At 34.2% G+C, this 144,179-nt stretch overlaps 5 protein-coding genes and 1 pseudogene across 7 annotated transcripts in view; all 6 read left to right on the top strand.

The window, feature by feature from the left end:
- The first annotated feature begins 2,543 nt into the window (after window positions 1-2,543).
- On the top strand, window positions 2,544-18,823 carry LOC128173461 (myomesin-3-like; annotated as a pseudogene).
- A 26,944-nt stretch (window positions 18,824-45,767) lies between these two features.
- Window positions 45,768-48,438, top strand: LOC128173460 (myomesin-1-like). The gene is given in 5 exon segments (XM_052839151.1): window positions 45,768-47,056; window positions 47,186-47,367; window positions 47,370-47,481; window positions 47,567-47,869; window positions 48,150-48,438. Coding segments are annotated over 5 exon segments (837 nt in total). The 5' UTR covers window positions 45,768-47,037; the 3' UTR covers window positions 48,371-48,438.
- Window positions 48,439-64,537: 16,099 nt separating this feature from the next.
- LOC128173463 (N-lysine methyltransferase KMT5A-like) lies at window positions 64,538-79,395 on the top strand. The gene is made up of 4 exons (XM_052839152.1): window positions 64,538-65,567; window positions 74,712-74,847; window positions 76,274-76,469; window positions 79,178-79,395. The coding sequence occupies exons 1-4, from the start codon at window positions 65,399-65,401 to the stop codon at window positions 79,244-79,246; spliced, it is 570 nt and encodes a 189-aa protein (XP_052695112.1). The 5' UTR covers window positions 64,538-65,398; the 3' UTR covers window positions 79,247-79,395.
- A 517-nt stretch (window positions 79,396-79,912) lies between these two features.
- LOC128173458 (uncharacterized) lies at window positions 79,913-86,919 on the top strand. Its single transcript, XM_052839148.1, has 5 exons — window positions 79,913-80,072; window positions 80,393-80,533; window positions 81,300-83,116; window positions 83,774-83,872; window positions 85,835-86,919. The coding sequence occupies exons 3-5, from the start codon at window positions 81,550-81,552 to the stop codon at window positions 86,095-86,097; spliced, it is 1,929 nt and encodes a 642-aa protein (XP_052695108.1). The 5' UTR covers window positions 79,913-80,072; window positions 80,393-80,533; window positions 81,300-81,549; the 3' UTR covers window positions 86,098-86,919.
- A 4,865-nt stretch (window positions 86,920-91,784) lies between these two features.
- Window positions 91,785-104,272, top strand: LOC128173464 (twitchin-like). The gene is made up of 9 exons (XM_052839153.1): window positions 91,785-91,902; window positions 93,384-93,549; window positions 94,199-94,341; window positions 96,894-97,014; window positions 98,292-98,362; window positions 101,904-102,199; window positions 102,285-102,587; window positions 102,868-103,152; window positions 103,340-104,272. Exons 6-8 carry the CDS (start codon window positions 102,067-102,069, stop codon window positions 102,954-102,956), a joined length of 525 nt encoding a protein of 174 aa, XP_052695113.1. The 5' UTR covers window positions 91,785-91,902; window positions 93,384-93,549; window positions 94,199-94,341; window positions 96,894-97,014; window positions 98,292-98,362; window positions 101,904-102,066; the 3' UTR covers window positions 102,957-103,152; window positions 103,340-104,272.
- A 24,855-nt stretch (window positions 104,273-129,127) lies between these two features.
- Window positions 129,128-144,179, top strand: part of LOC128170774 (uncharacterized) — a 16,659-nt gene continuing 1,607 nt past the window's right edge. The window contains exons 1-9 of one of the 3 annotated variants that reach the window (XM_052836543.1): window positions 129,128-129,414; window positions 135,130-135,296; window positions 137,481-137,547; window positions 138,789-139,872; window positions 140,176-140,256; window positions 142,563-142,643; window positions 143,107-143,187; window positions 143,659-143,739; window positions 144,033-144,113. In XM_052836543.1, coding sequence (XP_052692503.1) covers window positions 139,710-139,872; window positions 140,176-140,256; window positions 142,563-142,643; window positions 143,107-143,187; window positions 143,659-143,739; window positions 144,033-144,113 — 568 coding nt within the window. In that variant the 5' untranslated portion in view covers window positions 129,128-129,414; window positions 135,130-135,296; window positions 137,481-137,547; window positions 138,789-139,709. Of the gene's footprint in view, window positions 129,415-135,129; window positions 135,297-137,480; window positions 137,548-137,994; window positions 139,873-140,175; window positions 140,257-142,562; window positions 142,644-143,106; window positions 143,188-143,658; window positions 143,740-144,032; window positions 144,114-144,179 lie in introns of those variants that run through there. The other 2 variants (XM_052836545.1, XM_052836546.1) reach the window with 2 other exon arrangements.

Consider the following 144,179-nt stretch of genomic DNA (forward strand, 5'->3'; position numbering starts at 1 on the left):
ATTATGCTGACATGCAAGAAAATTGCAATCAAATAAGAATTAAACAAAATCTCAAAAATTCTCAAATATCGCCCACTTGTGACATCCAAGATGCTAGATGTTACCTTTTTTGTCGACATGCAACTTATTTATGTTAACATGCAAGATAAATATGCTGACATGCAACTTATTCATGTCAACATGCAATTTATTTATTTCGACATGCAACTTATTTATGTCAACATGTAACTTACTAATGTTGACATGCGAGATGAATATGTTGACATGCAACTTAGTTATGTTTACATGCGAGATAAATATGTTGACATGCAACTTATAAGTTGTATGTCAACATAACTAAGTTGTATGTCGACATAAATATGTTGCATGTCCACATATTTATCTTGCATGTTAACATAACTAAGTTGCATGTCGACATAAATAAGTTGCATGTCGACATAAATAAGTTGCATGTTAACATAAATAAGTTGCATGTTGACATTAATAGGTAGCGTATCTAGCATCTTGAATGTCACATGTTGGCGATATTATTTGATTGCAGTTTTCTTGCATGTCAGCATAGTTATCTTGCATGTTGACATAACTATCTTGCATGTCAACATTTTATCTTGCATGTCCACATAATTAATCGAAAAATAACTTGCACACAAGGGGCAGAGATATGCCACCATATTTGAGAACTACAAGTGCAACAGCAATCTTGTATAAGTCATTAAATTTGAACCTGATAGTGAACATGAACATGAACCTGTAAATATTTTAAGCATGTTTTATTTATGAAATATTTACAAAAACTCTTTATTTAGTTTTTAAATTACTTTTTTAAAACTTATTGACTTTTCACAAAGTAATGGTAATGCATAACTTTACTCATGTAATGATAATGTAATGCATTACTTCAAGAAAATTAAGTAATGGTAATAGTAATTTTATGCCCTAATTCATGAAGTAATGGTAATGTAATGCAATTTTTTACAATGTAATTCACCCCAAGCCTGATTCCAACTAAGCCGGAAAACATGAACATTAACATTTAACTTGGTTCTTACCCGGTATATCATATGATGTATAAGTCTTCTAAAATGTATAATCTATTATACATTTTGCTTACAATGCATTGTTTAAAATTCAAATTCAGTTTAATCAACTAAAGAGCCAACGAACGAGAAGGCAAATTCAGACTTGTTTTTATTTTCTTTGTACAAAATTCCTTTAGAGACGAACAGCAGTCATACCGCAGGTAGACTGGAAGCCAATGAAACACCTATTTAATTTGTAAAACATCTGTTTATAACCCGTCCCGATTTTAACTTCGGCTTGCGCATGAAGTTTGGTAGTATTAAGGTGAAAAATCGTCAAAATAAAATTCACAACTTTTCAAAAATGGCACATTGCGTTTGGGAACTTTAATTTCGATTCCACCATCAACCTCTTCTATTGATTAATGAGCTCGTACACCAACTGAATCGTCAATGGCGCTGTGCATTCAGTTATGCAACTCATTTCACATTTGAACCCGAGCAAGAATATTTTGATCAATAAAACAATTTGTTTATTTTCTAAATAGAATTTTGTTTATACACAGAAGACTTAAAAAGATTTAATGCGTGTTTTTATGATACATATTGACTGAAATGCATGAAATCTTTCTGCACTATTTTCTTACGCGTAGACTCAATTCATGTGTTCTACGCATGCCTTCCGCTTTGAGACTTCGGCTGAGAGTAAACCAATAGGCGGGGTCACGTGACCCCGTCTTAAAATTAAATTAGCATATATACTACTGGCTCTTAAAAGTACTGAAAGTGTCATTTTTACTGATAATTTGTGATATTTACTGATGCTGTACTGTTATTACTGAAAATTGCTGACATTTACTGTTCATTACTGTTATTGTCCTGGGTTTACTCTGGGTTTACTAGAGTGGACCAAGAGTAAACCCAGAGTAAACCCCAAGTAAACGCAGAGTGGACACAAAGTAAACCCCGATCAGAAGTATACCCTAAAAGCAGACGCTACATGTGTATTCGGAATATACCAGGGGCAGGAACTACAGGCAGTAGGATGATAAGATAAAATACAGGTCTCCTTCACACTTCAGTGCGTATGGTTGACTCCAAATCAATTCTCGAGTAAACCCAAAGTAAACCTCGAGTAAACCCAAAGTAAACCCCGAGTGGACCCAAATCTTCAAAAGTGTTAGGTTAGGTCTGATCGGTACTGTATATATATATATGTGTGTGTGTGTGTGTGTGTGTGTGTGTGTGTGTGTGTGTGTGTGTGTGTGTGTGTGTGTGTGTGTGTGTGTGTGTGTGTGCGTTCGTAAACACTGGCAACTGAGAGCCGGCGTCAAGTTACACAGCAACAACTGAGAACACAAAATTCAAGTGAGGACTAAAATCTGGTCCTCAGTTGAATTTCACCTTAGAAATGCTTAAAATCATGCCATAAACCATATATGTGAAAATTGGTGCATGGACCAGTTGGAAGTATTTTTCCGTTTTGTGTATGCTGTGTGTGTATAATTATCAGCCCGTCAGCATGGCGGTATACACACCACGAAGGGTAACACGCATGCGCGGGTTAAAACGGAAGTTTACATTCTATCTGGATCATATAAGCGCTTGAAAACATACAGATATCAAGGACGATCAATGTCGCGTAAAAAGATAAAGGTAAGTACTAATTGTTTTGGTTTTTAAAAAATATTTTATCGCATTGTGTGTGTTATAAATATGTTAAGGAATTTATTCAACAAACGGAAATTTACATCCATACTTGTTTTTCGATTAAATTGAATCATACCTTCAGTTACAAATACAGTGCAAGAAGCCGTGTATGATCGATACAAACTGGTATAATGGTAAATTATTTCCAACAGTATAAGTCAGTATTTACTTAAAATCGTTAATATTATACATGTACATAAACCATCACATACAATTTCATACAACTAACTAAAGACGTCACAACAAAAATTGCTCATTATCCTCTATAGGCATCCATATTAACAGCCATTGTCTTTGCAGGATGATCATTGTATTCATTTATTACATACAGACGATGTGCAATTTTCAGAGCAATATTAATTAATGTGTTATCAAACGAAAAGCTAGATATGCACAATAAATGTGCCATACAAATATTCATTGCATGGCGTTAAAGAAAATATCCAATGGCATGTAAACATGAAATCAGCAAGTACTGGGAAAGTGTAGAGGAAAATAAAAGCAATAATTTCATTTTAATTAAGAAGTTGCTAACCTAGCTATTATGACATGAAAACGTGTTATAACCATTATAGTTTGTACATTGTTGATTTTGAAGTAGTTTGTACTATGTAAACACAATATATCAACATCATTTTCCCCCAACACCCCTCCCTTAAGTAAATTTTAGATCCACGCCTGTTTGCATATCATTACATCATACAACTTATATATGAATTAATATGATATCCCAGAAATTTGTCCTTTTTTAAATGAAAATATATCAACAAATCAATTTAAGCTATAAATGCACAATCAATATAACATACCAATTGCAAGGCGTAAAAGATTATTAAATGAAAAGATACCAACGAATTTAATACACACATATAAATATAAAGACTCAACAAAAAAACACACATTGTAACCGCTGGCAATTGGAAAAAAATGAAGGCATTACAATTAGCGTCAATTATCAAAATTTAAATATGTAATGACTATAAGTATCCATCATTATATTTTTTGTGAAATATATCGTTGTGTATGATTTTAATTTTTGTGATTGATTATTTGTGGTGTATCTTCTCGTCTGAGGCTTTAACTAGGGTTTTAATGCGTAGTTTTTTAAAACACAATTTAAATAAATCATGACTTACCTTTAATGTTACAGTTTAATTTATATAATATTATAATAATAATTACGTTTAATAATATTGCTGTTTTCATTTTTATCTGTCTAAACATTTGCATAAATATAATAACATGTGCTTTAATAAATTATATTATGCCAGGCGCGGATTCCACTAAAAAAAATAAGGCCGTGAAGGATCGTAGCGGCTACGTGGGGCTACGTACATGTACATGTAGCAGCTACGCTGTTGAACAGAAATCTAGACAAGCCGCTACGTGGATATACCTAGCTTACATTTTTAATGCTAAACATCAAACTCGAAATTGCTACCTCAGTTACCACTTTGTACCAAACTTGATATTTATCCTATTTAGTTATATTTAGTTCATATGATAAGTTATTATGAATTTTAACTTGTACTGTACGTTATATTTCCGCTTGAAATTAACAAAATATGTCGGTTTAATAAGTGGTTGGCTGAATTTAAAGACCTAGCGGCTAGGCTGGTAGCTTATAGTAATGTTCAATATACCTAGATATCCATATATATCCATATGTTCATTCGCCCTAAAACGCGTTCGCCCTTTGACGCCGTTCGCTCTAATTTCCGTTCGCCCTGAAATGTGTTCGCTCAAGGCCCGTTTGCAATATTAAAATATAATTTTAAAGCGATTTTTTGTAAATAAAGTTTCAAATTATATAAGATAAAAAACCGCATTCAGTGGATTCAACACATATTATAGTGTCCAGATTAACCTACGTGTAGCTGCATGGCCAACTTAGAAGATTAACTATTAATTATAAATAAGATTCTTTTGATAAGATTAGGGCTATAAAAACTTTTATTCTGAATCAAAGAAGCCGCTGCTCGTATCCTCATTGGATTAAATTGTTTTCAAAACAAAGCGAACATATAGAAAAAAGCTTTCCATAATTTTCAGTTTAAATTATTAACCATTAATTAACATTATCCACTGTTAAAAGAATTACGTCTTAAACATTTAAAAAAAGAATACTTTGATTTCAGTTAAAGTCAGTTATTTAAAGAAAATTTAGTTTTATTGAACAATTGTAAACATTGTTAACGGAATTAAAAACATAACATCGATGATAAATGTTGGATGAAAAGGATAGAAAAATGAAAACTTCTTTATTTTCTTTAACTGACTTTAATTGAAATCACAGTATTCTTTTTTTTTTTTTTTAATGTTTAAGACGTAATTATTTCAACATTGACAGGCAAAAAAAAAAAACGTAATTCACTAATCGTTATAATGCCTATTTTGTTGATTTGCACCCCCCCCCCCCCGATGCTACGTTCCTTTATGGCGAACGGACTTGGGCGAACAGGTAGATGGGGCGAACGAACCCGATACCTTTTTGCGCATGCGTTAAGGATCATCAAAATGGCGAAAGTTGACTGCATGTCATCTTTCCAACTAGTAAACACTAGTTACGAAACACCTTACGATACCTTTTGCAGTTAGAGCCGTTGGAAGGTATTTATCCTTATGTTTGCCTGTGTGAAGGGAGGTTTAATCTATTTTTGCCTAAACGATCAGGGACGTATATACGTCCCTGAAACGATCGATTCCGTAGGGGTACCATCCTGTCATGGGTCCTGCATGAAGTCCACTCGTTGACGTTGAGAGGATGTACCCAATCCTTCGTCGTTTTTAAACCCTCTCTCTCTCTCTCTCTCTCTCTCTCTCTCTCTCTTTTCTGCTTTTGACGAAGCTCCCACTGGACACATTGAAACATTGAATGTTGTGATGCTCTAATCGTCAGGATTTGTTATACACAATTTTGGTGTAAATTAAAAAATAATGTTTGAAAAAACTTAATTTTTAGCTAAAGAAAAAACCCATTTTCACAATAATGAGGCTTATTGTTATTTCTTGCATAAACCCTTGACAAAAGTTGAGCTCATGAGACACATTACACCATCATTAAAAATAAAACACCCAATGAAATCGCAGCGTGTATTTGTTCTTTACATTGTTAAAGTTTAAAGGCCGAATATTTTACAAACGCCCCCTTTTTTACCTGTACAAACTTCAAAATGATGCCGCTTGTCAATCAAGTTTGAACAATAGCACCCATTTCGATGGACGTGATCGTCCGAGCGTGATCTGGCCAGGTCCGCTGATTTCTGTTTGCTAGCAATTAACAACGTTATCTTTGATATCTTCCGTCATGTATAAAAAAGGGGAATTAAAATTGAACTTTTAACATTACCGGTATTAACATTGTTTTATAGAAAATAAAAGTCAGTAATTGAAAAATATGCAATTTATATTTGTATGTGACCTACTAAATTCCACGACGATGCATAAGCAGTTCCAAAACATGTAAAAAAAAAAAAAAAAAAAAGATTAAAAAATTTAAACAATCTTATGAGCTTCTAAAGCTGTATTTACTGGAAATACACTCAACTAGAACTTTTTGCAGGAAAACGTCACTAAATGGAAAACAAACTCCAATAATACTGTCATCATAAAAAGGCTGGATGTAGTGGTTTGAATTCTTATACAATTATATTTATTAAAATTGACTTCCTAAAAATGTCAAGTGCTAAACACAATGTACTGAGTTACATTTTTAGAGCAGAATTAATTTAATGATTTTTTTATATTGTACTTTACACACGTGTAATTCGGACAATGCGTAACATTTCCATGAAAAATTGCTTCATATCATTAGAACAACAACATATTCAAACTAAGACCAATTCTGACTGATTAATTATTAATATTTATTAGTCCCCTACAGGTTTTCACCGGAGGGGACCATAGCTTTCCTCTGCGTCTGACAGTCCGTCCGTCTGTCTGTCTGTCCCACTTCAGTTTTCCATACTTTTTTTCTTTATGTACTTGAGGAATAATATGAAATTTGCTGAACAGCTTCAAAATGTCAAACTACAGATCAAGATTACACTTTTGTAGCGTCTGGTTGACATATTTTCGAGAATTTTTTAATGTTCGGGTTCGATATTCTGCATAACAGTGCATTGTTTTTACAATTTCCACAAACCGGTAGGGGACGTGTATTTCTTATGCAATACTCTCAGAATGCTTGTTTCCTGTGTATTAATTCGCTTCTTGTGTTTAATGATTAGCAGCGTTCACGACCGCTGGTAGACTGCAAGCCCAGAGGCTTCTACACCTCTAGAAATTAATTAAGCCCCGCCCTCACCTGAGATTTACCATCCGGTAAAAATGTGTGGCCTTTAAGGACAGTCAAATGGTATAAACATTAGTATGTTCCCCCACCCATAACTACTATTTAGACTCATCTATAAAAGTTATCTAACAGTTTCTTGTTATTCGACAGAATGATAAGGGTTTTTTTCTGTTTACTTTTTTGATCATCAGTTTAAAATTTGTGATTATACACAGAGAAAACTGTTTTATAAACTACCGGGATTTACTATAATCTCTCAATCTTTGCAGTGTGGAAAACAGTAAACAAACAAAAAAATGGATGTACGTGCTTTAGCATATTGAAAACCATGTCAAGAAAAGATCGAAAAAGAGTTAATCCCATTGAAGAGTCAAGGAAATGGAGTGAAAAGAATATTGATCCACCAGGATTTAATAGAAGTTTATTTGAGAACAAAGGTAAGGAAAAATTTTTGAATTGCCCTAAATTAAACTTCTGAATTTTGTTTGGAGACTAATCTAGTTGGTATTATTCCTCTATTGTGAGTTAAATATTTCATGAATCCTATTACTTTTGCGTGCTTCATGGTTATCAACAGGTATTACTCCATATTATCAATAAATTCTGCTATATGGCCCGCTGATAGCTGCACAAATATATATACATTAAATTTAAAACCAAGGAACTTCATTTTCCAAGGAAGTACATGTAATATTGAATAAAAAATTCAGTTGACTAGTGACTGCTGTGGATTCATCATTGTTGAAGAACATTTTCGGTATTAAAAATTTTCACAGAAGATGTTCCTAAATTAGTTTAAATAGTCCAAAACCATGTGGAACTTTTTGTGTGCAATAAATATACAATTTTTGCATGGGTGGAACTGTAGCTCTACGGTCTGTCAACCTGAATTTCACGTGGAGCTATACTGTTCTGCAAAAATACAAAAATTTTCTTTTGTACAAATTCTTTGACATGATATCAGTGCAATTCATCTAATAGTATATACATGTACATATGACAATAACATATAAATTGAAATCAACAATTTCTTTATAATTTCCATGTAGCTTCCTGAACGCTTATATTATGTATTATAGGCAGAGGAGTCAGAACAACTGGCCGCAGAAATGCAGGCGACTTTTTGTTAGTGTATACAGGAAAGGTTATAACAACGAAGGAAGGTGAGAACTTGGAAGAAGGGTTCTCATCTGGCTACAGATTTTGTTTACAGAGATTTGTGGTAAGTGTCTAGATTCTCATGAAATACTTTTTTGTTTTCTTACGTACCTAAATATATGGATATTGGTTTAATGCCAGGCCATGGCTTAATCAAGTATAGCTAAACATATTTGGCTGGTTTTATGGTGGTAGTCAAGGGTTCCAGCAGTTGGAAAATTCAACATTCAAAGATTTTAGAAAAGTGAACACCTTTATTTGTATGGACTAAATAATGTTGTCACAGAGATAGCTGTCATTCCTCTTATGGTAATTAATTTAAAACATATTTTTCCATCACTGAATCTCGCAAAGACAAATGAATCTATTTACAACTTTTTTTTACATCATCCCAGAGGGAAGTCAAATTACATACTTTATTCCTGTGCACTGTTTGAATCCTAAATAAAAATCCCCTATCTGTTATACTACTCTGGCTCCAATTGATGACTATCTCAGATCATTAGCTTCAGTTAATCTATATATTGATAAACTAGTTCAATTTCTACATCACTCTAACTCTATAAAAATCTTAAAGGGCCTAAAGAAAAAATAGGTTTGTTTCCGCTTTCCCAACCGACCCTGAAAAATACTGCTATCTCAAAACTTTTTTTTTGCCATTTTTAGTGAGGGTGTTAAATTTTCGTTTTTTTTTCAGATCATCAATTTTTTAAAAATTTAGTCAGAGAAACGTTTGGACAAGTCTGTTTATTACATCAACGTTGAAAAAACGCTTGAAATTAAAAATGGCAGGACATTCTGCAAAATATAGCACCCATGCAAGGCTGCAATTATCAAAAGCTAACTCATAAAACTTGACCACTCTAGACGTTAATTTGCTTCATTCTTAATTACCCTAACACGTACAGCTTGAATTGTCTGAATAAGGCATTCTAAAATCACTATAATAATTACAACTAATACACTAAAATTTACTCCTCATCACATACATGAAGAAACATCACAACTACTAGTATACAACAGTCTGCATAATATTATAATAATGAGAGTGTTGTGTTGTGCAGTACTATGCTTATATATAATAACCAGGAATTATTTGCATGCACTTGCTTCTTGTTTGTGTGACAGAGAAAGAAAAAATATAAAAACATTGTCATCTATCTGAAATGATACTTAAGTACTGTAAGGCCTAACATGCATTTCTGATAGATGTATATATTTTTAAATTTTTAACATGTCTTAAAAAAATTAATTTATAATAGTTTACACAAGCCTATATTATTTTTATTTCTTTGATTTAAACAAAGGCTCTATCCAACTTTTTACTAAAGAAAATGAGTTCTTGTAGTATTATAAACATATATTTTGGTATGAATCTTTTATTAATGGAAGCAATTAATTTAACTCGATCATTTATAGTGTTGATGCATCAGAAGAAGATGGTAGATTGGGAAGGCTTGTGAACCATGGGAGCAAGAAAGAGATCAACTGCAAAATGAAATTAATAGGGGAAGTGCTATGTCTTTTTGGAACCAGGTATTTACAAAATAATTTTGCCTGTTTACCGTGTACTATAGGCTTACTGGTACTGATTTAATTATCATGATTAGGCCAACATTTTTTTTTTTTTAAGTTTATGAACCCAACAGTTTTAAGTCCCATAGGAGGAGAAAATGAAAACAAAAAAATATTTTTTCAATACATTATCAACATTATTTTTTCATGTACATTATATAAGTTTCACTGCAAAGATTTCTTATAACTGTGGTATTTCTCAACTTGGTAAACATATTGAGTAAACATATATGGAAACAGGCTCTGTATATTGTTGAAGCACAAATTTTTGTGGGGTTTAAATTTCGTTGTTTTATAGCAAAATAATGTTTTATTAAGATTTAATTTCATCATTTTAAGAATATCTTAAATGTTAACTATCTGGTTTAAAATTCTCATCTCCCCCTTGGCAGATTTAGTGTAATTCATATAATGCCATATAGCGGTTCTTCTGAGTTATTTATTGTTCTTGAAAAAACACAGTTGTGTTTATAATGGCAACAGCAATACAGCATCACTTTAAAGTATGTCACAACAAATACCGAAAATAAATTTCTCTTCAGCTCATCCTGTAGGTGCAGGAAGTAATAGATAACTTCCCTTACCAAAGTAAAATTATTGCTGCAACAATGCCGCAATATTGCGGCTATATTGCAGCAACACATTTTTGTTACCAGAAACCAGATTTTGAGACTAGTGAAATGTTGCCGCTAGCTGCAACAACTTCTTGTAACATTTTGGCAATACTGCCGCTAGCGGCAATGACTTCTGGCAACATTCTGGCAATACTATTAGAGTTATTTCTGTAAAAAATTATATTAACATGCACCTAGAATATTGCCACTAGCTGCAACGACTTCTGGTAATATTCTGGCTACACTCAGTATCATACTGCCAGAAATAATTTTCTGGTAACATCTACATGACATTGTATTTGATCATTTAAATCATGAACTAATTTATACATAATATATATGATTCCATCTGGCAATACTGCTAGGCATCATATTTGATTTCTGCTTTAATTATAATTTAAGGATCGAGAAGCCGAGCAGTGGAGGGGGGTTAAAAAATTGTCAATTATTTAGATATGATTTCAGTTATAACACCTCAAAATTTGCCAGAAGTTTACCACAAACTTTTCTTTTTCCTCTGATTTATTATGCTTACCGAGCTTGCAAAAGCTTTAGCAGAATTTAGACTTATAAAATTTTACACATTCAGCACAAGTCTTAAACTGTCAATTATAATTGCATGAATTGCTTTTGTATACATATTTTTCCCCCAAAAAAATAATAAGTCGAAAAAATTAAATCTAATAAATATTTTATGATTAAAGTCTTTTTCTAAGAAAGTCTCAATTAAAAAAAATCCAGTGATATTCCCTTCAATCGCATATAACTGTTATGCATGGGTACGATGACTGTTTGAATCCCCCCCCCCCCAAAAAAAAAAAAAAAAAAAAAAAAAAACTCATGTTTTACGTGAATACCGACCTGTCTGTTCTTTTGTAACGGTATATTCTTTTTTATTAAGTTAAAATATCAGTCTACTTAGATTTGAGTATCCAAACTGCTCGATGCATGTTGAATATTAAGAATTTTCGTATGCTGTTTGTTTCCACTTTTACTTTCGTTTCAATGGTAAGTTACGCGCGCGCGCTGATTGGTCGATCAAATCGCTAGCCGCCAATTTTCACATTCGAAGCTGCCATGTTGTCTACCATCGAGCCTCCTGCCGGCTGCCATCACTGGAGATAGTGAAATGAATGAAATACGGGAATTATCTGTAAACAAGGTTAAAAAATACACTGTCAATGGAGTGTTTATCTGTAAAAAAAAAAAATGAACGGCTGAACTGAGGACGAATCTGAGTGAACGAATCGAATGTTGACATCCACTGCACCAGATCAGAGCACGTTTTTGAAAAAGTAAGTTTAGCAATAAAAATATATTCATTGAATGGCAGTTTAAACATGTTTGTTATAAGAATATAAACCGAAAGACTGCGATCTATCATTATATCGATGGGTTTAACACTGTTTAAGAACAATGCACGGATCTAGAATTTTATTGTGGGGGGGGGGGGGTTCGACGGTTATTTGAGTTTGCCAGGGGAAAGGGGTCCAAGGCATATTTTTGGTAATTTTATAATGTAATTTAAAAAAATTTGAAGGGGGAGGGGGTCTGGACCCCCCTTGAAACTGCTTAAAATCTGAAAACAATTTCCAATGTGCTTATATGAAATCCATTTATCTTCCCAGTAGGTCTGCCCTGGGTTACACAGACCTGAAGAAAACGATGAAAAAAGCTGTCACCTTACTGATTAAAAGAATGGTGGAACTGGCAACCAAAAAAGAATGATGACGTAATTTGTCTAAGATAATGGAGAGGAACATATACACAACAGTGCTGAATTCCAATGTGGATATTGTTGTGATATTCTGATAGCTGTTTTTGTGATTGTTTATGTGTGAAATCAGAATGCCCACGATGCTGTCAAAAAAAAGACAGTTGGATTGCCTAGGGCGAATGCCTTGATCAGTCGTAATACAGCAAGTGGTTGTGCAGGACTTGTGAACTATATGGTTTGAGCTTTGCTTACGGTCCATATCCGTCTGTGCGCGTTGTGTCAATCCGTCTGTGCGCGTTGTGTCAATCAAACTACAATACATGTTATTCTGCAGCAATAAATTGGCACTGATTGGCTGAGTACTTTTAGTCAAGTTTCATCAGGATTTGTTCATCATATTTGTGTTTATTGTATTTATGTGTTAAATTTAAAGATTATTAATTTTAACTGGTGTCCTTTATAAGCATGTTGAAATTCCAGTTTCAGGTCTCTAATATTATACATTATATTTTTAATTCAATACTTATTTTGTGCATGTTACATTGAATAATATATAATTTTTTTACTTCTGTAATATTGTGTAATCACAAACTGGTTTTTATTTTTTATTTTTGAAAGTCCAAATTTAATGTAATGCGAAATGTTAGTCTTGTTGTAACCTTTTTGCATCTTTAAAAAAATAAAACTGTAATGGCAATTAAAGATTTTTTTTTCATTTTGGTTGTAGATTAATATAATATACATGACTGCTTTACTGTATACATTTATTATTCATAAATATTGCATATATTGTACCATTGATGCCAGAGCACAGAAAATGCATTGAACCAATATTTCTGCAATGTCATTTTTCTTATGCAAATGTATTGCCAGAAATTTTTGCTGTAACACTTTTCTGGCAATATTGCTGCAATCTCAAGTATTGCCAGAAAGGTGTTGTCGCAACAATATGTTGCAGCAAAACTTTTGCGGCAACATCTTTCTGGCAATATTGCCGCAATCTCATTTGCATACGAAAAACGCTACTGCAGCAACATTGCCGCAATGTATTGCCAGAATGTTGCTGCAGTATTGCTGCAATAATGCCAGAATGTGTTGCCAGAAGGTCCATATTTTGGTAAGGAATTGAGATACATGGTAAAAACTGCCAAATGTATATATCTTCCTCAAACTAATTTTTCTGGATTCGTGCAATAAAAGTAAGTATCACTTTGCGCCGCCGTTACTGTGAATAAGCTGAATAAAATGAACAATTTGATTGGATGCCCTGAAAAGTCATTATTAATAAGCAAGTTATGTTGAAGTTGGCTAAATCTGCCCAGGGGGAGATGAGAATAATGAATCCGACATTTGGCTAGCGAAGATGCTATGTCTTCCATGTTATGGTATTTTGATATCATTTCAAACTGGTCTAAAGTGGTAACAATTAAAATGTTAACAATATATCAACTCAATTTTTTTATCGGTAAATTATAGTACGTGTAGTAACATTGATGTCCATTCTAAAGGGGCATTATGTTGCATGAAATTTGATTGTATTATTTGACAAACAGTAACCAATCATAATGAATGTCTTATACAGAAATATGTTCACTAATTTTGAATTGAATTAAATCGAAATTGATCTAGAATGATTCGAATATCAAAATTAATTTTGTCGTGAATTGTAATGCATTTGTATCATGATATTTCACCCCTATTGTCCTTATACATGTTATACCCTGTCAACAAGTGTATAATGAAATGTACTTGTTTAAATAAATTAAAGTACCGTAATTGGTTACATAACTTTAGTTGACTATCAAATTTTACTATTATTCACAACAGAGATATACATGAGGGAGAAGAGCTATTATATGACTATGGACTCAAGTCTTATCCATGGAATTCTAAGGTACAGTGAAAATTTGCTTTTAAAAGTTGGATTTTGATAACTTATAGGTAAATCCTCCATCACAAGGAAGCTGGTGGCCGGCATATGCTTTAAAAATAAATAGTCAGATTTTGTATTATTCATTGAATGCAAATCAATTTATTTAGGAGAAAACAAAACCTAGTAAGTCTAGCTTAAATTGTAATATTACAGTGGTCTTTATTACTGACAACATTCCTTTTTAGCTCACCGAGACGAAGTCAAGGGGAGCTTATGCTATACCCCCGGCGTCGGCGTCCGGACCTGGTTAACGTTTTTGTTGCAGGTCCTGTATCTAAGCTATTACTTGTCCTATCTTCACCAAACTTGCATGGATGATGCATCTGGACCTACTTATGGACCTGAAAGACTCGGATGCTGAATCTGGGTCCTAAATTACAGATGCTGAAGGAGGTTAAGGTTGTTGGACCAGGTTAAAGTTTTTGTTGCAGGTGCCCTTTGATAGCAATATATAAGTTACTCCTGGTCCTAACTTCACCAAACTTGCATGGATGGTGTGTCTTATAATACTGATGCACCAGACAGGCTTGAGTGCTGAATCTGAGCTATAGGTTTCGGATGCTGGAGAAGTTAAGGTTTTAAGAGCTGGTTAAAGTTTTTGTTGCAGGTGCCCTCTGAAGATAATTTCTTAGTTACTACTGGTCCTTACTTCACCAAACTTGCATGGATGGTGCGTCTTATGATACTGATGCACCTGACAGGCTTGAAAGCTGAATCTGAGCCATAGGTTTCGGATGCTTGAGGAGGTTAGAGTTTTTGCAGCTGGTTAAAGTTTTTTGAGCAGGTGCCCTCTAATGTTATGTCTTAGCTACGCCTAGTCATAACTTCATCAAACTAGTGTGAATGGTGCGTCTTATTATACTGATGCACCTGAATGGCTTGAATGCTGAATCTTAGCCATAGGTTTCGGATGCTGGAGGAGGGTATGTTTTAAAAGCTGGTTAAAGTTCTTGAAACAGGTGCCCTCTTATGATGATATCTTAGTTATTACTTGTCCTAACTTCACCAGACTTCCATGGATGGTGCGTTTTATGATACTGATGCACCTGACAGGCTTGAATGCCGAGTCTGAGCCATAGTTTCAGATGCTGGATAATGTTAAGTTTTTTTTAACAGGTCACATGTTACATAGATAATAGTACTATTTCAAACTTATATAGTTGTTTAAACTGTATTATGAAAGAATCGCAGAGGAAGCTTCAGATGCAGAGCTTGATCTCCATTATCAAGGATGCTAAAAAATATATCTTAGTTATTACAGGTCCTAACTTCACCAAACTTGAATGAATGGCGTCTTATAATACAGATGCACATGATAGGCATAAATGCTGAATCTGAGCCTTAGGTTGCGGATGCTGGAGGAGGTTAAGGTTTTAATTGCTGGTGCCCTCTGATGATGATATCTTAGTTATTACTGGTCCTAACTTCACCAAACTTGCATGGGTGATGCGTCTTATGATACTGATGCACCTGACAGGCTTGAATGCTGAATCTGAGCCATAGGTTTCGGATGCTGGATGAGGTGTAGTTTTTTGGAACAGGTCACATGTGTAATAGATGATAGCTTGCATAGTTGATTTTACTATATTATAAATGAAACGCAGAGGTTGCTTCAGATGCAGAGCCTGATCTCCATTATCAACGATGTTAAAGAAATCTCCTACCTCAATTAAACCTGCTTGATAGAAAGATGAGGTTGTTATTAAATGATATAACATGATTCCTATGATTAAGTATTGTATGATATGAAACACTATTGTTTAATATGATACAAAATATTATATGTTATATTGTAAAAAGTTATATGATACAATATAATATTGTATCAATTTTTTTGATATTTTATGATATGATATTGTATCATGATATTGTTCTGTATAGTATTGTATATTATGATACATTCTACTACAGTTATTGCCGAGATCAAAGAGATGCCGCGGACATTATTCTTCAATATACCACGAACGTCATCAGTAAATTATCAGATCAGAAATACCTATTTGTCTCGCACTGATCATGGAAGTACAACTTCAAACCGTAAAAGTTTTAAAACCATGTCAATTTCACGTGTTAGTTCCAGTCAAAACAATGTGTATTGCCTCAAATCTTTATTTTTAAGAGATCAATGCGGCTGTTCCTAGGACCTCCCTGGCACATTTTCACTGCGTGTTTTTACATAAAATATATAACGTGTAGTAGTAATAATCGTATTAAATTGCCCTTAAAATATTAGGAATGTGAATCAAAGATTTTTATTAATAAGTGAAGAGTATTAAAATCCTAAGAAAAAAGTCTGTCGTCTGCATGTGATTCCTTTGATCGATACACATGTAAACAATACTAACAAAACCGTTGGGGTTACACAGAACAGCCGTCAAAATGACCTAGATCATCTCTCTATAGGAGAAACGATCTGTAGAAATACTGGGCTGTTAGTAGAATAGAAATAAAGTTCTTGTTTTCGTGAATGTTGCAGGATAACCTCCTCGGCTTTAATATTTCAAAACAACATTTCTCGACCTCGGAGATTATTCTGCAACATTCACGAAAACTCGTACTTTATTTCTTAATCCATGAATATCCAAGATCATAAAGTATGATTTTCATATAATATGATAAAGGTGGTCTCATAAAGGTGATGTCTCATAAGGGTGATGGCTCGTCTCGGTGAGCTTTGTAATCTGTGATTACCTATGTTTTTATATTCTAGGAACATCTGCATTTTTTGCAGAATTATTGGTTTTTTCGTATTGTTTTACTTTTAAATTTATTTACTAACCAGTGAGATGCCCCTAATTCAAACGAGAGGGGGATATACTGTTTTATCCATCTGTGTCTGTTTGTTCATCTGTCTGTATGTTGGTAACAAATTTCTGTCACATTCTTCTTAAATTGGCAACTATTATTTATACAGTTGCTTGAGATTTTAACACACTCATTGTATAGGCATATGACATATGGTGGGAGTCGTTTTTGTACAAATTAGATGTCACTTGCCTATGAAATGACAAATGTATTCTTAGACTTGAATTTAAAATAAATTTTCATTACAGTTTTCTCAGAAATTGCTCATCGCAGATGCAAGAGATTTTAACACATGTACTCTTTGTTTAGTGGTAGGCATTCCATTTAATGGGATTCATTTTTGAGCACATCTAATGTCCACTTTCTGTTACATTATGACTGTGTTTATTTTGTATATTCACATCAGGGTGGGGTATAACTAGTGAGTATTGACTCACAGATTTCTTGTTGTTTTAGACAAACCATCTGCCCCTAAGGGACCATTCAGTGTGTCCAATCTCACTGCTTCATCTGCTGACTTGAATGGAAGCCAACAACAAAAGATAATGGTTCTCCAGTCACAGGCTATGTTATTGAGTCCAGACCTAGCACCAGAGCAAGATGGAGCAAAGTGGCCAAGATGGATGACAACACCACCAAATACTCTCCCAAAGACCTCATTGACTATCTGTTCAGGGTGTCTGCTGTTAATGAGGAGGGACAAGTCTCACCACTAGAGACCAACGAACCTGTGAGACTTAAGAGGAAGATATGTAAGAGCCTACATATGTTGAAATGTATGCTTAAGTGTGTAAGATAATGTATGATTACTGGTTAAATATCTTTGTTTCTCTTTAGATGTTCTATCTTCAAGTCAAAGTCAAAGTGTCTAAACTTGGTCCCAATTTTGTGACACTGGATTGGAAATCACTGTCTTCAGATGGAGGCTCCAAGGTGACAGGGTATGTGGTGAAGCAGAAGAGAGGCTCTGATGGTGACTGGGAGGAGGTGGCCACTCTAAAGGCCATTGAGACGTCTTACAAGGTCCCCAAACTTGATGAAGACCAAGAGTATTTCTTTTCTATAACTGCCCTGAACCAGAACGGACAAGGAGAAACCTGTGAACTGGACACGTCTGTTGTTCCAAAGAGACCTCCAGGTAAACTTGAGCTAAAACTCATTGTTTAAGCACTTCATACACTGTATTTACAAAGCTTGGTGTATGAATAAGGCTAACCAAATGTTTGTATTTACATGATCTTTGATTAGGTCTGCCATCAAAAGCACTGGGTTTATTTTGTCTGTAACAATGCCATTTCATGAAAACGTTTTCAATACACATCATGTATTTTGAGTATTTTGATTTTTTTCTGTTGTTGAGATTTCTTTTCAAATGCATATAAAAAGTGTATTTTATGTGCATTTTCAGAAAAACCATCGCCACCAGTTGGTCCAGTCATACTCTCAGGCATTCAGAAAACCTCTTTGGTGTTAGCCTGGAAACCCAGCAAGAATGATGGCAGATCTCCTCTAACAGCTTACTATATTGAAATGAGGGACCCTAATAATGGATCCTGGTCTGCAGTCACCAAAGTGACCCCAGACATCACCAGCTACTGTTTCTTATGATTTTGTTTTAAGATTGTCTAGAAATGGTGTTTGGAACTGGAGATAAAGAAAATCCCCCAAGCAAAGAACTTAAAAAGCAAAGAGGTATTTGTCTGAATTAAAACTGAAAGTAAACAAAAAACTAAAGTATAAGCTTCTGCCATACAAAATAGCAATGCAGAGAGTAATGTATGTTTATGTATTTTTGAAGCTGGATTTTATGTCAATATGTTATTTGATTAAGGCAGTTGAACTTGTTGTGTTACTTTCAGGTTTTAAAAGAATAAGTGGAGAAAGAAAACCTAATGGACAGCAGCTGAGAAAGCAGCAGTTAAGAGGCAAATGGGCCAGTTTTTAAATCTAAGGACCCTGCCAAAAAAACATGACTGTGACCTGGCTCTTCAAAAAGAAGAGAGTTTGAAAAATGGAACCTGGAAACAAGTCAAAGACTTTGTTAGAAATACAAACCTAAAGCTACATAAACAGTAGGATTCAAAAATGAAATGTATGAAGTGTTTAGTGTAAACTGACTTGTTTCTATAATGAAAAGAAATTTTATAATATTCAGAACTAGAGACAGATCAGAAATGTAGCATATGTGCATTGATTTACTTGTTAGTTTTCTAGAGAGAGAGACAGAGGAGCTTTTGCTTTTGCTTTAAAAGTAATTTTTAGTATCTTTATAATGATTTTGAATATTCATTGTAATAGTGGTTGTCTTATGAAGAAATTTTTATGACAAGTAAAATAAAGCTGTAAGCTCCTGTTAGCCTTCATGATACACATAAACCTGATAAAAGCCTTTTTATAGTGACAGACTTGGTGTCTCATGTATATCATGTTGGACTGCCTAGTGACATGAATGCTAAAAAATTGATGAAAATAATGCCAGATCTTAGCTGTTATATACATGTATTTAATGATCTTTCCATATGAAATATTTACTACATATATGTACAATATCCTTAAGGATTTAACCATTGCATGCTCTGTTTTGCATGTACATAAAGTTAAAATGAAGGTGAATTTGGAATGATAAAGATCTACAGCAAGAGCATAGTTGGCTAAGCTATTGTTAATTACGGTAAATGAATTCAGTCAATGTTATCTATTTTATATTAAGAATGAATTTGCTATGCTTAGTGTTCAATTAGCTCTTGTTGATAAAAGAAATGTAATTAAAGATGTATTTTGCCATTTAGTGTGATTTTCGTTTTGATTTCTTTTTAGGTCATTCTTTTTAAAACTAGTAAAGAAATGCATTTATTTATAATAATTTTTAGGTATAATAAAGTTTTGGGGATATAGGAATCACCTTGTCTGTCCGTCTGTCTGTGCAATCATTTAGGTCCATATCTTTCTAATGGAGAAACATTACAATTCCCCACTTCACACAAAGGTTGCTTACAACCTGAGGGTGTGTTGTGATCTTGACCAAAGGTCATTTGTGCAAGTACAAGATCACTGGAAAGAAAATTGTATAATTTGTGTCTGGTCTTTATCTTTCTTATGGAAAAACAAGGGAAGTCCCTACTCCATAAAAAGATTGCATATGACCTGAGGGTGTGTCATGATCTTGACCCAAGGTCGTTTGTGCAAGTTGAAGGTCACTTCAAAAAATTGCATAATTCATGTCTAGGCCATATATTTTGTAATGGATAATGATTAGAAGCTGAAACTTGACACATGGATTGTCTGTGACCTGAAAATATCTCATGACCTTGAGCTTTTGTCATTTGTGGTTTAAGGTTACTGGAAGGAAAATGGTGTATCCATTAATTAAAACTTTTTGATCAAGACGAGTAAATTCATCATTAATACATTAGGCTTTTAATACCCCGCAACTTTGGTAAATCATATTTACCGAGTTCCTTCCCATATTGAAACTGCCGTTACTATTCCATAACATTATATGATTGCCTAAAATGTCCTGCTTTTGTTACTATACCTCAGGGGTGCGTTTTACTACAGAACTAGCGACTAAGTCGTAAATCTGTTAAGTCTCACAAAATGAATCTCAACAAATGGAATTGTTACGTTAACACTCCTGTCAAACAGTTTCAATATTTTAGGTACAGTGTATTTTTTTCTGGCATTAACTTAAAAGTCTAAATAAATTTTGCAGTATGTGCATTTTTAATTTTGGTCATATTTTTTAAGTTCTTTTGTTAAGCGCGGCCTTTTATATTTCTATGTAAAACAGCACAAAAAAGAATTCCTAGCGGTGGTTATCATTTGTGAGCTTGCTCAAAGTATCGCTAATTTAACATGAAACTGTCATGCGATCAACTATATATCAATGCGTAAATTGCAAGAAATTTAGAGATTACGTAATATAATTTGTATTGTTTATAGGCAGATGACGACCTATTACAGACTCTAGTCTCGTAAGTTTTGCCCCACGTTTTAATCTAAGTTAAAGGAAATCTTTTATGAAAATATATATATTTACATACATGTACATGTATTATGAAAAAAGTACTTGGGTCTACAAGATAGTGCAGATGCCCATTGGTTTAATCACAAAATGCAATTTTTAAATTTCTATTTAGATTTACTTCTATAAATTCAATTGCAAACCTCTAGGCTCTTCAGTGGATTAAAAATTGTAACAGTATTAAATATAATAACCACATTTTAATGTGCATGGTCACAGCTCGGCTGGGTAAAGAACAAATAACAATTTTTTAGGCAAAATTCTTTTTGCCTGTGTGTGTATGTGCAATGAAGTCCTCATTTGTCCGCGTGTGTATCAAATTGGCCTTATTTGACTGTGAGTATATTAAAGTCCCCATTTGACAATTTGTGTATCGATTTGAGTTCCACCCATGACTCCATGAGTGATCATAAAGTTACGCATGTTTATGTCAAACGAATTAAATCGACGCTGTCGATCAAACCGGTACTTAAAATGCATGTACGTGTTGTACATGTACTTTTCCAGCACACAATAGAAAAACTATTCCGGAAAAATAAGTAAACTATAGGACCAAAAGATAAGCCATGGTTTGATTCAGCTTTGCGTAATGAAATTACATTTACAATAAGAAAAATCTTCTAAACGTCAACAACAACCCCCCCCCCGTAATTTGCAAAAGAAATTAAAGATTTTCTACACATTGGGGTTTTTAAATTCTTACTTCCATGCAGTGTAATAACGTGTTTAATGTTTAATGTTTCAAGTTTTCGTAAATATGGTTAATGAAAACAGTTACATTAATTATTCACATCCATGGAATAAATTGAAACAGCCGTGCGTTCATTTGTTTTTTTATTTAAAAAGTGCAAAATCTTGTGTGCGTGTCTCTATTAGGTGCCTTGTTTACGAATTTCAACCCGTTTTGCCCTCATGAATAACATTCACGTGCACGTGATTCAACTCTATTCACATTCACGCTTTTAGCATACCTATTCCACATCGTGATTGAAAATCAAATCACGTCATGTCTCGTCAAAATCCTTTTTGTGGGTGCAGTTTGATGCATTGGACAAGGAGGACCCTATCAAATATTGGTACTGCCAGTTCAAGTCTGGAGCACGCTTAGTGAGCAGCTGTGCGCATGTTGCATAAGTACGCATGCTGCATCAGTACTGTGGTACACAGAAATTCAGAGACATGCAATGTACTTCAGAGTCAAATTATGCCCGTTAGTTTTCTGGACTGTACCTACACTGATTTTTTTAGAAGTGATAATACTGATATTCAATTACAATTTTTTAAAACGATTTATTCCCTATACAAAGAGCGTAGTTCAATTTAGCCGCATATTTGTCGGAACACTCAGATTTTTCAAAATTATATGCTTAATAAAATAAATTCTAGAAATTCACGGAAATATAATAAGATCTAATTATCTCTTAAGAAAAAAGGGTTCTGTAAATTATGGAAAATATTGTATCCATTGTCAGGCGTTCTGTTTACATATTCGATTTGCATTTTAAGCGTACTTTTTAATCCAACGAATTATTTGCCGTTAAATAATTTCAAAGACATCTCGTAAGTCAAGCAGTAAAAACAAAATCTAAATTTCTATTATACTCTGTCGGTCTCAAGCTTAAAAAAGGTGAGGTGGGTTTCAGATTGCTTTCTTTGGTATCACTTAAACACCCCTGCGAATGTTATTGTCATTCAAATTTTATACCACGTGGTTTAATTTGACCCTTTCAGTTTCGGAGTAAAAATCGTACCTCGTGTATAAAGTCTATTTCACAGTATCTAGGTTCTAGTAGTCAAATCTAAAATCTAGAGGTTTATTGATTTTAAACTTTATCTTCATTGATTGGTGAATAAAATGTGTTTTAAAAATAAATGTGACTATACAAAAATTAGTTTTTGTCTGCTGTTGCAACAACTAACATGCTTAAAAAAGATCCCTCCTGAGGATTAATTTTCGATCCGCGCCTGACCTAGTAATAACATCAATAGTGAAACAGACTATACCATTTTATGCAGAATGTTCCTTGAAAATGGCTTGATATACTAAGTTTTAATGCAAAATAGACACCCATTATTTTTTTTTAAACATGGTATTGCACACCACAAGCATCAAACATGGCTATGATTTTATTAAGCAACCCAATGTTTATATTTTCAACCACTCTACACGTGTTTGAACACGAACGATAACTCTGTTCTGAATATTATCGTTTAATATAAATAACTGCTAGATGGTAAAATAAGACATACATCTTGAAAGCTTTTCCCGTTTTACCATAAATCAAAGTAGGATATGATATGAAAAACGACCAGTACTTACGTATTTTGAGAATATTATCCGAACACTTATACTTCCGCTCGAAATTTCACAGGAACTGAACAAATATCGGTGAAGTCTCGTGAACTTTAATTCGAGCACCTCTGGATTTATTACTTCCTTAGCAACGATAAAGAAAACATTCCGAACACATTCGCAGGGGCATCCGGCAAACTATCTGCGCATACATAACGTCTCGCGCTACTTTATTAACTATGCTATGTCAGCATCGTATTAATCCTTATTCGATACTTTTATAACTAAGGAACATTATTTTGATGCATTTATCTTGACATTTAAACATTTATCAATTTACACAAAACATTTATCAAGTTATACACAATGATTCAGAATTTCACTAAATGTTTATATTTCTTTCCATGCGTAAGCCAAAGCACGACCTTGCTATTTCGGACCCCCCCCCCCAAAAAAAAAAAAAAAAAAAACATAAAAAATATTGGCGTTTAAAAAAGGGAAAAGATCGCAGTGTTTAGAGGATTCATTCTTTGCAAAGAAATTCGTGTATGAAAAAACATTGTAAGAAAACTATGAGTTTTGTTATGTTATTATACAGCATAACATTTAAGCCGCATTTTGTTCTTTAATAATTCTTTTATAAGACACTAAGTTCAAAATAAGAATAAGATTTAAAAAAAAAACATGAATCCAAAGGAAGGAGGATCGCTCTTCTGCCTTCGACTTTCACTCTTTCTTGTATACTCGAGCTTTGCGGTCGCATCTTTGCAATATCGCAAACTCATACCCGCATGAATCACCAAAGTAAGCATTTTATTGTTTAAGTTAAGGTGGTATGGGGCACCTGGCGATATTAATGTGAATAAAAGTACATTATAATCAAAATGCTTTCATCGGTTTAGAATTTTTAAATTGTACAATATTTGCCAATACGTTTATTTTTTTGGAAAGGTAAAAATTGTAAAAGCCTCGAAGGATACGAACTCATGACGTACAGATTCGCAACCGACGCTTTAATTGATTGCGCTAAGCTGTTAGGTACATACTTGTGAAAGAAAAATTATATAGAATTAAATTGAATTTTTTGTTTATTTCGATAGGAAGCACGTCGCAATATGGAGGTGTTCCATACCACCTTAAAAGAAAGATGTAAATATAACCACGCGGGTTATGTATTTTTTCTCCAATGTCGCTTCCTTCATTCCCGCGTAAATCATCAAAGACAGCATTATATTGTTTAAGTGAAAATAATAAATAAATGTTTTCACTATTAATGCACAGCGACACAATCTATTTTGACAGCTGCGACGATTATAATAGCCGCCCCATGACAATAAACTTAATCACTGGTGAAATCCGTGCATCATTCACTGATTGGTTGCAGTTATCAAAGTTGTGCGAAAAGTACCGATGATATTGAAGTGATAATAATCAGCTGCAGGCATATAGCGGGGGGGGGGGGGGGGGAGGGGGGGGGGCAGGGGCAACAGAGATTTTTTAAGAAATATATAAATTTGAATTTGGAGGCATCGCCCCCCCCCCCCCCAAACACACATATACTTTGTACAAAATGGTATGCATTTGGAAATGAACAAAATAAGCACTATAATGCAAGTTTGAGTAACTTTCAGACCCGATTGGCGAATTAGCTTTTTTTTGCTTGTGAATTGTGAAGTCTGCTTCCCCCCCCCCCCCCCACCCTCCACACAATTTAAAAAAAAACGTTCTACGTGCCTGAGCTGTGTGTATATTTTTTACCGTAATTTAATGTGTTTTTCAGTTATGTACTCACGAAGCGATTGGTAGTGGACTTTGGTTACTAAATTTGAGACAAACTGATTCTCAGTTGGCAGTGTGTGTACGTATATTATAGTCCTCATTTGACGGTATATGTATCAATTTGACCTCATTTGAGAGTGCATATGTATATAAGAGTTTTCATTTTGACGATGCATTCTCTAAAAAAATTACGTTCGATCTCCGTGCGTTCAGTCGAGCGTCGCTAACCGTGCGCTCTCCGTTCACAAAGCGCTCGCGCTTACCGTTCATAAGGCGTTCACCATTCGCTCACCGTGCGTTCAACTTGTGTTCTCAAATCGTTCACTCAAAGTTCCTTAGTCATTGTCATTCGGAACTCCAAAGTGAAAAGATCGTTCTCAGAAAAAAAAAAGAAGATATGAAAACAGTTGTATGCACGCGATGAAATCAAATTGAATTAATTCAGCGAGATCATCAGAAGCTGGAGTAACTATTGTAAAAACTAAAAACTTAAACCTACTACGAATTGTGCCGATGTCATATATAACATCAAAGCCTGCCTTCAAAATACGCTAAATGCACATGTATCCGGGAATTCGTTACACGATTGACGAGGTACATTGTTTTGTTTTTATCTTCATAATGCTTTATTTACATTATCATCTGCAATACAAATGAATGTAAAATGAATCAAGTTTTCCAGTATGTCCAAGATCCCAGCGTGTTGTTAATTTTTTAATAAATATGACGCAATAAAGAACACGTAAAGTAAAAAGCCTTGAAAAAGATACAATATTTTTATAATTTATATTAAAGAATGATATATGTTTAAGTATATTTTCATATACAATAATATGCAATGCAGTTTTAAGATATTTTTAATAGCTCGCAAACATATATATCGGTAAATAAAATGGGTTTTTTTTCCGTGATCTTGTCTGTATTTACTTCTTTGATATAATTTAAGGCCCGATTTAAAAAATAATTCTCATAAAGAATTTAAAGTACAATACATGTATTAAATTTATATTTTCTAATATTTAATGTATAGTCTAAAAATGTGCTTCTTTTTAAAAATTGTTCCCTCCCACGACAGGAGAGAGATAAAGAAAGAGAGAAAGGTGTACATGGAATTTAACATAAACGAACATGTATATCAATTACACTACAGTGTATCTCATCACAATTCATAAAATTTCAGTTTACATAAAATTAATCGTTTAATGATAATGCTTAAATTCAATCAATTAGTTACAGGCGAGTCCACGTACTCCAGTCAATCAAAATCAGTTGTTCATTCCACAACAAATTACCACTTGCTGTTTGAAGTATGAGAGACACTAAAAAAATACGTAGAAAATGTCGCTGTCTGCAATTTATCCACCAACATACATATATAATCAGAAGTCGATTCTCTCATGTATGTTACTTTGGTATTATCTACTGTGCATATTTCTAAATTTTTCAAAATTTGTACATGTATTTTGAACGTAAACTTCCATATAAGCAATGTTTAAATTAACCTTCAAAGGTTTTAGCATGAAAAATGGCCTTAAAAACGCAGTTTGAAAACAAAGTGCGTTGATTTCGTCCCAAATATAACGCACTTTGAAAAAAAATTTCATTGTGCTTCATTTTTTTAAAGTGCGTTGCCACAAACCAACGAACCGGAAGGAGGGGGTACACTAAGTTACATCTAAAGATGTTACTAATGCAACAACTCGTGTCGAGCAAAACTGTTGAATTTGTCTTTAAAGAATATTACTTGGAAATAATACTTGAGGAAGATGCTGCATAGAAGATGCAGCTATTTCTTTATAAGACAATACCATATACCCTGATCAGGGTTTTCAGCTGTGGGGCTACATTTCAGTAACGACACTTTATTTCTTAAATTTCATTTCATAATATGTATAATTTACTCCAATGGCTCTTATTATCCAAAGAAATGAGTTGTAAGTAAACGCATTTGAAGTAATTGCATTGTTAAAAGTGAACTGAGAAATACAAGATGATTTTTTTAATGATAGGAACTAACATTGCGTCCACATATCATGTTGCTCAAACAACGACTGTGAAATAGTTTATTCTATCTTTACACGTTACGTGTATTGACTACAGAACCAAAGCGATGCATGAGAAACAAATAACAAGTGGCTTGAAGTCATTGACCGGAACGGAAACTGACATGCTTTTTGTAAAGACTGAGACCAATGCCAGTCCTATATTTCAACGATATATTTACATAGAAGTGTTCTTGTACGTCTTATCAAGGAGGCTGTGTGGTCAGATCTTCCTTTAGTTTTTAGATATGATTTGTTCTGTTGTAAACTATCATTTAGTAAAAAAAAATCCATATATTTTAATATTTTTCTATATCTTTATACATAGCTCTTCTCCCTAGGAAATTAATAAAGTCTAAAAATGGCCACTACCATCCAGCCCTTTTAAATGCGATTTATCTATCTTTTCATAATTATAACATATGTACAATCAATTAAAACGCCCGATGTATTCCAAATCAGTCGTTCATCTAGCGTTTATTGTACGGTCACCGTCCCTAGCGCTAGAGTCTCCTTCGTTCGCGCGCTCCGTATAATCATTGTTCACTAAGCGCTGACCAAATTCCGTTTAGCGTTCAGATACCGTTCACAGTCTGTTCGTTCTCCGTTCGTTAAGCATTTGTTAATTTTAGTCCCCATTCGACGGTGTGTGTATCAATTTGACCTCTGTTGACAGTGTGTATATCAAAGTCCCCATTTGACGGTGTGTGTATCAATATGATCTCGGTTGACAGTGTGTATATCAAAGTCCTCATTTGACGGTGTGTATATCAAAGTCCCCATTTGACGGTGTGTGTATCAATATGACCTCGGTTGACAGTGTGTATATTAAAGTCCCCATTTGACGGTATGTATATCAATTTGACCTCTGTTGACAGTGTGTATCAAAGTCCTCATTTGATGTGTATTAGTTTGACTATGTAATTACAGTACTCGTTAGTAGATGATTTACGGCGTATTTGTTACTTTTCTTGCACTGTATTAATCAACTGTCTATATATTATTTTGTTTTTATTACAATGACTGATGAAAGTATTTCTGAGATTTGTTCGAGTTGCTGACGTTGTCAGCGGACGACTTGTGATACAGGGATCGATAGTAGAGCGAGGCACAATCTAGCACTAGATGATCATTAAGTTTTTGGAAATTTTCATCTAAATGCGCACACGTTTTGCGACCGAGGAGTATCAAAATCAAAGTACTGAAAAGCGCTAACCTAGCTTAGTTCTAAGAAAATTTATTGTGTGCAAGCGTAGACGGAAATGAGCCTTATTGAAATTTTGGTTTATGTTTAATGAATATCAATTTAAAGTATCGAAGGCCAGATTTCTTTAAATATATGTTACTTTCTTAAGATGATGTGAATTAAAGCTGAACACGACTTGTATATAGATACTTGCCTGAAAAAAAAGATATGTTAAAATCACGAATTATACCTTTTGAACAGTAATTTATCACAGTTTTTGACATTTTCTTGCAAAGAATCGATTTTATTTTTCTATATTTTAGTTTCTGAATACGCACTATATTTTTTCATCACTGCGTAGCATCCCGTGCTGATGTACGTAAGCCCCGCAAACCAATCGTATCTACTCGGCCATTTCCGTCACCCAGATAACTGGTTCCCTATACCTCTTACCAGTTTAAATGATGTATATTTCTGCTCATAGAGGGCAGTTATTTCTTGCACCGGAAATAGAAGTCTAACGACAATAAAGCGCTGAGCTATGCTTAGCGCTTTAAAAAGGTCATCGTATGAGAGAGCACAGAGTTCGCTGCAGAGATAGACACTAAATAAGTTCGAGATCTCTGACCACCAAGCATTACGGATTGCGTAGGTTACAGAACAGGAACATGTTACATGAGTGAAGAAATCATAAAGTATGGCGCCACATAATTGACATGTATCTAGGTTTTTGTAAGGTTGATCCGAAATTAATTTGCAGATAAATTTACACTGAGAGATTTCGTAGCAATTTGTAGGAAAACGCCAATTTGAAAACTTAGCTGGATCCTTGTCTTGGAATATAGCTAAAAATCGTGAGAATCCGGGATCAGCGGAAATGCGGGATTGTCGGAGAGTTCTGTGACGTTGATTAAATGCTTGATTCACGATTATTTTCCAGGTTTCCTTATTGGGAAATGTTCCAGTTTCCAACCACTGTTGTAAAAATTCTAGGAGGTTATATTCTGTCAGCAAAATCAGAATGTCGGTATAAATCCAAGTTGATATTTAGATAGGTTTTCTAGGAAGGAGAAAAGGCGGGTTAAGAAAATCCTGTTTACTAGAATCTCGTAGTTTAGAAGACAAAGTCATCCCAAGAAGATGAGCTTTCTTTTGTCAATTTCAGAACTGATGGGGTACACACCAAAGAGGCTTTCGCAAATATCGGACCTTGTTTGCGCCGTTTTACACACCGAGTGTTGGAATACGTGTAACTGCTGAGTATCTTTCGCTGACAAGTTGTTCCAAAGCTCGCATCCGTAAAGCATAGAGGGTCTTTCTACGTCAAGTCGTTAATGTATACTAGATAGAAAAAGGTCGTCAAAACACCCCCTTATCTAACACCTTGTTGCACTGGAAACCATATAGACTGTGTTTGATTTACAAGTGTCCATATTACAGTCATGTAGAATAGACCACAATTGTCCCTTTATACCCATGTTAAAGAGCTCAACTAGGAGCCCATGCCTCCACACAGTATCGAAAGCTTTGGTACTGTCCAGAAAGATGACATACACACGATTTCCTTGTTCCAGGTTATGATAAATAGTTTCATGTAAATTAAAGGAGGCTGTTAACCAGCCGAGTTTTCCCTGGAATCCCTGTTGTTGCGTACAAGGAAACAGACTGGAGTCAATAATATGTTGTTTTATACTGTTGTTGAGAACACTTTCGAATAATTTGAGGAAACACGATAATAAAGCGACCAGTCTGTAACTACTACATGAAGTTTTTGGTTTGTCTGCTCCTTTGAATAAGGGGACTATAAAGCACTTCTTCCAAGAAAAAGGGATTCTACTATCACCGTGTGAAATGTTCCCGTTGGACATGACACCTTTTCCCCTGTCACTGGCGTTGAGTGACTTTGATCCGGACACCCTTAATTGACTCACAGTTTATCTTAGTAATCCGTTTATTGAAGTAACATTCTATATTTACTTTTCTATTATTATCTTTTGTTAAAAATGTTTTGTTATCTATATGTAATTGGTTGCCATTTTCAATTATTCGGCAGTTGGAGAGCGACGGTCAAGGCGCTCGTACCACCGACTCCCGACCTCGCGGAATAGTGTAATAAGTTTGCGGAGTTTTAATAAATCTTGTAAAACGAATACCGATCGACTAATACTTTTTCCCTGGGTCACACTACCTTGGATGACGATTTTGTTAAATAGTTTGGCAACGACCTGGGTTGGTAATTCTCCACCGAAGATGATATGTTCGTACGTGATCTTGTTTAGGCCAGGTGCTTTCATTCGTTTGAGGTTCCGGATGATTGGTAGCAGTTCGTCGGTTGTTAATGGTCCGCCTGGAAGTTCTCCTTTCAGCTCAGAGCAGTCTTTTTCGATTTACAAGAATTTAGTTTCAACGCGACACCGAAATGCGTCATCAAACGAATCGTGGTCCGAAAGAGAATATATATTTTCGTAGTATAAAGCTAATGCTTCTGCAACTCCCGAAGGGTCGTTGTAGATATTTCCATTGTCGTCGCGAATTTCCGGATAGGTGCGAGAAGTTCTATTCTTCTGTCGTTTTACTAACTTCCAGAAAAGCCTAATATCACATTCGGCTGCGTGTGTCAAGGTCATGGTAAACGGATTTCATATAGTTGTTAAATTCGTTGTCTAGCGCAACTCTAAAGTGTCTCTTTGCGCGCTTGTAGTTCCGGTAGAATTCGAATATCATGCCCCTTGGTCTACCTTCCGCCAGCCAAATCCGGCGCATTTCTCGCTCTTTAGTGTGGAGATGCTTTACATCTTTTGTCCAACCAGGACGGGTATGGGGATTGTAGCCAGAATGCGGAATGTTGAGACGAGATCGTCTACAAAGTGTTCATGTCGGCCAGTGTGTGTACTTGACAGGACAGTAATTTCTCTAACACGTGGCGCATACTTGTCATGTAGGCTACAATAGCGTCTGCAGAAGCTTTGTGCCAAGCTGGGAATTTTGCGTTCGAGCGGTTCAAAAACTGATGTGTACATGAGAATCTAAATTCAGCAAGCACTGGCAAGTGATCTGATGTAATTGGTATCAGACCCTCTTCGAAAATTCTGTACCTAATAAGATTACTTACAAAAATTTTGCTAAACAAGATATAATCTAGCATTGTATTTTGGGAATAAAAGTATGTTTTTCACCTTGGATGTTAAAATCTACACTAGGCATACAAATACAACATCTTGTGATAAAGGCCGTCAAGGCCTGTGCTTTCATAGTGTTTGTATGGTTTCTGCTAATACAACTACTATTTAATTCACCAGCTATTAGTACATCACCATATGTACTATAGTAATTATACAATGATTCTACAGTATTCAGCTTATACATATATTAAGCATCAATATTGTTGTCAGCAGGCATATATACACCAAAAATATACAAATTACCACCTGAGATTTTAACCTCGACACCAATGACACGATTTGATTCATGACAAGGTGTTTCTTTGACTGAATACATGAGATGGGTTTTTTTAAAATAAAAAATGCAACACCTTCCTTACCAATGAAACAAACGTTGTTAGCAGTGCTATCAGTATCACTGGCGTCGGAAGCAAATTGAAAGTGGGGGGGGGGGGGGGGGCTAGACTAATCCTCAGAAATATTGAGGAAAAAAACCAATTCCCAAAATCATGGAAATCCTAATCCGTGGGGGGGGGGGGGGGGGGGGGGGAGTACATACTCTTCCGAAAAAAATAATTTACCTACCGAAATTTTATTTCCATAATCATTAATTTCCTAATCCGTGAATCCGTGGGGGGGGGGGGGGGGGGTTCCGACGCCTATGAGTATTGTTATCCACTTTTACAATACTAAAATAGTTTTTGTGTATTGAATCAAAATACATTTTGACATTTTGAATGTCTTTCAACTTGTGTTCTGTTACAATAGCAACATCGCATTGTGTGTCATCTAAGAGATTTGACAGACATATTGTAGACGACATAGCGCCCCTTACATTCCAAGACAAAATGCGCATAGTATGAGAGGATACAATATACAGGCAAAGAAGTAATGCAGGAAACACAAGTGTTACTAAATATCTACCCATAGTTGTAATATAACAAATGTCTAAGGAGATTGTTTTCTAGCAGTTAGTCTCGATAATCGTTTTTTCCGTAACGACTGGCGGACCAATCACGGTCGCGCATTTCACGTCGGTTTTCAATCCGGGAGTTTGACTCGTCATCATCACAATCGCGCGCGTTCCAACGGGCTTCCCAGTCTCGGTTACTGAGCAACTTGCGACACCTTACCCCCGAAGGCCAAAAGTCTCTATTCTGTCTGCCGGGCCAAGTAGAACGTTGATCTTAGCGGTCAGCTGTGATCGGGTAGATCGGGGTTTGAATAGAATCATGTGCGTAACTTTGACACATTTGCTTTCAATGTAGTTAAATATTCCATCCTTTGTTGATTCACTATTAATAACGGAGAGGAAATACCTCGCATTTCGTTTGTAGTTGACCCCTTTAAATACGTCGTTTTTATTGCTAGATTGAACACTATCATTAAGATGAACGGAATGCAGGTTAACATCAGCTGACAGAGCACTGCGAACTTGATGTTGCTGTGGCTGTGTTTGTGTTTTTCGGGTACCGTGTTTTTCAGTCTTGGGTGGATGCTTTAACTGATTTCCGTGATCAGTGCATGGTTTACTTTTACTCGTGGGGATTTAGGGATTTTGCGCATTTCGGCAGTTTTAATACGATTTAATTTATCGTCACCAATGGGCAAATGTGGAGGGTACTCGGTAGATTGCTTTGGTTAAACGAGGTTGGACTTGATGTAGTCCGAGGTGCACTATTTGTGTCTACTCTGAATGGTGAGGATGGAGCGAGGGTTTCCGTTTGTTGACTGGCTAATACGCTTGCATATGATTTCAGTAGAGGCTGGGTGGTCAGATCTTCCTTTAGTTTTTAGATATGATTTGTACTTTTATCATTTAGTAAAAAAAAATCCATATATTTTAGCTTTAAAATTTTAATATTTTTCTATATCTTTATAAATAGCTCTTCTTCCTAGAAGATTAATAAGGACTAAAAATGGCCACTACCATCCATACCTGTTAAATAGGATTTATCTATCTTTTCATTATTATAACATATGTACAATCAATTAAAACGCCCGATGTATTCCAAATCAATCGTTCATCTAGCGTTTATCGTACGTTCACCGTCCCAAGCGCTAGAGTCTGTCCTTCGTTCGCACGCTCCGTATAATCATTGTTCACTAAGCGCTCACCAAATTCCGTTTAGCATTCATATACCGTTCACAGTCTGTTCGTTCTTCATTCGTTCAGCATTCGTTTGTTTTAGTCCCCATTTGACGGTGTGTGTATCAATTTGACCTCTGTTGACAGTGTGTATATCAAAGTCCCCATTTGACGGTGTGTGTATCAATATGATCTCGGTTGAGAGTGTGTATATCAAAGTCCTCATTTGACGGTGTGTATATCAAGGTCCCCATTTGAAGGTATGTGTATCAATTTGACCTCTGTTGACGGTGTGTATATCAAAGTCCCCATTTGACGGTATGTGTATCAATATGACCTCTGTTGACGGTGTGTATGTCAAAGTCCCCATTTGACGGTATGTGTATCAATATGACCTCGGTTGACAGTGTGTATCAAAGTCCTCATTTGATGTGTATTAGTTTGACTATGTAATTACAGTACTCATTAGTAGATGATTTACGGCGTATTTGTTACTTTTCTTGCACTGTATTAATCAACTGTCTATATATTATTTTGTTTTTATTATAATGACTGATGAAAGTATTATTTGATATTATTGTAAAACAACGTTGATAGATTGCAGTTTGTGCGTACGAATAAAGTCATATTTATACGACAAACATGATCCAATGCAATCTTAGTAAATGACATAGGTGTTTACATATCATTATTTAGAAAGAAATGATTTTATCAAGAATAGGTATTCACAAGTATTTAATAATAAGACAAAACATGCGTCATTAGTAAAAAGATTAGAAGGCCAGTAACATTCTATTGTTTTTACTTTTATTTATCATAGAATATTTAAAACGCAGATATCATGACAGATCAAAATTTTGCATTTTGACTATGATTACCTTTGCGAAAATAGAGGTCAAACCGAGGAAACTTAAGTCATTTCATTGACATACACTAGCTGTATACAAAACCATTGGTTTTATTTAAAAGTGTTAGTATTTCACGGAAAGCAACGCATTTAATTTGTTTTTTTTTATATTGCTCAAAGACAGATACGTTGCTCGCACTTTGTCTCATTTATAAGACATGGCCATTATTAAAAGTACAACTAATAAAAGGCCAAATAACTCCACAGAAAGTCTCGTTCCTGTAATGTTCTCAGTTACCACTGTGTATAAGGTGTCCTCAATTGATCTTGTGTATCTTGTGGTCTTTAGTAGGCAGGATGTATCTGAACCGGAAATCCTCACTTGCAGGTGTTTTGTCTTATTATTAAATACTTGTGAAATCAAAATTTCAAATAGCACATGTCAATAGTAATAGTAAAATAAATACGTAGCAGAAAAACCATTGCAAAATACCAGCTAGAAAAGGGGGTTCCCATTCGCCTGTGTTACGTTAGAGGACCCAACTTGAAGGTTCTTACGCGTATGTGTGTGTGTGTGTGTGTGTGTGTGTGTGTGTGTGTGTGTGTGTGTGTGTGTGTGTGTGTGTGTGTGTGTGTGTGTGCGTTCGTAAACACTGGCAACTGAGAGCCGACGTCAAGTTACACAGCAACAACTGAGAACACAAAATTCAAGTGAGGACTAAAATCTGGTCCTCAGTTGAATTTCACCTTAGAAATGCTTAAAATCATGCCATAAACCATATATGTGAAAATTGGTGCATGGACCAGTTGGAAGTATTTTTCCGTTTTGTGTATGTTGTGTGTGTATAATTATCAGCCCGTCAGCATGGCGGTATACACACCACGAAGGGTAACACGCATGCGCGGGTTAAAACGGAAGTTTACATTCTATCTGGATCATATAAGCGCTTGAAAACATACAGATATCAAGGACAATCAATGTCGCGTAAAAAGATAAAGGTAAGTATTATTTGTTTTGGTTTTTAAAAATATTTTATCGCATAGTGTGTGTTATAAATATGTTAAGGAATTTATTCAACAAACGGAAATTTACATCCATACTTGTTTTTTCGATTAAATTGAATCATACCTTCAGTTACAAATACAGTGCAAGAAGCTGTGTATGATCGATACAAACTGGTATAATGGTAAATTATTTCCAACAGTATTTACTTAAAATCGTTAATATTATACATGTACATAAACCATCACATACAATTTCATACAACTAACTAAAGACGTCACAACAAAAATTGCTCATTATCCTCTATAGGCATCCATATTAACAGCCATTGTCTTTGCAGGATGATCATTGTATTCATTTATTACATACAGACGATGTGCAATTTTCAGAGCAATATTAATCAATGTGTTATCAAACGAAAAGCTAGGTATGCACAATAAATGTGCCATACAAATATTAATTGCATGGCGTTAAAGAAAATATCCAATGGCATGTAAACATGAAATCAGAAAGTACTGGGGACGTGTAGAGGAAAATAAAAGCAATAATTTCATTTTAATTAAGAAGTTGCTAACCTAGCTATTATGACATGAAAACGTGTTATAACCATTATAGTTTGTACATTGTTGATTTCGAAGTAGTTTGTACTATGTAAACACAATATATCAACATCATTTTCCCCAACACCCCTCCCTTAAGTAAATTTTAGATCCGCGCCTGTTTGCATATCATTACATCATACAACTTATATATGAATTAATATGATATCCCAGAAATTTGTCCTTTTTTAAATGAAAATATATCAACGAATCAATTTAAGCTATAAATGCACAATCAATATAACATACAAATTGCAAGGCGTAAAAGATTATTAAATGAAAAGATACCAACGAATTTAATCCACACATATAAATATAAAGACTCAACAAAAAAACCACACATTGTAACCGCTGGCAATTGGAAAAAAATGAAGGCATTACAATTAGCGCCAATTATCAAAATTTAATTATGTAATGACTATAAGTATCCATCATTATATTTTTTGTGAAATATATCGTTGTGTATGATTTTAATTTTTGTGATTGATTATTTGTGGTGTATCTTCTCGTCTGAGGCTTTAACTAGGGTTTTAATGCGTACAGTTTTTTTTAAACACAATTTAAATAAATCATGACTTGCCTTTAATGTTACAGTTTAATTTATATTACGTTTAATAATATTGCTGTTTTCATTTTTATCTGTCTAAACATTTGCATAAATATAATAACATGTGCTTTAATAAATTATATTATGCCAGGCGCGGATTCCACTAAAAAAAATAAGGCCGTGAAGGATCGTAGCCGCTACGTGGATATACCTAGCTTACATTTTTAATGCTAAGCATCAAACTCGAAATTGCTACCTCAGTTACCACTTTGTACCAAACTTGATATTTATCCTATTTAGTTATATTTAGTTCATATGATAAGTTATTATGAATTTTAACTTGTACTGTACGTTATATTTCCGCTTGAAATTAACAAAATATGTCGGTTTAATAAGTGGTTGGCTGAATTTAAAGACCTAGCGGCTAGGCTGGTAGCTTATAGTAATGTTCAATATACCTAGATATCCATATATATCCATATCCATATGTTCATTCGCCCTAAAACGCGTTCGCCCTTTGACGCCGTTCGCTCTAATTTCCGTTCGCCCTGAAATGTGTTCGCTCAAGGCCCGTTTGCAATATCAAAATATAATTTTAAAGCGATTTTTTGTAAATAAAGTTTCAAATTATATAAGATAAAAAACCGCATTCAGTGGATTCAACACATATTATAGTGTCCAGATTAACCTCCGTGTGGCTGCATGGCCAACTTAGAATATTAATTATTAATAATGAATAAGATTCTTTTGATAAGATTAGGGCTATAAAAACTTTTATTCTAAATCAAAAAAGCCGCTGCTCGTATCCTCATCGGATTAAATTGTTTTAAAAACAAAGCGAACATATAGAAAAAAGCTTTCCATAATTTTCAGTTTAAATTATTAACCATTAATTAACATTTTCCACTGTTAAAATAATTATGTCTTAAACATTTAAAAAAAGAATACTTTGATTTCAGTTAAAGTCAGTTATTTAAAGAAAATGTAGTTTTATTGAACAATTGTAAACATTGTTAACGGAATTAAAAACATAACATCGATGATAAATGTTGGATGAAAAAGATAGAAAAATGAAAACTTCTTTATTTTCGTTAACTGGCTTTAATTGAAATCACAGTATTCTTTTTTTTTTAAATGTTTAAGACGTAATTATTTCAACATTGACAAGCAAAAAAAAAAGAAGACGTAATTCACTAATGGTTATAATGCCTATTTTGTTGATTTGCACCCCCCCCCCCCCGATGCTACGTTCCTTTATGGCGAATGGACTTGGGCGAACAGGTAGGTGGGGCGAACGAACCCGGTACCTTTTTGCGCATGCGTTAAGGATCATCAAAATGGCGAAAGTTGACTGCATGTCATCTTTCCAACTACCGTAGTAAACACTAGGTACGAAACACCTTACAATACCTTTTGCAGCTAGAGCCGTTGGAAGGTATTTATCCTTATGTTTGCCTGTGTGAAGGGAGGTTTAATCTATTTTTGCCGAAACGATCGATTCGGTAGGGGTACCTGTCATGGGTCCTGCATGAAGTCCACTCGTTGACGTTGAGAGGATGTACCCAATCCTTCGTCGTTTTTAAACTCTCTCTCTCTCTCTCTCTCTCTCTCTCTCTCTCTCTCTCTCTCTCTCTCTCTCTCTCTCTCTCTCTCTCTCTCTCTCTCTCTCTCTTCTGCTTTTGACGAAGCTCCCACTGGACACATTGAAACATTGAATGTTGTGATGCTCTAACTGTCAGGATTTGTTATACACAATTTTGGTGTAAATTAAAAAATAATGTTTGAAAAAAATTAATTTTTAGCTAAAGAAGAAACCCATTTTCACAATAATGAGGCTTATTGTTATTTCTTGCATAAACCCTTGACAAAAGTTGAGCTCATGAGACACATTACACCATCAATAAAAATAAAACACCCAATGAAATCGCAGCGTCTATTTGTTCTTTACATTGTTAAAGTTTAAAGGCCGAACATTTTACAAACGCCCCCTTTTTTACCTGTACAAACTTCAAAATGATGCCGCTTGTCAATCAAGTTTGAACTATAGCACCCATTTCGATGGACGTGATCGTCCGAGCTTGATCTGGCCAGGTCCGCTGATTTCTGTTTGCTAGCAATTAACAACGTTATCTTTGATATCTTCCGTCACGTATAAAAAAGGGGAATTAATTTGAAATTTTAACATTTCCAATATTAACATTGTTTTATAGAAAATAAAAGTCAGTAATTAAAAATATGCAATTTATATTTGTATGTGACCTACTAAATTCCACGAAGATGCATAAGCAGTTCCAAAACATGTAAAAAAAAAAAAAAAAAAAAAAATATTTAAACAATCTTATGAGCTACTAAAGCTGTATTTACTGGAAATACACTCAACTAGAACTTTTTGCACGAAAACGTCACTAAATGGAAAACGAACTCCAATAATACTGTCATCATAAAAAGGCTGAATTTACATTCCACATTCCTAATATATAGTGGTTTGAATTCTTATACAATTATATTTATTAAAATTGACTTCCTAAACATGAATGTCAAGTGCTAAACACAATGTACTGAGTTACATTTTTAGAGCAGAAGTAATTTAATGATTTTTTTAAATTGTACTTTACACACGTGTAATTCGGACAATGCGTAACATTTCCATAACAAATTGCTTCATATCATTAGAACAACAACATATTCAAACTAAGACCAATTCTGACTGATTAATTATTAATATTTATTATAGTCCCCTACAGGTTTTCACCGCAGGGGACTATAGCTTTCCTCTGCGTCCGACAGTCCGTCCGTCTGTCTGTCTGTCCCACTACAGTTTTCCATACTTTTTTTCTTTATGTGTTTGAGGAATAATATGAAATTTGCTGAACAGCTTCAAAATGTCAAACTAATACAGATCAAGATTACACTTTTGTAGCGTCTGGTTGACATATTTTCGAGAATTTTTTGATGTTCGGGTTCGATATTCTGCATAACAGTGCATTGTTTTCACAATTTCCACAAACCGGTAGGGGACGTGTATTGCTTATGCAATACTCTCAGAATGCTTGTTTCCTGTGTATTAATTCGCTTCTTGTGTTTAATGATTAGCAGCGTTCACGACCGCTGGTAGACTGCAAGCCCCGGAGGCTTCTACACCTCTAGAAATTAAGCCCCACCCTCACCTGAGATTTACCACCCGGTAAAAATGTGCGCGGCCTTTAAGGACAGTCAAATGGTATAAACATTATTATGTTCCCCCACCCATAACTACTATTTAGACTCATCTATAAAAGTTATCTAACAGTTTCTTGTTATTCGACAGAATGATAAGGGTTTTTTTCTGTTTACTTTTATGATCATCAGTTTAAAATTTGTGATTATACACAGAGAAAACTGTTTTATAAACTACCGGGATTTACTATAATCTCTCAATCTTTGCAGTGTGGAAAACAGTAAACAAACAAAAAAATGGATGTACGTGCTTTAATTAGCATATTGAAAACCATGTCAAGAAAAGATCGAAAAAGAGTTAATCCCATTGAAGAGTCAAGGAAATGGAGTGAAAAGAATATTGATCCACCAGGATTTAATATAAGTTTATTTGAGAACAAAGGTAAGGAAAAATTTTTGAATTGCCCTAAATTAAACTTCTGAATTTTGTTTGGAGACCAATCTAGTTGGTATTATTCCTCTATTGTGAGTTAAATATTTCATGAATCCTATTACTTTTGCGTGCTTCATGGTTATCATCAGGTATTACTCCATATTATCAATAAATTTTGCTATATGGCCCGCTGATAGCTGCACAAATATATATACATTAAATTTAAAACCAAGGAACTTCATTTTCCAAGGAAGTACATGTAATATTGAATAAAAAATTCAGTTGACTAGTGACTACTGTGGATTCATCATTGTGGGTTTTCGGTTTTAAAATTTTCACAGAAGATGTTCCTAAATTAGTTTAAATAGTCCAAAACCATGTGGAACTTTTTGTGTGCAATAAATATACAATTTTTGCATGGGTGGAACTGTAGCTCTACGGTCTGTCAACCTGAATTTCACGTGGAGCTACTGTTCTGCAAAAATACAAAAATTTTCTTTTGTACAAATTCTTTGACATGATATCAGTGCAATTAATTCATCTAATAGTATGTACATGTACATATGACAATAACATGTAAATTGAAATCAACAATTATTTCTTTATAATTTCCATGTAGCTTCCTGTATGCTTATATTATGTATTATAGGCAAAGGAGTCAGAACAACTGTCCGCAGAAATGCAGGCGACTTTTTGTTAGTGTATACAGGAAAGGTTATAACAAAGAAGGAAGGTGAGAACTTGGAAGAAGGGTTCTCATCTGGCTACAGATTTTGTTTACAGAGATTTGTGGTAAGTGTCTAGATTCTCATGAAATACTTTTTTGTTTTCTTACGTACCTAAATATATGGATATTGGTTTAATGCCAGGCCATGGCTTAATCAAGTATAGCTAAACATATTTGGCTGGTTTTATGGTGGCCGCCTAGTCAAGGGTTCCAGCAGTTGGAAAATTCAACATTCAAAGATTTTAGAAAAGTGAACACCTAGCTTGTACTAATTATTTGTATGGACTAAATAATGTTGTAACAGAGATAGCTGTCATTTCTCTTATGGTAATTAATTTAAAACATATTTTTCCATCACTGAATCTCGCAAAGACAAATGAATCTATTTACAACTTTTTTTACATCATCCCAGAGGGAAGTCAAATTATACATACTTTATTCCTGTGCACTGTTTGAATCCTAAATAAAAATCCCCTCTCTGTTATACTACTCTGGCTCCAATTGATGACTATCTCAGATCATTAGCTTCAATTAATCTATATATTGATAAACTAATTCCATTTCTACATCACTCTAACTCTATAAAAATCTTAAAGGGCCTAAAGAAAAAGTAGGTTTGTTTCCGCTTTCCCAACCAACCCTGAAAAATACTGCCATCTCAAAACTTTTTTTTTGCCATTTTTCAGTGAGGGTGTTAAATTTTTTTTTTTTTTTCAGATCATCTATTTTTTAAAAATTTAGTCAGAGAAACGTTTGGACAAGTCTGTTTATTACATCAACGTTGAAAAAACGTTGAAAAAACGCTTGAAATTAAAAATGGCAGGACAAAATAGCACCCATGCAAGGCTCCGATTATCAAAAGCTAACTCATAAAACTTGACCACTCTAGACGTTAATTTGCTTCACAACGCATTCTAAAATCACTATAATAATTACAACTAATACACTAAAATTTACTCCTCATCATACATGAAGAAACATCACAACTACTAGTATACAACAGTCTGCATAATATTATAATAATGAGAGTGTTGTGTTGTGCAGTACTATGTTTATATATAATACAATAACCAGGAATTATTTGCATGCACTTGCTTCTTGTTTGTGTGACAGAGAAAGAAAAAATACAAAAACATTGTCATCTATCTGAAATGCATGTTAGGCCTTACAGTACTTAAGTACTTAAGTACTGTAAGGCCTAACATGCATTTCTGACAGATGTATATATTTTTAAATTTTTAACATGTCTTAAAAAAATTAATCTATACTGTGGAATCACTAGATTTCGTGGTGGCTCAATTTTCGTGGATTTCGTGGGTACCTCTTATCTACGAAATAACATCCTCCACAAATTGATAAATTAGGGTAATAAAGTCATATTTCCTGTTGAAGATACTAGTATATAAGAATACATGACATTATGTCCCCATGAACCTGTCAAATTTAAGCCTCCCACGAAAATTGGCTGCCACGAAATTTAATGATTCCACAGTAATAGTTTACACAAGCCTATATTATTTTTATTTCTTTGATTTAAACAAAGGCGCTATCCAATTTTTTACTAAAGAAAATGAGTTATTGTAGTATATTATAAACCTATATTTTGGTATGAATCTTTTATTAATGGAAGCAATTAATTTAACTCGATCATTTATAGTGTTGATGCATCAGAAGAAGATGGTAGATTGGGAAGGCGTGTGAACCATGGGAGCAAGAAAGAGATCAACTGCAAAATGAAATTAATAGGGGAAGTGCTATGTCTTTTTGGAACCAGGTATTTACAAAATAATTTTGCCTGTTTACCATGTACTAGGCTTACTGGTACTGAATTAATTATCATGATTAGGCCAACATTTTTTTTATTTTTAAGTTTATGAACCCAAAAGTTTTAAGTCCCATAGGAGGAGAAAATGAAAACAAAAAAATATTTTTTCAATACATTATCAACATTATTCTGTCATGTACATTATATAAGTTTCACCGAAAAGATTTCTTATAACTGTGGTATTTCTCAACTTGGTAAACATATTGAGTAAACATATATGGAAACAGGCTCTGTATATTGTTGAAGCACAAATTTTTGTGGGGTTGAAATTTCATTGTTTTATAGCAAAATAATGTTTTATTGAGATTTAATTTCTTCATCTTAAGAATATCTTAAATGTTAACTATCTGGTTTAAAATTCTCATCTCCCCCTTGGCAGATTTAGTGTAATTCATATAATGCCATATAGCGGTTCTTCTGAGTTATTTATTGTTCTTGAAAAAACACAGTTGTGTTTATAATGGCAACAGCAATACAGCATCACTTTAAAGTATGTCACAACAAATACCGAAAATAAATTTCTCTTCAGCTCATCCTGTAGGTGCAGGAAGTAATAGATAACTTGAGATACATGCATGGTAAAAACTGCCAAATGTATATATCTTCCTCAAACTAATTTTTCTGGATTCGTGCAATAAAAGCAAGTATCACTTTGCGCCGTCGTTACTGTGAATAAGCTGAATAAAATGAACAATTTGATTGGATGCCCTGAAAAGTCATTATTAATAAGCAAGTTATGTTGACGTTGGCTAAATCTGCCCAGGGGGAGATGAGAATAATGAATCCGACATTTGGCTAGCGAAGATGCTATATGTCTTCCATGTTATGGTATTTTGATATCATTTCAAACTGGTCCAATGTGGTAACAATTAAAATGTTAACAATATATCAACTCAATTTTTTTATCGGTAAATTATAGTATGTGTAGTAACATTGATGTCCATTCTAAAGGGGCATTATGTTGCATGAAATTTGATTGTATTAATTATTTGACAAACAGTAACCAATCATAATGAATGTCTTATACAGAAATATGTTCACTAATTTTGAATTGAATTAAATCGAAATTGATCTAGAATGAACCGAATATCAAAATTAATTTTGTCGTGAATTGTAATGCATTTGTATCATGATATTTCACCCCTATTGTCCTTATACATGTTATACCCTGTCAACAAGTGTATAATGAAATGTACTTGTTTAAATAAATTAAAGTAATTGGTTACAAAACTTTAGTTGACTATCAAATTTTACTATTATTCACAACAGAGATATACATGAGGGAGAAGAGCTATTATATGACTATGGACTCAAGTCTTATCCATGGAATTCTAAGGTACAGTGAAAATTTGCTTTTAAAAGTTGGATTTTGATAACTTATAGGTAAATCCTCCATCACAAGGAAGCTGGTGGCCGGCATATTCTTTAAAAATAAATAGTCAGATTTTGTATTATTCATTGAATGCAAATAAATTTATTTAGGAGAAAACAAAACTTAGTAAGTCTAGCTTAAATTGTAATATTACAGTGGTCTTTATTACTGACAACATTCCTTTTTATTAGCTTACCGAGACGAGGTCAAGGGGAGCTTATGCTATACCCCCGGCGTCAGCGTCCGGACCTGGTTAAAGTTTTTGTTGCAGGTCCTGTATCTAAGCTATTACTTGTCCTATCTTCACTAAACTTGCATAGAGGATGCATATTGACCTACTTATGGACCTGAAAGACTCGGATGCTGAATCTGGGTCCTAAATTACAGATACTGAAGGAGGATAAGGTTTTTGGAGCAGGTTAAAGTTTTTGTTGCAGGTGCCCTTTGATAGCAATATCTAAGTTACTGCTGGTCAGTACTTCACCAAACTTGCATGGATGGTGTGTCTTATGATACTGATGCACCAGACAGGCTTGAATGCTGAATCTGAGCTATAGGTTTCGGATGCTGGAAGTGGTTAAGGTTTTAAGAGCTGGTTAAAGTTTTTGTTGCAGGGGCCCTCTGAAGATAATTTCTTAGTTACTACTGGTCCTTACTTCACCAAACTTGTATGGTTGGTGCGTCTTATGATACTGATGCACCTGACAGGCTTGAATGCTGAATCTGAGCCATAGGTTTCGGATGCTTGAGGAGGTTAAGGTTTTTGGAGCTGGTTAAAGTTTTTTGAGCAGGTGCCCTCTAATGTTATGTCTTAGCTACGCCTAGTCATAACTTCATCAAACTTGTGTGGATGGTGCGTCTTATTATACTGATGCACCTGAATGGCTTGAATGCTGAATCTGAGCCATAAGTTTCGGATGCTGGAGGAGGTTAAGGTTTTAAAAGCTGGTTAAAGTTCTTGAAACAGGTGCCCTCTGATGATGACATCTTAGTTATTACTTGTCCTAACTTCACCAGACTTCCATGGATGGTGCGTTTTATGATGCTGATGCACCTGACAGGCTTGATCAATGCTGAGTCTGAGCCATAGGTTTCGGATGCTGGATAAGGTTAAGTTTTTTTTTAACAGGTCACATGTTACATAGATAATAGTACTATTTCAAACTTATATAGTTGATTAAACTGTAATATGAAAGAATCGCAGAGGAAGCTTCAGATGCCGAGCTTGATCTCCATTATCAAGGATGCTAAAAAATATATCTTAGTTATTACAGGTCCTAACTTCACCAAACTTGAATGAATGGCGTCTTATAATACAGATGCACATGATAGGCTTGAGTGCTGAATCTGAGCCTTAGGTTGCGGATGCTGGAGGAGGTTAAAGTTTTAATTGCTGGTGCCCTCTGATGATGATATCTTGGTTATTACTGGTCCTAACTTCACCAAACTTGCATGGGTGATGCGTCTTATGATACTGATGCACCTGACAGGCTTGAATGCTGAATCTGAGCCATAGGTTACGGATGCTGGATGAGGTGTAGTTTTTTGGAACAGGTCACATGTGTAATAGATGATAGCTTGCATAGTTGATTTAACTATATTATAAATGAAACGCAGAGGTTGCTTCAGATGCAGAGCCTGATCTCCATTATCAACGATGTTAAAGAAATCTCCTACCTCAATTAAACCTGCTTGATAGAAAGATGAGGTTGTTGTTAAATGATATAACATGATTCCTATGATTAAGTATTGTTTGATATGAAACACTATTGTTTAATATGATACAATATAATATCATATGTTATATTGTAAGAAGTTATATGATGCAATATAATATTGTATCAATTTTTTTGATATTTTATGATATGATATTGTATCATGATATTGTTCTCTATAGTATTGTATTTTATGATACATTCTACTACAGTTATTGCCGAGATCAAAGAGATGCCGCGGACATTATTCTTCAATATACCACGAACGACATTAGTAAATTATCAGATCAGAAATACCTATTTGTCTCGCACTGATCATGGAAGTACAACTTCAAACCGTAAAAAGTTTTAAAACCATGTCAATTTCACGTGTTAGTTCCAGTCAAAACAATGTGTATTGCCTCAAATCTTTATTTTTAATGCGGCTGTTCCTAGGACCTCCCTGGCACATTTTCACTGCGTGTTTTTACATAAAATATATAACGTGTAGTAGTAATAATCGTATTAAATTGCCCTTAAAATGTTAGGAATGTGATTCAAAGATATTTAATAAATAAGTGAACTTCAAGAGTATTAAAATCCTAAGAAAAAGTCTGTCGTCTGCATGTGATTCCTTTGATCGATACACATGTAAACATTACTAACAAAACTGTTGGGGTTACACGGAACAGCCGTCAAAATGACCTAGATCATCTCTCTATAGGAGAAACGATCTGTAGAAATACTGGGCTGTTAGTAGAATAGAAATAAAGTTCTTGTTTTCGTGAATGTTGTTTGAAATATAAAAGCCTCGGCTAGCGCCTCGGTTTTTATATTTCAAAACAACATTTCTCGACCTCGGAGGTTATTCTGCAACATTCACGAAAACTCGTACTTTATTTCTTAATCCATGAATATCCAAGATCATAAAGTATGATTTTCATATAATATGATAAAGGTGGTCTCATAAAGGTGATGTCTCATAAGGGTGCATGATCCCTCGTCTCGGTGAGCTTTGTAATCTGTGATTACCTATGTTTTTATATTCTAGGAACATCTGCATTTTTTGCAGAATTATTGGTTTTTTCGTATTGTTTTACTTTTAAATTTATTTACTAACCAGTGAGATGCCCCTAATTCAAACGAGGGGGGGATATACTGTTTTATCCATCTGGGTCTGTTTGTTCATCTGTATGTTGGTAACAAATTTCTGTCACATTCTTCTTAAATTGGCAACTATTATTTATACAGTTGCTTGAGATTTTAACACACTCATTGTATAGGCTTATGACATATGGTGGGAGTCGGTTTTTGTACAAATTAGATGTCACTTTCCTATGAAATGACAAATGTATTCTTAGACTTGAATTTAAAATAAATTTTCATTACAGTTTTCTCAGAAATTGCTCATCGCAGATGCGAGAGATTTTAACACATGTACTCTTTGTTTAGTGGTAGGCATTCCATTTAATGGGATTCATTTTTGAGCACTTTCTGTTACATTATGTGTTTATTATTCACATCAGGGTGGGGTATAACTAGTGAGTACAGTGTATTGACTCACAGATTTCTTGTTGTTTTAGACAAACCATCTGCCCCTAAGGGACCATTCAGTGTGTCCAATCTCACTGCTTCATCTGCTGACTTGAATGGAAGCCAACAACAAAAGATAACGGTTCTCCAGTCACAGGCTATGTTATTGAGTCCAGACCTAGCACCAGAGCAAGATGGAGCAAAGTGGCCGAGATGGATGACAACACCACCAAATACTCTCCCAAAGACCTCGTTGACACTCTGTTCAGGGTGTCTGCTGTTAATGAGGAGGGACAAGTCTCACCACTAGAGACCAAAGAACCTGTGAGACTTAAGAGGAAGATAGGTAAGAGCTTACATATGTTGAAATGTATGCTTAAATGTGTAAGATAATGTATGATTACTGGTTAAATATCTTTGTTTCTCTTTAGATGTTCTATCTTCACCAAGACAAGTCAAAGTGTCTAAACTTGGTCCCGATTTTGTGACACTGGATTGGAAATCACTGTCTTCAGATGGAGGCTTCAAGGTGACAGGGTATGTGGTGAAGCAGAAGAGAGGCTCTGATGGTGACTGGGAGGAGGTGGCCACTCTAAAGGCTATTGAGACGTCTTACAAGGTCCCCAAACTTAATGAAGACCAAGAGTATTTCTTTTCTATAACTGCCCTGAACCAGAACGGACAAGGAGAAACCTGTGAACTGGACACGTCTGTTGTTCCAAAGAGACCTCCAGGTAAACTTGAGCTAAAACTCATTGTTTAAGCACTTCAAACACTGTATTTACAAAGCTTGGTGTATGAATAAGGCTAACCAAATTTTTGTATTTACATGATCTTTGATTAGGTCTGCCTGACTCTGCCATCAAAAGCACTGGGTTTATTTAGTCTGTAACAATGCCATTTCATGAAAACGTTTTCAATACACATCATGTATTTTGAGTACTTTGATTTTTTTCTGTTGTTGAGATTTCTTTTCAAATGCATATAAAAAGTGTATTTTATGTGCATTTTCAGAAAAACCGTCGCCACCAGTTGGTCCAGTCATACTCTCAGACATTCAGAAAACCTCTTTGGTGTTAGCCTGGAAACCCAGCAAGAATGATGGCAGATCTCCTCTAACAGCTTACTATATTGAAATGAGGGACCTTAATAATGGATCCTGGTCTGCAGTCACCAAAGTGACCCCAGACATCACCAGCTACTGTTTCTTATGGTTTTGTTTTAAGATTGTCTAGAAATGGTGTTTGGAACTGGAGATAAAGAAGATCCCCCAAGCAAAGAACTTAAAAAGCAAAGAGGTATTTGTCTGAATTAAAACAGAAAGTAAACAAAAAAACTAAAGTATAAGCTTCTGCCATACAAAATAGCCATGCAGAGAGTAATGCATGTTTATGTATTTTTGAAGCTGGGTTTTATGTCAATATGTTATTTGATTAAGGCAGTTGAACTTGTAAGTTGTAATTTGTTGTGTTACTTCCAGGTTTTAAAAGAATAAGTGGAAAAAGAAAACCTAATGAACAGCAGCTGAGAAAGCAGCAGTTAGGAGGCAAATGGGCCAGTTTTTAAATCTAAGGACCCTGCCAAAAAAACATGACTGTGACCCGGCTCTTCAAAAAGAAGAGAGTTTGAAAAATTGAACCTGGAAACAAGTCAAAGACTTTGTTAGAAATACAAACTTGAAGCTACTTAAACAGTAGGATTCAAGTGTAAATTGACTTGTTTCTATAATGAAAAGAAATTTTATAATATTCAGAACTAGAGACAGATCAGAAATGTAGTATATGTGCATTGATTTACTTGTTAGTTTTCTAGAGAGAGAGACAGAGGAGCTTTTGCTTTTGCTTTAAAAGTAATTTTTAGTATCTTTATAATGATTTTGAATATTCATTGTAATAGTGGTTGTCTTATGAAGAAATTTTTATGACAAGTAAAATAAAGCTGTAAGCTCAGCTGTTAGCCTTCATGATACACATAAACCTGATAAAAGCCTTTTTATAGTGACAGACTTGGTGTCTCATGAATATCATGTTGGACTGCCTAGTGACATGAATGCTAAAAAATTGATGAAAATAATGCCAGATCTTAGCTGTTATATACATGTATTTAATGATCTTTCCATATGAAATATTTACTACATATATGTACAATATCCTTAAGGATTTAACCATTTCATACTCTGTTTTGCATGTACATGAAGTTAAAATGAAGGTGAATTTGGAATGATAAAGATCTACAGCAAGAGCGTAGTTGGCTAAGCTATTGTTAATTACGGTAAATGAATTCAGTCAATGTTATCTATTTTATATTAAGAATGAATTTGCTATGCTTAGTGTTCAATTAGCTCTTGTTGATAAAAGAAATGTTATTAAAGTTGTATTTTGCCATTTAGTGTGATTTTCGTTTTGATTTCTTTTTAGGTCATTCTTTTTAAAACTAGTAAAGAAATGCATTTATTTATAATAATTTTTAGGTATAATAAAGTTTTGGGGATATAGGAATCACCTTGTCTGTCCGTCTGTCTGTGCAATCATTTAGGACCTTACTTTCTAATGGAGGAACATTACAATTCCCCACTTCACACAAAGGTTGCTTACAACCTGAGGGTGTGTTGTGATCTTGACCCAAGGTCATTTGTGCAAGTACAAGATCACTGGAAAGAAAATTGTATAATTTGTGTCTTTATCTTTCTTATGGAAAAACGAGGGAAGTCCTACTCCATAAAAAGATTGCATATGACCTGAGGGTGTGTCATGATCTTGACCCAAGGTCGTTTGTGCAAGTTGAAGGTCACTCCAAAAAATTGCATAATTCATGTCTAGGCCATATATTTTGTAATGGATAATGATTAGAAGCTGAAACTTGACACATGGATTGCCTGTGACCTGAAAATATCTCATGACCTTGAGCTTTTGTCATTTGTGGTTCAAGGTTACTGGAAGGAAAATGGTGTATCCATTAATTAAAACTTTTTGATCAAGACGAGTAAATTCTTCATTAATACATTAGGCTTTTAATACCCCGCAACTTTGGTAAATCATATTTACCGAGTTCCTACCCATATTGAACTATAACATTATATGATTGCCTAAAATGTCCTGCTTTTGTTACTATACCCAAGGGGTGCGTTTTACTACAGAACTAGCGACTAAGTCGTAAATCTGTTAAGTCTCACAAAATGAATCTCAACAAATGGAATTGTAACGTTAACACTCCTGTCAAATAGTTTCAATATTTTAGGAACAGTGTATTTTTTTCTGGCATTAACTTAAAATTCTAAATAAATTTTGCATTATGTGCATTTTTAATTTTGGTCATATTTTTTAAGTTCTTTTGTTAAGCGCGGCCTTTTATATTTTTGTGTAGAACAGCAAAAAAAAAAAATCATAGCGGGGGTTATCATTTGTGAGCTTGCTCAAAGTATCGCTAATTTAACATGAAACTGTCATGCGATCAACTATATATCAATGCGTTAATTACAAGAAATTTAGAGATTACGTAATAAAATTTGTATTGTTTATAGGCAGATGAGGACCTATTACAGACTCTAGTCTCGTAAGTTTTGCCCCACGTTTTAATCTAAGTTAAAGGAAATCTTTTATGAAAATATATATATTTACATACATGTACATGTATTATGAAAAAAAGTACTTGGGCTTACAAGATAGTGCAGATGCCAATTGGTTTAATCACAAAATGCAATTTTTAAATTTCAATTTAGATTTACTTCTATAAATTCAATTGCAAACCTCTAGGCTCTTCTGTGGATTAAAAACTGTAACAGTATTAATAATAATAACCACATTTTAATGTGCATGGTACAGCTCGGCTGGGTAAAGAACAAATAATCATTTTTTAGGCAAAATTCTTTTTGCCTGTGTGTGTATGTGCAATGAAGTCCTCATTTGTCTGCGGGTGTATCAAATTGGCCTTATTTGACTGTGAGTATATTAAAGTCCCCATTTGACGATTTGTGTATCAATTTGAGCTCCACCCATGACTCCATGAGTGATCATAAAGTTACGCATGTTTATGTCAAACGAATTAAATCGATGCTGTCGATCAAACCGGTACTTAAAATGCATGTACATGTTGTACATGTACTTTTCCAGCACACAATAGAAAAAATATTCCGGAAAAATAAGTTAACTATAGGACCAAAAGATAAGCCATGGTTTGATTCAGCTTTGCGTAATGAAATTACACGTATAATAAGAAAAATCTTCTAAACGTCAACAACACCCCCCCCCCCGTAATTTGCAAAAGAAATTAAAGATTTTCTACACATTGAGGTTTTTAAATTCTTACTTCCATGCAGTGTAATAACACATTGCCTTGATTAATATAGCAGGGGTATGTTGTTTACATCGATTTCTCATTGCTCATTTTGAGAGCCTGTTTTCTACATGTATATGAGCGCATTTATTTTAATGTTTCAAGTTTTCGTAAATATGGTTAATGAAAACAGTTACATTAATCATTCACATCAATGGGATAAATTGAAACAGCCGTGCGTTCATTTGTTTTTTATTTAAAAAGTGCAAAATCTTGTGTGCGTGTCTCTATTATGTGCCTTGTTTACGAATTTCAACCCGTCTTGCCCTCATGAATAACAATCACGTGCACGTGATTCAACTCTATTCACATTCACGCTTTTAGCATACCTATTCCACATCGTGATCGAAATCAAATCACGTCATGTCTCGTCAAAATCCTTTTTGTGGGTGCAGTTTGATGCATTGGACAAGGAGGACCCTATCAAATATTGGTACTGCCAGTTCAAGTCTGGAGCACGCTTAGTGAGCAGCTGTGCGCATGTTGCATAAGTACGCATGCTGCATCAGTACTGTGGTACACAGAAAATCAGAGACATGCAATGTACTTCAGAGTCAAATTATGCCCGTTAGTTTTTTTTGGACTGTACCTACACTGATTTTTTTAGAAGTGATAATACTGATATTCAATTACAATTTTTTAAAACGATTTATTCCCTATACAAAGAGCGTAGTTCAATTTAGCCGCATATTTGTCGGAACACTCAGATTTTTCAAAATTATATGCTTAATGAAATAAATTCTAGAAATTCACGGAAATATAATAAGATCTAATTATCTCTTAAGAAAAAAGGGTTCTGTAAATTATGGAAAATATTGTATCCATTGTCAGGCGTTCTGTTTACATATTCGATTTGCATTTTAAGCGTACATTTTAATCCAACGAATTATTTGCCGTTAAATAATTTCAAAGACATCTCGTAAGTCAAGCAGTAAAAACAAAATCTAAATTTCTATTATACTCTGTCGGTCTCAAGCTTAAAAAAGGTGAGGTGGGTTTTAGATTGCTTTCTTTGGTATCACTTAAAGAAATGATACATGTATACACCTCGAACACACGCTAATATACTCATGCATACTATTCGCACGCTTGAATGACGCCCCGCCTTTTTATTCAAATAATACAATGACCTACATAGCCGTAACGGCTAAGTTTGCACTGAAGTATACAATTTTTGTGATCGGCTTCGGTCGATCACAGTGCATCCGGCAAACTTAACTATCTGCGCATACATAACGTCTCGCGCTACTTTATTAACTATGCTATGTCAGCTTCGTATTAATCCTTATTCGATACTTTTATAACTAAGGAACATTATTTTGATGCATTTATCTTGACATTTAAACATTTATCAATTTACACAAAACATTTATCAAGTTATACACAATGATTCAGAATTTCACTAAATGTTTATATTTCTTTCCATGCGTTAGCCGAAGCACGACCTTGCTATTTCGGACCCCCCCCCCCCCCCCCCCAAAAAAAAAAAAAATATAAAAAAATATTGGCGTTTAAAAAAGGGAAAAGATCGCAGTGTTTAGAGGATTCATTCTTTGCAAAGAAATTCGTGTATGAAAAAATATTGTAAGAGAACTATGATTTTTGTTATGTTATTATACGGCATAACATTTAAGCCGCATTATGTTCTTTAATAATTCTTTTATAAGACACTAAGTTCAAAATAAGAATAAGATTTAAAAAAAAACATGAATCCAAAGGAAGGAGGATCGCTTTTCTGCCTTCGATCGAGCTTTGCGGTCGCATCTTTGCAATATCGCAAATTCATACCCGCATGAATCACCGAAGTAAGCATTTTATTGTTTAAGTTAAGGTGGTATGGGGCACCTGGCGATATTAATGTGAATAAAAGTACATTATAATCAAAATGCTTTCATCGGTTTATAATTTTTAAATTGTACAATATTTGCCAATACGTTAATTAATTTTTTTTGGAAAGGTAAAAATTGTAAAAGCCTCAAAGGATACGAACTCATGACGTACAGATTCGCAACCGACGCTTTAATTGATTGCGCTAAGCTGTTAGGTACATACTTGTGAAAGAAAAATTATATAGAATTAAATTGAATGTTTTGTTTATTTTGATAGGAAGCACGTCGCAATATGGAGGTGTTCCATACCACCTTAAAAGAAAGATGTAAATATAACCACGCGGGTTATGTATTTTTTCTCCAATGTCGCTTCCTTCATTCCCGCGTAAATCATCAAAGACAGCATTATATTGTTTAAGTGAAAATAATAAATAAATGTTTTCACTATTAATGCACAGCGACACAATCTATTTTGACAGCTGCGACGATTATAATAGCCGCCCCATGACCATAAACTTAATCACTGGTGAAATCCGTGCATCATTCACTGATTGGTTGCAGTTATCAAAGTTGTGCGAAAAGTAGCCATGAAATTGAAGTGATAATAATCAGCTGCAGGCATATATAGCGGGGGGGGGGGGGGGGGGGGGGGGGCAGGGGCAACAGAGATTTTTAAAGAAATATATCAATTTGAATTTGGAGGCATCTGCCCCCCCCCCCCCCCCCACACACACACACACACACTTTGTAAAAGGTGGTATGCATTTGGAAATGAACAAAATAAGTATTATAATGCAAGTTTGAGTAACTTTCAGACCCGATTGGCGAATTAGTTTTTTTTTGCTTGTGAATTGTGAAGTCTGCTCCCCCCCCCCCCTCCACACAATTTCAAAAAAAAAACGATGCTACGTGCCTGAGCTGTGTGTATATTTTTTTACCGTAATTTAATGTGTTTTTCAGTTATGTACTCACGAAGCGATTGTAGGGGACTTTGGTTACTAAATTTGATACATACTGATTCTCAGTTGGCAGTGTGTGTACGTATATTAAAGTCCTCATTTGACGGTATATGTATCAATTTGACCTCATTTGAGAGTGCATATATATATATAAGAGTTTTCATTTTGACGGTACATTCTCTACAAAATTTACGTTCGATCTCCGTGCGTTCAGTCGAGCGTCGCTAACCGTGCGCTCTCCGTTCACAAAGCGCTCGCGCTTACCGTTCATAAGGCGTTCACCATTCGCTCATCGTGCGTTCAACTTGTGTTCTCAAATCGTTCACTCAAAGTTCATTAGTCATTGTCATTCGGAACTCCAAAGTGAAAAGATCGTTCTCAGAAAAAAAGAAGATATGAAAACACTTGTATGCACGCGATGAAATCAAATTGAATTAATTCAGCGAGATCACAGAAGCTGGAGAAACTATTGTAAAAACTAAAAACTTAAACCTATACGAATTGTGCCGATGTCATATAACATCAAAGCCTGCCTTCCAAATACGCTAAATGCACATGTATCCGGGAATTCGTTACACGATTGACGAGGTACATTGTTTTGATATAATGCTTTATTTACATAATGCTTTATTTACATTATCATCTGCAATACAAATGAACGTAAAATGAATCAAGTTTTCCAGTATGTCCAAGATCCCAGCGTGTTGTTAATTTTTAATAAATATGACGTAATAAAGAACACGTAAAATAAAAAGCCTTGAAAAAGATACAATATTTTTATAATTTATATTAAAGAATGATATATGTTTAAGTATATTTTCATATACAATAATATGCAATGCAGTTTTAAGATATTTTTAATAGCTCGCAAACATATATCGGTAAATAAAATGGGTTTTTTTCCGCGATCTTGTCTTTATTTACTTCTTTGATATAATTCAAGGCCCGATTTAGAAAATAACTCTCATAAAGAATTTAAAGTACAATACATGTATTAAATTTATATTTTCTAATATTTCATGTATAGTCTAAAAATGTGCTTCTTTTTAAAAATTGTTCCCTCCCACGACAGGAGAGAGATAAAGAAAGAGAGAAAGGTGTACATGGAATTTAACATAAACGAACATGTATATCAATTACACTATCTCATCACAATTCATAAAATTTCAGTTTACATAAAATTAATCGTTTAATGATAATGCTTAAATTCAATCAATTAGTAACAGGCGAGTCCACGTACTCCAGTCAATCAAAATCAGTTGTTCATTCCACCACAAATTACCACGTGCTGTTTGAAGTACGAGAGACACTAAAGAAATACGTAGAAAATGTCGCTGTCTGCAATTTATCCACCAACATACACATATGATCAGAAGTCGATTCTCTCATGTATGTTACTTTGGTATTATCTACTGTGCATATTTCTAAATTTTTCAAAATTTGTATGTTGAACGTAAACTTCCATATAAGCAATGTTTAAATTGACCTTCAAAGGTTTTTGCATGAGAAATGGCCTTAAAAACGCAGTTTGAAAATAAAGTGCGTTGATTTCGTCCCAAATATAACGCACTTTGAAAAAAAATTTCATTGTGCTTAATTTTTTCAAAGTGCGTTGCCACAAACCAACGAACCGGAAGGAGGGGGTACACTAAGTTACATCTAAAGATGTTACTAATGCAACAACTCGTGCCGAGCAAAACTGTTGAATTTGTCTTTAAAGAACATTACTTGGAAATAATACTTGAGGAAGATGCTGCATAGAAGATGCAGCTATTTCTTTATAAGACAATACCATATAGCTTTCAGCTGTGGGGCTACATTTCAGTAACGACACTTAATTTCTTAAATTTCATTTCATAATATGTATAATTTACTCCAATGGCTCTTATTATCCAAAGAAATGAGTTGTAAGTAAACGCATTTGAAGTAATTGCATTGTTAAAAGTGAACTGAGAAATACAAGATGATTTTTTAATGATAGGAACTAACATTGCGTCCACATATCATGTTGCTCAAACAACGACTATGACATAGTTTATTCTATCTTTACACGTTACGTGTATTGACTACAGAACCAAAGCGATGCATGAGAAACAAATAACAAGTGGCTTGAAGTCATTGACCGGAACGGAAACTGACATGCTTTTTGTAAAGACTGAGACCAATGCCAGTCCTATATTTCAACGATATATTTACATAGAAGTGTTCTTGTACGTCTTATCAAGGAGGCTGGGTGGTCAGATCTTCCCTTAGTTTTTAGATATGATTTGTTCTGTTGTAAACTATCATTTAGTAAAAAAATCCATATATTTTAGCTTTAAAATTTTAATATTTTTCTATATCTTTAAACATAGCTCTTCTTCCTAGGAGATTAATAAAGTCTAAAAATGGCCACTACCATCCAGCCCTCTTAAACACGATTTATCTATCTTTTCATAATTATAACATATGTACAATCAATTAAAACGCCCGATGTATTCCAAATCAATCGTTCATCTAGCGTTTATCGTACGGTCACCGTCCCTAGCGCTAGAGTCTGTCCTTCGTTCGCGCACTCCGTATAATCATTGTTCACTAAGCGCTCACCAAATTCCGTTTAGCGTTCAGATACCGTTCACAGTCTGTTCGTTCTCCGTTCGTTCAGCATTCGTTTGTTTTAGTCCCCATTCGACGGTGTGTGTATCAATTTGACCTCTGTTGACAGTGTGTATATCAAAGTCCCCATTTGACGGTGTGTGTATCAATATGATCTCGGTTGACAGTGTGTATATCAAAGTCCTCATTTGACGGTGTGTATATCAAAGTCCCCATTTGACGGTATGTATATCAATTTGACCTCTGTTGACAGTGTGTATCAAAGTCCTCATTTGATGTGTATTAGTTTGACTGTGTAATTACAGTACTCGTTAGTAGATGATTTACGGCGTATTTGTTACTTTTCTTGCACTGTATTAATCAACTGTCTATATGTCACGGTGTGAAATTCAATCGTTCGGACTATATTTAATTATTGTGTAAATTAACTTTTTCGGACTTCGTGTTAATTGCTACAAAAACTTTTTATCTATTTCGACAACTGTTTTATAAACGTTATAAATTCCGCACAGCATTAATCCCACCTGAGGCACAATCAGTAATGGACAGCTAATCTTTTAATTGACTTCTGTTTATGTTTATTGACACTTAAGCTTCTTTCATCTTATTAATCCTTTTATGTACATGCTGCTAAAATGTCCCGAGTTACTCAATAGCTGTTTGATAATTGATTTACTTACATCTGTACTTATTATGTTAATCCTTCATTGTGTTGTTCCATTGTTCATCATATATTATTCTGAATTGTAAAATATGGTCAGTTGGAATCAGACCTTCGGTGCTGATGCATACCAAACTCATGTAAAAGTATATTTCATGTAAAATCTATATTAAAGTCTGAAAACTAAAACGCGTGTTGGCTTGTTGGAGGTTTTATGAGACTGGGTCCAACAACAAGAGAAAAAGCTCACGGTTGGCCCAGTATTATTACTGTACGGGTGAGCGCCCCGTAATATATATATTATTTTGTTTTTATTACAATGACTGATGAAAGTATTATTTTACATTATTGTAAAACAACGTTGATAGATTGCAGTTTGTGCGTACGAATAAAGTCCTATTTATACGACAAACATGATCCAATGCAATCTTAGTAAATTCATTCATTCTTTATTTCCTCTTTCCAGAGATTGTAAACACATGCATATCAAAAATATATTAGTAATATAACATCATACAATATATTAGGTTAATCTATATACAACTATTATATATTTCTGAGATTTGTTCGAGTAGCTGACGTTGTCAGCGGACGACTCGTTATACAGGGTTCGATAGTAGAGCGAGGCACAATCTAGCACTTGATGATAATTGAGTTTTTGGAAATTGCTTGTGTTATTTTCATCTAAATGCGCACACGTTTTGCGACCGAGGAGTATCAAAATCAAAGTACTGAAAGTACTGAAAAGCGCTAACCTAGCTTAGTTCTAAGAAAATTTACTGTGTGCAAGCGTAGACGGAAATGAGCCTTATTGAAATTTTGGTTTATGTTTAATGAATATCAATTTAAAGTATCGAAGGCCAGATTTCTTTAAATATATGTTACTTTCTTAAGATGATGTGAATTAAAGCTGAACACGATTTGTATATGGATACTTGCCTGAAAAAAGATATGTTAAAATCACGAATTATACCTTTTGAACAGTGATTTATCACAGTTTTTGATATTTTCTTGCAAAGAATCGATTTTATTTTTCTATATTTTAGCTTCTGAATACGCACTATATTTTTTCATCACTGCGTAGCATCCCGTGCTGATGTACGTAAGCCCCGCAAACCAATCGTATCTACTCGGCCATTTCCGTCACCCAGATAACTGGTTCCCTATACCTCTTACCAGTTTAAATGATGTATATTTCTGCTCATAGAGGGCAGTTATTCCTTGCACCGGGAATAGAAGTCTAACGACAATAAAGCGCTGAGCTATGCTTAGCGCTTTAAAAAGGTCATCGTATGAGAGAGCACAGAGTTCGCTGCAGAGATAGACACTAAATAAGTTCGAGATCTCTGACCACCAGGCATTACGGATTGCGTAGGTTACAGAACAGGAACATGTTACATGAGTGAAGAAATCATAAAGTATGGTGCCACATAATTGACATGTATCTAGGTTTTTGTAAGGTCGATCCGAAATTAATTTGCAAATAAATTTACACTGAGAGATTTCTTAGCAATTTGTAGGAAAACGCCAATTTGAAAACTTAGCTGGATCCTTGTCTTGGAATATAGCTAAAAGTCTTGAGAATCCGGGATCAGCGGAAATGCGGGATTGTCGGAGAGTTCTGTGACGTTGATTAAATGCTTGATTCACGATTATTTTCCAGGTTTGCTTATTGGGAAATGTTCCAGTATCCAACCACTGTTGTAAAAATTCTTGGAGGTTATATTCTGTCAGCAAAATCAGAATGTCGGTATAAATCCAAGTATTTAGATAGGTTTTCTAGGAAGGAGAAATGGCGGGTTAAGAAAATCCTGTTTGCTAGAATCTCGTAGTTTAGAAGACAAAGTCATCCCAAGAAGATGAGCTTTCTTTTGTCAATTTCAGAACTGATGGGGTACACACCAAGGAGGCTTTCGCAAATATCGGACCTTGTTTGCGCCGTTTTACACACCGAGTGTTGGAATACGTGTAACCGCTGAGTATTTTTCGCTGACAAGTTGTTCCAAAGCTCGCATTCGTAAAGCATAGAGGGTATTACTACAGTTTTGTATATATGTGCTATTGTCAGTGGATTAAGGTAGGGAGAACCGATATCTGAAAGTGCGTAAAAGGTATTATTACCCTTGCGGCAAGCAGAATTGATGCGGTCAGAGAAGTTACACTTGTTGTTCACTAGAATACCTAAATTGTTGTATGTGTCTTGGGGAAATCGTGTCATTGACTAAATACCACAAATGATCCAAATTTGGTTTCCGTTAGTTGGGGTGAAATTCGAGGACGCACGATGTTGACGCGTTAAAGTTAAACCGCCACTTTGTAGTGTATTCATAAGCGATGTTAAGCATGTTCTGTAGTGATCGTGGCGTTAAACCAATGCACGAGATGTCATCAGCCAATTAAGGACAGTTACTTGTAATATTAAGTATCCCTGTGTTCTAAGATGACTGCTCAAGAGCTAAAATCAAGTCGTTAATGTATACTAGATAGAAAAAGGTCGACAAAACACCCCCTTATCTAACACCTTGTTGCACTGGAAACCATCTAGACTGTGTTTGATTTACAAGTGTCCGTATTACAGTCATGTAGAATAGACCACAATTGTCCCTTTATACCCATGTTAAAGAGCTTAACTAGGAGCCCATGTCTCCACACAGTATCGAAAGCTTTGGTACTGTCCAGAAAGATGACATACACACGATTTCCTTGTTCCAGGTTATGATAAATAGTTTCCTGTAAATTAAAGGAGGCTGTTAAGCAGCCGAGTTTTCCCTGGAATCCCTGTTGTTGCGTACAAGGAAACAGACTGGAGTCAATAATATGTTGCTTTATACTGTTGTTGAGAACACTTTCGAATATTTTGAGGAAACACGATAATAAAGCGACCGGTCTGTATAACTATTACATGAAGTTTTTGGTTCGTCTGCTCCTTTGAATAAGGGGACTATAAAGCCCTTCTTCCAAGAAAAAGGGATTCTACTATCACCGTGTAAAATGATCCCGTTGGACATGACACCTTTTCCCCTGTCACTGGCGTTGAGTGACTTTGATCCGGACACCCTTAATTGACTCACAGTTTATCTTAGTAATCCGTTAATTTGAAGTAACGCTCTATATTTACTTTTCTATTATTGTCTTTTGTTAAAAATGTTTTGTTATCTATATGTAATTGGTTGCCATTTTCAATTATTCGGCAGTTGGAGAGCGATGGTCAAGGCGCTCGTACCACCGACTCCCGACCTCGCGGAATAGTGTAATAAGTTTGCGGAGTTTTAATAAATCTTGTAAAACGAATACCGATCGACTTATACTTTTTCCCTGGGTCACACTACCTTGGATAACGATTTCGTTAAATAGTTTGACAACGACCTGGGTTGCTAATTCTCCACCGAAGATGATATGTTCGTACGTGATCTTGTTTAGGCCAGGTGCTTTCATTTGTTTGAGGTTCCGGATGATTGGTAGCATTTCGTCGGTTGTTAATGGTCCGCCTGGAAGTTCTCCTTTCAGCTCAGAGCAGTCTTTTTCCATTTACGAGAATTTAGTTTCAACGCGACACCGAAATGCGTCATCAAACGAATCGTGGTCCGAAAGAGAATATATATTTTCGTATTATAAAGCTAATGCTTCTGCAACTCCCGAAGGGTCGTTGTAGATATTTCCATTGTCGTCGCGAATTTCCGGATAGGTGCGAGAGGTTCTATTCTTCTGTCGTTTTACTAACTTCCAGAAAAGCCTAATATCACATTCGGCTGCGTGTGTCAAGGTCATGGTATACGGATTTCATATACATGTAGTTGTTAAATTCGTTGTCTAGCGCAACTCTAAAGTGTCTCTTTGCGCGCTTGTAGTTCCGGTAGAATTCGAATATCATGCCCCTTGGTCTACCTTCCGCCAGCCAAATCCGGCGCATTTCTCGCTCTTTAGTGTGAAGATGCTTTACATCTTTTGTCCAACCAGGACGGGTATGGGGATTGTAGCCAGAATGCGGAATGTTATGTGTGGCTGACATTGTAAGTGTTGAGACGAGATCGTCTACAAAGTGTTCACGTCGGCCAGTGTGTGTACTTGACGGGACAGTAATTTCTCTAACACGTGGCACATACTTGTCATGTAGGCTACAATAGCGTCTGCAGAAGCTTTGTGTCAAGCTGGGAATTTTGCGTTCGAGCGGTTCAAAAAACTGATGTGTACATGAGCAAGCACTGGCAAGTGATCTGATGTAATTGGTATCAGACCCTCTTCGAAAATTCTGTACCTAATAAGATTACTTACAAACATTTGCTAAACAAGATATAATCTAGCATTGTACATTTGGGAATAAAAGTATGTTTTTCACCTTGGATGTTAAAATCTACACTAGGCATACAAATACAACATCTTGTGATAAAGGCCGTCAAGGCCTGTGCTTTCATAGTGTTTGTATGGTTTCTGCTAATACAACTACTATTTAAGTCACCAGCTATTAGTACATCACTATATGTACTATAGTAATTATACAATGATTCTTCAGTATTCAGCTTATACATATATTAAGCATCAATATTGTTGTCAGCAGGCATATATACACCAAAAATATACAAATTACCACCTGAGATTTTAACCTCGACACCAAAGACACGATTTGATTCATGACAAGGTGTTTCTTTGACTGATTACATGAGATGGGGTTTTTTTAAAATCAAAAATGCAACACCTTCCTTACCAATGAAACAAACGTTGTTAGCAGTGCTATCAGTATTGTTATCCACTTTTACAATACTAAAATAGTTTTTGTGTATTGAATCAAAATGCATTTTGACATTTTGAATGTCTTTCAACTTGTGTTCTGTTACAATAGCAACATCGCATTGTGTGTCATCTAAGAGATTTGACAGACATATTGTAGACGACATAGCGCCCCTTACATTCCAAGACACAATGCGCATAGTATGAGAGGATACAATATACAGGCAAAGAAGTAATGCAGGAAACACAAGTGTTACTAAATATCTACCCGTAGTTGTAATATAACAATGTCTAGTAAGGAGATTGTTTTATAACAGTTAGTCTCGATAATCGTTTTTTCCGTAACGACTGGCGGACCAATCACGGTCGCGCATTTCACGTCGGTTTTCACTCCGGGAGTTTGACTCGTCATCATCACAATCGCGCGCGTTCCAACGGGCTTCCCAGTCTCGGTTACTGAGCCACTTGCGACACCTTACCCCCGAAGGCCAAAAGTCTCTATTCTGTCTGCCGGGCCAAGTAGAACGTTGATCTTAGCGGTCAGCTGTGATCGGGTAGATCGGGGTTTGAATAGAATCATGTGCGTAACTTTGACACATTTGCTTTTAATGTAGTTAAATATTCCATCCTTTGTTGATTCACTATTAATAACGGACAGGAAATACCTCGCATTTCGTTTGTAGTTGACCCCTTTAAATACGTCGTTTTTATTGCTAGATTGAACACTATCATTAAGATGAACGGAATGCAGGTTAACATCAGCTGACAGAGCACTGCGAACTTGATGTTGCTGTGGCTGTGTTTGTGTTTTTCGGGTACCGTGTTTTTCAGTCTTGGGTGGATGCTTTAACTGATTTCCGTAATCAGTGCATGGTTTACTTTTACTCGTGGGGATTTTGGGATTTTGCGCATTTCGGCAGTTTTAATACGATTTAATTTATCGTCACCAATGGGCAAATGTGGGGGGTACTCGGTAGATTGCTTTGGTTAAACGAGGTTGGACTTGATGTAGTCCGAGGTGCATTATCTGTCTACTCTGAATGATGAGGATGGAGCGAGGGTTTGCGTTTGTTGACTGGCTAATACGCTTGCATATGATTTCAGTAGAGGCTGGGTGGTCAGATCTTCCTTTAGTTTTTAGATATGATTTGTACTTTTGTAAACTATCATTTAGTAAAAAAAAAATCCATATATTTTAGCTTTAAAATTTTAATATTTTTCTATATCTTTATACAAAGCTCTTCTTCCTAGAAGATTAATAAGGTCTAAAAATGGCCACTACCATCCAGCCCTCTTAAATGCGATTTATCTATCTTTTCATAATTATAACATATGTACAATCAATTAAAACGCCCGATGTATTCCAAATCAATCGTTCATCTAGCGTTTATCGTACGTTCACCGTCCCAAGCGCTAGAGTCTGTCCTTCGTTCACGCGCTCCATATAATCATTGTTCACTAAGTGCTCACCAAATTCCGTTGAGCATTCAGATACCGTTCACAGTCTGTTCGTTCTTCATTCGCTCAGCATTCGTTTGTTTTAGTCCCCATTTGACGGTGTGTGTATCAATTTGACCTCTGTTGACAGTGTGTATATCAAAGTCCCCATTTGACGGTGTGTGTATCAATATGATCTCGGTTGACAGTGTGTATATCAAAGTCCTCATTTGACGGTGTGTATATCAAGGTCCCCATTTGAAGGTATGTGTATCAAATTGACCTCTGTTGACGGTGTGTATATCAAAGTCCCCATTTGACGGTATGTGTATCAATATGACCTCGGTTGACAGTGTGTATATTAAAGTCCCCATTTGACGGTATGTATATCAATATGACCTCTGTTGACAGTGTGTATCAAAGTCCTCATTTGATGTATATTAGTTTGACTATGTAATTACAGTACTCATTAGTAGATGATTTACGGCGTATTTGTTACTTTTCTTGCACTATATTAATCAACTGTCTATATGTTATTTTGTTTTTATTAAAATGACTGATGAATGTATTATTTGATATTATTGTAAAACAACGTTGATAGATTGCAGTTTGTGCGTACGAATAAAGTCCTATTTATACGACAAACATGATCCAATGCAATCTTAGTAAATGACATAGGTGTTTATATATCATTTTTTTTTTTAAAAGAAATGATTTAATCAAGAATAGGTATCAATAGTTCTGTCAAAATATACAGATATATAATGTTTTTAAAATTTGCGTTGATAAGTAAAAAGATTGGAAGGCCAGTAAAATTCTATTGTTTTTATTTTTAATTTTCATAGAATATTTAAAACTCGGATATCATGACAGATCAAAATTTTGCATTTTGACTATGATTACTTTTGCGAAAATAGAGGTCAAACCGAGAAAACTTAAGTCATTTCATTGACATACACTAGCTGTATATAAAACCATTGGTTTTATTTAAAAGTGTTAGTATTTCACGGAAAGCAACGCATTTAATTTTTATTTGTTTGTTTATTTTGCTCAAAGACAGATACGTTGCTCGCACTTTGTCTCATTTATAAGACATGGCCAATATTAAAAGTACAACTAATAAAAGGCCAAATAACTCCACAGAAAGTCTCGTTCCTGTAATGTTCTCAGTTACCACTGTGTATAAGGTGTCCTCAATTGATCTTGTGTATCTTGTGGTCTTTAGTAGGCAGGATGTATCTGAACCGGAAATCCTCACTTGCAGGTGTTTTGTCTTATTATTAAATACTTGTGAAATCAAAATTTCAAATAGCACATGTCAATAGTAATAGTAAAATAAATACGTAGCAGAAAAACCATTGCAAAATACCAGCTAGAAAAGGGGGTTCCCATTCGCCTGTGTTACGTTAGAGGACCCAACTTGAAGGTTCTTACGCGTATGTGTGTGTGTGTGTGTGTGTGTGTGTGTGTGTGTGTGTGGTTCTGCCAAACTGGGGGCCTGCCTCAGATACGCAAGTCGTAAAATGGGGACCTCAAATAGTCTGGGGACTTGATTTAAGTCCCCATATTTTTTTATTGCTTAAATCAAAAAAATAGAATGTTCTAAACCTAAAAAATATCGAAAAGTATCTAGTCCCATTTTCGGGTTTTCATCAGACATGTGATTACACAGATACCGTGCGGATTGTAGTTGCCATCTTCACTTACGCACCTCTGACGATACACATGTTCGAAATGCGCATGCGCGTGTGTATAGAAAACGGAAATGCCATTTTGTTGAAGCGGGGGAAAAGTATGTCGAGAAGAAGTCGAAGGGAACGGGGAAGGCCAGGTCAACATGGTCAAAGAATCATTGACCGGGATGCCTTTTATATTAAAGAAACTCCGAATAAAGGTATGTTGATTACATGTTTCGATGACATTTGTGATGTAAACTTGAAATACGATGTGGTGTGGAAGGGGGGGGGGGTACTCGCACTCGGTGATTTTCTTCCATGATAACAATTTGCATAACATTAGAAATGAAAATCTTATTAAGACGGGTTGTATAGTGAACTTTCCGAGAAATGCACAATGTATACTCTTTAAAATCCCCTTGCAAATCATGAAAGAAATATCTTTGTGCATAACGCTCAAGTGCGATCCAGGATTTTTTCTCAGTTGTATGCTAGCGGTCCTACTAAACAGAGAACTCTAAAGAACTCTAGAGAACCCTAGAGAACTCTGGGATTTTTTCATTTAGAAGGGCTAATAAATGCTTTATTATGCACGTATCTGTTCAGTAACATGTTATTCTACATACATTATCTCATTAAAGTTGATTTTAAACTAATTAAAGACAAATTCCTGAAGGAAATCTATTCGGCGTGATCGTCAAACTCCGATCCCGATCTAATGTCATTTAGACATTGTTTCTATATACAGGTTACCTCAAGCCATTGGCATAATAATGCACGCAAAAACACAACTTAATATATATTAAGCTATCACATTTCAATGATCATATTCTGTTGTTATAAATATAACAACTTACGTACGTTATTATCATTGTAAAGAAAAAATGTATCTTTCTTTTTACTGTTAACGAATGACTCTTAAATTTCATTTGATCATAAAAAATGTATTCCTAAAGCATATTGTAAATAATTAAAACAGAAATATAGAATTTGACCACAATCGTGAACATGCCCCTTTAATTTCTTCTGTAAGGAAAAGGCAATCTATGCACTATTTTTAAAGCCTTTATATCACTTAATTAATATTTACAATTTCTAGTGTCATAGTGGATCTCGGATATTCTTTCGATTGTCCATTTATAAATGCATATTCATGGAGAAGAGTTGTGTTATTACACTCGGCCGTAAAAGTATCAAGATTTGAAGTTGACGACAAGCAAAAAGTCAGTATCTTAATTAAAATCATAACAAATCACAAACGGAGAATAAAGACACTAACGCTACAAATTATAAAATATAATTAACCTTAAATAAAATCCATAATAAGAATTATATTAAATGTTGAAAGAATTTTAAAAAGAGTAATTTTAATGGACTGTAAACTGCTCGGGATCGAGTTCCTTTGAATAATTTAGTCTCCCCCAACTTGATGTTTTGTGTGAAATAATTAATATTTACTTAAATCCAAATATTTTTAATATATATTTCGACTAAAATACAACTTTTTTATCATATAAAATGCAAAAATAGGTTCTACATACTTTAAATATGAAAAAAATCCCCAGAGTTCTCTAGAGTTTTTTAAAGTTCTCTAGAGTTCTCTGTTTAGTAGTACCCGTATGCTAGGCCTAGTTTTCCCTGGGGTTAGGGCAGAGGGTTCCAAGGCATACATTTGGTCATCTTACTGTGTAAATTTAAGAAATTTTAATTTTCCAGGGGGGAATAGGCCTTAGAAATTTATTTAAAACGTTTAAAAATTGTGAACATACCACATCTATCTATAGTTTGTCCAAATATATTTATGCAGTACATTTGGACAGTTTTTAATAGAAATACACATACCTGTGATAAAGGTGCAATTAAAATAGATGAAAGGGAAAATAGTCAAGATAATTTAATTGAAACAATATCATTTGTCACTCAGAAAAATTCACAGGAACAAAACTTATTTCTTATGGCTTATACAGCTCCAACACAATCTCCTGATTTAGCTATACTGGCGTGCGAACAGTTGTCGCTGAGTACTTTTTCTCGCAAGTACATTGTGAAGTCATTTTATCAAAACTAAAAATAATACCGGTATATGAAAAATGATGTCGCAATGTACTGGCGAGAAATGGTACTTGGCGAGAATTGGTCGCACGCCAGTATAGCTTCTAAAAACTTATGTAGATAATAAAGCTATTCAGAATAGCTTGGTTTAGTTATTTTGACATATAATTTTCATATATGTGTATTTTTTTCAGCATGTAAACAAAATCGCTATTTAGAGCAGTGATAGTTTTCAACTTTGAACTGTGTCTGTAAACAATGCAATGTAAAGATTACGGGTACTCATCAATTTGTGTCTCTTTCATAGACTTTGCATTCAAACTTCTAAAAGTTTTGGGGCAATTGTATAATGGCCTCCCAGTTACTTCTTGCATGAAATATAAAGAAGGTCAGTTATGGTAAACAAGATAATTATAGGGCCAAATGGGGAATGTTGACATCCATTCGGAAGTCACTTTAAATACCTCACAGAATTTTCAACATTATCATGCGGGTCACTTTGCAGTACAAAATCCCCACAGACATCATATTTTTTAGCTGTGTGTTGAAACCTGATAAGCTAGTGGGGGTGTTTCAAAGGAGAAAACTTGGAAATTTTTCATACTGTTGAATGAATGTCATTAGTTTTGAACCCATAGGTTTTAACAGATATCAAGTAAATGAGCAAAATGTGAATCAAGGATATCTTTAGACAGAGATAACAAATCTGGAGATCGGGCTCGGTGTTCAATAAAAAAAGGTGGGAAAAATTTTTGAGCCCAAACACCGACTGAAAATTAGGCAAACAGATTGTAAAAAATATACATAGTGCAGTAAGTGTATAACCATGATCGACATTGGACTTTGGAGGCTCCAGATAGGCCTTTTTCTGTGTCGAAGTACGCGAATAAGTGTCAAAACCTGTAAGTCAACTGTGAAGAAATCTCCGTCCGCCATTTTGAAAAATGCTCTGAGAAAGACTCGCTGTGTATTGGTGATCGCCATAATCGTGTCCATAATCGCGTCCAGAGCCTTACAACAGTGTGGTGATGTCGAATTAAACCCAGGACCCTTGAACGAGGATGACAGTCGTCAACTCACAAGACAAACACAGAGAAAGCTGACGTTTGAAAACCGAGGAGATTCGGACGTTCTGAGAGCCATCGGAGAATTAGGTAAAGATTTAAGAGAAGACATTCGCTCTATTAACGATAAACTAGCGGCACTTGAGAAAAAGATAGACAATTATGAAACAACGGTAGAAAATTTGAAACAGCATAATAAAGCTTTAGAAGATAGAGTGCTACAGCTCGAAAACAAAATTAAAACAAGCCAAGATCAGAAAAGGCAGTATAACGTCATATTGCATGGAAAAGAGGATGGGGACACCAAACCACAAGAGACGTACCAGAGAGCCTACTCACTTATGGAAGAGCTCCAGTTACCCAATATCAATATCGACCAGGCATACAGACTCGGAAAACCAGGACAGAAGACGCAGAACCCACGCCCAATAATGATCAAGCTAACAAGTGTGATGGACAAGGAAATGGTTATTCATAAATCCAGAGAAATTCCGTACAAGAATCGTCCAAGGCTAACTGAGGATTTCCCTCCCGAACTAAGAGACACAAGAAAAAAACTAATACCATTCCTAATAAAAGCAAAGAATAACGGGAAAAAGGCCTCGCTTACTAGAGATAAGCTCCGAATCGAAAGCAAAATGTACTCTTTAGAAGATCTGGAAAACGATGCTCATAAATAGGAACTCGGCCGCCCACTGTTTACTGTAAATAAGGACATTGTAAATAATGACATTACAAATGATTATTCTATTGTTATTGAAAATGTACAACCAGTGATGAACATTAGTGTTGTATCATGGAATATAGAAAGTTTAGCAAGTAAATTACGCTCCAATAAAAGTGAAGTGTATTCCCTGATACAGCATTATGATATTGTTGGTTTTATAGAATCATTTCAGACAAGAGACAATGAATTTGACCATGAATTTGAAAGTAATGAATGGGTAATTTTTTCAGCCATGCGTACAGTTTGTAATAAGCCAGCAGGTGGTGTAACTGTTTTAGTTAAGAGGTCTTTGGTGTTACAGTACAGTGTAACAAAAATATTAAGTGTTGATGATAGATTGTATTTGCATATTAAGGATATATTTAGTGATCAAGAGTGCCCAAATTTAATTTTGGGTTTTATTTATCTACCCCCACAGGGGTCTATATACTACAATTCTAGAGACACTGAATGTGGAATAGACCTTCTAGCAGAAGATGTATATGAAATAAAAAATGACCCAAGATACAATAACTGTAGATTACTACTGGCTGGTGACTTTAATGCAAGAACAGGTGCTAGTGTAGATTATATGCTTGATGATTCAATTAAGTATATCCCAGTGTTAGAAGACTGTGAGGACGAACTGTATATGTCGGATAAATTCTGTAAAAAGCGAAAAAACCAGGACAAAGAGACAAATCATTTTGGTAAACAATTACTAGATCTGTGTGCTGTGGAGGGAATTCATCTTGTGAATGGTAGAACCAACAGTGACTTGTTAGGAAACTTTACATTTATTTCTAACAGAGGGTGTAGTACAATTGATTACTGCATAGCTGATTCAGCAATGTTTAAGTACATTAGTGATTTTAAAGTATTAGATGTAGATATTTCCCTCCATCTTCCCATACTTTGTACTTTAAATATTGTTAATAATAGTATTGAAGTCATGGAGGTTGATGTACAACTTGAACATTTACCAAAATTCAAGTGGGATATGAGTAAATCTGTTGAATTTTCACATAATATGCATAATCCTCATGTGTTATCAGAAATTAAATGTATTACTGAGTCATGTAACTTAAGTACGCAGGAAACTGTCTGTAAATTGAGGGGTGTCTTGGAGAGGTGTGGTGAGCACATGGAAGTAAAAGGTGAAAAAACAACTAAGGCAAATACAGAAAGAATCAATCAAAAATGGTTCGACAAAGAGTGTGAACAACTCAAGAAAACAAAGTGCCAACTTCTTAACAAGTACAGAGTAACGCACACAGCAGAACAGCTAGATGAATACCTTGAATGTAAGAAAAGATACAAGGACCTATGTATAAGTAAAGAAAGAGACTATAGAGAATTTATGAAAAATAAATTGTGTGAAGCGACCAAAGACTCTACCGAGTTCTGGAGAACTATAAAGTTGCTGAAGTCAAGCCAATCAACAGTGAAGAAAAAACCTGTTATTTCAGCCAGAAAATGGGCCAATTACTTCTGCAACTTATTTAACCAGGAAGAGACCATAACAAATGACTTTACTGAACATGTAAATATTATGCTAGAACAACACAAGGAAGGCTGTGATTTGTGCTCGTACAATTCTGATGAGATTCTCGACAATGAAATCACAGAAGAAGAAATTCAGGAAGTTATCAAAGGTCTAAAAAACAATAAAAGTCCTGGACAAGATGGAATCCCAAACGAATTCTACAAGTATTCCAACAAAGAAGTAGGAAACCTACTAAGGAAACTTTTTAACCAAATATTTAATTCAGGACAATTTCCAGAGTCTTGGTTCAAAAGTGTGATTATTCCCCTCTTTAAAAAAGGAGACAGAGAAGACCCTAATAACTATAGGGGAATCTCACTACTTGATTCCTGTAGCAAAATATTCACAACAGTTCTAAATAAGAGACTCAATTTATGGTCTGAGACCATGGGTTGTATTCCCGAGGAACAAGCAGGATTTCGTCATGGATATTCCACAATTGACAATATTTTTGTTCTACAATCTGTAGTGCAGAAATACATTACAAAAAAACGAGGGAAGATCTATTGTGTCTTTATAGACTTCTCCAAAGCATTTGACTCTATCGATCGTAAAAAACTATTTTATTGTCTTATCAACAAAGGTATACATGGTAAGATGATCACAATATTACAGTCTATTTATCACCGTGTGCTAAGTTGTGTTAAAATTGGAAACAAAATTACTGAATATTTTACATGTAATGTCGGTGTCCGTCAAGGATGTATTCTAAGCCCATGGCTTTTCTCTATGTACATAAATGAATTTATTGAGATGCTACGCAACTCTCAGTGTGAAGGAATCCATATTACAGAACAAATATCGGATATAACAGCCCTCCTGTTTGCTGACGATCTTCTTATGATATCAGACACTGTAAATGGACTTCAAAAGAAACTAAATGTACTACAAAAGTACTGTCTGAAGTGGAACCTATCAGTAAATATGGACAAATCAAAAGTAGTGGTTTTCAAGAGAGGTGGAGCAATTGCAGGGACAGAAAAATGGATGTTCAACGGGAAACCTATGGATGTTGAGTCTTACTACAAGTACCTTGGTACCACATTTTCCTGTCGACTGAAATGGACCCAATGCTGCAAGTTACTGGCACTACAGGCACGAAAAGCATTAAATATGTTAAAACATTCTTTGAAAATCCTGAATAACCGTGATCCCAAGGTGTGTTTTAAACTTTTTGACAGCATTATCGTTCCTATTCTAACATATGGAGCAGAAGTCTGGGGAACTGATATCAACGAAGAGATTGAAGCTGTACAGAATGACTTTTGCAAATGGATATTGGGAATAAGCAAAAAAGCTACCAATATAATGGCTAGAGGAGAATGTGGAAGACTACCCCTTTATGTTATATATATGATAAAACCAGTGAAATACTGGCTAAAAATACAAAATATGGAAACTACAAGATATCCAAGACAGTGTTTCGAGATGCTTTATAATTTGGATTTGTGCAGCAATCGTTCAACTCCAAACTGGGTATCTAAATTGAAATCAGTCTTAAATCACTACGGCTTTGGGGACGTTTGGTTAAGTGGTGGACCCGGAGATCCAAAGGTCTTTATGTCAGAATTGAACCAAAGGGTGAGAGACTGTGCCCTACAGGATTGGAACTCAAAGTTAGACAATTCACCAAAGTGTGCTTTCTATGTGATGTTCAAAAAACAACTTACATGTGAGAGTTACCTCACCTTTCTAAGCTACCCCTTAAAACAGGCATTAGCCTCTTTCAGGTGTTCCTTACATAAATTACGTATTGAAGAAGGTAGATTTGAGGGAATTGATAGTGCGGATAGATTTTGCCAACTTTGTAATTTAAGACAAATTGAAAATGAAGTACATTTTCTATTTCACTGTCCAATGTTAGCGGACTTAAGAAGAAATTTTTTATTTCACTGTCCATCAGAAAGAAAAAAGGTTCCAATTTGTATTGACCAGCTTTTTAACAGCAATGACCAAAATGTCATCAAATGTACAGCAATTTTTATCAAAAAAGGTCTGTCAATAAGACAAGAAATGTTAACTCTATGACAATCTATGTCAAAACAATACAGTATTGTTACAAATTTTGTATGTATATGCATTATGTATATAACATGTTTATGTTGCATATTAATATGATGCCTAGATGTACAGTGGGCAATGGCCTTTAAGTACCAAATAAAACATCTTATCTTATCATCTTATCTTATCTAGATAACAAATCTAATGTTAAAAGCATGCAATGATCACCTTTGACCTTCAATTGTATTTAAAAATCTCATTGTTAACAATATTTTTGAGTTCCTATTGAGATAAATAAAATAATTATATATTTAGTGAAATAAAAACCGTTGCAAACTACATTTTTGAACTAGTTTTTTTTTAATCTCAAAAGATATGTAACACTTTCATTGATAACAATACAGCATACATCCTATTTATTAGCTTTTATTTAGTGCTTCATTTAAATGAATTGAACACAATCTGTTATGGATTCAATTATTTGCCGATCATCAGTTTGTAAGAGACAACCGATTGACCGATTAATCAATTATCATTTCCGACCAATTTGACAACACTAGAAGTGATGGATCATGACCAATCCCGCTGGTTTGAATCAAATTGCACGAATAAATATATATTTTTTATGGTTCTCAACTCTCAGAAAATAATGACGAGACTATAAATTCTGCGGAGGGGGCTTCTGGCGATTTTACGCGGATATTAATTCCTCCATTTAATTAGTAATCTATGGTATTTGGGCAAGGGAAAGAAAGCTTGCCGAGCGTTCTTCATGTTTTTGGACCGAGCCCAAATATCGCCCATATTTTAAGACGTTATCATGTATTTTGTTTATCCTGTAACATAATATCACATTTTGCATCTCAAATAAGCTTAATTCGTCAGATTTTGCTGCCTATCTGAAACCATGACAACATGGCGTAAACCAAGCAAGAAAAATGATGTCATAGTGTATTTGAACGTTAGTTAAATGCATGAGGCTATATTGGGGCATTGACCGAATATAGCTTTGGTTTATTGGGTTACCTTTATTTGGTCAATGCAAGAAGTAGTTGCAGGATAAAATATTTTAATTCAATTTGATGGTTTACATATTGATAGGTCCCATGTTGATCTCAAGGGTCTAGAAACCCTAAAAATGTTTAGAAAAAAGTCAGGAAACAATGAAATTATCTTGGGAACTTTGTAAAAATATATAGGCCCTAATGATTAAGTACAACAAAAATATTCTGCAAAATAATTTAAATTTAAGGAAAAAATGTTTTCCACACATTAGACCAATCCTATAAATTGTTTATATCATTAACAATTAGATACAATAAAGTGATTTTGAACTAAGTTGCATTGGAATAAAATCTTTTTTTTTGTATAATTTGAGGAACCCATTCTTGTATATAATTTTAAAATTGATCATTTTACTACATAAAGTAATAAAATGTTTGTCAGATGCCTAAGGGGCTGTTAAAATGCAGTGTTTGTCAGATGCCTAAGGGGCTGTGAAAAATGCAGTGATATCATGATTCTGTTAATTTGTGAAGGTATAAATAATTTCTTAACCTAACAATTTGTACATGGAAACAGTCTGTCAATATTCCAACATTTGAATTCTATTTAGTATTTCTGAGTATAGTTTGAACTTGTTTGTAATTGTGAAATTCAATGATTTTAGGGTTTGTATTGAGACTTTGTTTTAGGATAAAGATAGAAGAGAACAACTGATTGTGTTTAAAAGGGTAAATTCTGGGATAATTCAAAACACCCTAACTAATGTTTCTACATCTACAGTTTCTTGAGTGTAAGCTTCTGAATTAAAATCTGAATGGATAATCATAAACCTCAAAATCCGAAAAAGCTAGACCATTATTTTGTAACTCGCAAAAGTTGGCAACCAGTACATGTCTCTTTTAGCGCACAATTTCATTTTTTAATTTGCATACAGCAAGTATATCTTGTAAATTTCAACCCCTAATGGAAGTTCTTTATTTATTTTCAGGAAGAGGTGTATTTACAAAGAAAGAATTTGGACAAAATGAATTCCTATTACCGTATGAAGGAGAGTTATTAGAGAAAGAACCAGATGTAGATGACACATATATTTTTGAATTTACATTCAAAGGAAAGCCTTTTTGGTAAGAAATTTTTGCTGCTTAATTTGTACATCATGTTCACCATGTTTAATTGTTTATGTTAAGAATACAAGGGCTTGGTTGTTGGAGAATGAGTTTCTAGATATTTGTTGAAGGAAAAATTGATTAAAATTGGTAATCTAAGGTGTGTGTATTGCAATAGATAAATTCACTGAAAACCCCAGTCTCAATCATGTTAAAAAGTATATTCAATGTAAATTAGAAAAGTAAAAGGACGACACCCGCCGTCTTGGATTTATAGGAGGTCCTCACTTCAAGCTAGTGATAGGAATCGGTGAGATTTTCATAATCAATAATCGACTCTCTGCAACTAACTTATTATCGATAATAATCAAAATTTGTCATATTTCTTAGTTAAGTGTTAAAAAAATGTAAAGAAACAAGATACATGTACAATTAACTGACTTGTTAATAGGCCTTTGATATTTCAATTTATTTAATATTTCTTGCCATAAAAATGCTGTATTCAAAAGATGGTCTTTAGTAGCTAGACGGTTCAACACTCAATTTCTTGAAACAAAAAAATGTCCAAACAAGAGATTGTGCTTTATTTCACGGGTAGGGATAGCGCACGTCTGACATATCAGCCATTTTTAAACCGCAGCTCCTTTTTGGTGTATTGATAGTTCAGGTCTCAAATATTCTGCTATATGATATGCGCTTGTTGAGAGGGAAATAAAAACCCAACCAATTAATTGTAATGAAACTTTTTATAATCAAGCACTTAGAATGCGGTAATAATCTACTAATTTTAGATGATAATCAATGATTAGAACATCACTACTTAAACATATGTTTTTAAACAAGTTCTATATTAATATCTCCAACGATTTCTGATGAGATCTAGGTGAGAAAATGATCAAATGAATTATCCCTATCGTCTATCTACATCTGTCTGTCGCATAATAAACACATCGTTCCAAAATGTACTAGATACTTGCCAAACTTATCGAAAGCAATAGGAAGGTTACTTTTGAGTGACGTAAATTCTCCATATAATCACTGAGATGTTCTGAAAACGTATGATAAATCCAGAGAGAGCAAAAATCTGTGGGCTGTGTGAGAAACCTCTTGGTTTATTGTATTTTTTTGGATCTCCTCAGTGATTACATGGATAGTTTGCATCAACCTCCGTTGCTTTCAATAAGTCTAGCGAGTATCGTAATGTATCAGAAAATCTTTACCAATACACAGCCCTAGTGAACTGTGATTATCTAGCTCTAAAAATGTTTCAGTATACCCCTTTACGTATATAAAGCCTTGTTTTTATATTTTATTACATACACATATATATGTAGAACTTAAGAAGTGATTTGCAATTTTAGATATTTTGTCTTCATATCTTTCACTGTGACAATACCAGTTATGCAAGGTTCAAATTTATGTTGCTTATTTTATTTTCATCAAGGGTTGATGCTTCAAAAGAAGATGGATCATTTGGACGTCTGTTAAATGATGATCATATCCATCCAAATTGTAGACCAAAAGTGATGGAGATTGATGAAAAGCCAGCCATTTGTTTTTTCTCTCTAAGGCCATTATCCTCTAATACAGAACTGGTATATGACTATGGCCCAGGCAACATCTATCCTTGGAGAGGAAAGGTAATTACTCCATTGCATATGTTGATTGTGGAAGTTTTTGTGATTTAATAGTCGATGAAAGATTTTCACATGTCGATGTTTAAATTTGTATGTATTTTACACTTTAAGTAATCATAATTATACCCACACTTTGTAAAGAATGTTCAGGGTTATTGTTGTTACCCCTGTTAGTCTGTCTGTCAATCTTTTTTTTGAAAATCTTGATATTGCTTGCTCTTACTGTCTGCACTGTTTCTGAGAAGGCAACTTTTAAACCTTTGATATGCCTGACGTCATAAAGTCAGGCAAAAACTACCAGATATAGCATGTGGCCTTCTTTTTTTGCTGTCCAATGACAACATATATTTTTTTTCTGTAGATGTCCAAAAGAGGTGCATGTAATACACATCCTTAAAACGTTTACATTTTTTGTGCATTATATTCTGTTATTTGTTTTGTTACAGGTTGTAACTCGTTATCATTAGACTACTGTGGTATTATTTGAATTTGTGAGGGCCAATTTTCATGAACTATTGGTTATTGCTCATTTGTGGGGGTGAAATTTCATAGATGCATCGGTTTTCAGTTTTAGTATGATGACTTACCCAGGTACTCTTTCAAAATGTGTTTTCGTCAAGAGTGTAAATTTGTGGGGGAGTGCTACACACAAATACTACAAATATTTAGCCACCACAAATTCTAATGATTCCACAGTACTTGTCCTTTGGAGTAAAGTCAATCTATATACAATCTAGACTGTCTTATGTGACAATCCAACATTAATCATTATTAACTTAGTACATTGTTTCAAATAGATAAAATATTATGTACGGTATCTTTTATCTTAAAACTAGGATTTAATTATTAGCTGTATTTTAAAATTCATGGCCATTAGGCCACATAAAATTACTTTTTAGATTCTCACCCCCACCCACCTCTCTGAAAATGACCCGCTCCAGTGTATTTCAGGGAAAAAATATCAAGCTCGGTACATTACAAACATTGCAATGGCTGCTTAACATGGATAAACGTTCGATTCCAGTCATGTTTTTATAATAAGGATACAAATGTCTTTCTGCATGTGCAGTTAAGTTGAAATTAAAAGATTACAAATGGCTTTGTATACTCATATTAGCAATAACAATTTAAATATTTCAGGAATAGAGCAGTTGTAATTTCTAGGACATGAATGGTGAAAATAATAGTTTTTAAAAGATAATATAAAATAAATCCACCCACCCGCCCCATTATTTAATCCAAATCAGGATGAGAATCTAGATACCGAGGGTTCCACTTAATCTGATAGTCAATTTGCCCGAGAAAAATTATCAGATTAACCATGCAATTATAAGATTAGCCAGTTTAGCATTTTTGTTGTCTTTGATATTGGTATAGAATAAGATATAACTTGTTTCAAGACATAATTTATCAATGAAAAATATGTTATGTGGGTCTTGATATGGTCGCATAAGACAGAGAGTTGCTATGGCAGTCTAGACTGTATATGACAATTTGAAAGCTATATATGCAGTAGCAGTCTAAATCCTGCTGAATTTAAAGTTTTTAAGCATTGTGAAGAGTTTTTTTTTTCTTTTGATTATATTTGCATGAGTTTATTTATTTTATCTGATTAACCAATTGCTCAATTTTGAATTGTTTCCATCATGTTGAGTAACATTACAACTTTGAGGACTTGCACAATGAATATAGAATACACTAAACTGAGGACTTAATACACACGGTAAAACTTGAGGATTGGCACATAAATATAGTATACACTAAACTGAGGACCTAATACACATGGTACAACTTTGGGGACTTACACATAAATATAGTATACACTAAACTGAGGACCTAATACACACGGTACAACTTTGGGACTTACACATAAATATGATATACACTTAACTGAGGACCTAATACACACGGTACAACTTTGGGGACTTACACATAAATATAGTAAACACTAAACTGAGGACCTAATACACACGGTACAACTTTGGGACTTACACATAAATATCATATACACTTAACTGAGGACCTGATACACACGGTACAGCTATGGGGACTTGCACTTGAATAATCTGTGTTATGTACCAGGTAATTAACTAGTTACCAATTATCACCCTTGATATAAATCCCTCCAGTCCATTTTAAGTTTTGTCAGTTTAATCAGTTACCATTTAGACATGTAAAAAAGATTCAGTTGTCCACTTTGTTGTATTGCAAGCATACAGCTGCTATTAGAAGTCATACATACATGTCCATTTACAATAAATTGAATAACATTGAAAAAAATAGAAGTAATAAAGAATAAAGACTTCAGGGATTTACCGGTATATTCACAACTATTCGATTGCTTGGGGCACGTAAAATCTTATTAGAACAAGTGAAACTAGGAACTTCATTGACCAATTGGTTAAGTGAAAATTTAAATAGAAATATTAATAAAATATATTTTGTCAGCTTCAAAATAAACTTTCACTATACAACTTTGCAATCGGATACTCAAAAAGACCCCTGTCGATTTTAGATAAGTCCTCTTTATTAATTTACATAATTAGCTATTAAATTTGATTTTTTCTTACCATGCCAGTTAAATAAATAAAGCCCTCATCTTATAATTATGTTGCATTCTTTTTTATAAAACTGTTTATCGTGATTGGTTAGACAACCTTAATTAATTTTATTTTTGTCCAAAAGTGACATACATATATTCTTTTTTTTAGTTCGGAATGCTACGGAATCACCAGAAAAACTTAACAGCACTGTACCCTGGAATGCCACAGATTCTCTAGAAAAACCTGACAGCTGTGTACCTGGGAGTGCTACAGATTCTTCAGAGAAGCCTGACAGCAGTGTACCCGGGAATGCCACATATTCTCCAGAGAAACTTGACAGCAGTGTACCTGAGAATGCCACATATTCTCCAGAGAAACTTGACAGCAGTGTACCTGAGAATGCCACATATTCTCCAGAGAAACCTGACAGCAGTGTTCCTGGGATTGCCAAAGATTCTCCAGAAAAAGTTGACAGCAGTGTACCTGAGAATGCCACATATTCTCCAGAGAAACTTGACAGCAGTGTACCTGAGAATGACACTGATACTCCAGAGAAACTTGACAGCAGTGTACCTGGGAATGCCAAAGATTCTCCAGAAAAAGTTGACAGCAGTGTACCTGGGAGTACTAGGGATTCTTCAGAGAAACCTGACAGCAGTGTACCCGGGAATGCCACATATTCTCCAGAGAAACTTAACAGCAATGTACCTGTGAATGCCACAGATTCTCCAGAGAAACTTGACAGCTGTGTACCTGGGAATGCAAAGGATTTTCCAGAGAAACCTGACAGCAGTGTACCTTGGAATGCCACGGATTCTCCAGAGAAACCTGACAGCTGTGTACCTGGGAATGCCAAGGATTCTTCAGAGAAACTTGACAGCCGTGTACCTGGGAATGCCACTGATCCTCCAGAGGAACTTGACAGCCGTGTACCTGGGAATGCCACAGATTTTCCAGAGAAACTTGACAGCTTTATACACCATGATTTTGTTGGTGATGATGATGAGTTTTCTTTTTCGGATTCCAATGATTCTGATTATTTACCTTCAGAAGATACTGATCAGTAAGTAGACACTTCAAAAAATGGAATTTTGCAGATTCTTTTTTTTCTACCTGATCATTATTTACAAGAATAGGTTCTGTAAAGTCTATAAAGGATTGCATAAAAATAAGAGTCTAATTAATGATTTGAATTTTATACAGAATTGGGTTCATCAGTCTTAATTTGTTGTTTAGTAATCACTATAAAAATTAACATACCTATAGCAAATTCAATATTATTTATATTTATAAATTTATTGGTTAAAGTACACCAGTACTTAACTTTTTAGAAACAGAGTTTTGCTATTTGTCAGATGGAATTAATGCAATTCCTTTTTATAGGGGTTCTAGTGATACAGATGACAATGCAGTTTGTTCCTTGCTACATTTAAAAGATTCATCCAATCCTTCCGATTATGTCAGTGACAGTAATGATTCTGAGAAAAGTATTGATGTTCCAATATCTATCCCTTTTGAAACTAGGTATGTACAAAAACAAGAATATACTGTAGATTCCTTATTTTCAGCTAATACCCTGATCATCCGTCACTTCTGGTCTGCTAAAATGGCATTTTTGGAAAACTGTTTTAAAAAAATTTCAAATTAAAAATTTGGATTTTTTTTCTTCATCAAAAAATGTTTTAAACTTACCAAATTTGATTATGGGCAGGTTGTCCGTCACTTCTGAATGTCACTGGAAGTGATTCCAACACATTGCAGAGATATTGCCTCTTAAAAATGACCTTTTTTGGAAATCTTAATTCTGCAGTTTTGGAAATCTTAATTCTGCAGTGTTGGGCCAAAAATTAGTCTGAGAAAATTAATATAGTAACTCGTACCAAATCTGATTCAGAAGAATTGTTAATTTGTACCTAGTAAAATGATTTGTTTTATATTAAGCCTTTTAATTTCCAGTTTTTGTTAAGTAATGCATAAAATCATTCGGGCTTTTAGTTAAGCCCTTCTTAAGATTTTTGGATTTTAATAAAATTATTGTATTTGTTATGATTTTGCCCAATTAAGGTGGATTTATTAAATTTTAGAAATGAAATAATGTCAACATATTAGTTGAACCCTGTCATTAATTCATAATCAAACAGAAAACCTATTTGTTGCTCGCAATGAGATCATGTCTAGTATTTCTTATATTTTTATGAATTTGCTAAATTTAAGTACATCAGTAATGAACTTTATAGAAACATGAGTTTTGCTATTTGTCAGATTGAATTAATACAATTCCTTTTGATAGGGGTTCTAGTGATACAGATGACAATGCAGTTCATTCCTTGCTACATTTGAAAGATTCATCCAATCCTCCCGATTATGTCAGTGACAGTAATGATTCTGAGAGAAGTATTGTTGTGCCAATATCTATCCCTTTGGAAACTATCACTGTACAGAAAACCAACACAGAGAAAGGAAAGCAGAAATGGGACAAAAAACATGCATGCAAATTTTGTGGAAAATTGTACCCAAAACTGGCTAGACACTTGGAAACAATGCACAAAAATGAAGTTATTGTAGCTAAGGCTCTTTCCTTACCCAAAAACAGTGCCGAAAGAAAAGAAATTTGGAAAACAATAAGAAATGAAGGAGACTGGGATCACAACTTCAACGTTCTGAAAAATGGAACTGGAACATTAATACCGAAGTATAGAGAGCAGAAGACAAGAGCACATAGTGAATTTATACCATGTAGTGGTTGCAAGGGTTTGTACTCCAAAACTTCATTGAGTGATCATTTTAAGACATGTGTTAGTAAGCAGACTGATAAAAAAAATCAAGGAGTGAAAGAAGGTCGTTTTTTACTACCTATTCCAGAACATATTAATGGAGGATTTTACAAAGATGTTTTATTATCCATGTCTCAAGATGACATTTATATGTATATATATCGCGATCCACTCATACTGAAATTTGGAAAGCGCCTGTATGAAAATAAGGACATCCAGGAACATACATCTAACCACATCAGCTGCAGAATGAGAGAACTAGGCAGACTAATTGGAGAAGCCAAAAAGACACCTGAATGGGGTATCCAGAAGATTGAGGATTGTTTTAGTCCTGAGAAATTTAACAATGTTGTGTCATGTGTGAAGTCCCTTGCTGGATTTAGTGAAGATACACATATGTATGCAACTCCTTCACTGGCACTGAAAATAGGGTATAGTCTTCAACGATGTGCAAGGATTTATAGATCAGATGGAATTATTGAGTCAGATATAACAAAACAAGAGAATGGTTCAGCTTTCATTCAGTTGTATGAGTCTGATTGGAACGATCTCATCTCTTCCCGTGCACGACAAACTTTGAGTGAGAAAAAGTATAATGCGCCAAAAATGTTACCTCTATGCGAGGATGTGTACAAGCTTAATTCCTACCTAAAAGAAAAAATCAAAGAACTTTTGATGAAATTGTCGAATGATTCAGCTTTCTACATTGAGCTGGCAAAGATGACACTATGTCACATAACTCTCTTTAACAGGAAGCGTGGAGGCGATGTGCAGCGTATTACTGTAGACAATTACAAGCAAGCTATTGAAGCACAAAACAGTGTTCCCTATGATGACGAACTTAAATCAAGTTTGTCAGACGTGGAAATTGAGCTTTGTCGTTCTTTGACTCGAATTGAACTCAAAGGCAAACAGGAAAGAAAAGTTGCAATATTACTTACTCCAGAGATGATTAAATGCATTGATCTCTTAATGCAGAAAAGAAGTGATGCAAATGTATGTGGAAAATATTTATTTGCTAGACCATCACCCTCCACACGAACACTAAGGGCAAGTGACGTATTGAATGAAATATGTGGGAAAATAGAATTGCGCTATGGAAACATTATAACCTATACAAACCTCAGAAAACACATTGCCACAATGGCACAAATCCATGAGCTTAGTGAAAACGGTCAGGATCAGTTAGCCAAATTCCTTGGCCATGACATAAGAGTCCACAGAGAAATTTATCGGCAACCATTGGATATCATTCAAAAAACAAAGATCTCCAAGATGTTGATGCTCATTAACGAGGGGAAAAATGTCACAGAGATGCTCTTTAATAATCAGGGTGAGTTGTTTTCTTTAAATGATGATAGGCATATAGACAGGGAAGGATTCAGTGTTGTGAATAGATTATTAAAATGAACTCATTTGTTATATTTCAATGGTGATTATTTATTCCTCCTGTGCATGTTTGATCTATAGACTTTTGATAACGTTTGATTTTAGATTTGGTTTAGTATAGTATGTTTATTGTGGACTGTTGTACTGTAAAATTGTGAAATTCACTGGGAGTGGGGCAGGGGTTGGGGCTTTTTCGTGGGGGGGGGGGGGGGATAAATTTGGCCGTAGAGTGAATGACTTTTTTTTAGGTCAATTAATTCACATGGGTACATGTAACATATTGCTGCCATAATTTAGGAATTACCTGCACGTGTGCATTATTAGCAAAACTGAATGTTATAAAAGTTTACCGTTAAAGTCTGCAAGTTTCTTTTAACCAAAATTAAAATTTGGATTAGGGTTTAGACTCCATAATGAAGCTTAAAATGCAAAAATGAGACCCTCAGCCAGGTTAATCTAAATGATATGGTACTCAGGTGACTGTCAAGGCCTGTAGGCCTCCTATTAGTTAATGAAGGTAAGAATTCTAAATTCTTGTATATATGATATAAGAATTAATGTTCATAACTTACTCTTATCGTTTTTTGATTATTTTTTCTAGAGGAGGTAAAGGAAATTGACGGGTCCTGTGCTGATGAGAGTGATGGAGAAATGGATTACCAGACTGATAAAGACAGTCTTCATAATAAAAGCGCTCAAGGTCTGTACCCTTATTTCAGTACACATTTATTTTTGGTATATTCTCCTTTTCTGGTATATTATAATTCTACTTTAAACTAGATGCATGAAAAAAAAAGCAGTTCTCAAGATTAAATGTTGGGTACATTAACAGTCAAGCTTCAGTCCACACAGGGTCATAGTTTTAAACTAAATGTTTCCTGAACAATATGCATCTTTGAACAACTTATTACATCTCTCCCATCCATAACAAAACAGTTCCCAACAGATGTATTTTAATTATCATACTGACATTTTTCCCAAGAATATATTTGTTAGAAAATATGTTTCTAATTGAGTGGAAAGATTTCAAATTCTGATTTACAAAAAAAAAACAATTTTCTTAGTTAATTTGTTTTCTTAAAACAAGACAAAAACAAAGCTTAAATACGACTCATGAATATAGTTGATAAACTTCATCACTGGCATTACCATATTTTCTGTCTGCTCATAATGTGAAGAATTTTCAGTCAAAAATCAAGTACATGTCAAGACCATGTAATTTATACAGAAAGTTTTTATATACTTAGTATCTTTCATATTACATATACATGTATGATAGATGCAGATGACAAATTCCTTTTTACTTCTCTAAAAATATTTAGCCAGAATGAGATATGAAATTATGGTACCTGCAAAGTTATTTTTTTTACAATCCTTTATCAATGTATGAATACTATTGTATCGCGCGTGTAAACTGTTCTATCGTGCATTAGTCCTATCCTAACGTACAGTAATCTTATCAGGTTTATCGTTATATTTTATCAGTTTCTCCATTTATCCTATCGTGTTAGCTGTATCCTGCCTTTTCGTAAGCAAGCTATTTTATTTTAAAGTTATAAGTCGTTCATCGCTCCGTTAACAATAATATTGGAACAAATAATGCAAATCTTTATCAAACATTCCATCAAATTAACAATATTAGGCTATATGTATTGAAGTTCTTAAGTCGAAAGATATTTTTAAAAAGAAGACATAAGTAACATTTGGAGATGATAGGGTAATGTGTACAATCGAAAATTCTTTGGAACAAGATAACATATGTAACTGTATGTCTGACATATTAAATCGTACGCAGAGAGTGTTTTGAATTACTGTGTAAACATTAACTTGCATGTCATCTAATTTGTTTATTTAATTCAATAAAAAAAAATGATAATATTTAGATAGATTATATAAGGAATAAGGAATCATTCTTTGAGTATTATGAGGTGATAATTTTGGTCGGGGCGTGATCAAATCCAATAAAGCCCGAAGGGCTTTATGATAGATTTGATCACGCTACGACCGAAATTATCACCTCATAATATTCAAAGAATGATTCCTTATTACTTATATTTATATAATTTTAAGCCATCGTCCGATTAAATATTTAAATATAGATAAACAAACCCCGCTGGTGCCTCAATTTGGCGTCATTTGTATTATGAGTTATATAGTACAAAATCGATACGTAGTGTTATCACAGGCAAAGACACTGGAAAATGTAAATATATATTATTAAAGAACACGCATTGTATTTTGATTATTGATAAAGATAATTCCTACATCATTTTAGTTTATTTTCCCAATGAATTTATTCTAACGACGCAGCTCGTAATAATTTGACTTTTTTAATAAAATGAAATTCTGCTTAATTTTTCTTATTTCCTACATTTTCTTTATCAAATTATGCCATTTTCGGGTAAATCGTGAAGATCATATATCGTGATTATTCGTTAATTATGAACATGCATAGTATATCCTTTCCTATGGTGTATAAATCCTATTGTATCATGCATGTATCCTGTTCTATCATGCATTAAGCCTGTCCTATCGTGCGTAAATTCTATCATTTATCTTGTGAAAAAAATGTTGCGGTACTGTATGTCTTCTTAGTTATTTGCATTTTTCACATTCCAACCATATCATCAACCAATTTATATTCTAAAACTCGTAATTTTAGGGAAAAGGAAAGCACCCTCTGATGGCAGATCTACTGATGAAAATTCTGCAGGCAAACGTCACAAAACACAGAAAAAACCATGGAATCCATCTGAAATGAATTCAGTCAACAAGCATTTTTCCCATTTTATTGCAATGTCCAAAGTTCCTGGCAAGAACGATATCGAGAATGTTTTAAAAAAGGATAAAATCCTTTCCAAAAGAACTTGGAGAAATGTGAAAGATCAAGTGTACAACCTTATAAAAAAACAAAGAAAATGCTGATTTTTTGTCTTTATTTACCTTGATAATAAAGTAATTACAAGTTCATTATAGCTTGTGGACATCAATTTTCATATATTGTATAAAGCCCAGAAGTGTGAGGATTAGCAAATTTGTAGAAAATACTCCATGTATAGCTTTACCAATACATACTGTTGTCATGTTTGTTGCTGTGATGAGCATTCACCTTTGTAAAATAACTAAGGAATAAGGGCCATGATAACTTTAGCTGGAATTGATTAATACAACTGTAAAACTAATATGGTTTTGTGTTTTTAGTTGACATTAACTTGAAATGACAAAATTTTTTTTTTCAGATATTTTGGGTATAGACCTTGATTAATTTTAGCATTGTCATTGAAATACAGAGGGATTGGAATAAATATTACAGTGACTGGACATGTAGTATTAATGAGCAAATTGTGTACCGGTATATCTACCTTCATTGTTGGTTGTATGAATGACTATGGTTACAGTTAGTATTTGTATGAATTATACAATAATTGGTAATTGATTTGATTTGATGTTTGGAAATAGATTTTGACAAATATATAATGTACTAGAAATTAAGAAAATATTTAGTAACTTTGCATACTGCAAATTATATTAATGAGCTAGATTTGCTATATAAAAATTAATTGTACTGTTGATGTGCATTGATGATAGTTGTGTGAACAACAGAATGTGTACTGCATTCACAAGAATTGTAGATTTGTTGAAATGTTTTAATGATAGATATAAGAATTGGTTATTTTAATCAAAATGAAGAGAATATGTTGTATGTACATGTATATATATATATATATATATATATATATATATATATATATATATATATATATATATATATATATATATATATATATAGTGTTTTACAATTTCGGTTTGGAGCATTTTGGAGCACTGACAGCATTAGTAAACTCTGAATAATTTGAATTTGTAAATTCACAAATTGCACTGATGAAATGTTGGAGAAGTAGATATTGACATATTTCATACTGTTGAAATGAATTACTTCATTGTGGATGTTGAGAGTTGACAATGATATGAATGATGCATCGTTTACAGCTAGTATGCACATGCACTATACATACGAGGTATTTGATTGTTTGGGATGATTTGGAGATAATGAAAATATTTGCCAATAAATTTTGATTACTTATATAAGTGTTAATTTGTTGTAGAGCAGTAAGAAATTTATTCATTACATCAAAAATGTAAATATGTTAATACGAGGCTCACATGAGCTGTAATGTTCAGAAATTTATTGTGCTGCCAAAACGTTGTATTGTGATCATTCTGCGTACAATTAAAATTTTGATTTGAATGACATTAAAATACTTATTTTTGTTATAATAAATACGGAAGAAGAATAATGCAACTTTCAGCTAATACCTTGAATAGCCTTTAGCACATACTCTGAACAAAAGTTTATAAATTATAATTTTTATTGCCATTTAAGTTTCGCGCAATACTGTAGTTTCTTATCAGGCAGATTTGTAAGCATAATGAATAAGTGGGGATGTTGACAATCCGTGGATCCAAGTGGAAAAGAAATTACAATTGTACATGTATGATTTTTTTAAATTCAGTATTAGGACCAGAATTAGATATCTCGGAAGGTTTTACAGCATAATTTGTCATGTTAATGTTCTCTAAATGCACACTGCTTCTAGTGGTGAATGTAGGATCGGCGAAAAAAAGGTGCAAAATTGCCCTGGAAACGTTTGAAAGTTCAGTAAATTGTGACTTTAATCGTCTATATTTCATAATTTCAATATAAAGCTTAATATTTGTTAAAGTCTGCAATGTTTAATTTGTGTATTCTATATTCATGTGTAAGTCCCCAAACGTGTACCGTGTGTATTGGGTCCTCAGTTTAGTGTTTACTTTATTCATGTGCAAGTCCCCAAAGTTGTACCGTGTGTATTGGGTCCTCAATTTAGTGTATACTATGTTCATGTGTAAGTCCCCAAAGTTGTACCGTGTGTATTAGGTCCTCAGTCTAGTGTGTATACTTTATTCATGCGTAAGTCCCCAAAGTTGTACCGTGTGTATTAGGTCCTCAGTCTAGTGTGTATACTTTATTCATGTGTAAGTCCCCAGAGTTGTACCGTGTGTATTAGGTCCTCAGTTTAGTGTATACTTTATTCATGTGTAAGTCCCCAAAGTTGTACCGTGTGTATTAGGTCCTCAGTTTAGTGTATACTTTGTTCATGTGTAAGTCCCCAAAGTTGTACCGTGTGTATTAGGTCCTCAGTGTAGTGTATACTGTGTGTGTTTTGTCCTCAGTTTAATTTAAATTGGATTCATATGTCAATATCAAAAGGTGTACTGTGTGTGTTATTGGCCCTCAGTTAAATATATTTAAAAAATAAATAAATAAATTTATCATGCCTAAGTTCCCAAACTATACACGTAGTTATGTGAGGATTAGGATTTCAGGTTTTTATGTTATCGGTACAAGTATTCCTCGCGATTTAAGATTTTAATCACATAACATTTTTCAAACGTTTTAAATCTCATTTGTTGAATGTTGAAATGATCAATTATCAATTAATCATATATCATTGTATGAATCCTCAAAAAATGGGGATCCATGTGGGATATTAAGATGGCACCATTGCAGAAAAGATACATAAAACGCTAACGTTGGTAGTGTAAGTTTTTTCTGCAATGAACGTTTCCATTATTTTTTTTAAGAATTTAGTCTAATCTAGATAAGGTCCTCAGTTTTGTTTGATTATAAGGAGCAGGGTCCCCATACTTTACACTCAAGTCCTCAGATTGGCACTTCCGGGTCCCCGTTTTCAAAATCCATTGATATTTCGTTTAAACACAACGATTCACTTTATCTACTCAAATCAGGATACAAACAGAATAAAATGAGTTGAACAATGTCAACTATGATGTGAAATCTCTTGGTCCCCAATTTGAGATATTTTGACAAGGTCCCCAAAAAGGGGTTGATACATGTGTGTGTGTGTGTGTGTGTGTGTGTGTGTGTGTGTGTGTGTGTGTGTGTGTGTGTGTGTGTGCGTTCGTAAACACTGGCAACTGAGAGCCGACGTCAAGTTACACAGCAACAACTGAGAACACAAAATTCAAGTGAGGACAAAAATCTGGTCCTCACTTGAATTTCACCTTAGAAATGCTTAAAATCATGCCATAAACCATATATGTGAAAATTGGTGCATGGACCAGTTGGAAGTATTTTTCCGTTTTGTGTATGTTGTGTGTATATAATTATCAGCCCGTCAGCATGGCGGTATACACACCACGAAGGGTTACACGCATGCGCGGGTTAAAACGGAAGTTTACATTCTATCTGGATCATATAAGCGCTTGAAAACATACAGATATCAAGGACGATCAATGTCGCGTAAAAAGATAAAGGTAAGTATTATTTGTTTTGGTTTTTAAAAAATATTTTATCGCATAGTGTGTGTTATAAATATGTTAAGGAATTTAATCAACAAACGGAAATTTACATCCATACTTGTTTTATCGATTAAATTGAATCATACCTTCAGTTACAAATACAGTGCAAGAAGCCGTGTATGATCGATATAAACTGGTATAATGGTAAATTATTTCCAACAGTATAAGTCAGTATTTACTTAAAATCGTTAATAGTATACATGTACATAAACCATCACATACAATTTCATACAACTAACTAAAGACGTCACAACAAAAATTGCTCATTATCCTCTATAGGCATCCATATTAACAGCCATTGTCTTTGCAGGATGATCATTGTATTCATTTATTACATACAGACGATGTGCAATTTTCAGAGCAATATTAATTAATGTGTTATCAAACGAAAAGCTAGATATGCACAATAAATATGCCATACAAATATTAATTCCATGGCGTTAAAGAAAATATCCAATGGCATGTAAACATGTAATCAGCAAGTACTGGGGACATGTAGAGGAAAATAAAAGCAATAATTTCATTTTGAGAAGTTGCTAACCTAGCTATCATGACATGAAAACGTGTTATAACCATTATAGTTTGTACATTGTTGATTTTGAAGTAGTTTGTACTATGTAAACACAATATACATGTATCAATATCATCCGCGCCTGTTTGCATATCATTACATCATACAACTTATATATGAATTAATATGATATCCCAGAAATTTGTCCTTTTTTAAATGAAAATATATCAACGAATCAATTTAAGCTATAAATGCACAATCAATATATAACATACCAATTGCAAGGCGTAAAAGATTATTAAATGAAAAGATACCAACGAATTTAATACACACATATAAATATAAAGACTCAACAAAAAAAGAAAACACATTGTAACCGCTGGCAATTGGAAAAAAATGAAGGCATTACAATTAGCGTCAATTATCAAAATTTAATTATGTAATGACTATAAGTATCCATCATTTTATTTTTTGTGAAATATATCGTTGTGTATGATTTTAATTTTTGTGATTGATTATTTGAGGTGTATCTTCTCGTCTGAGGCTGTAACTAGGGTTTTAATGCGTACATTTTTTTTAAACACAATTTAAATAAATCATGACTTACCTTTAATGTTACAGTTTAATTTATATTACGTTTAATAATATTGCTGTTTTCATTTTATCTGTCTAAACATTTGCATAAATAAAATAACATGTGCTTTAATAAAGTATAAAATTATATAAAAGAGGAAAAAACATAGCAGGGCTGCGTTCAGGATCGTAGCGGCTACGTGGGGCTACGTACATGTACATGTAACAGCTACGCTGTTGAACAGAAAGCTAGCCAAGCCGCTACGTGGATATACCTAGCATCAAACTCGAAATTGCTACCTCAGTTACCACTTTGTACCAAACTTGATATTTATCCTATTTAGTTATATTTAGTTCATAGGATAAGTTATTATGAATTTTAACTTGTACTGTACGTTATATTTCCGCTTGAAATTAACCAAATATGTCGGTTTAATAAGTGGTTGGCTGAATTTAAAGACCTAGCGGCTAGGCTGGTAGCTTATAGTACTGTTCAATATACCTAGATATCCATATATATCCATATATATCCATATGTTCCTTCGCCCTAAAACGCGTTCGCCCTTTGACGCCGTTCGCTCTAATTTCCGTTCGCCCTGAAATGTGTTCGCTCAAGGTCCGTTTGCAATATTAAAACATAATTTTAAAGCGATTTTTTGTAAATAAAGTTTCAAATTATATAAGATAAAAAACCGCATTCAGTGGATTCAACACATATATTATAGTGTTCAGATTGCCAACATGTAGCTGCATGGCCAACTTAGAAGATTAATTATTAATTATAAATAAGATTCTTTTGATAAAATTAGGGCTATAAAAACGTTTATTCAGAATCAAAAAAAGCCGCTGCTCGTATCCTCATTGGATTAAATTGTTTTCAAAACAAAGCGAACATATAGAAAAAAGCTTTCCGTAATTTTCAGTTTAAATTATTAACCATTAATTAACATTATCCACTCAAAGGTTTCAACCTTATCATTTATGAATATTACATTATAAAATTAAATGGTTTACTATAGTTATAAATACCAGATATTTCCTTTTTATTTTTTATAAATTCCATATTTTATCTTTTTGGCAAATAACTTGACATCTAAATGCATTTATAAAGTTTCTGTTTGCCCCATTATAGTTTTCTATGTAAAACTACGAATACGACATATTCTGAAACAGTCTATTTGTGACCTTGACTGGAACTCTTCAGCATTGGAGATGTGAATGAGTGTGGAAATGAATTGAAAAATAAACAAGTTCATATTTTGTGGGATATAAATCTTTTAACGGTAGGAACGTAACATTTTATGTTGATAGGGAGTTAAAGGGATGTTCAAAGTAAAAAGCTGAAGCGAGCAGATGATTTAATTCAGCGTATTTCTAACATAACAACCGGCCGAAGTTGGGGCAAATTTTCCCGAATCACTTTGAGTGGCACTGGTCTGAGATTCGGAAGAGACGTCCGTCAACAATTTTTCAGTCTCGACGAATCTCGCTGAGATTAGAAGTCCACTCGTTGACGTTGAGACGATGTACCCAATCCTTCGTCGTTTTTAAACCCCTCTCTCTCCCTCTCTCTCTCTCTCTCTCTCTCTCTCTCTCTCTCTCTCTCTCTCTTCTCTCTCTCTCTCTCTCTCTCTCTCTCTCTCTCTCTCTCTCTCTCCTGCTTTTGACGAAGCTCCCACTGGACACATTGAACTGTTGAAACATTGAATGTTGTGATGCTCTAACTGTCAGGATTTGTTATACACAATTTTTGGTGTAAATTAAAAAATAATGTTTGAAAAAACTTAATTTTTAGCTAAAGAAGAAACCCATTTTCACAATAATGAGGCTTATTGTTATTTCTTGCACAAACCCTATTTATGAAAATTGACTTCCTAAACAATGTCAAGTGCTAAACACGATGTACTTAGTTACATTTTTAGAGCAGAAATAATTTAATGATTTTTCAAATTGTACATTACACACATGTAATTCGGACAATGCGTAACATTTCCATAAAAAATTGCTTTGTATCATTAGAACAACAACATATTCAAACTAAGACCAATTCTGACTGATTATTTATTAGTCCCCTACTGGTTTTCACTGGAGGGGACTATAGCTTTCCTCTGTGTTCGTCCGTCTGTCTGTCCCACTTCAGTTTTCCATAATTTTTTGCTTTATGTGTTTGAGAAATAATATGAAATTTGCTGAACAGCTTCAAAATGTCAAACTACAGATCAAGTTTACACTTTTTTAGCGTCTGGTTGACATATTTTCGAGAAAATTAATTTTTTATATTCCAATTTTTTAATGTTTGGGTTCGATATTCTGCATAACAGTGCATTGTTTTCACAATTTCCACAAACCGGTAGGGGACATGTATTGCTTATGCAATACTCTCAGAATGCTTGTTTCCTGTGTATTAATTCGCTTCTTGTGTTTAATGATTAGCAGCGTTCACGACCGCTGGTAGACTGCAAGCCCCGGAGGCTTCTACACCTCTAGAAATTAAGCCCCGCCCTCACCTGATATTTACCACCCAGTAAAAATGTTCGGCCTTTAAGGACAGTCAAATGGTATAAACATTATTATGTTCCCCCACCCATAACTAATATTTAGACTCACCTATAAAAGTTATCTAACAGTTTCTTGTTATTCGACAGAATGATAAGGGTTTTTTTCTGTTTACTTTTATGATCATCAGTTTAAAATTTGTGATTATACACAGAGAAAACTGTTTTATAAACTACCGGGATTTACTATAATCTCTCAATCTTTGCAGTGTGGAAAACAGTAAACAAACAAAATAATGGATGTGCTTTAGCATATTGAAAACCATGTCAAGAAAAGATCGAAAAAGAGTTATAATCCCATTGAAGAGTCAAGGAAATGGAGTGAAAAGAATATTGATCCACCAGGATTTAATATAAGTTTATTTGAGAACAAAGGTAAGGAAAAATTTTTGAATTGCCCTAAATTAAACTTCTGAATTTTGTTTGGAGACCAATCTAGTTGGTATTATTCCTCTGTTGTGAGTTAAATATTTCATGAATCCTATTTCTTTTGCGTGCTTCATGGTTATCAACAGGTATTACTCCATATTATAAATAAATTCTGCTATATGGCCCGCTGATAGCTGCACAAATATATATACATTAAATTTAAAACCAAGGAACTTCATTTTCCAAGGAAGTACATGTAATATTGAATAAAAAATTCAGTTGACTAGTGACTACTGTGGATTCATCATTGTGGAAGAACATTTTCGGTATTAAAATTTTCACAGAAGATGTTCCTAAATTAGTTTAAATAGTCCAAAACCATGTGGAACTTTTTGTGTGCAATAAATATACAATTTTTGCATGGGTGGAACTGTAGCTCTACGGTCTGTCAACCTGAATTTCACGTGGAGCTATATACTGTTCTGCAAAAATACAAAAATTTTCATTTGTACAAATTCTTTGACATGATATCAGTGCAATTCATCTAATACATGTAGTATATACATGTACATATGACAATAACATGTAAATTGAAATCAACAATTTCTTTATAATTTCCATGTAGCTTCCTGTACGCTTATATTATGTATTATAGGCAGAGGAGTCAGAACAACTGTCCGCAGAAATGCAGGCGACTTTTTGTTAGTGTATACAGGAAAGGTTATAACAAAGAAGGAAGGTGAGAACTTGGAAGAAGGGTTCTTATCTGGCTACAGATTTCGTTTACAGAGATTTGTGGTAAGTGTCTAGATTCTCATGAAATACTTTTTTGTTTTCTTACGTACCTAAATATATGGATATTGGTTTAATGCCTGCAGGCCATGGCTTAATCAAGTTTAGCTAAACATATTTGGCTGGTTTTATGGTGGTAGTCAAGGGTTCCAGCAGTTGAAAAATTCAACATTCAAAGATTTTAGAAAAGTGAACACCTAGCTTGTACTAATTATTTGTATGGACTAAATAATGTTGTCACAGAGATAGCTGTCATTTCTCTTATGGTAATTAATTTAAAACATATTTTTCCATCACTGAATCTCGCAAAGACAAATGAATCTATTTACAACTTTTTTTACATCATCCCAGAGGGAAGTCAAATTACATACTTTATTCCTGTGCACTGTTTGAATCTTAAATAAAAATCCCCTCTCTGTTATACTACTCTGGCTCCAATTGATGACTATCTCAGATCATTAGCTTCAATTAATCTATATATTGATAAACTAGTTCCATTTCTACATCACTCTAACTCTATAAAAATCTTAAAATGCCTAAAGAAAAAATAGGTTTGTTTCCGCTTTCCCAACCAACCCTGAAAAATACTGCCATCTCAAAACTTTTTTTTTTGCCATTTTTCAGTGAGGGTGTTAAATTTTCGTTTTTTTTTCAGATCATCTATTTTTTAAAAATTTAGTCAGAGAAACGTTTGGACAAGTCTGTTTATTACATCAACGTTGAAAAAACGCTTGAAATTAAAAATGGCAGGACATTCTGCAAACAATAGCACCCATGCAAGGCTCCGATTATCAAAAGCTAACTCATAAAACTTGACCACTCTAGACGTTAATTTGCTTCATTCTTAATTACCCTAACACGTACAGCTTGAATTGTCTGAATAACGCATTCTAAAATCACTATAATAATTACAACTAATACACTAAAATTTACTCCTCATCACATACATGAAGAAACATCACAACTACTAGTATACAACAGTCTGTATAATATTATAATAATTAATGAGAGTGTGTTGTGCAGTACTATGTTTATATATAATACAATAACCAGGAATTATTTGCATGCACTTGCTACTTGTTTGTGTGACAGAGAAAGAAAAAATATAAAAACATTGTCATCTATCTGAAATGCATGTTAGGCCTTACAGTACTTAAGTACTGTAAGGCCTAACATGCATGTCTGATAGATGTATATATTTTTAAATTTTTAACATGTCTTAAAAAAATTAATGTATAATAGTTTACACAAGCCTATATTATTTTTATTTCTTTGATTTAAACAAAGGCTCTATCCAACTTTTTACTAAAGAAAATGAGTTATTGTAGTATTATAAACATATATTTAGGTACAGTGCTGCTATCCTGAAAGTTGACAAGGATAGGATAGGATAGGATGCAGGATGCACGATACAGGATAGAAATATAAAAATTAAGTTCTATCCTATCCTATCCTATCCTATCCTGCATCCTGTAGCCAATCAGATTCGAGTATAAATTTCAGAGTTATTTTGCGAAACGAAAATTGGCTAAACAATGTATTTTCAACGTCAATTTAAAACGTTTAACAAGTTAAACCATTTAAGAATAATTATTATATCAAGAACGTGGTGCATAACATAAATGCGCGCTAAAATGTCGGCGCTACATCTTTGTCAATGCGTACGCAAGTACGGAGTTACTGCGAAAATTCGTTGCAACATTTGACAACGTCAGAAATATATTTCTGTATTTACTTCATTTAAAGTTTGCAAATTAATAAAAGCTTGAATTTATAAATGACTAATTTGGCATTTTAAAAGATAAACATGTAATATTACAAGAATCAGACATTGATGCACGTTTAATATAATTTCTTCGAAGCCAAGTAACAGGGACGCATATTTTTGTCCGATATTAACCTGAACATATCGAATTAATAAATGTTAGCTAGCTATAAATGCTTAAGAATTTATACTTTAAAAATACCTCCGAGTGGTTTAAACTATAAACGATATAAACTTCCTAAAGGAATTACTTATTTTCAGATCGTGTTTACATTTATCGCCGAACAAATCGCTCGAATAATGAGAATGACGCTCAGTTGTATGTGATAAGAAAATAATTTGAAAAAAAATATGTGACTAAACAGTTCCTCAATCAGTGCATCGAAGTTATTTATCTGTTTTTTATGCATAAATATAATTAAATCAAAAATCTAATCGCTTACCTGTTTGTTTACGTTATTGTGTCCATCCCGCGTACGATTTAATTTTACCGTAGCACAGGTAAGTAAGTTATCCCGCTCGATGAATATTCGGTTTTAAGATTTAATTATTCATTTTGAGTACTACATTAATTAATAAAATCATTTTATCTTTAAATTTCGTTTCATTTAACTTGCATTCCTATATTTTGAAAGTATGGGATAGGATAGGATAGGATAGAGCTTATTTGCAGGATAGGATGCAGGATACAGGATATAGGATAGGATAGGATAGTTTTGTCAACTTTCACGATAGCAGCACTGTATGAATCTTTTATTAATGGAAGCAATTAATTTAACTCGATCATTTATAGTGTTGATGCATCAGAAGAAGATGGTAGATTGGGAAGGCTTGTGAACCATGGGAGCAAGAAAGAGATCAACTGCAAAATGAAATTAATAGGGGAATTAAGTGCTATGTCTTTTTGGAACCAGGTATTTACAAAATAATTTTGCCTGTTTACCGTGTACTAGGCTTACTGGTACTGAATTAATTATCATGATTAGGCCAACATTTTTTTTATTTTTAAGTTTATGAACCCAAAAGTTTTAAGTCCCAAAGGAGGAGAAAATGAAAACAAAAAAATATTTTTTCAATACATTATCAACATTATTCTGTCATGTACATTATATAAGTTTCACTGAAAAGATTTATTATAACTGTGGTTTTTCTCAACTTGGTAAACATATTGAGTAAACATATATGGAAACAGGCTCTGTATATTGTTGAAGCACAAATTTTTGTGGGGTTGAAATTTCGTTGTTTTATAGCAAAATAATGTTTTATTGAGATTTAATTTCTTCATTTTAAGAATATCTTAAATGTTAACTCTCTGGTTTGAAATTCTCATCTCCCCCTTGGCAGATTTAGTGTAATTCATATAATGCCATATAGCGGTTCTTCTGACTTATTTATTGTTCGTACAGCATCACTTTAAAGTATGTCACAACAAATACCGAAAATAAATTTCTCTTCAGCTCATCCTGTAGGTGCAGGAAGTACTAGATAACTTGAGATACATGGTAAAAACTGCCAAATGTATATATCTTCCTCAAACTAATTTTTCTGGATTCGTGCAATAAAAGCAAGTATCACTTTGCGCCGCCGTTACTGTGAATAAGCTGAATAAAATGAACAATTTGATTGGATGCCCTGAAAAGTCATTATTAATAAGCAAGTTATGTTGAAGTTGGCTAAATCTGCCCAGGGGGAGATGAGAATAATGAATCCGACATTTGGCTAGCGAAGATGCTATGTCTTCCATGTTATGGTATTTTGATATCATTTCAAACTGGTCCAATGTGGTAACAATTAAAATGTTAACAATATATCAACTCAATTTTTTTATCGGTAAATTATAGTATGTGTAGTAACATTGATGTCCATTCTAAAGGGGCATTATGTTGCATGAAATTTGATTGTATTAATTATTTGACAAACAGTAACCAATCATAATGAATGTCTTATACAGAAATATGTTCACTAATTTTGAATTGAATTAAATCGAAATTGATCTAGAATGAACCGAATATCAAAATTAATTTTGTCGTGAATTGTAATGCATTTGTATCATGATATTTCACCCCTATTGTCCTTATACATGTTATACCCTGTCAACAAGTGTAAAATGAAATGTACTTATTTAAATAAATTAAAGTAATTGGTTACAAAACTTTAGTTGACTATCAAATTTTACTATTATTCACAACAGAGATATACATGAGGGAGAAGAGCTAGCTATTATATGACTATGGACTCAAGTCTTATCCATGGAATTCTAAGGTACAGTGAAAATTTGCTTTTAAAAGTTGGATTTTGATAACTTATAGGTAAATCCTCCATCACAAGGAAGCTGGTGTCCGGCATATTCTTTAAAAATAAATAGTCAGATTTTGTATTATTCATTGAATGCAAATCAATTTATTTAGGAGAAAACAAAACCTAGTAAGTCTAGCTTAAATTGTAATATTACAGTGGTCTTTATTACTGACAACATTCCTTTTTAGCTCACTGAGATGAAGTCAAGGGGAGCTTATGCTATACCCCCGGCGTCATCGTCCGGACCTGGTTAAAGTTTTTGTTGCAGGTCCTGTATCTAAGCTATTACTTGTCCTATCTTCACTAAACTTGCATGGATGATGCATATTGACCTACTTATGGACCTGAAAGACTCGGATGCTGAATCTGGGTCCTAAATTACAGATGCTGAAGGAGGTTAAGGTTTTTGGAGCAGGTTAAAGTTTTTGTTGCAGGTGCCCTTTGATAGCAATATATAAGTTACTCCTGGTCCTAACTTCACCAAACTTGCATGGATGGTGTGTCTTATGATACTGATGCACCAGACAGGCTTGAGTGCTGAAACTGAGCTATAGGTTTCGGATGCTGGAGAAGTTAAGGTTTTTGGAGCAGGTTAAAGTTTTTGTTGCAGGTGCCCTTTGATAGCAATATCTAAGTTACTGCTGGTCAGTACTTCACCAAACTTGCATGGATGGTGTGTCTTATGATACTGATGCACCAGACAGGCTTGAATGCTGAATCTGAGCTATAGGTATCGGATGCTGGAAGTGGTTAAGGTTTTAAGAGCTGGTTAAATGTTTTTGTTGCAGGTGCCCTCTGAAGATAATTTCTTATTACTGCTGGTCCTTACTTCACCAAACTTGTATGGTTGGTGCGTCTTATGATACTGATGCACCTGACAGGCTTGAATGCTGAATCTGAGCCATAGGTTTTGGATGCTGGAGGTGGTTAAGGTTTTTGGAGCTGGTTAAAGTTTTTTGAGCAGGTGCCCTCTAATGTTATGTCTTAGCTACGCCTATAGTCATAACTTCATCAAACTTGTGTGGATGGTGTGTCTTATTATACTGATGCACCTGAATGGCTTGAATGCTGAATCTGAGCCATAGGTTTCGGATGCTGGAGGAGGTTAAGGTTTTAAAAGCTGGTTAAAGTTCTTGAAACAGGTGCCCTCTGATGATGATATCTTAGTTATTACTTGTCCTAACTTCACCAGACTTCCATGGATGGTGCGTTTTATGATACTGATGCACTGGACAGGCTTGATCAATGCTGAGTCTGTCTAGCCAAAGGTTTCGGATGCTGGATAAGGTTAAGTTTTTTTTTAACAGGTCACATGTTACATAGATAATAGTACTATTTCAAACTTATATAGTTGATTAAACTGTAATATGAAAGAATCGCAGAGGAAGCTTCAGATGCAGAGCTTGATCTCCATTATCAAGGATGCTAAAAAATATATCTTAGTTATTACAGGTCCTAACTTCACCAAACTTGAATGAATGGCGTCTTATAATACAGATGCACATGATAGGCATGAATGCTGAATCTGAGCCTGAGGTTGCGGATGCTGGAGGAGGTTAAGGTTTTAATTGCTGGTGCCCTCTGATGATGATATCTTAGTTATTACTGGTCCTAACTTCACCAAACTTGCGTGGGTGATGCGTCTTATGATACTGATGCACCTGACAGGCTTGGATGCTGAATCTGAGCCATAGGTTTCGGATGCTGGATAAGGTTAAGTTTTTTTTAACAGGTCACATGTGTAATAGATGATAGCTTGCATAGTTGATTTAACTATATTATAAATGAAACGCAGAGGTTGCTTCAGATGCAGAGCCTGATCTCCATTATCAACGATGTTAAAGAAATCTCCTACCTCAATTAAACCTGCTTGATAGAAAGATGAGGTTGTTGTTAAATGATATAACATGATTCCTATGATTAAGTATTGTATGATATAAAACACTATTGTTTAATATGATACAATATATCATATGTTATATTGTAAAAAGTTATATGATACAATATAATATTGTATCAATTTTTTTGATATTTTATGATATGATATTGTATCATGATATTGTTCTGTATAGTATTGTATTTTATGATACATTCTACTACAGTTATTGCCGAGATCAAAGAGATGCCGCGGACATTATTCTTCAATATACCACGAACGTCATCAGTAAATTATTAGATCAGAAATACCTATTTGTCTCGCACTGATCATGGAAGTACAACTTCAAACCGTAAAAAGTTTTAAAACCATGTCAATTTCACGTGTTAGTTCCAGTCAAAACAATGTGTATTGCCTCAAATGTTTATTTTTAAGAGATCAATGCGGTTGTTCCTAGGACCTCCCTGGCACATTTTCACTGCGTGTTTTTACATAAAATATATAACGTGTAGTAGTAATAATCGTATTAAATTGCCCTTAAAATATTAGGAATGTGATTCAAAGATATTCAATAGATAAGTGAACTTCAAGAGTATTAAAATCCTAAGAAAAAGTCTGTCGTCTGCATGTGATTCCTTTGATCGATACACATGTAAACATTACTAACAAAACCGTTGGGGTTACACGGAACAGCCGTCAAAATGACCTAGATCATCTCTCTATAGGAGAAACGATCTGTAGAAATACTGGCTGTTAGTAGTATAGAAATAAAGTTCTTGTTTTCGTGAATGTTGCAGGATAACCTCCTCGGTCTCGAAATGTTGTTTGAAATATAAAAGCCTCGGCTTTTATATTTCAAAACAACATTTCTCGACCTCGGAGGTTATTCTGCAACATTCACGAAAACTCGTACTTTATTTCTTAATCCATGAATATCCAAGATCATAAAGTATGATTTTCATATAATATGATAAAGGTGGTCTCATAAAGGTGATGTCTCATAAGGGTGCATGATGCCTCGTCTCGATGAGCTTTGTAATCTGTGATTACCTATGTTTTTATATTCTAGGAACATCTGCATTTTTTGCAGAATTATTGGTTTTTTCATATTGTTTTACTTTTAAATTTATTTACTAACCAGTGAGATGCCCCTAATTCAAACGAGAGGGGGATATACTGTTTTATCCATCTGGGTCTGTTTGTTCATCTGTATGTTGGTAACAAATTTCGGTCACATTCTTCTTAAATTGGCAACTATTATTTATACAGTTGCTTGAGATTTTAACACACTCATTGTATAGGCATATGACATACATGTATGGTGGGAGTGGTTTTTGTACAAATGAGATGTCATTTTCCTATGAAATGACAAATGTATTCTTAGACTTGAATTTAAAATAAATTTTCATTACAGTTTTCTCAGAAATTGCTCATCGCAGATGCGAGTGATTTTAACACATGTACTCTTTGTTAAGTGGTAGGCATTCCATTTAATGGGATTCATTTTTGAGCACATCTAATGTCCACTTTCTGTTACATTATGACTGTGTTTATTTTGTATATTCACATCAGGGTGGGGTATAACTAGTGAGTACAGTGTATTGACTCACAGATTTCTTGTTGTTTTAGACAAACCATCTGCCCCTAAGGGACCATTCAGTGTGTCCAATCTCACTGCTTCATCTGCTGACTTGAATGGAAGCCAACAACAAAAGATAACGGTTCTCCAGTCACAGGCTATGTTATTGAGTCCAGACCTAGCACCAGAGCAAGATGGAGCAAAGTGGCCAAGATGGATGACAACACCACCAAATACTCTCCCAAAGACCTCATTGACTATCTGTTCAGGGTGTCTGCTGTTAATGAGGAGGGACAAGTCTCACCACTAGAGACCAAAGAACCTGTGAGACTTAAGAGGAAGATAGGTAAGAGCTTACATATGTTGAAATGTATGCTTAAGTGTGTAAGATAATGTATGATTACTGATTAAATATCTTTGTTTCTCTTTAGATGTTTTATCTTCACCAAGACAAGTCAAAGTGTCTAAACTTGGTCCCGATTTTGTGACACTGGATTGGAAATCACTGTCTTCAGATGGAGGCTCCAAGGTGACAGGGTATGTGGTGAAGCAGAAGAGAGGCTCTGATGGTGACTGGGAGGAGGTGGCCACTCTAAAGGCCATTGAGACGTCTTACAAGGTCCCCAAACTTGATGAAGTCCAAGAGTATTTCTTTTCTATAACTGCCCTGAACCAGAACGGACAAGGAGAAACCTGTGAACTGGACACGTCTGTTGTTCCAAAGAGACCTCCAGGTAAACTTGAGCTAAAACTCATTGTTTAAGCACTTCATACACTGTATTTACAAAGCTTGGTGTATGAATAAGGCTAACCAAATTTTTGTATTTACATGATCTTTGATTAGGTCTGCCTGACTCTGCCATCAAAAGCACTGAGTTTATTTAGTCTGTAACAATGCCATTTCATGAAAACGTTTTCAATACACATCATGTATTTTGAGTACTTTGATTTTTTTCTGTTGTTGAGATTTCTTTTCAAATGCATATAAAAAGTGTATTTTATGTGCATTTTCAGAAAAAACCGTCGCCACCAGTTGGTCCAGTCATACTCTCAGACATTCAGAAAACCTCTTTGGTGTTAGCCTGGAAACCCAGCAAGAGTGATGGCAGATCTCCTCTAACAGCTTACTATATTGAAATGAGGGACCCTAATAATGGATCCTGGTCTGCAGTCACCAAAGTGACCCCAGACATCACCAGCTACTGTTTCTTATGATTTTGTTTTAAGATTGTCTAGAAATGGTGTTTGGAACTGGAGATAAAGAAGATCCCCCAAGCAAAGAACTTAAAAAGCAAAGAGGTATTTGTCTGAATTAAAACAGAAAGTAAACAAAAAACTAAAGTACATGTATAAGCTTCTGCCATACAAAATAGCCACGCAGAGAGTAATGCATGTTTATGTATTTTTGAAGCTGGGTTTTATGTCAATATGTTATTTGATTAAGGCAGTTGAACTTGTAAGTTTTAATTTGTTGTGTTACTTCCAGGTTTTAAAAGAATAAGTGGAAAAAGAAAACCTAATGAACAGCAGCTGAGAAAGCAGCAGTTAAGAGGCAAATGGGCCAGTTTTTAAATCTAAGGACCCTGCCAAAAAACATGACTGTGACCTGGCTCTTCAAAAAGAAGAGAGTTTGAAAAATTGAACCTGGAAACAAGTCAAAGACTTTGTTAGAAATACAAACTTGAAGCTACTTAAACAGTAGGATTCAAAAATGAAATGTATGAAGTTTTTAGTGTAAATTGACTTGTTTCTATAATGAAAAGAAATTTTATAATATTCAGAACTAGAGACAGATCAGAAATGTAGTATATGTGCATTGATTTACTTGTTAGTTTTCTAGAGAGAGAGACAGAGGAGCTTTTGCTTTTGCTTTAAAAGTAATTTTTAGTATCTTTATAATGATTTTGAATATTCATTGTAATAGTGGTTGTCTTATGAAGAAATTTTTATGACAAGTAAAATAAAGCTGTAAGCTCAGCTGTTAGCCTTCATGATACACATAAACCTGATAAAAGCCTTTTTATAGTGACAGACTTGGTGTCTCGTGTATATCATGTTGGACTGCCTAGTGACATGAATGCTAAAAAATTGATGAAAATAATGCCAGATCTTAGCTGTTATATACATGTATTTAATGATCTTTCCATATGAAATATTTACTAGTACATATATGTACAATATCCTTAAGGATTTAACCATTTCATGCTCTGTTTTGCATGTACATGAAGTTAAAATGAAGGTGAATTTGGAATGATAAAGATCTACAGCAAGAGCGTAGTTGGCTAAGCTATTGTTAATTACGGTAAATGAATTCAGTCAATGTTATCTATTTTATATTAAGAATGAATTTGCTATGCTTAGTGTTCAATTAGCTCTTGTTGATAAAAGAAATGTTATTAAAGTTGTATTTTGCCATTTAGTGTGATTTTCGTTTTGATTTTTTTTTAGGTCATTCTTTTTAAAACTAGTAAAGAAATGCATTTATTTATAATAATTTTTGGGTATAATAAAGTTTTGGGGATATAGGAATCACCTTGTCTGTCCGTCTGTCTGTGCAATCATTTAGGTCCATATCTTTCTAATGTAGGAACATTACGATTCCCCACTTCACACAAAGGTGCTTACAACCTGAGGGTGTGTTGTGATCTTGACCCAAGGTCATTTGTGCAAGTACAAGATCACTGGAAAGAAAATTGTATAATTTGTGTCTGGTCTTTATCTTTCTTATGGAAAAACAAGGGAAGTCCCTACTCCATAAAAAGATTGCATATGACCTGAGGGTGTGTCATGATCTTGACCCAAGGTCGTTTGTGCAAGTTGAAGGTCACTCCAAAAAATTGCATAATTCATGTCTAGGCCATATATTTTGTAATGGATAATGATTAGAAGCTGAAACTTGACACATGGATTGCCTGTGACCTGAAAATATCTCATGACCTTGAGCTTTTGTCATTTGTGGTTCAAGGTTACTGGAAGGAAAATGGTGTATCCATTAATTAAAACTTTTTGATCAAGACGAGTAAATTCTTCATTAATACATTAGGCTTTTAATACCCCGCAACTTTGGTAAATCATATTTACCGAATTCCTTCTCATATTGAAACTGCCGTTACTATTCCATAACATTAGATGATTGCCTAAAATGTCCTGCTTTTGTTACTATACCCCAGGGGTGCGTTTTACTACAGAACTAGCGACTAAGTCGTAAATCTGTTAAGTCTCACAAAATGAATCTCAACAAATGGAATTGTTACGTTAACACTCCTGTCAAACAGTTTCAATATTTTAGGTACAGTGTATTTTTTTCTGGCATTAACTTAAAATTCTAAATAAATTTTGCATTATGTGCATTTTTAATTTTGGTCATATTTTTTAAGTTCTTTTGTTAAGCGCGGCCTTTTATATTTTTGTGTAGAACAGCAAAAAAAAAAAATTCATAGCGGGGGTTATCATTTAATTGTGAGCTTGCTCAAAGTATCGCTAATTTAACATGAAACTGTCATGCGATCAACTATATATCAATGCGTAAATTACAAGAAATTTAGAGATTACGTAATAAAATTTGTATTGTTTATAGGCAGATGACGACCTATTACAGACTCTAGTCTCGTAAGTTTTGCCCCACGTTTTAATCTAAGTTAAAGGAAATCTTTTATGAAAATATATATATTTACAAACATGTACATGTATTATGAAAAAAAGTACTTGGGCTTACAAGATAGTGCAGATGCCCATTGGTTTAATCACAAAATGCAATTTTTAAATTTCTTTTTAGATTTACTTTTATAAATTCAATTGCAAACCTCTAGGCTCTTCTGTGGATTAAAAACTGTAACAGTATTAATAATAATAACCACATTTTAATGTGCATGGTCACAGCTCGGCTGGGTAAAGAACAAATAACCATTTTTTAGGCAAAATTCTTTTTGCCTGTGTGTGTATGTGCAATGAAGTCCTCATTTGTCCGCGTGTGTATCAAATTGGCCTTATTTGACTGTGAGTATATTAAAGTCCCCATTTGACAGTTTGTGTATCAATTTGAGCTCCACCCATGACTCCATGAGTGATCATAAAGTTACGCATGATTATGTCAAACGAATTAAATCGACGCTGTCGATCAAACCGGTACTTAAAATGCATGTACATGTTGTACATGTACTTTTCCAGCACACTATAGAAAAACTATTCCGGAAAAATAAGTTAACTATAGGACCAAAAGATAAGCCATGGTTTGATTCAGCTTTGCGTAATGAAATTACATGTATAATAAGAAAAATCTTCTAAACGTCAACAACACCCCCCCCCCCCCCCCCGTAATTTGCAAAAGAAATTAAAGATTTTCTACACATTGAGGTTTTTCAATTCTTACTTCCATGCAGTGTAATAACACATTGCCTTGATAAATATAGCAGGGGTATGTTGTTTACATAGATTTCTCATTGCTCATTTTGAGAGCCTGTTTTTTACATGTATATGAGCGCATTTATTTTAATGTTTCAAGTTTTTGTAAATATGGTTAATGAAAACAGATACATTAATCATTCACATCCATGGAATAAATTGAAACAGCCGTGCGTTCATTTGTTTTTTATTTAAAAAGTGCAAAATCTTGTGTGCGTGTCTCTATTAGGTGCCTTGTTTACGAATTTCAACCCGTCTTGCCCTCATGAATAACAATCACGTGCACGTGATTCAACTCTATTCACATTCACGCTTTTAGCATACCTATTCCACATCGTGATCGAAAATCAAATCACGTCATGTCTCGTCAAAATCCTTTTTGTGGGTGCAGTTTGATGCATTGGACAAGGAGGACCCTATCAAATATTGGTACAGTTCAAGTCTGGAGCACGCTTAGTGAGCAGCTGTGCGCATGTTGCATAAGTACGCATGCTGCATCAGTACTGTGGTACACAGAAATTCAGAGACTTGCAATGTACTTCAGAGTCAAATTATTCCCGTTAGTTTTCTGGACTGTACCTACATTGATTTTTTTAGAAGTGATAATACTGATATTCAATTACAATTTTTTAAAACGATTTATTCCCTATACAAAGAGCGTAGTTCAATTTAGCCGCATATTTGTCGGAACACTCAGATTTTTCAAAATTATATGCTTAATAAAATAAATTCTAGAAATTCACGGAAATATAATAAGATCTAATTATCTCTTAAGAAAAAAGGGTTCTGTAAATTATGGAAAATATTGTATCCATTGTCAGGCGTTCTATTTACATCTTCGATTTGCATTTTAAGCGTACATTTTAATCCAACGAATTATTTGCCGTTAAATAATTTCAAAGACATCTCGTAAGGAAAATCTAAATTTCTATTATACTTTGTCGGTCTCAAGCTTAAAAAAGGTGAGGTGGGTTTTAGATTGCTTTCTTTGGTATCACTTAAAGAAATGATATATGTATACACCTCGAACACACGCTAATATACTCATGCATACTATTCGCACGCTTGAATGACGCCCCGCCTTTTTATTCAAATAATACAATGACCTACATAGCCGTAACGGCTAAGTTTGCACTGAAGTATACAATTTTTGTGATCGGCTTCGGTCGATCACAGTGCATCAGGCAAACTTAACTATCTGCGCATACATAACGTCTCGCGCTACTTTATTAACTATGCTATGTCAGCTTATTCGATACTTTTATAACTAAGGAACATTATTTTGATGCATTTATCTTGACATTTAAACATTTATCAATTTACACAAAACATTTATCAAGTTATACACAATGATTCAGAATTTCACTAAATGTTTATATTTCTTTCCATGCGTAAGCCGAAGCACGACCTTGCTATTTCGGACCCCCCCCCCTCCCAAAAAAAAATAAATAAAAAATATTGGCGTTTAAAAAAGGGAAAAGATCGCAGTGTTTAGAGGATTCATTCTTTGCAAAGAAATTCGTGTATGAAAAAACATTGTAAGAAAACTATGATTTTTGTTATGTTATTATACAGCATAACATTTAAGCCGCATTATGTTCTTTAATAATTCTTTTATAAGACACTAAGTTCAAAATAAGAATAAGATTAAAAAAAAACCAACATGAATCCAAAGGAAGGAGGATCGCTCTTCTGCCTTCGACTTTCACTCTTTCTTGTATACTCGAGCTTTGCGGTCGCATCTTTAAATTTGCAATATCGCAAATTCATACCCGCATGAATCACCAAAGTAAGCATTTTATTGTTTAAGTTAAGGTGGTATGGGGCACCTGGCGATATTAATGTGAATAAAAGTACATTATAATCAAAATGCTTTCATCGGTTTAGAATTTTTAAATTGTACAATATTTGCCAATACGTTAATTAAATTTTTTTGGAAAGGTAAAAATTGTAAAAGCCTCGAAGGATACGAACTCATGACGTACAGATTCGCAACCGACGCTTTAATTGATTGCGCTAAGCTGATAGGTACATACTTGTGAAAGAAAAATTATATAGAATTAAATTGAATTTTTTGTTTATTTCGATAGGAAGCACGTCGCAATATGGAGGTGTTCCATACCACCTTAAAAGAAAGATGTAAATATAACCACGCGGGTTATGTATTTTTTCTCCAATGTCGCTTCCTTCATTCCCGCGTAAATCATCAAAGACAGCATTATATTGTTTAAGTGAAAATAATTAATAAATGTTTTCACTATTAATGCACAGCGACACAATCTATTTTGACAGCTGCGACGATTATGATAGCCGCCCCATGACCATAAACTTAATCACTGGTGAAATCCGTGCATCATTCACTGATTGGTTGCAGTTATCAAATTTGTGCGAAAAGTACCGATGAAATTGAAGTGATAATAATCAGCTGCAGGCATATAGCGGGGGGGGGGGGGCAGGGGCAACAGAGATTTTTTAAAGAAATATATAAATTTGAATTTGGAGGCATCTGCCCCCCCCCCCCCCCCCCCCCACACACACACACATACTTTGTAAAAAAAAAAATGGTATGCATTTGGAAATGAACAAAATAAGCACTATAATGCAAGTTTGAGTAACTTTCAGACCCGATTGGCGAATTATGTTTTTTTTGCTTGTGAATTGTGAAGTCTGCTCCCCCCCCCCCCCCTCCACACAATTTAAAAAAAAACGATGCTACGTGCCTGAGCTGTGTGTATATTTTTTACCGTAATTTAATGTGTTTTTTCAGTTATGTACTCACGAAGCGATTGGTAGTGGACTTTGGTTACTAAATTTGAGACATACTGATTCTCAGTTGGCAGTGTGTGTACGTATATTAAAGTCCTCATTTGACGGTATATGTATCAATTTGACCTCATTTGAGAGTGCATATATATATAAGAGTTTTCATTTTGACGGTACATTCTCTAAAAAATTTACGTTCGATCTCCGTGCGTTCAGTCGAGCCTCGCTAACCGTGCGCTCTCTGTTCACAAAGCGCTCGCGCTTACCGTTCATAAGGCGTTCACCATTCGCTCATCGTGCGTTCAACTTGTGTTCTCAAATCGTTCACTCAAAGTTCATTAGTCATTGTCATTCGGAACTCCAAAGTGAAAAGATCGTTCTCAGAAAAAAAAGAAGATATGAAAACACTTGTATGCACGCGATGAAATCAAATTGAATTAATTCAGCGAGATCATCAGAAGCTGGAGTAACTATTGTAAAAACTAAAAACTTAAACCTACTACGAATTGTGCCGATGTCATATAACATCAAAGCCTGCCTTCAAAATACGCTAAATACACATGTATCCGGGAATTCGTTACACGATTGACGAGGTACATTGTTTTGTTTTTATCTTCATAATGCTTTATTTACATTATCATCTGCAATACAAATGAATGTAAAATGAATCAAGTTTTCCAGTATGTCCAAGATCCCAGCGTGTTGTTAATTTTTAATAAATATGACGCAATAAAGAACACGTAAAATAAAAAGCCTTGAAAAAGATACAATATTTTTATAATTTATATTAAAGAATGATATATGTTTAAGTATATTTTCATATACAATAATATGCAATGCAGTTTTAAGATATTTTTAATAGCTCGCAAACATATATCGGTAAATAAAATGGGTTTTTTTCCGCGATACTTCTTTGATATAATTCAAGGCCCGATTTAAAAAATAATTCTCATAAAGAATTTAAAGTACAATATATGTATTAAATTTATATTTTCTAATATTTAATGTATAGTCTAAAAATGTGCTTCTTTTTAAAAATTGTTCCCTCCCACGACAGGAGAGAGATAAAGAAAGAGAGAAAGGTGTAAATGGAATTTAACATAAACGAACATGTATATCAATTACGCTATCTCATCACAATTCATAAAATTTCAGTTTACATAAAATTAATCGTTTAATGATAATGCTTAAATTCAATCAGTTAGTTACAAGCGAGTCCACGTACTCCAGTCAATCAAAATCAGTTGTTCATTCCACAACAAATTACCACGTGCTGTTTGAAGTACGAGAGAAACTAAAAAAATATGTAGAAAATGTCGCTGTCTGCAATTTATCCACCAACATACACATATAATCAGAAGTCGATTCTCTCATGTATGTTACTTTGGTATTATCTACTGTGCATATTTCTAAATTTTTCAAAATTTGTATTTTGAACGTAAACTTCCATATAAGCAATGTTTAAATTGACCTCAAAGGTTTTTGCATGAAAAATGGCCTTAAAAACGCAGTTTGAGAACAAAGTGCGTTGATTTCGTCCCAAATATAACGCACTTTGAAAAAAAATTTCATTGTGCTTAATTTTTTTAAAGTGCGTTGCCACAAACCAACGAACCGGAAGGAGGGGGTACACTAAGTTACATCTAAAGATGTTACTAATGCAACAACTCGTGCCGAGCAAAACTGTTGAATTTGTCTTTAAAGAACATTACTTGGAAATAATACTTGAGGAAGATTCTGCATAGAATATGCAGCTATTTCTTTATAAGACAATACCATATACCCTGATCAGGGTTTTCAGCTGTGGGGCTACATTTCAGTAACGACACTTTATTTCTTAAATTTCATTTCATAATATGTATAATTTACTCCAATGGCTCTTATTATCCAAAGAAATGAGTTGTAAGTAAACGCATTTGAAGTAATTGCATTGTTAAAAGTGAACTGAGAAATACAAGATGATTTTTTTAATGATAGGAACTAACATTGCGTCCACATATCATGTTGCTCAAACAACGACTATGACATAGTTTATTCTATCTTTACACGTTACGTGTATTGACTACAGAACCAAAGCGATGCATGAGAAACAAATAACAAGTGGCTTGAAGTCATTGACCGGAACGGAAACTGACATGCTTTTTGTAAAGACTGAGACCAATGCCAGTCCTATATTTCAACGATATATTTACATAGAAGTGTTCTTGTACGTCTTATCAAGGAGGCTGGGTGGTCAGATCTTCCTTTAGTTTTTAGATAAATTATGATATGTTCTGTTGTAAACTATCATTTAGTAAAAAAAATCCATATATTTTAGCTTTAAAATTTTAATATTTTTCTATATCTTTATACATAGCTCTTCTTCCTAGGAAATTAATAAAGTCTAAAAATGGCCACTACCATCCAGCCCTCTTAAATGCGATTTATCTATCTTTTCATAATTATAACATATGTACAATCAATTAAAACGCCCGATGTATTCCAAATCAATCGTTCATCTAGCGTTTATTGTACGGTCACCGTCCCTAGGGCTAGAGTCTGTCCTTCGTTCGCGCGCTCCGTATAATAATTGTTCACTAAGCGCTCACCAAATTCCGTTTAGCGTTCAGATACCGTTCACAGTCTGTTCGTTCTCCGTTCGTTCAGCATTCGTTTGTTTTAGTCCCCATTCGACGGTGTGTGTATCAATTTGACCTCTGTTGACAGTGTGTATATCAAAGTCCCCATTTGACGGTGTGTGTATCAATATGATCTCGGTTGACAGTGTGTATATCAAAGTCCTCATTTGACGGTGTGTATATCAAAGTCCCCATTTGACGGTATGTGTATCAATTTGACCTCTGTTGACAGTGTGTATCAAAGTCCTCATTTGATGTGTATTAGTTTGACTATGTAATTACAGTACTCGTTAGTAGATGATTTACGGCGTATTTGTTACTTTTCTTGCACTGTATTAATCAACTGTCTATGTATTATTTTGTTTTTATTACAATGACTGATGAAAGTATTATTTTACATTATTGTAAAACAACGTTGATTGCAGTTTGTGCGTACGAATAAAGTCCTATTTATACGACAAACATGATCCAATGCAATCTTAGTAAATTCATTCATTCTTTATTTCCTCTTTCCAGAGATTGTAAACACATGCATATCAAAAATATATTAGTAATATAACATCATACAATATATTAGGTTAATCTATATACAACTATTATATATATATATATATATATATATATATATATATATATATATATATATATATATATATATATATATATATATATACATATACACACACACAGTATGTAAATAAATAAATAAATACATTTCTGAGATTTGTTCGAGTTGCTGACGTTGTCAGCGGACGACTCGTGATACAGGGTTCGATAGTAGAGCGAGGCATAATCTAGCACTAGATGATAATTGAGTTTTTGGAAATTGCTTGTGTTATTTTCATCTAAATGCGCACACGTTTTGCGACCGAGGAGTATCAAAATCAAAGTACTGAAAGTACTGAAAATGCTATGTCAGCTTATTCGATACTTTTATAACTAAGGAACATTATTTTGATGCATTTATCTTGACATTTAAACATTTATCAATTTACACAAAACATTTATCAAGTTATACACAATGATTCAGAATTTCACTAAATGTTTATATTTCTTTCCATGCGTAAGCCGAAGCACGACCTTGCTATTTCGGACCCCCCCCCCCCCTCCCAAAAAAAAATAAATAAAAAATATTGGCGTTTAAAAAAGGGAAAAGATCGCAGTGTTTAGAGGATTCATTCTTTGCAAAGAAATTCGTGTATGAAAAAACATTGTAAGAAAACTATGATTTTTGTTATGTTATTATACAGCATAACATTTAAGCCGCATTATGTTCTTTAATAATTCTTTTATAAGACACTAAGTTCAAAATAAGAATAAGATTAAAAAAAAACCAACATGAATCCAAAGGAAGGAGGATCGCTCTTCTGCCTTCGACTTTCACTCTTTCTTGTATACTCGAGCTTTGCGGTCGCATCTTTAAATTTGCAATATCGCAAATTCATACCCGCATGAATCACCAAAGTAAGCATTTTATTGTTTAAGTTAAGGTGGTATGGGGCACCTGGCGATATTAATGTGAATAAAAGTACATTATAATCAAAATGCTTTCATCGGTTTAGAATTTTTAAATTGTACAATATTTGCCAATACGTTAATTAAATTTTTTTGGAAAGGTAAAAATTGTAAAAGCCTCGAAGGATACGAACTCATGACGTACAGATTCGCAACCGACGCTTTAATTGATTGCGCTAAGCTGATAGGTACATACTTGTGAAAGAAAAATTATATAGAATTAAATTGAATTTTTTGTTTATTTCGATAGGAAGCACGTCGCAATATGGAGGTGTTCCATACCACCTTAAAAGAAAGATGTAAATATAACCACGCGGGTTATGTATTTTTTCTCCAATGTCGCTTCCTTCATTCCCGCGTAAATCATCAAAGACAGCATTATATTGTTTAAGTGAAAATAATTAATAAATGTTTTCACTATTAATGCACAGCGACACAATCTATTTTGACAGCTGCGACGATTATGATAGCCGCCCCATGACCATAAACTTAATCACTGGTGAAATCCGTGCATCATTCACTGATTGGTTGCAGTTATCAAATTTGTGCGAAAAGTACCGATGAAATTGAAGTGATAATAATCAGCTGCAGGCATATAGCGGGGGGGGGGGCAGGGGCAACAGAGATTTTTTAAAGAAATATATAAATTTGAATTTGGAGGCATCTGCCCCCCCCCCCCCCCCCCCCACACACACACACATACTTTGTAAAAAAAAAAATGGTATGCATTTGGAAATGAACAAAATAAGCACTATAATGCAAGTTTGAGTAACTTTCAGACCCGATTGGCGAATTATGTTTTTTTTGCTTGTGAATTGTGAAGTCTGCTCCCCCCCCCCCTCCACACAATTTAAAAAAAAACGATGCTACGTGCCTGAGCTGTGTGTATATTTTTTACCGTAATTTAATGTGTTTTTTCAGTTATGTACTCACGAAGCGATTGGTAGTGGACTTTGGTTACTAAATTTGAGACATACTGATTCTCAGTTGGCAGTGTGTGTACGTATATTAAAGTCCTCATTTGACGGTATATGTATCAATTTGACCTCATTTGAGAGTGCATATATATATAAGAGTTTTCATTTTGACGGTACATTCTCTAAAAAATTTACGTTCGATCTCCGTGCGTTCAGTCGAGCCTCGCTAACCGTGCGCTCTCTGTTCACAAAGCGCTCGCGCTTACCGTTCATAAGGCGTTCACCATTCGCTCATCGTGCGTTCAACTTGTGTTCTCAAATCGTTCACTCAAAGTTCATTAGTCATTGTCATTCGGAACTCCAAAGTGAAAAGATCGTTCTCAGAAAAAAAAGAAGATATGAAAACACTTGTATGCACGCGATGAAATCAAATTGAATTAATTCAGCGAGATCATCAGAAGCTGGAGTAACTATTGTAAAAACTAAAAACTTAAACCTACTACGAATTGTGCCGATGTCATATAACATCAAAGCCTGCCTTCAAAATACGCTAAATACACATGTATCCGGGAATTCGTTACACGATTGACGAGGTACATTGTTTTGTTTTTATCTTCATAATGCTTTATTTACATTATCATCTGCAATACAAATGAATGTAAAATGAATCAAGTTTTCCAGTATGTCCAAGATCCCAGCGTGTTGTTAATTTTTAATAAATATGACGCAATAAAGAACACGTAAAATAAAAAGCCTTGAAAAAGATACAATATTTTTATAATTTATATTAAAGAATGATATATGTTTAAGTATATTTTCATATACAATAATATGCAATGCAGTTTTAAGATATTTTTAATAGCTCGCAAACATATATCGGTAAATAAAATGGGTTTTTTTCCGCGATACTTCTTTGATATAATTCAAGGCCCGATTTAAAAAATAATTCTCATAAAGAATTTAAAGTACAATATATGTATTAAATTTATATTTTCTAATATTTAATGTATAGTCTAAAAATGTGCTTCTTTTTAAAAATTGTTCCCTCCCACGACAGGAGAGAGATAAAGAAAGAGAGAAAGGTGTAAATGGAATTTAACATAAACGAACATGTATATCAATTACGCTATCTCATCACAATTCATAAAATTTCAGTTTACATAAAATTAATCGTTTAATGATAATGCTTAAATTCAATCAGTTAGTTACAAGCGAGTCCACGTACTCCAGTCAATCAAAATCAGTTGTTCATTCCACAACAAATTACCACGTGCTGTTTGAAGTACGAGAGAAACTAAAAAAATATGTAGAAAATGTCGCTGTCTGCAATTTATCCACCAACATACACATATAATCAGAAGTCGATTCTCTCATGTATGTTACTTTGGTATTATCTACTGTGCATATTTCTAAATTTTTCAAAATTTGTATTTTGAACGTAAACTTCCATATAAGCAATGTTTAAATTGACCTCAAAGGTTTTTGCATGAAAAATGGCCTTAAAAACGCAGTTTGAGAACAAAGTGCGTTGATTTCGTCCCAAATATAACGCACTTTGAAAAAAAATTTCATTGTGCTTAATTTTTTTAAAGTGCGTTGCCACAAACCAACGAACCGGAAGGAGGGGGTACACTAAGTTACATCTAAAGATGTTACTAATGCAACAACTCGTGCCGAGCAAAACTGTTGAATTTGTCTTTAAAGAACATTACTTGGAAATAATACTTGAGGAAGATTCTGCATAGAATATGCAGCTATTTCTTTATAAGACAATACCATATACCCTGATCAGGGTTTTCAGCTGTGGGGCTACATTTCAGTAACGACACTTTATTTCTTAAATTTCATTTCATAATATGTATAATTTACTCCAATGGCTCTTATTATCCAAAGAAATGAGTTGTAAGTAAACGCATTTGAAGTAATTGCATTGTTAAAAGTGAACTGAGAAATACAAGATGATTTTTTTAATGATAGGAACTAACATTGCGTCCACATATCATGTTGCTCAAACAACGACTATGACATAGTTTATTCTATCTTTACACGTTACGTGTATTGACTACAGAACCAAAGCGATGCATGAGAAACAAATAACAAGTGGCTTGAAGTCATTGACCGGAACGGAAACTGACATGCTTTTTGTAAAGACTGAGACCAATGCCAGTCCTATATTTCAACGATATATTTACATAGAAGTGTTCTTGTACGTCTTATCAAGGAGGCTGGGTGGTCAGATCTTCCTTTAGTTTTTAGATAAATTATGATATGTTCTGTTGTAAACTATCATTTAGTAAAAAAAATCCATATATTTTAGCTTTAAAATTTTAATATTTTTCTATATCTTTATACATAGCTCTTCTTCCTAGGAAATTAATAAAGTCTAAAAATGGCCACTACCATCCAGCCCTCTTAAATGCGATTTATCTATCTTTTCATAATTATAACATATGTACAATCAATTAAAACGCCCGATGTATTCCAAATCAATCGTTCATCTAGCGTTTATTGTACGGTCACCGTCCCTAGGGCTAGAGTCTGTCCTTCGTTCGCGCGCTCCGTATAATAATTGTTCACTAAGCGCTCACCAAATTCCGTTTAGCGTTCAGATACCGTTCACAGTCTGTTCGTTCTCCGTTCGTTCAGCATTCGTTTGTTTTAGTCCCCATTCGACGGTGTGTGTATCAATTTGACCTCTGTTGACAGTGTGTATATCAAAGTCCCCATTTGACGGTGTGTGTATCAATATGATCTCGGTTGACAGTGTGTATATCAAAGTCCTCATTTGACGGTGTGTATATCAAAGTCCCCATTTGACGGTATGTGTATCAATTTGACCTCTGTTGACAGTGTGTATCAAAGTCCTCATTTGATGTGTATTAGTTTGACTATGTAATTACAGTACTCGTTAGTAGATGATTTACGGCGTATTTGTTACTTTTCTTGCACTGTATTAATCAACTGTCTATGTATTATTTTGTTTTTATTACAATGACTGATGAAAGTATTATTTTACATTATTGTAAAACAACGTTGATTGCAGTTTGTGCGTACGAATAAAGTCCTATTTATACGACAAACATGATCCAATGCAATCTTAGTAAATTCATTCATTCTTTATTTCCTCTTTCCAGAGATTGTAAACACATGCATATCAAAAATATATTAGTAATATAACATCATACAATATATTAGGTTAATCTATATACAACTATTATATATATATATATATATATATATATATATATATATATATATATATATATATATATATATATATATATATATATATATATATATACATATACACACACACAGTATGTAAATAAATAAATAAATACATTTCTGAGATTTGTTCGAGTTGCTGACGTTGTCAGCGGACGACTCGTGATACAGGGTTCGATAGTAGAGCGAGGCATAATCTAGCACTAGATGATAATTGAGTTTTTGGAAATTGCTTGTGTTATTTTCATCTAAATGCGCACACGTTTTGCGACCGAGGAGTATCAAAATCAAAGTACTGAAAGTACTGAAAAGCGCTAACCTAGCTTAGTTCTAAGAAAATTTACTGTGTGCGAGCGTAGACGGAAATGAGCCTTATTGAAATTTTGGTTTATGTTTAATGAATATCAATTTTAAGTATCGAAGGCCAGGTTTCTTTAAATATATGTTACTTTCTTAAGGTGATGTGAATTAAAGCTGAACACGACTTGTATATGGATACTTGCCTGAAAAAAGATATGTAAAAATCACGAATTATACCTTTTGAACAGTAATTTATCACAGTTTTTGACATTTTCTTGCAAAGAATCGATTTTATTTTTCTATATTTTAGCTTCTGAATACGCACTATATTTTTTCATCACTGCGTAGCATCCCGTGCTGATGTACGTAAGCCCTGCAAACCAATCGTATCTACTCGGCCATTTCCGTCACCCAGATAACTGGTTCCCTATACCTCTTACCAGTTTAAATGATGTATATTTCTGCTCATAGAGGGCAGTTATTCCTTGCACCGGAAATAGAAGTCTAACGACAATAAAGCGCTGAGCTATGCTTAGCGCTTTAAAAAGGTCATCGTATGAGAGAGCATAGAGTTCGCTGCAGAGATAGACACTAAATAAGTTCGAGATCTCTGACCACCAGGCATTACGGATTGCGTAGGTTACAGAACAGGAACATGTTACATGAGTGAAGAAATCATAAAGTATGGCGCCACATAATTGACATGTATCTAGGTTTTTGTAAGGTTGATCCTAAATTAATTTGCAGATAAATTTACACTGAGAGATTTCTTAGCAATTTGTAGGAAAACGCCAATTTGAAAACTTAGCTGGATCCTTGTCTTGGAATATAGCTAAAAATCGTGAGAATCCGGGATCAGCGGAAATGCGGGATTGTCGGAGAGTTCTGTGACGTTGATTAAATGCTTGATTCACGATTATTTTCCAGGTTTGCTTATTGGGAAATGTTCCAGTATCCAACCACTGTTGTAAAAATTCTTGGAGGTTATATTCTGTCAGCAAAATCAGAATGTCGGTATAAATCCAAGTTGATATTTAGATAGGTTTTCTAGGAAGGAGAAATGGCGGGTTAAGAAAATCCTGTTTGCTAGAATCTCGTAGTTTAGAAGACAAAGTCATCCCAAGAAGATGAGCTTTCTTTTGTCAATTTCAGAACTGATGGGGTACACACCAAAGAGGCTTTCGCAAATATCGGACCTTGTTTGCGCCGTTTTACACACCGAGTGTTGGAATACGTGTAACCGCTGAGTATTTTTCGCTGACAAGTTGTTCCAAAGCTCGCACCCGTAAAGCATAGAGCGTATTACTACAGTTTTGTACATATGTGCTATTGTCAGTGGATTAAGGTAGGGAGAACCGATATCTGAAAGTGCGTAAAAGGTATTATTACCCTTGCGGCAAGCAGCATTGATGCGGTCAGAGAAGTTACACTTGTTGTTCACTAGAATACCTAAATTGTTGTATGTGTCTTGGGGAAATCGTGTCATTGACTAAATACCACAAATGATCCAAATTTGGTTTCCGTTAGTTGGGGTGAAATTCGAGGACGCACGATTTTGACGCGTTAAAGTTAAACCGCCACTTTGTAGTGTATTCATAAGCGATATTAAGCATGTTCTGTAGTGATCGTGGCGTTTAACCAATGCACGAGATGTCATCAGCCAATTAAGGACAGTTACTTGTAATATTAAGTATCCCTGTGTTCTAAGATGACTGCTCAAGAGCTAAAATCAAGTCGTTAATGTATACTAGATAGAAAAAGGTCGACAAAACACCCCCTTATCTAACACCTTGTTGCACTGGAAACCATCTAGACTGTGTTTGATTTACAAGTGTCCATATTACAGTCATGTAGAATAGACCATAATTGTCTATTTATACCCATGTTAAAGAGCTTAACTAGGAGCCCATGCCTCCACACAGTATCGAAAGCTTTGGTACTGTCCAGAAAGATGACATACACACGATTTCCTTGTTCCAGGTTATGATAAATAGTTTCATGTAAATTAAAGGAGGCTGTTAAGCAGCCGAGTTCTCCCTGAAATCCCTGTTGTTGCGTACAAGGAAACAGACTGGAGTCAATAATATGTTGTTTTATACTGTTGTTGAGAACACTTTCGAATATTTTGAGGAAACACGATAATAAAGCGACCGGTCTGTAACTATTACATTAAGTTTTTGGTTTGTCTGCTCCTTTGAATAAGGGGACTATAAAGCCCTTCTTCCAAGAAAAAGGGATTCTACTATCACCGTGTGAAATGTTCCCGTTGGACATGACACCTTTTCCCCTGTCACTGGCGTTGAGTGACTTTGATCCGGACACCCTTAATTGACTCACAGTTTATCTTAGTAATCCGTTAATTTGAAGTAACGCTCTATATTTACTTTTCTATTATTATCTTTTGTTAAAAATGTTTTGTTATCTATATGTAATTGGTTGCCATTTTCAATTATTCGGCAGTTGGAGAGCGACGGTCAAGGCGCTCGTACTACCGACTCCCGATCTCGCCGAATAGTGTAATAAGTTTGTGGAGTTTTAATAAATCTTGTAAAACGAATACCGATCGACTTATACTTTTCCCCTGGGTCACACTACCTTGGATGACGATTTCGTTAAATAGTTTGACAACGACCTGGGTTGCTAATTCTCCACCGAAGATGATATGTTCGTACGTGATCTTGTTTAGGCCAGGTGCTTTCATTCGTTTGAGGTTCCGGATGATTGGTAGCAGTTCGTCGGTTGTTAATGGTCCGCCTGGAAGTTCTCCTTTCAGCTCAGAGCAGTCTTTTTCCAGTTACGAGAATTTAGTTTCAACGCGACACCAAAATGCGTCATCAAACGAATCGTGGTCCGAAAGAGAATATATATTTTCGTATTATAAAGCTAATGCTTCTGCGACTCCCGAAGGGTCGTTGTAGATATTTCCATTGTCGTCGCGAATTTCCGGATAGGTGCGAGAGGTTCTATTCTTCTGTCGTTTTACTAACTTCCAGAAAAGCCTAATATCACATTCGGCTGCGTGTGTCAAGGTCATGGTATACGGATTTCATATAGTTGTTAAATTTGTTGTCTAGCGCAATTCTAAAGTGTCTCTTTGCGCGCTTGTAGTTCCGGTAGAATTCGAACATCATGCCCCTTGGTCTACCTTCCGCCAGCCAAATCCGGCGCATTTCTCGCTCTTTAGTGTGGAGATGCTTTACATCTTTTGTCCAACCAGGACGGGTATGGGGATTGTAGCCAGAATGCGGAATGTTATGTGTGGCTGACTTTGTAAGTGTTGAGACGAGATCGTCTACAAAGTGTTCATGTCGGCCAGTGTGCGTACTTAGGCTACAATAGCGTCTGCAGAAGCTTTGTGCCAAGCTGGGAATTTTGCGTTCGAGCGGTTCAAAAACTGATGTGTACATGAGAATCTAAATTCAGCAAGCACTGGCAAGTGATCTGATGTAATTGGTATCAGACCCTCTTCGAAAATTCTGTACCTAATAAGATTACTTACAAAAATTTGCTAAACAAGATATAATCTAGCATTGTACATTTGGGAATAAAAGTATGTTTTTCACCTTGGATGTTAAAATCTACACTAGGCATATGCATACAAATACAACATCTTGTGATAAAGGCCGTCAAGGCCTGTGCTTTCATAGTGTTTGTATGGTTTCTGCTAATACAACTACTATTTAAGTCACCAGCTATTAGTACATCACCATATATATACTATAGTAATTATACAATGATTCTACAGTATTCAGCTTATACATATATTAAGCATCAATATTGTTGTCAGCAGGCATATATACACCAAAAATATACAAATTACCACCTGATATTTTAACATCGACACCAAAGACACGATTTGATTCATGACAAGGTGTTTCTTTGACTGAATACATGAGATGGGTTTTTTTTAAAATCAAAAATGCAACACCTTCCTTACCAATGAAACAAACGTTGTTAGCAGTGCTATCAGTATTGTTATCCACTTTTACAATACTAAAATAGTTTTTGTGTATTGAATCAAAATACATTTTGACATTTTGAATGTCTTTCAACTTGTGTTCTGTTACAATAGCAACATCGCATTGTGTGACATCTAAGAGATTTGACAGACATATTGTAGACGACATAGCGCCCCTTACATTCCAAGACATAATGCGCATAGTATGAGAGGATACAATATACAGGCAAAGAAGTAATGCAGGAAACACAAGTGTTACTAAATATCTACCCATAGTTGTAATATAACAATGTCTAAGGAGAATGTTTTATAACAGTTAGTCTCGATAATCGTTTTTTTCCGTAACGACTGGCGGACCAATCACGGTCGCGCATTTCACGTCGGTTAGTTTGACTCGTCATCATCACAATCGCGCGCGTTCCAACGGGCTTCCCAGTCTCGGTTACTGAGCCACTTGCGACACCTTACCCCCGAAGGCCAAAAGTATCTATTCTGTCTGCCAGGCCAAGTAGAACGTTGATCTTAGCGGTCAGCTGTGATCGGGTATATCGGGGTTTGAATAGAATCATGTGCGTAACTTTGACACATTTGCTTTCAATGTAGTTAAATATTCCATCCTTTGTTGATTCACTATTAATAACGGAGAGGAAATACCTCGCATTTCGTTTGTAGTTGACCCCTTTAAATACGTCGTTTTTATTGCTAGATTGAACACTATCATTAAGATGAACGGAATGCAGGTTAACATCAGCTGACAGAGCACTGCGAACTTGATGTTGCTGTGGCTGTGTTTGTGTTTTTCGGGTACCGTGTTTTTCAGTCTTGGGTGGATGCTTTAACTGATTTCCGAGATCAGTGCATGGTTTACTTTTACTCGTGGGGATTTTGGGATTTTGCGCATTTCGGCAGTTTTAATACGATTTAATTTATCGTCACCAATGGGCAAATGTGGAGGGTACTCGGTAGATTGCTTTGGTTAAACGAGGTTAGGCTTGATGTAGTCCGAGGTGCACTATTTGTGTCTACTCTGAATGGTGAGGATGGAGCGAGGGTTTCCGTTTGTTGACTAGCTAATACGCTTGCATATGATTTCAGTAGAGGCTGGGTGGTCAGATCTTCCTTTAGTTTTTAGATATGATTTGTACTTTTGTAAACTATCATTTAGTAAAAAAAAAGCCATATATTTTAGCTTTAAAATTTTAATATTTTTCTATATCTTTATACATAGCTCTTCTTCCTAGAAGATTAATAAGGTCTAAAAATGGCCACTACCATCCAGCCCTCTTAAATGCGATTTATCTATCTTTTCATAATTATAACATATGTACAATCAATTAAAACGCCCGATGTATTCCAAATCAATCGTTCATCTAGCGTTTATCGTACGTTCAGCGTCCCAAGCGCTAGAGTCTGTCCTTCGTTCGCGCGCTCCGTATAATCATTGTTCACTAAGCGCTCACCAAATTCCGTTTAGCATTCATATACCGTTCACAGTCTGTTCGTTCTTCATTCGTTCAGCATTCGTTTGTTTTAGTCCCCATTTGACGGTGTGTGTATCAATTTGACCTCTGTTGACAGTGTGTATATCAAAATCCCCATTTGACGGCGTGTGTATCAATATGATCTCGGTTGACAGTGTGTATATCAAAGTCCTCATTTGACGGTGTGTATATCAAGGTCCCCATTTGAAGGTATGTGTATCAATTTGACCTTTGTTGACGGTGTGTATATCAAAGTCCCCATTTGACGGTATGTGTATCAATATGACCTCGGTTGACAGTGTGTATATTAAAGTCCCCATTTGACGGTATGTATATCAATATGACCTCTGTTGACAGTGTGTATCAAAGTCCTCATTTGATGTGTATTAGTTTGACTATACATGTAATTACAGTACTCATTAGTAGATGATTTACGGCGTATTTGTTACTTTTCTTGCACTGTATTAATCAACTGTCTATATATTATTTTGTTTTTATTACAATGACTGATGAAAGTATTATTTGATATTATTGTAAAACAACGTTGATATATTGCAGTTTGTGCGTACGAATAAAGTCCTATTTATACGACAAACATGATCCAATGCAATCTTAGTAAATGACATAGGTGTTTACATATCATTTTTTAGAAAGAAATGATTTTATCAAGAATAGGTATCAATAGTTCTGTCAAAATATACAGATATATAATGTTTTTAAAATATGCGTTGATAAGTAAAAAAGATTGGAAGGCCAGTAAAACTCTATTGTTTTTACTTTTATTTTTCATAGAATATTTAAAACTCGGATATCATGACAGATCAAAATTTTGCATTTTGACTATAATTACTTTTGCGAAAATAGAGGTCAAACCGAGAAAACTTAAGTCATTTCATTGACATACACTAGCTGTATATAAAACCATTGGTTTTATTTAAAAGTGTTAGTATTTCACGGAAAGCAACGCATTTAATTTTTATTTGTTTGTTTATTTTGCTCAAAGACAGATACGTTGCTCGCACTTTGTCTCATTTATAAGACATGGCCAATATTAAAAGTACAACTAATAAAAGGCCAAATAACTCCACAGAAAGTCTCGTTCCTGTAATGTTCTCAGTTACCACTGTGTATAAGGTGTCCTCAATTGATCTTGTGTATCTTGTGGTCTTTAGTAGGCAGGATGTATCTGAACCGGAAATCCTCACTTGCAGGTGTTTTGTCTTATTATTAAATACTTGTGAAATCAAAATTTCAAATAGCACATGTCAATAGTAATAGTAAAATAAATACGTAGCAGAAAAACCATTGCAAAATACCAGCTAGAAAAGGGGGTTCCCATTCGCCTGTGTTACGTTAGAGGACCCAACTTGAAGGTTCTTACGCGTATGTGCGTGTGTGTGTGTGTGTGTGTGTGTGTGTGTGTGTGTGTGTGTGTGTGTGTGTGTGTTTGTAAACACCTTCAACCCACTACAGTACCTTGTTTACACATCAACCAACTCAATTCATTTCGGAAACTCACTACACAAATCACTGTAGTGACTTGCGATTCTGTTGGAATAGCTATATTTTGGCTTATTTTACCCCAAAAAATCAAAATTACGCTTGGTGTCATTTGTCGGTATACACCCGTTTTTTTACACTCCAATTCCATGGTCATTTTCATTCGTTACACACTTTGCCATGTTTACAGAATCAACGCATGCGCAATAGACGTTGAAATGGCGTCTATATCGTGTTGCAGATAACAAATTCACTCTGGATTATTTATATGATACATTTGCAACTTCAAGGTAAGCTTTTGTTGTAACATAATTTATTTAACCTAAATTCATAGAAATATTAAATGGAATAAGACGTGAACGCGTGCTTTTTAGATACAAGCAATGAACAATATTCCGAGAGTGAATCCTAATTTAACACATGTTTCATCATATTTCGTGACTTAAACAAAGTAAACTTTCTTGCTAAACTTACGTTTGATTGCCTTTTAAACTTGTTGAAGTACACAAAAGGGCGATGCACCAAAATATAAAGATGATTTAAACCATTTATTTATTACCTATAGTGTAGTGAGTTGTTGTGAGTGTAAACAATGTTTAGTGTAGTGACTTGTTGTGAGTGTATACAGAATATGTTTTTATAAGTGTTCATTATTTATCGAAACTTTTAAATGTATTTAAAATAAGTTAACATTACCGTATATTTTAGTCATTAATTTAAAACTAGCATAACATCATCGAGATAGATTGTTTAGCACGATGGTGATTTGTTTTGATATGTAGACAGCGTGCTATGACTTTTTGGATGTAAAAAAAAATGGTATATCTGTACTGCAAGTATAGTGTTCAAGGGTGTGATTATTACAGTCAGTTCAAGCATATCTTTTACAACATACACCATAGCATAGCATAGCATTGGAATCTCATAGCAAAGCATTGGAAACTCATACCATAGCATTGGAATATCATACCGTAGCATACAATCTCATAGATTCTCATTCGTCATATCATACCATACCATAGCATACAACATGGTTTTAACTCGGTTTTAAATGCTTTTAATTAAAAGAATAAATGTTCACATTGCAGATTACTGGTAGACTTTGTCCTCTTATAATTTTACCTCTAAATGTTTGGAACTCTTCTGTGTATAGAGGCGTCATTTTTTATTTTATTTTATTTTATTTTTTTTTGGGGGGGGGGGGGAATCTCAAAGCATACATGTACCATAGTATAGCATAGCATATCATTAAGCCCTTCATCTCAATTTCTCATAGCACAGCATATGAATCTCATAGCATTGCATCAAAATATCATAGAATATCATTAAAATCGCATACCATAGCATAGCATAAAATTGTAAAAAATATGCATGAAGTGACTGTCACATTCTTAAAATAAATTCCATTAGTATATTTTTCATTTACAAGACAAATGCGACGGTTTATAAATTCTATAAGATAAGGCAATCCAAATTTGTTTTAATTGTTAAATTATTAACTTTAAGTAGTGGTAGTTCTGAACCTTTCATTATGTGAAGGGAATATAATCCCGATTACATCCTGAAGATTTATGTGTACTCAATAAACTGGCATATAGCAATATAGCTGACATACGTGAAAATAAATGTCCCCCTCCTCCTTAACTTCCTTGAACAAAATTTTCAATATAAAAACAATCCTACTTAGTTCTATTTTTTATTCATTAAACAAAATATAGAACTTTAAGAAAGATTAAATAATGATAAAATTTTATGTGACAATATTTAAAGCTCTAGACGCTATAATTTGCATCAATTTAAACTAAGTATCTGTGCAAGATATTGCGGACACATAGGAAATTCTTTCAAAGAATAAGCCATCTTTATGTTTTTTGTTTGTTTGATTGTAGTTTCTTTTTTCACAAACATATTTATGATTTAAATGTTCTACAATGTTAACTTAAATTTTCCATCAGTCAGTGTAACCCGAATGTCTCAACCGACCGTAACTTTCTCGGCCGGTATATTTACCCCAGTGGCGCAGTTCACTGTTGAGGAGCAATCGAAACTAATGCTCTTACGTATTCATGTCAGCTTTAGCATGTAACAAAATGATTGAAAGATTGAAATGGAAGAATCTAACTAACATTGGAATTTATTAATTTTGATAAAACATTTTATGCTGTTTAGATTTGCAACTAGTGTTTGCACAATTTCAAACACAGTTTTAAAACAGCTTTTTTTCACTGATTAACACCATCACTATTTAAATGTGAAAGAATAATGTAACCTCTTTATTTTATTAGACCTGACCTTAAAATAAATATCTCTCTCTCTCTCTCTCTCTCTCTCTCTCTCTCTCTCTCTCTCTCTCTCTCTCTCTCGTTATTTTAAGAAAAAAAATGGTGCTTTGATGTTCGAGTAACTAATACTGAGAAATAGTCCTTTTTTATTTATGAAGGTACTCAAGGTTGCTAATGATGGTTAAGTTAATTACAGTGAAAGCATACCACGTTGATACGGTGATAAGAAATCTGTCGAAAATGCAAGTTGCATGCATATAAAATTGTTGGTAAATTCACACAATTTTCAAATCATTTAAAAATATGAACCATTATATATATATATATATATATATATATATATATATATATATATATATATATATATATATATATATATATATCCAGGGGCAGATACAGGATTTGTAGTTAGGGGGGCGTGGATAAAATTATTGAGGCAGGGGGTCTGGGGGGGCCCAGGGGGCGAAGGCGAAGGCCCCGGAAGCTCCTGGGTTTTCGTGTATTTTGAAGGTAAAACCAGGCTCAAAATAGTGGTATTTTTTTAGTTATGTACACTTTACACAAAAGCCTATAACATATATATAACAATTTGACACATATTGTTACTTATACCTAATACATGTATTGGATTAAAAACAAAATATTTTAGGCATTTATGAACTCCCAAAATTAACCAGGTTATCAAAGTTACAACATTCTAATGACGTTACGGTAACCGACCCCCTATTAGCTGTTAGAAATATCCGATGCATCAAATCTTCAATATTCTTACATTAAAATAGTCTATTTTCCTAGAAAAAAAAATATACAGTAATTAATTAATGATTGCACATAGACCATCTGGTTTTAAATGCAATTATATATTTACCTTCGACCAGCTTTTATATAAATATTCAGAAATTTTTGCTTGCATCGCAATAAGGAAATGACAGCGCAGTCGATTTACACTTGAAACAAAACTGCTGGGATTTCCAGTCGATTCTTGGTCGAAGCCCCAAGTTCAGGGCCATGGGGAATCGGATGCAGCCACCATAATGAAATGACCAACACTGCTTGTTTTAAACACAGTTTAATTGGTTTGTTATAGAGCAGCAGAATTACAGTCAGCATAGCACAGCTGGTGTATCAATGAGGTGTAACATTGAGTCAGGCATAATTATAAATAAAGTGAAACACAAAATGCTAACTTTTTTATGTAAAAATTTATCAAATCACCTACATTCATGCATACTTTGAAAATTTTAGGGGGGGGGGGCGTGCGCCCTCCACGCCCCCCTTAAATCCGCCACTGTATATTCTATTTAACTCTATTATCGCGCCATATCAATGTTTAATTACAATACTTAAAATAGTTATCTAGCATTCCACCTACTCCACGAGGAAGGGGGGGGGGGGGTCCTCAATCCATTATCGGTTCAACTTAACAAAATTATTAAGACCACCTTACCCCGTGGCGTCGGAAGCAAATTGAAAGTGGGAGACTAGACTTATCTAAAATCTTGACAAACAAAAAAAAATAAATAAAAAAAATTTAAAAAAAATGTATAACTTTGAAAAAAAAAGAAGGGGGCTAAGCCCCCGTATCCCCCCCCCCCCCCCTTTGTACCGACGCCTATGATGCCAATCGCAACTTCTCGGGCCTTTCCAGCAGAGCTCGGAAAAATACCGGCCCGAGAAATTGCGATTGCCATCATACCATCTGCATCCAATTTGACCAGGGCTGGGTTCGAAATCGTAGCAGATAGATCGAAGATATCTATTTAATCTTTGATTTGAAAATAATTGGCAATATTCGACTAAAGACTCTTCCATTCTTCAACCAGATTACGGCCACCATCAATCGCTGATGACACTGCCACTTTAGTGCGCATACCAAACTTTTGAAGAAAAAAAAATCAATACTTAGGCCTAAGCATAACGTTAGTTTGTTATAACGTTAAACATGTAAAAATTAATAACAACTTGTATGATGAACAAAATATCCCTAAAAAAAATTCCTGTTAGTTACAAAGTGGTAATAAAGGGAACCATATTGAATTTGATGCTCAATATTAAAAAATAATGCAACGAATATCTACGTTGCGGCTTGGTAAGCTTGTCGTTCAACAGCGTTACATAGCAGCAGCTAGTCGTTACGATCTTGAACGCACCCCTCCTCGTTGGAAGACTCGGCACACCTCGGTCGATCGTACCTAATCGCCCGAGGGGAGCCGAATGTTGTTGGACGCATCATGGCTGACTAGATTCAACAGTGTTATGAGAGTAGGTATAATTGCTACGTAGCTGGTGCAGCTAACCTAGTCACCCTGTAGAAATAATCATAGGCTAAAAAAATAATTGTTAAGGTATTTTTTAACTCACAATCTTTAATTATAACATTACGTAATGTTTGCTCCGCGCGAGCAAGTTGTTATAGCATGCGCATGCCCTTGTTGAATTGTTGGAAAAAAGAAGCTTATAGATGTGATATGAGTATGTGCATATTTCAGAGGTTAACAATGCCCAAAAGAAAAAGGGTAAATCCCATGGATGAGGCTAGGAGGTTCCTGAAAGAGGATGTGGACCCTCCTGGTTTTGCTGTTGATGTTTTTGAAGGAAAAGGTACCAGTTGGTTGATTAATTTATTGGTTTTTGTATAACATGTATTAGTACGGTAACACTTGCTTATTTTACAAACTGAGACTCTCAGTGGGATGTAACTAGAATATAGCAAAAAGACATTAAGATAGTGTACAATTTTTGACTTAAAGGCCCAGGTTTTTTAACCGGTCGGTTTACTTCAGGTGGGGGTGGAGCCCCGAGGGAAACACGCTCGCTTGTGTATACATGGCTATATATACAGGATATTAAAGTGCTCTCAACAGAGTTTTTCTGATGATCTAATAAAATATCTGTATTTATATGTACTAAAACAAATTGTCAATCGTTGAAATGAATATAAATGTATGAATAACCATGTGCGACATGGGCAAAATCTTTTGTTTGATTAAACAAGTTTCTGACGGGATTTACTGATATGATATCGTGATGTTATGTGCATTATACGATCATCTCACCATACTCAATTACTAATGCAACATTGGAAATTACGCTTGTAAAACTTTTCCGAAAACTTGCTAAATTAAAGTGCACAATAATTTTACCAACTGCACATGTACCAGAGTTGTCTGTACTTGTTTCTCTTCCGGTTTGGGGTTGTGAAATTTCACAAAGAAATGTGATAACTTACGATATTTCTCAATTATTCACAGACATCTTTATTAATAAATGACGTTTTTGTAAATGCATGATCGGCGCCACATGATTGCGTAATATACACAGGTGTGTTCTAGACACAAGACTTTACAGTAGTCAATGTTAATAATTGGACAGATAACCATGAATAGACCCTGCCTTCATCATTTTAAAATTTGACACGCAGTGCCAACAGTCCAAGCTCTTGTTAAAACTACTCTATTTAAATGTTTTATTAGATATGACTAAAGTCTACTCAGGATATGTTCAGCTTTTAACATGTTTAATAGTATGATTTCTGAATATTAAATAACGTTTGGTTTTCATTTGTATTTTGTTAATGGTCACACCAATTCATTCTCTTTATTCTCATCTGATGACAAAAGTACAAGCAGGCAAGCAACATACATGTGATATGTACCGGCGGTACGCCAAATGTACCGTTTTATCGACCCCATTCACGGTGTACCGGCGGGACACCAAAATTCACGGAATATGAACATTTGTACAGTTTTTTGAATTTCTTGCTAAATGCCGCCATTTTCCTCTCAATACTGGAAAACATCACCTGTGTTTGACACGTGACCTACCGATACTTGTGTAGTGTACACAAACTGTTGCGTGCGAAGGTGTGAACTGCCGGTAATTGGGATAATCCATCCATATCAAAATGCTCTTTTAGGTAGCTTTGTTTTTAATTATAACTGTTTGAAAATATTTCGTAACTTGATCGAAAAACTTTTAGCCAACTTTAGAAATATACATGAATCTGAACCAGCTCTCCGTACGTAATGTATACGATGAATAAACGTGTTTATTATCATGCTTACGCTGAAATGAAGGATTTTTTATGTGCAGAAATTTATGTAAGGTTGCTTTTGCTGCTGTTATTTACATTGCTGGTGTATATATCAGTAACACATTCATGAACAAGATGTAAATTGGAGACATCGACTCTTACGTTGTACTATATAAAGTTGGTGAACAAACTATCATCTATTCTTGCTCAATTCATATGATTCATGAAAAAATTGTGATTATAAAACACAATATGAAATTTTAAAGCATAGAAAACTTTATTAAAACATTTAAAATAAGGCATTTTCGACAATATACATTTGTTGGTTTAGAAATAAGGTGCTTTATCAAAAGAATTCAAGCAATATTTTGTACCGTTTTTTGATGGGCAGTGTACAGTTTTTTCACCCAAATTCCAGTTTTGTGTACAGTTTTGTGGTCTTCAACTTATCACATGTATGAAGCAATTTATTAATAATTAAAAATTTAAAAGTTTTGAGGCAGTACACATTAATATACATAATATGAGCAAACAGTTATGATTTTCTTTTTTCTTTCTCTTTTATAAGATAAAGAAGATTATCAATATGTAAAATGGAGCAGAAATTGTTACAGAATTTTTGTCTGAATATAGACCAACAAGTGAAGAATGAAATCAGTGTAGCATATTAAAAATACCTTGAATATGTTGTGTGATATTGATAAGCAATTTGTAAATTTTATTTTGACCTTTTAATTTCTCAACCAAAAGTATTCATTTTGTTGGATGGATAAAATAGTCTTCCACGATAATTTTGCCTGAGTTTTTTTTAGAAGTTCATAATTTCATTATCATGATTATGTGTACATGTACTACCAACTAGGTCGGGGTGTCAGAACAATGGTGGAGAGACACAGGGGAGATTTTTTAGTTGCATACGCAGGAGAACTTATTAGTTCCCAAGAAGGGGAACACAGAGAAAAAGTTTCACCATCTGTCTTTAGATATTTTTTCTCCACAAACTGGTATATGTTTTGAAGATGTGTTTCTTGTTGGAAATACCAATTTACAGTCAAACTTCGTTATCTCGAACTAGATGTGACTATATATAAATTTCAAGATATCCAAGTATTCGAAATATTGAGGGTAAAATACTAAAAAAATAAGTGGTTGGGACTTACTAATCACTTCGACATATCCATTGTATTCGAGGTATCGATGTTCGAGATGTCGAAGATCAACTGTAATTGATTACAATTAAAAGTATTAGTGTTATTTGGTCCTTTGTTAAATTTCATAAAAAATTATTTTTTTATACTAATCATGTTTTATTTCTCCTTTGTTTTTGTTCTTTTTATAAGATATATTCAATGTGCTAAGTTAAATGTTCAAACTTTATGCTAGGACATTTATTTTTTCCTGTCAGTTGAAGAATGAATTTAATTGGTTAAATACGTAATACCAAGCACAGTAAAAAGGGGGCAGTGCTCGCTATAAAAAAAAAAAAATCAGCAAAAAATGAAAGTTTTATAAGGGGTGCTAACAGTTAAAACTTTTTTTTCCAGCTCCTATGCACCGCCATATTGACAGCCATTTTGTTTAATAAAGTTAGCTCTTTTATCATATATGACTGGGGGTCTTTGATGTATGTTGCCCCTAAACATGCTTAAATCTTTTTTGAAGATCTCTTTCCAAACTTATTTAAAAGAAAACCTAATTTTGCAAACCAGAAATGTACAACCTCATTTTAATCAGGAGATATATGACTAATTAACAGGATATCTTATCAAATTTAAAATATTAAATAAAAATATTCCTACAAACATCAAAGAACCAACCTTTGTATTAGCACTAAAAGAGGAAGTAGTTTTATTCATATATAAATATACTTTGTAAGCTTTGGAAGAATAAAAATCACGGAACTGCTTTCTTTGGAGGAATTTTATGAAGACAAAATTTGGTGAATGTAACTATCAGAAGAATATATATTTATATGCACTAAGTACATGTATGATGTCCTCTACTACTTAAGGAAATTTATTGTAATTGACAGCTGTATGTTGTATAGAAAATAACTGAACTGAAATATACATTATCCAGTTCTAACCAGTTTATCAATCAATCAAAAACTTCAGCAAACTAGTAAGAAAAATCATGGACTGTTCGAAATAATCATGATGATGTTAAACTCAAATTACTATACAAGATAAAATGGCTATTTCTTTTATCTTATGTACCTATGAATAATTTAGTAACTTTACCTACTTTTTATGATCAATTCATTAATTTGTTAAATGATAAATGTAAACAATAAAATGCTTTCTTCAATCATTCTTGCAGGTTATGAAGGTAGATATCATTGCAAAAAATAGAAAATTATATTGATTTGTACAACTTTCAAATGTAACGTGAAACGGATTAATGTGTTACACCGTGATGTAGGCAAGTTATATAATATATATATATATTGTAAATGAAATTATATAACTCATCAAATATGGTGTTACAACCGAAATTAAATTTTTATTCAGTGGAATTATTTTTATCTCTGGGGGTTAATGTTCATAGGCAGCTAAAAAATGTTTAGATTGTGGAGATGTTTTTTCATTGGTAGCAAGTTTGGGATAATTTTAATATATTATTAAGTATATGTGTGTATATACTTTAGTGCTTGGGGAAGCCAATTCGTAGCCATTTAAGGCAATATTTACCCACAAACAATGATGATTCCAAAGTTTTACTGTTTAGGAAACTAAATGAAAGACAATTTCTTACATACATTAAGAATGTTATTATACCCCCGCTCCGAAGGCGAGGGGGTATACTGTTTTACCCTTGTGTGTCTGTCTGTCCGTCCGTCGGTCCGTCTATCCGTCTGTCTGTCTGTCCGTCTGTCTGTCCGTCCGTAACAAAAATTTCTGTCGCATTTATCTCAGCAACTATTTATCGCAGATGCTTGAAATTTTAACACAGTGTTTGTTAAGGCATGCCATATCGTGGGATATATTTTTGTACCAATCGGACATCAACTTCCTGTTATATGACGACTTTGCTTATTTTTTAACCAAAATTTTCAAACAAATTTTCGTCAAAGATTTCTCAGCAACTGTTTATCGGAGATGCTTGCAATTTTTACACAGTATTTGTATAGGCATGCCATATCGTGGGATATATTTTTGTACCAATCAGACGTCAACTTCCTGTTAAATGACGACTTTGTTTATTTTTTGCCAAAATTTTCAAACAAATTTCCGTCAAAGAATTCTCAGCAACTATTCATCGCAGATGCTTGAAATTTTAACACACTATTTGTTTAGGCATGCCATATTGTGGGATATATATATTTTTGTATCAATCGGACGTCAACTTCCTGTTAAATGACGACTTTGCTTATTTTTTAACCAAAATTTTCGAACAAATTTTCGTCAAAGATTTCTCAGCAACTATTTATTGCAGATGCTTGAAATTTTTACACAGTATTTGTATAGGCATGCCATATCGTGGGATATATTTCTGTACCAATCGGGTGTCAACTTCCTGTTAAATGACGACTTTGTTTATTTTTAGCCAAAATTTTCAAACAAATTTTCGTCAAAGATTTCTCAGCAGCTATTTATCACAGATGCTTGAAATTTTAACACACTATTTGTTTTGGCATGCCATATTGTGGGATATATTTTTGTACCAATCAGACGTCAACTTCCTGTTAAATAATGACTTTGTTTATTTTTTGCCAAAATTTTCAATCAAATTTTCGTCAAAGATTTCTCAGCAGCTATTTATTGGAGATGCTTGAAATATTTACATAGTGTTTGTTAAGGCATGCCATATCGTGGGATATATTTTTGTACCAATCGGACATCATCTTCCTGTTAAATGAGTACTTTGTTTATTTTAGCCAAAATTTTCAAACAAATTTTCCTCAAAGATTTCTCAGCAGCTATTTATCGCAGATGCTTGAAATTTTAACACACTATTTGTTTAGGCATGCCATATTGTGGGATATATTTCTGTACCAATCGGATGCCAGCTTTCTGTTAAATGTTGACTTTGCTTATTTTGCATATTCACATCAGAGCGGGGGTTTCAATAGTGAGCATTGACTCACAGATATCTTGTTAATTATATTATTAATAATTTTATTGAAAAATACATGTATGTTGGTCAATTGTTGTGGAAATTTAATTTTAAAGTTCATTTATCAGTGTTTATGAATATATATGATAATAAATATGCAGCAAATGATTTAATAAGTAATCAACAATTTTAATTAAATCTTTATTTTTTAACATTTTAACTTCAAGGTTATCAAACACTAAGTAGAGTGTGTGTATTGGATTTGGTATTACAGTGTGGATGCATCTGAGGAATCTAATAGACTGGGCCGTCTGGTTAACCATGGTGAACCCTCCGAGAGAAATTGCACTATGAAAATTATAGACAAAGTCCACCTATGCTTATTTGCAACAAGGTGTGTAATTTTCTTTAATCCACCAAGCATTGCAATAAATTTTGTTTAAAAAATTAAAGATTGTGGAATGTCTATGAACTTACAGTTTGGACACAGAACATGAAAAAATGGTTATACTAGGGAATGGACCCTTCATTTGAATTTTCATTTTATAGAGATGTTTTCCTGAAAGTTCTTAGTCCAATTTCGTTGATTCTTTTGTTAAACAAATAATGCAATACAATACATATTTATAATGTACTTGTAAGTCAATTAAAAATAACAACATGCTGTATGATCACCATATACTGTTACAGGTGACTGCTTTCAGTGCTTAGTACATGTACTAGTAGATTTATTTGTATAGGATCATATTTCATTGAAAGAAAAAATAATCTGCTATAATAGGCGACCACTGAAAAGGATTGATGAAGCTTTTCAAATTTGATCATACAGTAAAACATGTTTATAGCAAAGTGCCTGGAATGACTAATTTTGATTCATTATAAATTTTATTTGTTTTATCCATTGCAAGTGTACATGTAACAATTGAAATTTAAGAAAAGAGGGAATGAAATTGACCCTTGTTGTACATGTTGTAAGAATGAACTTATTTTAAGTGTGTTTGCTGTGGTCGTATTGTATTACTGTAAACATTTGCATGTCTATTAATTAGATCAATTTTATAAAGTTTGGTATATAACTTGTTAAACCTCTGTCACACCGGAGCTGCGTCCTCATGGCGATAGCTGCGTCGTTAAATACCGGTAATGTAAAACACCAAGGTACACGCAGTAGAGTCTTGTAGGGCAGTGCGGTAACAATGCAACAGCATCTTCATTTGTCACGTTGGGATCGCCTAGAACATTAAAGAATACCATGAAGCGGTGCATACTATGAACAGCACAGAGTACGAGCCAAGGTTGAGATAAACACACAGTAGAAACAGAGTAGGTCGCCATGACAGCGCCACAAAAACTCCATTGGCGTACGCAAAGAATGCAGCTAATCACAGTGTAGATGCAGTGATGAGTCAATTGTGCTTGCACAGAGACCTCTCCGAGTCCTTTGGGATGTCACTGTATCATCATCACACTCTCACTGCGCTTTCACTGCGCGATCACAGCAGTTGAATGAGTTGTTTTTTGTTTGGCTGTGTTCACACAGAGACCTCAAAGAGCTGTTGCTGCGTTTATCGCACTCTCTTAAAGTTGCTTTTGAGTTTATTAGCATTTATACCGCGCTGCCATGGCGTTTCTAGTGTGTTATCCAGACCATGAAAACTCGAACAACGGCTGTTGTACAATAGCAAGCGATATAGTATTTTCAGACTAGATATGGATGTTAAATGTAGCATTTGAGATTATTATACTTTCATGTTAAATACTGAAATCTGGTTGGTTTAGACGCTGTTAACAATTCGTTCTCTTACCCTCAGCGTTAGCAACACGCTTGGCAACGGGCCGACAGAACGAATTGTTACATGCGCGTAAATTATGGGCATAGGGTTTGCTGTAAAATTCACATCATTTCTATATAAAAGCAGTAAAATTTTCTCTAAAATTAAGACATTCAGTATAATTAAAAAAAATAGTGCCTGTTTGGGAGGGTAACTGTTGAAATTGACACCCCGAGAAAACCATTGTCAACCGACGCGAATTGACACCCCGAGAAAACCGTTGTCAACCGACGCAAAGTGGGGGTTGACAATGGTTTTCTCGGGGTGTCAATTTCAACTGGTACCCTCCCAAACAGGCACTATTTATATAATGTTCCAGGATCTATTAAAGAACGTAGATAAAAATCTTATTTCATAAGATTAACCTACCAATAAGTAAAGAATGTCCTGTGCACGCAGTCACCGCACAGAGCACACCATAGACGGAAGTTTAAAACTCTTATTATGTCAAGAGCGCTCAGCAGATACTCAGCGAGAGCGCAGTCTATTGCCAAGTAGAACCCTGTGGAAACGCAATTACACGCTGCGGGAGCTCCATAGAAATTCCTCGGTTGCCGTCAGGACACCATGACATCTTGTAAAAATGTCAAATAAAATAGTACATTTCTTCTGATATTTCTTGCTATCCTATGGCGATTCCATTAATTTTACAACGCTGTGGGAACGCAACTTGGTGTGACAGGGCCTTGAATCTATGAGATTAGATTAGACATATTTTTTACATTAAGAAATTTGTTTCTTACCAGAGATATATGTGAGAGTGAGGAACTTCTCTATGATTATGGAACCAAGTCATTACCATGGTTGGAACAGGTAATATATTTTTTCTAAATTATTGTTGATGATTTATCATTTCCAGATTAAAAGATGAAAAAAGATAAAAATTAGCATGTATATGGCCACATGAAATTAATCTTTAGATTCTCATCACCACTCGTCCTTCTGAAAGTGGCCCGTCCTGATGCATTTTATCTTTAAAAAAACAAATTGTGCAAAAAAAAAATGGGGGGTAAAAAAATCAGGTTGGTATACAAAAAATTCAGAACATTTTAAAGGCTGCTTAACATGTGGATCATCGTTTGATCCCAGTCATGCTTGCAATCTAATTAAAATTAGATGTTTGATCCGCTCGCTTACTCACTTCACAATTGCGAGTAAGCGAGCGGATCAAACATCTAAATAATTAGATTGGTCATGCTTGTTAACATAAGGATTCTAATGTCTTCATGCATTTTCAGTTAAGTTGAAATAAGATGGAATTAAAAGATAAGTTAAACATATTCCATATATTGGTTTTTGTACTCATATTAGCATTAGACATGAATAATGAAAAAGATGTTTTAAAAAAATTAAAAAATAAAGTCCACCCACCTGACCCATATTTATTTGCAAATCAGGATGATATTCTAACTATTAAATTTATGTGACCTATTCTACAATAACTATTCTCTGTCCCAAGATATTTATGGAGCACATTTTATTATTACTCGATATTATATACTGTAAATTCCTAATTAACATGATTAAACGCGAGGAATTTATATCCGCGTAAAATCGCGAGAAGCATCCCTCGTGGATTTTAAAATCTCGCTTTTATTTTCTGAGAGTTGAGAATTATAATAAATTAGGATAAAAGTTCCACATTCGCGATTTTACATTCTCGCGTTTTGATACAAAACGCTGGGATCGGGGAATTAAATACTCGCGTAAAATAAGGAATATACAGTACCTGGCTGTTTATTGGCTGTGAGAATGATTGCAAGTTTATTGACCCCTGAGACAGCATCTGTTTGTAGAAGTGAACAACAAATAATGCTGTCGAGGGGGACAATAAACTTGCTATCATCCAAATAGTGAGTAAATAAGTATTGTATTATACTATAGCTCAAAAGGATGCTGCAATGCTGCCAATTTTTTTTTAATGAATCTGTAGGTTTAGCTTGTTCTTTTTCTCATGCACTGGTTCTTAAAGCTCACTTGCATCAGCAAGCTGTGGTTGCTATTAATTGCAGGAATACATTAATCTTGAATCTTCTGAATTCATAAACTTTCAGGTGTCCAGGAAAAGGGGAAAAAAAGAAAGTAAGATAAGCTGTTACCATAGTCATTCATTTTATTCATAATGACATGTTTTGTTAGTCTGTTGTACTAAACAATTTATTGACAGATTAGGAATCATTTTTTCTTCGCACATGTAATGTTCAAGGTTCATAAGAAGTAACTGGTCAGACCCAACCATATGCTAAAGCAGACCCCAATTAAAGCCTGGGTTTACTTTGGGACTGCTTTTAAGAATTTGTGTCCAGTCTGGGTTTACTTTGGGTCCACTCAGGGTTTACTTTGGGTTTGCTTTAGGGGTCCACTTTTCGCACTTGAATGTGAAGCAGACCTGTCATTTATCTATCTGTCTTACTGCCTGTAAGCCCTGCACCTTGTCTGCTTTTAGGGGTATACTTCTGATCGGGTTTACTCTTTGTGTCCACTCTGGGTGTACTTTGGGTTGATCGGGATTAACTCTGGGTCTGCTCTAGTAGATCTAGTGTAAACCCTAAAAGTAAATCCAGGGTTTTTAGTTGGGGTCTACTTTCTGTTAGGTTGGGTCTGATTGGTACTATACATGTATGCAAGATTATTCTGTCATAATTACACTATTTTTTGCAAAGGATTATGTGTGGGATATGGGTTGTGTTAATGCCCCAAAATTCAAAGTTATGAATAGAGCTTTAGATATTTGTATTAAGAAATATTAATACATATATAAATGATATATTTCTATATATTCTGCACTCCATATTTTCTATTGTTGAATTTTAAAAAAAAACTGATGATTTTTTCATGTTTTTGAGAAATAGCAGGAATCGCCCCATTTACCTGATATCATAGGGGCATGAGAAATGAATAATGCTGTAAAACTCCTAGATTTCTGTAACATATTAAATATTCAGTTTTAAATATTTTCATACTATCAGTATGCTATGATGATTTTAAAATTTTTCATTAATTCTGCACATGTTATAAATGGACTCTCACTTTCAATATCTTTTATTTATGATTCAGATCCACTGGTCTCTAAGACCCGTTCCTTGGCCAACAACATGACAACTGCTGAAGAAAATGCTGGTTGGCAGACTGGAGAAGGTGATTATTGTTTTTTTTTCCCCTATAAATGATTTCTTTGATGTTGTTTTTTGTATTACAGCATGGAAACTTGTTGAGAATATCTGAAATGTACTTGTATTATATTGGTGTAGTGAGTTGATGTGTGTATCGGAGTTGTAGTGACTTGGGATGTGTAAATTTTGATGTAGTGACTTGAGGTATGTGTAAGCAAAGTCATGACTTATAAGATCACAGAGAGCGAGAGAGAGAGGAGAGAGAGAGAGGTTTCAGAGTTGCGTTTAAATGGACTCTCACTATCAATATCTTTTATTTATGATTCAGATCCACTGGTCTCTAAGACCCATTCCTTGGCCAATAACATGACAACTGCTGAAGAAAATGCTGGATGGCAGACTGGAGAAGGTGATTATTGGGTTTTTTTCCCTATAAATGATTTCTTTGATATTGTTTTTTGTATTACAGCATGGAAACTTGTTGAGAATATCTGAAATGTACTTGTATTATATTGGTGTAGTGAGTTGATGTGTGTATCGGAGTTATAGTGACTTGGGATGTGTAAATTTTGATGTAGTGACTTGAGGTATGTGTAAGCAAAGTCATGCCTTAAAGGATCACAAAAAGAAAGAAAGAGAGAGAGAGAGAGAGAGTGAGGGAGAGAGAGAGGTTATTCAGCAGAAAGATGTCGGTTTTTTAGCTCACCGAGACGAAGTCAGGGGGAGCTTATGCTATACCCTCGGCGTCGGCGTCGGCGTCTGGACCTGGTTAAAGTTTTTGTTGCAGGTCCTGTATCTAAGCTATTACTTGTCCTATCTTCATCAAACTTGCATGGATGATGCATCTGGACCTACTTATGGACTTGAAAGACTTGGATGCTGAATCTGAGTCCTAAATTTCAGATGCTGGAGGCGGTTAAGGTTGTTGGACCAGGTTAAAGTTTTTGTTGCAGGTGCCCTTTGACAGCAATATCTAAGTTACTGCAGGTCCGTACTTCACCAATCTTGCATGGATGGTGTGTCTTATGATTCAGATGCACCTGACAGGCATGGATCTTGAATCTGAGCCATAGGTTGCGGATGCTGGAGCAGGTAAAGGTTTTAATTGCTAGTGCCCTCTGATGATGATATCTTAGTTATTACTGGTCTGAACTTCACCAAACTTGCATGGAGATGCGTCTTATGTATACTGATGCACCCGACAGGCTTGAATGCTGAATCTGAGCCATAGGTTTCGGATGCTGGATGAGGTTTAGTTTTTTGGAATAGGTCACATGTTTTATAGATGATAGCTTGCATAGTTGATTTAACTATATTATAAATGAAACGCAGAGGTTGCTTCAGATGCAGAGCCTGATTTCCATTATCAAGGATGCTAAAGAAATCTCCTACCTCACTCAAACCTGCTCGATAGATAGATGTGTTTGTTAATAAATGATATAACATGATTCCTATGATATAGAATTGTATGGTATGAAACAATATTGTTTAATATGATACAATATAATATCATATGTAATATTATAAAAAGTTATATGATATGATATGATATTGTATCAATTTTTTTGATATTTTATATTATGATATTGTATCATGATATCGTTATGTATAGTATTGTATATTATGATATAATATTGTATAATATTATATTGTATTATAATTTTATTATTTTATCACATGATACTATTACATAAGATATTGCAAAATATAATATTGTATCCATGACAAAATATTGTATATTCTATAATATTGTATCATACGATATTGTATAATATGATTTAAGTTTCTGTAATATAGAATTATATCACATGAAATTGTATAATTTGATACTGTAATATTATATAATATCGTATCATACGATATTGAATAATATGATATTGGTTTATAATATGATATATTATCACATCACATGAAATTGTTTTGTATGATATTGTAAAATATATTATTGTATCATATGATACAATGTGTATTATATAATATTGTATTACATAATATTTTACTTTATCACATAATATTGTATCATTTGATATGATACAATGTTGTACATATCAAATTATATTGTATCATATGATACAATATCATATTATGTATAAAAAATACAATATCATACTATTTTATACAATATAATATCATATGTTTCAATGTTATGATGTATTATGTAATATGATATTGTACTATAATACTATATTGTTTTATATATATATTATGATATTGTATTATGTGATCAAATACAATAACGTATAACACAATACAATGTCATATCATACGTTACAATAATCATATCTCATCATTGTTTATCATGGTATTTTATTGTATTATATGATGTATGTTATAAAGATGATAGGATGCAATATTTAATTTTCTTTTATTGTATTGATTAACATATGAACATATGATTATCATACAACAGATGATATACGATATTGTGTCAAAACAGAATCCATGAATATCCAAGATCATAAAGTATGATTTTCATTTAATATGATAAAGGTGGTTTCATAAAGGTGAAGTCTCATAAGGGTGATGTCTCGTCTCGGTGAGCTTTGTAATCTGTGATTACCTATGTTTTATATTTGTGATAATAACTTTTGATCACTGTTTTGTCATCTTATTTCATGTAAAAACAAAATTATTAAGTATGTTTGTGTTAAGGTCATCAATTTTGCACACCTTTAAATGGACTCTCACTATCAATATCTTTTATTTATGATTCAGATCCATTGGTCTCTAAGACCCGTTCCTTGGCCAATAACATGACAACTGCTGAAGAAAATGCTGGATGGCAGACTGGAGAAGGTGATTATTGGTTTTATTGTTCCCTATAAATGATTTCTTTGATGTCGTTTTATGTATTACAGTATGGAAACTTGTTGAAAATATCTGAAATGTACTTGTATTATATTGGTGTAGTGAGTTGATGTGTGTATCGGAGTTGTAGTGACTTGAGATGTGTAAATTTTGATGTAGTGACTTGAGGTATGTAAAAGCAAAGTCATGACTTATAAGATCAAACGGAGAGAGAGAGAGAGAGAGAGAGAGAGAGAGAGAGAGAGAGAGAGTGGGAAAGAGAGATAGTGAGAGAAGAATATTCAGCAGAAAGATGTGAGTTTTTTATAGTTGTGATAATAACTTTTGATCACTGTTTTGTCATCTTATTTCATGTAAAAACAAAATTATTAAGTATGTTTGTGTTAAGGTCATCAATTTTGCACACCTTTAAATGAACTCTCACTATCAATATCTTTTATTTATGATTCAGATCCACTGGTCTCTAAGACCCATTCCGTGGCCAACAACATGACAACTGCTGAAGGAAATGCGGGATGGCAGACTGGAGAAGGTGATTATTGGTTTTTTTTCCCTATAAATGATTTCTTGATATTGTTTTTTGTATTCATTATGGAAACTTGTTGAGAATATCTGAAATGTACTTGTATTATATTGGTGTAGTGAGTTGATGTGTGTATAGGAGTTGTAGTGACTTGAGATGTGTAAATTTGGATGTAGTGGCTTGAGGTATGTGTAAGCAAAGTCATGACTTAAAGGATCACAAAGAGAAAGAAAGAGAGAGAGAGAGTGAGTGAGGGAGAGAGAGAGAGAGAGAGAGAGAGAGAGAGAGAGTGAGGGAGAGAGAGAAGGTTATTCAGCAGAAAGATGTCGGTTTTTTTATATTTGTGATAATAACTTTTAATCACTGTTTTGTCATCTTATTTCAGGTAAAAACAAATTATTACGTATGTTTGTGTTAAGGTCATCAATTTTGAACACCTTTAAATGAACTCGCTATCAATATCTTTTATTTATGATTCAGATCCACTGGTCTCTAAGACCCGTTCCTTGGCCAATAACATGACAACTGCTGAAGAAAATGCTGGATGGCAGACTGGAGAAGGTGATTATTGGGTTTTTTGTTCCCTATAAATGATTTCTTTGATGTTTTTTTTTGTATTACAGTATGGAAACTTGTTGAAAATATCTGAAATGTACTTGTATTATATTGGTGTAGTGAGTTGATGTGTGTATCGGAGTTGTAGTGACTTGAGATGTGTAAATTTTGATGTAGTGACTTGAGGTATGTTTAAGCAAAAACATGACTAATAAGATCACAGAGAGCGAGAGAGAGAGAGGTTTCAGAGTTGCATTTAAATGGACTCTCACTATCAATATCTTTTATTTATGATTCAGATCCACTGGTCTCTAAGACCCATTCCTTGGCCAACAACATGACAACTGCTGAAGGAAATGCGGGATGGCAGACTGGAGAAGGTGATTATTGGTTTTTTTTCCCTATAAATGATTTCTTGATATTGTTTTTTGTATTCATTATGGAAA

Source organism: Crassostrea angulata, chromosome 2, assembly GCF_025612915.1.
Source record: "Crassostrea angulata isolate pt1a10 chromosome 2, ASM2561291v2, whole genome shotgun sequence".
In the NCBI taxonomy this organism is placed as follows: Eukaryota; Metazoa; Mollusca; class Bivalvia; order Ostreida; family Ostreidae; genus Magallana; species Magallana angulata.

Coding starts and splice junctions, on each gene's coding strand:
- LOC128173463 (XM_052839152.1), top strand. CDS start 65,399: ATGTTCGAAATGCGCATGCGCGTGTGTATAGAAAACGGAAATGCCATT. Junction 65,568..74,711: donor TAAAGAAACTCCGAATAAAG/GTATGTTGATTA, acceptor ATTTATTTTCAG/GAAGAGGTGTATTTACAAAG. Junction 76,470..79,177: donor TCTATCCTTGGAGAGGAAAG/GTAATTACTCCA, acceptor TCTTTTTTTTAG/TTCGGAATGCTACGGAATCA.
- LOC128173458 (XM_052839148.1), top strand. CDS start 81,550: ATGCACAAAAATGAAGTTATTGTAGCTAAGGCTCTTTCCTTACCCAAA. Junction 83,117..83,773: donor GATGCTCTTTAATAATCAGG/GTGAGTTGTTTT, acceptor TATTTTTTCTAG/AGGAGGTAAAGGAAATTGAC. Junction 83,873..85,834: donor TCATAATAAAAGCGCTCAAG/GTCTGTACCCTT, acceptor TCGTAATTTTAG/GGAAAAGGAAAGCACCCTCT.
- LOC128173464 (XM_052839153.1), top strand. CDS start 102,067: ATGGATGACAACACCACCAAATACTCTCCCAAAGACCTCATTGACTAT. Junction 102,200..102,284: donor GAGACTTAAGAGGAAGATAG/GTAAGAGCTTAC, acceptor GTTTCTCTTTAG/ATGTTTTATCTTCACCAAGA. Junction 102,588..102,867: donor TGTTCCAAAGAGACCTCCAG/GTAAACTTGAGC, acceptor GTGCATTTTCAG/AAAAAACCGTCGCCACCAGT.